The 139,516-nt window shown below is 41.1% G+C and overlaps 14 protein-coding genes across 17 annotated transcripts in view; 5 read left to right on the top strand and 9 right to left on the bottom strand.

Moving 5' to 3' along the window:
* Positions 1-49,054, top strand: part of tmem145 (transmembrane protein 145) — a 50,599-nt gene extending 1,545 nt beyond the window's left edge. The window contains exons 2-15 of the mRNA XM_080471344.1: positions 16,152-16,226; positions 16,732-16,809; positions 19,877-19,963; positions 21,577-21,678; positions 33,062-33,146; positions 33,662-33,733; positions 35,718-35,786; positions 36,489-36,569; positions 36,903-36,981; positions 39,776-39,869; positions 42,945-43,117; positions 43,719-43,839; positions 44,287-44,475; positions 48,186-49,054. Coding sequence (XP_080327470.1) covers positions 16,152-16,226; positions 16,732-16,809; positions 19,877-19,963; positions 21,577-21,678; positions 33,062-33,146; positions 33,662-33,733; positions 35,718-35,786; positions 36,489-36,569; positions 36,903-36,981; positions 39,776-39,869; positions 42,945-43,117; positions 43,719-43,839; positions 44,287-44,475; positions 48,186-48,419 — 1,539 coding nt within the window. The 3' untranslated portion in view covers positions 48,420-49,054. The remainder of the gene's footprint in view (positions 1-16,151; positions 16,227-16,731; positions 16,810-19,876; positions 19,964-21,576; positions 21,679-33,061; positions 33,147-33,661; positions 33,734-35,717; positions 35,787-36,488; positions 36,570-36,902; positions 36,982-39,775; positions 39,870-42,944; positions 43,118-43,718; positions 43,840-44,286; positions 44,476-48,185) is intronic.
* A 5,619-nt stretch (positions 49,055-54,673) lies between these two features.
* On the bottom strand, positions 54,674-57,634 carry mrpl17 (mitochondrial ribosomal protein L17). Its single transcript, XM_080472003.1, has 3 exons — positions 57,292-57,634; positions 55,181-55,249; positions 54,674-55,072 (listed from the first exon to the last, which is right to left on the bottom strand). The coding sequence occupies exons 1-3, from the start codon at positions 57,463-57,465 to the stop codon at positions 54,806-54,808; spliced, it is 510 nt and encodes a 169-aa protein (XP_080328129.1). The 5' UTR covers positions 57,466-57,634; the 3' UTR covers positions 54,674-54,805.
* Positions 57,635-58,784: 1,150 nt separating this feature from the next.
* Positions 58,785-60,050, bottom strand: LOC308114468 (trypsin-2-like; the record flags this gene model as incomplete). Its single annotated transcript, XM_080471349.1, has 6 exons — positions 58,785-58,832; positions 58,954-59,055; positions 59,158-59,294; positions 59,377-59,627; positions 59,719-59,869; positions 60,011-60,050. The coding sequence occupies 6 exons, from the start codon at positions 60,048-60,050 to the stop codon at positions 58,785-58,787; spliced, it is 729 nt and encodes a 242-aa protein (XP_080327475.1).
* A 1,996-nt stretch (positions 60,051-62,046) lies between these two features.
* LOC308114467 (trypsin-1) lies at positions 62,047-63,591 on the bottom strand. Its single transcript, XM_080471348.1, has 6 exons — positions 63,535-63,591; positions 63,137-63,287; positions 62,758-63,008; positions 62,531-62,667; positions 62,323-62,424; positions 62,047-62,212 (listed from the first exon to the last, which is right to left on the bottom strand). Exons 1-6 carry the CDS (start codon positions 63,572-63,574, stop codon positions 62,165-62,167), a joined length of 729 nt encoding a protein of 242 aa, XP_080327474.1. The 5' UTR covers positions 63,575-63,591; the 3' UTR covers positions 62,047-62,164.
* A 1,893-nt stretch (positions 63,592-65,484) lies between these two features.
* LOC308115044 (trypsin-1) lies at positions 65,485-67,027 on the bottom strand. The gene is made up of 6 exons (XM_080472381.1): positions 66,973-67,027; positions 66,575-66,725; positions 66,196-66,446; positions 65,969-66,105; positions 65,761-65,862; positions 65,485-65,650 (listed from the first exon to the last, which is right to left on the bottom strand). Exons 1-6 carry the CDS (start codon positions 67,010-67,012, stop codon positions 65,603-65,605), a joined length of 729 nt encoding a protein of 242 aa, XP_080328507.1. The 5' UTR covers positions 67,013-67,027; the 3' UTR covers positions 65,485-65,602.
* A 1,890-nt stretch (positions 67,028-68,917) lies between these two features.
* On the bottom strand, positions 68,918-70,465 carry LOC308114624 (trypsin-1). Its single transcript, XM_080471663.1, has 6 exons — positions 70,411-70,465; positions 70,013-70,163; positions 69,634-69,884; positions 69,407-69,543; positions 69,199-69,300; positions 68,918-69,088 (listed from the first exon to the last, which is right to left on the bottom strand). Exons 1-6 carry the CDS (start codon positions 70,448-70,450, stop codon positions 69,041-69,043), a joined length of 729 nt encoding a protein of 242 aa, XP_080327789.1. The 5' UTR covers positions 70,451-70,465; the 3' UTR covers positions 68,918-69,040.
* A 2,207-nt stretch (positions 70,466-72,672) lies between these two features.
* On the bottom strand, positions 72,673-74,218 carry LOC308114935 (trypsin-1). The gene is made up of 6 exons (XM_080472201.1): positions 74,162-74,218; positions 73,764-73,914; positions 73,385-73,635; positions 73,158-73,294; positions 72,950-73,051; positions 72,673-72,839 (listed from the first exon to the last, which is right to left on the bottom strand). Exons 1-6 carry the CDS (start codon positions 74,199-74,201, stop codon positions 72,792-72,794), a joined length of 729 nt encoding a protein of 242 aa, XP_080328327.1. The 5' UTR covers positions 74,202-74,218; the 3' UTR covers positions 72,673-72,791.
* Positions 74,219-76,398: 2,180 nt separating this feature from the next.
* LOC308114471 (trypsin-1) lies at positions 76,399-77,774 on the bottom strand. Its single transcript, XM_080471355.1, has 6 exons — positions 77,723-77,774; positions 77,490-77,640; positions 77,111-77,361; positions 76,884-77,020; positions 76,676-76,777; positions 76,399-76,565 (listed from the first exon to the last, which is right to left on the bottom strand). The coding sequence occupies exons 1-6, from the start codon at positions 77,760-77,762 to the stop codon at positions 76,518-76,520; spliced, it is 729 nt and encodes a 242-aa protein (XP_080327481.1). The 5' UTR covers positions 77,763-77,774; the 3' UTR covers positions 76,399-76,517.
* Positions 77,775-82,487: 4,713 nt separating this feature from the next.
* LOC308114466 (trypsin-1-like) lies at positions 82,488-84,026 on the top strand. The gene is made up of 6 exons (XM_080471347.1): positions 82,488-82,544; positions 82,792-82,942; positions 83,071-83,321; positions 83,412-83,548; positions 83,655-83,756; positions 83,885-84,026. Exons 1-6 carry the CDS (start codon positions 82,505-82,507, stop codon positions 83,930-83,932), a joined length of 729 nt encoding a protein of 242 aa, XP_080327473.1. The 5' UTR covers positions 82,488-82,504; the 3' UTR covers positions 83,933-84,026.
* Positions 84,027-87,999: 3,973 nt separating this feature from the next.
* On the bottom strand, positions 88,000-90,381 carry LOC308114465 (trypsin-2-like). Its single transcript, XM_080471346.1, has 5 exons — positions 90,301-90,381; positions 90,056-90,209; positions 89,717-89,976; positions 88,510-88,646; positions 88,000-88,375 (listed from the first exon to the last, which is right to left on the bottom strand). Exons 1-5 carry the CDS (start codon positions 90,338-90,340, stop codon positions 88,223-88,225), a joined length of 744 nt encoding a protein of 247 aa, XP_080327472.1. The 5' UTR covers positions 90,341-90,381; the 3' UTR covers positions 88,000-88,222.
* Positions 90,382-91,367: 986 nt separating this feature from the next.
* LOC308114464 (trypsin-like) lies at positions 91,368-93,170 on the top strand. The gene is made up of 6 exons (XM_080471345.1): positions 91,368-91,453; positions 91,623-91,779; positions 92,100-92,198; positions 92,311-92,474; positions 92,585-92,721; positions 92,802-93,170. Exons 1-6 carry the CDS (start codon positions 91,384-91,386, stop codon positions 92,952-92,954), a joined length of 780 nt encoding a protein of 259 aa, XP_080327471.1. The 5' UTR covers positions 91,368-91,383; the 3' UTR covers positions 92,955-93,170.
* A 13-nt stretch (positions 93,171-93,183) lies between these two features.
* On the bottom strand, positions 93,184-108,833 carry cblc (Cbl proto-oncogene C, E3 ubiquitin protein ligase). 4 transcript variants are annotated; one of them, XM_080471341.1, is made up of 14 exons: positions 107,658-108,833; positions 101,832-101,978; positions 101,553-101,709; positions 101,072-101,193; positions 99,284-99,421; positions 99,106-99,193; positions 98,813-98,944; positions 97,320-97,508; positions 96,049-96,201; positions 95,785-95,825; positions 95,236-95,310; positions 95,005-95,054; positions 94,179-94,228; positions 93,528-93,991 (listed from the first exon to the last, which is right to left on the bottom strand). In XM_080471341.1, the coding sequence occupies exons 1-13, from the start codon at positions 108,032-108,034 to the stop codon at positions 94,185-94,187; spliced, it is 1,713 nt and encodes a 570-aa protein (XP_080327467.1). In that variant the 5' UTR covers positions 108,035-108,833; the 3' UTR covers positions 93,528-93,991; positions 94,179-94,184. The 4 variants fall into 4 exon arrangements, with proteins under 4 accessions (XP_080327466.1, XP_080327468.1, XP_080327467.1 ...); XM_080471340.1 differs by lacking the exon at positions 94,179-94,228 and having other exon boundaries at positions 93,184-93,991; positions 107,658-108,827; XM_080471343.1 differs by lacking the exon at positions 99,284-99,421 and having other exon boundaries at positions 99,106-99,217; positions 107,658-108,773.
* Positions 108,834-111,779: 2,946 nt separating this feature from the next.
* Positions 111,780-132,302, top strand: bcl3 (BCL3 transcription coactivator). Its single transcript, XM_080471339.1, has 9 exons — positions 111,780-113,969; positions 114,859-114,982; positions 124,446-124,554; positions 128,594-128,795; positions 129,659-129,747; positions 129,851-129,928; positions 130,276-130,443; positions 130,889-130,988; positions 131,087-132,302. Exons 1-9 carry the CDS (start codon positions 113,474-113,476, stop codon positions 131,200-131,202), a joined length of 1,482 nt encoding a protein of 493 aa, XP_080327465.1. The 5' UTR covers positions 111,780-113,473; the 3' UTR covers positions 131,203-132,302.
* Positions 132,303-132,547: 245 nt separating this feature from the next.
* ddx61 (DEAD (Asp-Glu-Ala-Asp) box helicase 61) lies at positions 132,548-138,855 on the top strand. The gene is made up of 13 exons (XM_080471004.1): positions 132,548-132,683; positions 133,521-134,384; positions 135,314-135,377; positions 135,472-135,576; positions 135,921-136,050; positions 136,151-136,297; positions 136,708-136,802; positions 136,888-137,010; positions 137,093-137,221; positions 137,355-137,535; positions 137,617-137,718; positions 137,817-138,039; positions 138,560-138,855. The coding sequence occupies exons 2-12, from the start codon at positions 134,206-134,208 to the stop codon at positions 138,029-138,031; spliced, it is 1,470 nt and encodes a 489-aa protein (XP_080327130.1). The 5' UTR covers positions 132,548-132,683; positions 133,521-134,205; the 3' UTR covers positions 138,032-138,039; positions 138,560-138,855.
* Positions 138,856-139,516: the final 661 nt, after the last annotated feature.

Below are 139,516 nucleotides of genomic sequence, written 5' to 3'. Positions count from 1 at the left end.
AGGGGGGGGATTCAAGAGGGGTCTACACGATGCCCAGCATTATTTTTCTTTCAATTTTGAGATGAGACAGTAATAAGAAGTAAGCCCAAGGTAAAACTCGTATTTTATTAGAACTGAATTTATTATAAGCACATTGAGATGGCTTACAATAATATTGTCAACTTGATTGCAACACCACATGATTTGATGGTTGAAGACTGTATATAAAGTATCAGATCTAACTAGCAGGAGATGAATTGTGTTCCCAACAACCATTATATTGTTATATGATTTTAAACAATTTGGCGTTCAATTAAATGCCACTAGTTGGTGTGGGACACATGTTCTGTGTGTGACTGGTTCAAGCTCCATGATGGTGAGTTCATGTTTCCTCACTTTATTAAACCAGTAGATTTCAGTTACTTTTATTGGAAAAATTGCTGGTAATGTGTTTGTAACTGTGCTGAGGCGGCTGCTTCCCCCCCAGCCTGGGCTCTCTGGGGTCAGATGATGTACATTTGTAAAGTAACGACACCAGATTTTCTGCCCACTGTTCCGATAGCAACGCTGCGAGCCAAAGGTCTCGCTTCACACCGTTGGCGAGCCAGAGGTCGCTGCTGCGCTTCCTCGCTGAGTAAAGCGTGGGGGCTCGTTCGACTTTGGGCCATAAAGTATTAAGGGGACGCGGGGAGCCACCTCATTATGCTCGCTCAGCCACTGGCTGGCACTGGTAAACGGGAGGACGTGGCGTCTGCGTAATGATCACATGGACGAGGCACCGTCTGATGAGCCTTTGCAGCCGAATGACGGTGGCAGCGCCACAATGGAGACTCGGTGGTGATTTAACCCAGAAATCGAAACGTGGATAGATGGACGAGCTTCCCAATGTCTCTACCCTCTATTGATCGAAAGCACAGCCAAGGGGACGGGCGCTTGGCAGGATCGGCGGCGAAAGAAGACCCCGTTGAGTTGGACCCATTTCTCACTGTGAGCTCGCTCTGATGTGGTCTGAGCTACAGTAATGTCGACCAGCTGTTCTCATGGTTGGCAATAACTCCCGTGATTGATGCGCAAATCATCACATGGGAGTAAAATGTCACAATGCAGCATGCAAATGTACAAATGAATCATCACTATTGTCTCCCAAAGCGTTCGAGGTAAAGTCCATGCTCGTAGTTGAGCATGTGTCGCCGTACATCATCGCCCAGCCCGACCTTCAGTTGCTCCCTCCAGTGATTGTTACTCTGGACCCTCTGCTGGGTCTGTTTTGGCCGGGGAGCCATATGTTCGAGACACCTGCTTGATCCAGTAACATGTCAAACTGACGTCTATCCAGAATCCAGCATCAATCAGAGGTTACAGTTCAGCTTGCAACAATTAAAATGTGATGTGAAGAGCCAGAGGCTGAAGTTTGCAGTCGGCGCTGATGCTTGATAAATGAAAGGCAGAAGTATTGACTTTAGTTTTTTTTGTCAATTGGTCAACTGATTGCCTCAGTTCCAACATGAGCGCCCTCAGCAGCAGCAGCTAAAAGCTCCTGCTCACTGACTAACAGCAGGGGAGGCAGCTCTGCTCAGACCACACTGTGATGTTGGAATCCATAGTTCTTTTAAAAAAAAAAAAAAAACGGGGACATGCATCATGTAAATTATCACAGAGGGTATAAATACTGAGAACCAGTCTTAAATGTCATCTTGCTTGTGTATCTGCAGCTCTTGCACAGACTCCCGAAGACGCCAGGCCGCTAATGTAGAGACGCTTTAATTATCACTGTAGCTCACATTGTCTGATTCCTTGACGATTGAAACGTGACGCTTGAAGGCGCCGGATTGATTTCCCAGGATGACAATGGGTGTCATGATGGATAAACTCGACAGCAGGCACTCGTTCACCTATCACGGCTATTGAGACGTCCTTGAATGCGACGCTGAATCTGCACATCTGCACCTGCTCCACTGGAGCTGCTCAGTGGACAGCAGTGGGTTGCACTGGGCATCTTCCAAGTGTGTGTGTGTGTGTGTGTGTGTGTGTGTGTGTGTGTGTGTGTGTGTGTGTGTGTGTGTGTGTGTGTGTGTGTGTGTGTGTGTGTGTGTGTGTGTGTGTGTGTGTGTGTGTGTGTGTGTGTGTGTGTGTGTGTGTGTGTGTGTGTGTGTGTGTGTGTGTGTGTGTGTGTGTGTGTGTGTGTGTGTGTGTGTGTGTGTGTGTGTGTGTGTGTGTGTGTGTGTGTGTGTGTGTGTGTGTGTGTGTGTGTGTGTGTTAGTGATTGTTCAGCGCTGGGATAAAGGGACATTCATCTACTCTGCAGTCACCACAGTTTCAGCCAACATGTTATGTAAGGCCTCAAACAGACACAGGTGTACATGTACAGGGAGAATTTCTATTTCAAGTGACTGATTACTTTATATCTGTACAAACCACAGGTATTTCAGGTGTCCGGGTTATTTTAGCCTAATGTTGCGTTATATGTGACTGATGGTCTCCACTTGTATGTGTGAGTGACAATTAAAGCTCATCTGATCACGTCTGCAATTAATAGTCATTTTCATAAATTGATGAATCGGAATATTTGCAGTGCAAATGAACTTTTCCTGGAGATTAAAGGTAAATATCCAGGAAGCTGTTTTATTTCGTTTTGGCTTTTCATGTATTAAATAGATGCTGATAGATTTTTTTTTTTTTGTGTTGAACTAATTAATCAACTCGCTGTTTTTAGCTTTTCTGTGTCTTTGAACAAATTGGCATGAATTCAGGAATTTGTTTTATTTATTTTCTTAATAGTGTGGGTTTGTAGTTTATTTGGATGCTTTCAGATTATGTAGCTCGTGGTTTTTAATTCACAGGTGCCTTTTGACCGCTTCATCAACTGGAGCACTTTGGATGACAACTGTGTGTGTGTGTGTGTGTGTGTGTGTGTGTGTGTGTGTGTGTGTGTGTGTGTGTGTGTGTGTGTGTGTGTGTGTGTGTGTGTGTGTGTGTGTGTGTGTGTGTGTGTGTGTGTGTGTGTGTGTGTGTGTGTGTGTGTGTGTGTGTGTGTGTGTGTGTGTGTGTGGTGTGTGTGTGTGTGTGTGTGTGTGTGTGTGTGTGTGTGTGCGGTTTTACCACCATAAGTCTTAGTGGCGTGTTATTCCAAGGTCACCCACTAACTCCATCTACCCCCCTCCTTGTCTCGTGGACTCACACTCAGTCACTCACAGGCTGAAGTCTTGCTTCCATCCCTCGATGCTTTAGCAGTATCTGCGGAAATGAGCGTGGACTTTATGCCGAGCTCCGAATTGACAAACGAAATTCATCACGCCGCGATGGATGAACTGGAGGGAATTGTGGAGCGGTTGGAGGAGAACAGTGAGTTATCCAGAGGTGCCGGTGCAGCCGGCTGGTTTTTGGCTTCCTCTGCGCTGGTCGATGCCTCCAGTTGGTCTAAGTGGCCGGTGGCGGGTGGAAGCGCTGATAAAATGTTGCTCTTGTGGGGCCGCGGTGCCGTAGATCAGGGGGCAGACGAAGGACGAGGGTTTGAAATCAGCTGGGAAATTTGGTGGAATAAATAAACTTTGCCCCCCTTGAATGACTAACAGCACAGAGGCAGTTAATCTACCCCCCCGCAGGCTGTGCCTCTTGTGCCCACAGCGCTGTATGAGCTCGCAGCAGACGGATATGAAGCGTTTACGACAGCGGAGGCCTCATATGACCCGAGGTTTGAAGGAGCTGTTGCTCTGTTACATTTTTATAGCACACACTTGCTGTGCAAGGTCTCAAAATATTGAGTTTTCAACTTATGCCTGATCGTGTGTCTGTGTGTGTGTGTGTGTGTGTGTCCTTTTCTGAGTGTGTATTGGTTGTCGACTTGTTAATCTGAGTTTGAGTCGTGACATATTTTGGATAAGGCTCGTGAATTGTATTTGTAACTTGCACAAATAAAAAAAAAAAATGCTGATTGTTCTTCTCAAGTGGATCCTCAAACAAAAAAGTAGAGCCGACTAATACTCGCCCTGTCACCTCACAGCGAGAATGTCAGTGGTTTGATTCCAGGCTTGCAGATTTTGCAGGTTCTTCTTGTGCATGTGTGGATTTTCTTCTGCAGAAGGATGGAGAGAAGGATAACTGCATGCTGTGTGAGTGGACCGGTAAAATAAGTGCCATAATAACCTTTAAATTAAAATTTTAAAGATAAAAAAAAGAGTATATGTAATGAAAATGTCTATATTTACAAAAAAAACCTCACAATTACTACAGAAAATGACTACAATCTCAACATAAAGCCCATTTTATTGATTTTAATGATCCCTCATCAGAAGTACTGTGCAATGGCCAAAACACTTCTCCTATCGCTGTTGCATTCTGGGTGTTTGTATCAAGCTCACCCTGACAGCATGACTTTGAGGAGAGTTTGAAGTTAACTATCTTTCATGGCAGCATCACTGATATCTCTGCTCAGGTCTCAGCATTGTGTCCACTACTCTTAGGAAATTTGTTTAAAAAAAGAATCTGCTTTCTTTGACATTTTTACCATTTGCTTCCTGGTTTGATGGGCCAGTTTGGAGCCATTTGCAGGCCGTTTTTTGTCCACAGGCCTTATGGTTGACACCCCTAGTGTAGTGGGCTTAAATGTTCTGGTCTTCCCCGCTCTCCCTTTGTTGTCTGTTTACCCCTTTGTACCCTTTCTTCCTCCAACGGCTCAGAAACAAATATGCCCGGTTAATTTGTGACTTTAGGTTGACAGAGGGCGGCTGTTTTTTCAGCTCTGCAATCCAGAGAAAACTCTTCCTCTCAGCCCCAGTGAGCTGAGATAGACGTTGTGGTAGTAAAGGTTGGGAAGGATGCTGAATATTAACCCGACATCAACAGTTAGTTGAAATTTCTAAACTATTTTCAACAAAGCAAAAGAAAATCAAGTGTTTTTGTTCTCTTTTTTTTTTCTTTCTTTTCTTTCTTCCAGGATCAGTTGTTTCGATTTTTTAATTTACGGCCAGAAAACTCTCATTTGAAGAATGTGGCTATTGACGGGTTTAACAGTCTTCTGCCTTCGGCCGACAGAGTTAATGAAAACCTGTGGATTAGACAGGACAGGTCTTTGGACTCTCCTCCTGTTGAAAATGAAGGAGAATGAGCAAACGCCCTTAAAAGTTCCCTTTGTAATTTCAAATCTGCCACCCATATTCATCAGCCTCCATCGGCTCATTTTGCCTTTCTTCATCCAGAAGTCAGTGCCTCACGCCGGGAGAAGAACACGTGCGTATCGAAGCAGCCGTTTCAAAATGAAGGATTTAATCACTGTTTGCAGACATGCCAGGATCACGAAACTAAAGACGAGCAGTGTCAGATTTTAATATCACGCCAAAGAATTGATATTATTAATTTGTGTATCGTCGTGGTGACGGAAAACTGCTTCCGTGTGACTCTGAAGTCGGTTCTGGAAGTCCTGTAAGCACAACCTTTTCAGGTCCGGCCCCTCAATCAGTTTCCCTTTATCTCTTTTTAATGAGGACATTGTGATTAGATACAGGTGGCTTGTGTGTGCAGGTGGCTGCATGCGAGGAAGCCTTTTCATGTGTCCGTATGCTCGCTTTAATGTGTTGTTGCGTGCATATATGTTCGCCTGTGTACTGGAGGCTGAGAGACCCCCAGAAGGACAGTTTAGGACAGAGCAGAGTTTGTGTGTGTGTGTGTGTGCGTGTGTCTATGTGTGTGAGTGTGTTTATGCATGGCAGTGTTGTGTAACCCTGACTAATGAATCATTGAGAAGCCCAGCGGTCCAGGGGTGACTTGACTAGCTGATTGGTAATTAATTGTTAATGAGGCTTAGCAAGCAAACAGGGATCTGGAGAGAAATAGGAAAAGAAGACAGAAAGCTACAAAGATGAAAGGACAGAAACTGGGAGGGACGAAAGAGAGGAAGAAAGAAAAAGAGGAGAAAAATGAGACTGTGAGGAGCTAAATTGACCAGATACTGCATCAGGGCATCGCACTTGATTAATGGGGTACACAGGCATGCGTGCTATCACACACACACACACACACACACACACACACACACACACACACACACACACACACACACACACACACACACACACACACACACACACACACACACACACACACACTTTGGGAGGTGGCTGAGTGACTCTGCATCACAATGCAGTGGCCTCGGGGAAATAAGAAGACTAAAAGGGGGATTAAGGTAGACACCTCATCCACTGTTGCTGTTCTCGAGGGCTCAGTCTCTTTTTTCTACTCTCCACCACATACACACACACACACACACACACACACACACACACCCTGCACTATCTCAGGCTAACTAGTGACCACTGAGTTTAGTTCGTTGCCGTGGGTGGAATCGATCGGCCCCATTGATGAATTGTGCTCACGGCTACTGAACTCCATAAAAGCCTGTTGTTGATGCCGTCACGGTTTGGTAGAACTTCACTCTCTCCCTTTAAGTTCAGCGTGGTAATGAGTTCAAGCGTCCACATCAATATTCAGGTTTTATCCATGAAAATGTAGTTTTATACTGATCGAAAGCATCTAATGATGCTCTTAATGTTTTTCATCATAAATTAACCTACTGTTAAACCATGAAAAATGGTTTTGCTCAAACGCTGAAAAATAATTAAATGACTGTCTTCAAATGATTTATTGTGTACCAGAATCTTCGGGGTTCATTCCGATTTGTTTTTATTATTAACCCAACTTCTAAATGTCCAACTACTCATCATTTTGTAGACTTCAACAGAAAACGAGCTCCGTAAACTATGCTGGGGTCAAAGATGAACAGATTTTGATTTACAAGTGCTTCGATCCGTGTTTTCACTTGTTTGAAGTAATAGAACTCATAAATGTAAAACTCTACTTTGATTCACTTCCTTCACGTCTTGGATTCATTTTGACACGTTCATCAGTTTCAGTTTGTGCACCGTGGCGGGTTTATAATGAAGTGTAGATTAGGGGTTTTAAATATTGCTTATTATCAACCGTTTTTCATCAGACTTCAACAGTTTACCTTCTCAGTCAATATAACCATGTTGTGATGTAAATAACTAATCGATACCTTTAACCAATCCTCATCTCAACTCAACAACTGTATAAATGAATACGTAACTCGTTATTATTTTGTGCTCGACTAATTAGGCCTGATTAGTGACATATTTGTAAAATATCTGCAGCTATAAATCATTTTCAGCAGCTGTTTTATTAGCTATCAAAAACAATTGTTTTCTCGCCACTGGATCTGTACATATTGAACATTCGGTAAATAAACAACTCGTAAATCGTTCACTTTGAACAATTTACTTAACAAAATGTGAAAATATAATTATGATGAATTACTGCTGCTGGTTACACCAACTACAATTCATGTGCAGAAACAAACACACAAAACCCGACTTCTGTCTCAATGAACATGTCAAACGTAATACTTTTGAAAAGTAGAACCATAAATGACGTCCTTATGTCATCGCTCTGATTTCAATGGCTCTCAATGGGATCGGTTAGAATCAGATCTGGTTTTTAATCCCCGTCCCGGATCAACAGTCTAAAGCTTGTTATTGAGTTTAATCTGAAATGGACCAGCGTGGATCAGCTTGTGCCCATTTTCTATTAAAGTTTGTTTACGTGGCCCTCTCCAGATAATAAAGCTAATGGTGTTTCACATCCAGAGGCGAGAGTGCAGATCACAGCTCCCCGGTCCTCACGTCGTCACCTTGTCCTCCGAGGTGCATCAGAGAACCTGCGTGAAACATCAAAGGCCTCTTTGGTTTGTTTGTTCTGGGCTCCTATAGAAACATGATGGACTCAGACACACTCCTGACAGAGCGACATTTAACAAAACCACCGTCATGTACAGTTTCATGTGAACACGTGTGTTTATAATGTTCTATTCTTATGTTATAGTCTGTCCTTTATCCCACAAAATGCTGGCATAATCATTGACTTTATATAGTTTTTTGTGTTTCAGCCTGTAAGATTACTGAAATCGATCAAAGGAGACATAAATAATCTCAAAATAATTACAGTTAAAATCCAGTTATTGAGTAAATAAATCTAAACACAGGACAGTTAAACTAATCTACGTTGATATTTATTTGTTTATCAGTTTATCGAGGATTTTATTGCTATTTTTTCTTGAAAGTACAATGCAACTTGCAACAAATGCACACATTTTCCTGGACATTGTGGGAATTGCAGAATGTAATGGCATAAAAAGATGTAATGTTATCCTTAGTATAATACATTTGCAAACTACAAAAATGTACCGAAAAATGGCCTCTATTTTATTAATTTTATTGCTGTCATGCTTCTCTAAAAGAATATAGAGGTTAAAGCTTTAGTAAACATAACACAACAGTGTTTCCTGCAAAACAAGGCTATAAGGATTTCTGCTTTTGTTTCACAACCATTCACCACTTTAATGCAAAACAATATCAAACTAGTTGGTTTAGTCGAAATCAAGAGCATTTTTCTTCATCCCGTGAAGCGGTAGTGTAGTTTTATCATGAAGAGGAAGGGGTTGACGTTTCTATCGTGTGGTGTGGCCTGATGACTTGCATTAAATTTGATTCTAACGTTCACTGTGAATGTCAGGTAGTTTACTTTCAAGTTTGGTTTTTAATCACGGTCAGTAATTCTAGAGCAATGTTAAATAGCACGTTACACATCTCTCTTTTCTCAGGTGGCAGGGCACCAAAAAAAAAAAAAAATCAATAAACCAAATATTACCAATGAAACACAATAATGTACAATTGGATGAAAGATATAGAAGACAAAGGGGAAACGGTGACTGCAGTGTGGTTGCATCACTTTACTCCGACAGGCTATCGAAACAAAGAGAAACAACATTTCTGCCGTTTCACATTGTTACAACATTCAAGATCTAAGAACGTTTTTTTTTTTTTTTTTTTTTTTTTTTTAGATTTGGATCATTACAGACTTGAACCTTTCCAGCCCTGAAACACACTGTTTTTATTGTGCAGCGTCTCTGGGTCAACAGCCGCGTTAAGTCTCTCCTCTGTTTCAGCCTGACGAAGCTCGGCACACAAAGCCAGGTCCGTAAAGGAATGGCTCTGCAAGTTTGTTGTGGAAATACTCGACTGGCCTGCGCAGAACCCCGACCTCGACCCCATCAAACACCTTCAGGGATGAAGTGGATTGCCAATTGCAAGTCTGGCCTTATCGCCTGACATCAGTGTCTGACCTCAGTAATGCTCCTGCAGCAGAAAAAGAGCAAATCCCCACAGTCTGCTTTCAAAATGTTATGAAAAGACTTCAAAGCACATGGGTTGGAGTGGTGGCATATTAATACCCGGGACTTAGAAATAACATCAACCGCACACACACACACGTAGACGGAACGCTTTACGTCTGCAGCTTTTGTTCAGAGAAATTAAGTTGGGGTTTTTTTGTGGTTCACTTCAGATGTGTTTAATCGCGTTACTCCAGGAGTAATAGACACTAAGCAGGTTGGTTGAACCCCTACGGGCGGCATACATAAACTATTCAAAGTAACAGTGGTTTGTTAAGGAAGCAAAGTGAAGCTGAACTTTACAGTGGTATGTGTGTTATGAGTGGAGTCAGCTCTGACATGCACAGCATCTGTCGGGGCAACGCCGAAAGCGATCAGCTGAAAGACAATCGTATGTGTTGTGAGAAAAAGAAACTTACACTGAAAAAGTGTTTCTGTTCATTGTTGGATGTTTTGAGGCGGGAAGGAAGAGAAGCCAGCTGCCTTAAACTACATTTGTACTCTGTTATGATCAGAACACCTTCATTGATTTAGATTTTACGGCTGTAGAAATGTCCAGAACTGTGCAATAGGTGAGTGCAAGGCAGAGGCTCGGGTGACAAATGTGAGACAGGCTGGGAAATCGTAGTTGTGATTGGGCGGTCGTACTACGGAGGTCACCGTGATGGATAGTGTATTGGGTCTTTCTTAAACTATCGAGGAATTATGGTGATGCAAAATCCTGCCAGCGTTGTCGGGGCAGGAAAAGGGGGTAAAGCACACTCTACTCCCCTCAACAGGTTAATGACACTCTGCTCCGACCTTCACTACCTGCAAAGAAAGCAGCCACACTAGAAAACAGGCAGATCGGGTTAGTCACAGTCATTATTGCCTGTAATTCCCTGGATTCACTTCATTGTTTAGCCCGTTTCATGATTTTATGCGAGTCAATTAAATCCCTAAATCTTTTGGATTTAGGCCAGGAAATAGTGTGTAAATAATGTGTTTGTTTGTTTTTAGTAGTTCTACGTGTGTGCGCACGAGAAGAGAAATGGAGATGAACTGATAGTAGTGGTTCATATAGCATCAAACCAATTATCTGCTTTGAATATCATTGTTTGGAGCTGCAGACGACTGCTGGTTTATGGAGTGGGAAATCTGAAGGACAAGTGTACAAGAGCGAGACAAAATAAAAGTGTTTGTTGTGAATGGATGGCTTGTCCTTTTTATGTTTCTATGGCAGCCGCAAACGGAGGTATGCTGTAGTTGCTATGGCGTTAATGGGATGGGGGGTTCGGAGGGGGGGGGGGCTTGCACCGGGTGTGTATGTGCAGTAGGCAAGTGTGCACATCTCCGATCAGACCTTGGTATGTTGTTAAGTGTGTGACAGACGCTTGTGGGTTATTCTGCATGTGTTTCTCAAAGTGGGCTTTCTCCGTCTTAGACTGTGTGAGTGAGTGAGTTAAATGAGCCCCCCCCCCCCCCCCCCCCCCCCCCCCCCATCATGACCAGACCACCCCTCTCTCCTCCCCCAAGAGATTCATCCCTGGGTCAGTGCCTCTCTCTGCTGGCCCCTGTTGTCATGGATACAGCCGTAAGCGTCACCCGGGACGACGCGCAGAGGTGGGCGCGAGTCTCGGGCTTCAGTGACTTTTGGAGTTTGCCATGAATTACAACCCAGAGGCTCCAGGGGCTGAAGCTGGCTGGCAGGAGCTGAAATATGGCTGCGGTTTTGTTTGTTGTGATATATGGAGGCAGCAGCGCTGGGCGCGCTACGCTGCGCTGGTTGCACTTTATTTCTCGGCACAGAAATTACTGTGCTTGTTTATGTAGGGGGAGCGTGGGGCCGAGGTAATTACAGCATAATGGTGCACGGGGAGTTTCGTTGGTTGGTTGAAGATCAGTAGTTCATAAGAAAACCAACCTGAAGGCCTGTTTTAATAGGGAGGAGGGGAACTGTGCTCTGGTCCTTGAAGAGGATGAAATGTGCAACAGATCCTCACAGTGAGTGTGGCTGGAAAGTGAAGGGATGACGTTGTGAGGAGTTTGGATCTGTGTATTTTAACATTTTAAGGGCAGAATTGATTTTTAAGGGAAGCAAACATAACCTCGAGGAGAACTCTTCAATATAACATCTCCACATATAAGAGACTTTAACCTGTGGGATTCTGCCATCGTCCATGTTATATTTTCTAATTCTTTTACAAAGAGGCGAAGAAGTGAAGTGATTCAGCTCTGAAACGAATGCATCTCTGCCTCAATTGTCTCATCCACATGAATAATTACCTCTCATCAACACTTCATACAATATACAGCAACACAGGAGGGCTGCGTTTTGTGCCTCAGTGTTTCTCCAGTTCTGTCGGTGAAATTTGCCGCAGAGTTCACGGATGAAGAAATTCCTTTCACATATACACCTGCACCTGTCTGCATAACCAAGAATTCAAAGTTTCTAAGAAGAAATTCTTATTTATGTTTAGTTTAGAAAAGCAAAATTTTAGGGTTTTGCTTTAATACAACAGGTCCATGTGTTCATGTTAATTTCCCTCCTATTATAGGTGCAAATTCAATTATTGGTGTTGATTATTAGGCTGATATTAGAAAAATAGTGACCTCACACAGATGAATCTGATACTGAAGGCCACATTGCTTTGATTTAGCTTATTTGAAGTGTAATAGGCCCGTTCTGCTTCATACTGATGTCGACTCCTCGCGTTATATTGATCGCGCCACCTGCAACACAGGTGGTATAGATTTTTTATTTTATTTTATTCACTGTTTTTAAGTAATGACAACGCCACTGCAGTGTGCAATTAATGTTCACCCGGAGTTCATAGAGGAGATAAAATGTATTTTAACACTACTAATTGAAAATTAATCATCAAAATGACATCTTCCCAACCCTAGTTTTTAATTTCGTATTGACAGTGATGCACTTCAATTTTTCACTAAAGTCATAATCATGAGTGAAATCAGATGGCCTCGGGTTGCTGCAGCAGCTGGGTTTGGGCTCCTGCAACTGTTTTCCCTTAAGGAACACTAACACGCATGCTGTTTCCATCAGGACACATTATCAAGAGCTAATACACCATTATGAAGTACCAATATACCACTGAAAAGAACCGACATACCACTAAAGATACCCAATATACCATTATAAACAATGAATTAATTCATGCTATAAAGAACTACATCATCAACAACCAATATACCATTACAAAGAACCAATATGCACTATAAAGAACCAATATATCACTATAAAGAACCAATATACCATTATAAGTAACTCTCCACTAGTGCCTGTTCTTCCATTCGCCTCTATTTCATCCTGCTACCGCCTCTCGATAGATTAGTATCCAGGGAACGGTGGTGATGGCTGCAACATTATAAAGGAGTCTTTACTCCCTGTTGCTTGGACTTAAATTGTCTCCCCAATATAGAATTTGTGAACCCCTTTGTTCTGCTTTGTGTTTATTGTCCCCTCCAACTGCGACATGGGATTTCCGCCCTTGCTTTTGATTTATCTTCTTGGTCTTTACTCTCAAAGGGACTTACTCGGTGAAAATATAAAAACAGTAAAGCTGTAATTGCTAAGACGTCAACTTTTGATTACGTATTTTATCTGGTTTATAACGACAGCTCCTTTATTAGATCTGATATGACGTGGAAGAAAAAGAGCATCTCTGTCTATTCACAGTGCAGCAAACCAAATTCATATTATTTAGATAAAGAAGTCAATCAATAATAATTGTTAGTTAGTTAGTTAGTTAGTTAGTTAGTTAGTTAGTTAGTTAGTTAGTTAGGTAGTTACCTTACCGAGGGGCTGGAGGTGGGGAGACAGCTCTTCACATAAAATCCTTACTGAGATGAGCTGAGAAAACTTTCCACCACCTGAACATCGACTTGGACTTCTGAGACCAAACACCCCGCTGCCTCTTCAGAACAAATGTCTGTATTGGAAAGTAATTAGTTACTATAAAGCGTCGTCACATCAACTGGTAAACTGTTTGGGTCCAAGCTCTGAATTTAATAGGACTTTTTACCAAATTTCATGTGTATATTTGGTTTTATCACACTGACTCTTAGTCTAACTTTTAAAACATTGCTTTCGTACTTTTGTCCTTTTTTTTTTATTCACCGTGTATTTACTGACTTTTCTGTCTTTATTTATTTTGTCTTATATGGCCATCATTAGTTTGGAAAGCTCTTTGAAGGTGACGAGTTAATGATGTTGATGTACAGTAATTAAAAAAGACAGAAATGTATGTTAGTTAATGCGCCGCCTCCAAATACTGCACGCTGCTGCAGGAAGGATTTTTTTCTCTTCTTCATTATGTCAGTCAGATGCAACATGACTTGAATAACCAAGTCTTCACTTGTTTTCTTGGTTTATAACTGATTTGGGCAATTCCTTTTAATATTCCTTTTTTTTTTTCATTTCCTTTCAAGTTGCTAATAATGATAATTTTGTGACATTTATGCTATTTAATCTATAAAATGTCAGGAAATACATATACTATATAACAGTTGTATTGACGCCTTATTGTGTTAGAAATAATTAGTTTACTATGCATTTTGTCTGGAAAACCAGCAAATTAAGTAAAGAATTTCAGTCCCGTTTTTTTTTTTATATTTCACTCTTTATAACTTAAAAATCATGAAAATCAACAGGACAGTATCTTATTAGAATATTTCATAACATCAGATGTTCTTCCTGTTTTGGCCACAATTTTCATTATTAAAATCTAATAAAATCCTCGAACTGTCAAAACGATCACCTTTTTTAACCTAATATTCTCTCTTAGATGTGCCTGCATGAATTATAGGAGAAATTTTTTATGGCTCAAGTTTAAAACTTATTCAAAAGCTTCACAAAACCTTGAAATGTTTTTGGAAGACTTTTCTTTATTGGCAAAAAAACCCCAAAAAAACACGAAATCGTTGATCATTGTTTACAACTGTAACTGTGAGGCTTTTAAGGCAAAGCTTTATTCAGTCTTTTAGATTTCACTCCAGCATCAGTCTCCTTTCTTGTCGTTTATGTAAACGTTGCACAAAAAGCAAGAAAATAAACTCATGTTTGGTGGATTGTTTCTGTTTAGTAGGAATGCTCTAGACATTGAATCTCCTTCCAGTGTAAAGCTGGATTGATCCGCTGCCCATCCTGCAAATGCATGTCCTGTTCCTTATAATCCTTACAAATGTGCCACCATTTGATTCACCTTATTGATCCCCTTCGGGAAATGTGTTTCCGACATGTAATATGTATCAACGAGGAGTATTGTTACAGCAAAGAAATAATCCTCCCAACGCAAACGTCCCTGTTTTTATTGAACTTCTATCTTTTTTGTTTGCCGTGCCGATGACTGCCTGCTACTATTTTGTAAGATTTGATGTCTCTCTCTCCGTGTGGCTGGGATCTTTTCATTTATTGTAGCTGCCACAGTAAGAGCTCCCTGAACCGGGCAGCCGTCCAGACGGAAAGGTGTGTGTAAACAGCGCACAACTGATGTGGTGTGAGTTCTGTGTTCAGCGCTATGATCCATATCTACAGGATGTGTCCACGCACAGCTGTATAACACACTCACACACGTATATACTGTATATCTATATCTATAGGCCACCTCTCAATGCTGCAGTGCCTTTATATAAGCTCGGTGAAGTACACCATCAGCACTATTATCTGGTCTCATGCTGCCAAGCTTATGGCTGAATTATATTAAGAATGAAGTTTTCCTCCGTCTTCCTGTCTGCCTCTCGTGCTTATTAATGCGCTCAGCAGCCCTTTAATGCCCTCTGTATTTACCCTCTCTCGCAGTTTACCCTCCTCCCTCCCTTGCCACCAGCTCCTCCCTTTATGCTTCTTTCTTTCCTCCACCCACAGCTCTTTTGTTTTCCCACTGTTTTTCTGCTTCTTTATCATTCCCAAAACTAATCCCTGCTGTTATAACGCCGCTTCCCACTTTTCTTGCTCTCTCTCCTTTATAGCCTCGTTTATGTTCTCTCCACCTCCTATGCTCTTTCTTCTCCCCCCTACGGCTTCCCTCAACTCATTTACATCTTTAGCTACCATACGCTACCTCACAGTCTTTTCCTCTCGGCTTTCAGAAAGTTAATGTCCACACAAAAATCTCCCAGCATCTACCGGATGAGCTTATTATATATCCCACTGAAAGGTTCTTTATTTTTTACTTAACTTGAGCAATGTCTCAAAATATATGGTTGGCACAGATTTTTGCATATATTAATGGTTCTTTAGACGCCTGCTTTTAGTTTGATGGTCCCATCCCTTATAGCATTACAATTATATCTGTAGGAAAATGACTCCAGTACAGGACAGGGTAGTTTCTTCCTGTTAAAAGGTTGTTCTTCTTTCCTCTTCACATTCGCATATACAGTATTTTCTCATGTGTGATTGTTGTAATTGGTGTTATCAAAATAAAATCATTTCAATTCAAGTGTATTTAATTAGATTTAGTTTTTTTCTTTTTTTTTAGGTCTCTCTTAGATCGTGGAAAATGTTTTATTCTGATTTATAAGAGGGGCCTGGACCCCCAACTGGGATTTTCTGCTCTTACACAACCATCACGTTCCTCCTTCTACTACCTCCTTACGACTTTAACTAAAGTTTTACATGAAATTCCAAACATTTGCTTTTGAGACAAACCTGCATTTGGCTCAACCGTTCTGAAGTACCTCCGTTCTCTACCCACCACAGGCTGAACGTTTGCCTGATCATTGTTTTCTGAGCAAATACCTGATGGGTTCTCCATGTGGCACAGCTGTACTTTGCAATTCCTACTAATTAGTGGATTGTTAGCACATAAAGTGAACACGGTAGAAATTATGTCCAATAGCTGTCAGCGTTGCATATTTATGTTATCTGGTAGGTCAAGAAAGTCAGGCTGCAGACTCTGGGTTTTATTAACGGTGAATGTTTGTTTTCTACCTGCAGGACTGGGTTTTCCTCACACGCTTCTGCTTTCTCACCGACTTTGGCCGCTTGGACTTCCGGTTTCGTTACCCCAAGGTGAGCTGACTTGGGTCTGGATCGTGTGTCTCCATTGTTTCATAATTACTTATCATCATTCGGCTCTGCCACACTCCCTTTGTCTTCGTACTCCATCTTTCTCCTCCGCACTCCTGTGTGTTTCTTTCAGGTGGCGCTCATGTTTTGTCTTCTTTCTTCCCTTCCTCTTGCCTCATATAAACTGTGTCTTCACACTTCTTCCTCAGGCTCTTCCTGCAGAGCCTGCCGCCTTGTCCTTTTTCTCCACCTCCTCCTCTGCCTCTTTCTACGCATCTGTTTCTTTTTTTTTTCCTTCATCCCTGCCTTGCTTCAATGTTTTTAGCCTGCAGACTTTGGAAACAGTTTTGTCACATAAATCTCAGACGGTCTCACTGCCTCCTCTCTGATCTATGCACATCCCGATGCAATCTCTTTGTTTTTCTCTCTCTCTCTCTCTCTCTCTCTCTCTCTCTCTCTCTCTCTCTCTCTCGTTCTTTCTCCCTGTCACTTCCTCTCCTCTGTGCAGTCTCGCTGCTGTCAGAACATATTGCTCTACTTTGATGACAGCTCTCAGTGGCCAGCTGTGTACAAGAGGCCCGAAAAGGTGAGATGCCGGCACCCTCTGCATCACGTCATGTGACAAGCTGCTATTAAAGCAAAAAGCACTGCCCCATTTACTTGTTCGCACGTCAGCGTCGCATTCAAACCGTCTCGTGACTCCGCCGTTGTTAATTCTAACTCGGACTGTAGGATCACACAGTCCCCGAGCTGCTCGGAACAAAACAAAGCTGTCAGTTCCTGAAAAGACAGAAACAGAGGCTTTTCACTCACAATCATGTATTATTGATGATACACGCAGTGATCAAGGATGGTACAAAGTGAGACGCGAGCCAGAGCTGCCTGAACTCGAGCTGCTCCTCCGAAAATGACAGCTGAAGAAAAGATTCTCTTCAATAGATGCTTCTCCTTGTAGATACTTCAACTTTATGGTCCAGTTATCAAAATATATGGAAGTATGTGGGCGCAGTTTTATAGTTTGGGTCTGTTGCTCAAAATGAGTTGATGATGATTGCATTTATTTGGGTTGAATGATGACCAGGGTCACGAGTAATGACTTATATAGGAACATGGCAATGTAACTGTGATGACACAGCAAACTATTTATTTGTTTAAACACATTTTCATTACTGAAATTGCTTAATGTGAGATATTACAATTACCAAACAAGCTGCAGTGCAAAGAGTGTCACAGTAATGACAGTTGCAGGCCGTACATTAATGCTAACCGCATATCTTAAATTAAATTCTTCTGACGAGCACAACGAGAGTTCAGCGTCTTTCCCTGTGGATCCTAACAGCTGTGAACAGTGTTTTATATTCAGCCATAAATTACAACTTGGCATGAGTCAAAATGTGTGCCATATGAGTCGGGTGTGTACATGTGGTATAGAGAACTAATCAACCCACTACTTACCATATATTTAAATTAGCTGCCGCGATGCACAGAACATTACAATACTTTGTTGCTTGTCACGGAATGCCCAAGACACTGGCTCACGCTTCCACCACGTTCATAAACAGGGAACAGTCACTGGAGCAGCAGCTGCTGCTTCACCATTTCATTTATTTGTCCAGTACGACTTTCAAAAGAGCTATTATTTTGTGGTCCTATTATTATTATACTAGTAATTATTTCTTATAATGTTTAATTAGAGAATACATTTATCCCATTGATTGTTGAAGAGAGATTATTCGAGGCATAAAAAGCATTTTGAGTAACCTCTGAGAAGTCTACATGAATTTGTGTCTTTGAATATAATAAAATCGTAAGGAAAGTTTGATTACATATTGAATAGTATTTATATTATTGTCACTCTGTTGTTACTATATCACTAAAATCCCAGTAATCATAAACTGACCGCTGACTGCAGCAAAATATAGTACCGTTGGTCTATATACTAAGTAGATATTGTTAGCAGCCTTAAATAAGAGTTACTTTCCCTTTTTAAGGCTTTTCTGCAGGTGTATCAGTACATTGATGTTGGTCGTTTATCTCAGCGGATGTCTTGCAGATTTTTCTTGTCGTAAACATCCAGATCACCCAACATCTTCATCCAACTAACTTCATCTGAACTAAATGAAGTGAAGCAGTCGTTAATCTGACCCACCAAAAACTGATTGCTCAGCTACTGTGTCACAGCAACACTACAATGATACAACTATTGTGCAGATTGATAAGATATCCGTGATTGAATGACACAAAAGTCACACATGAGTTAACTTCCTAATTAACTAGTTCTTTTGGGTCAGTAAATATTATCAACAAGCACAACGCTGACACAACCCGTTGTGATCCTGCCATTGAATCTTTGTATGAAAAGAGAGACGCTGTTTACCAAACATTTCAAAAGTGTGAAGAAGCTCACTCTCTACAGTTCAGTGTTGTGACTGCTGTTTTATTTAAAAACCCAATCTGCCAGAAGCCAAGGCCAAAATGGTGGAAAATACATTTCTCACCAACATACTGAGCAGACTGCGCTGCATGCCTGCAGAGGGATTCCTGCTTTTGGCAAACAGGCTCTGCTCTCCACTGTCCATACATTTACCATTAGATTGATTCTATAATGGAAAGTCTTCGGTCTGAAATCGCTGCCTGCAGAGCGCGCGGAGTCATGCGAACTGGTCTGTCCCTCAGCTGTGGCTCGCATGAATTCTTAATCGTTGCATGTGTAAGGCTCAGTGCGCTGGTGCTGTGAGATCCAACATTATCTCCTCTATGAAATCAACATTAAATCGCTCTCACAATGGCTGAATAATGTATAACAAAGCTATTTATTGCAGGCAGGCATAATTACCTTTCGCTCAGCTTTTGTGTTGCGGAGTGAATCTTTTATCAACGCACATCCTTCAGTGTAACGGTTTGTGTTATTAAAACAGTTTATGGTGAAAAACAGATAGCGTGGCTACTTTAATTTGCTAGTTGTTTTTTTATTGCTGGGAAAAAAACTGGTTTGGCGCTGTAATAAATAAACATATCGACCCGAATGCCTTATATTTCTCAGCTCATGTCCTGAAGCGATTGGCGGCGTATTCCTCTGCCATCGCTGACATCCTGTGAGACACAGATGTGACATCATGTAGAGATATTTCTGGTGCAGCTACAAACAGCCCATCACTCCTCCACCCTCTTTCTCGTGTCAGATTTCCAGATTCAGATACTGCGTCTTCATTCTCCTTTTCACTGGTTTCTGCTTCCAATAGCCGGCAATCGGTGAGGAGAAAAATCCATCAGTGAAGAGACGAACAATATCAATTGTAATTTTAGCTGCTTCGGTAGACCAGTAGCCATTGCAGACGCAATTTTAATTAAATTTTCATTAAACACTCCTCGCATTTTACACACTGCGAAATCCCACCCTGCTATGACTGGATATATGCATGTCTAAATGATGGGTAACGACTACAGCTGAACGCAACAGCTTGGGGCACATTTCGCCTCCAGCTTTATTGAATGGAACTGACTAAAAGACTAAAAATAGAAATTCACTAGGAAGACTTAAGACTATGTAAATACAGCAGAAATTCAGGTCTGCTAAGCTTTCTGGTGTTTTTAAACATTGTTTCGATTTCGATTTTTTTTTTTTTTCTCCTGTATTTTTCTGACGACGGCAGAACTGCTACCAGAAAGAAGCAGTACTGAGGCCTGAGAACAACCAGGTCATCAACCTCACAACACGCTACACCTGGTCAGGATGTGTGGTAAGAGCACACACTCACAATCACAGTCTATTCACATGTATAGTTTTATACCCCGATCAGCCATAATGTCATCATATTTAGATGTTTATATAAATGACAACATATCTGATATGTTCAGAAGCAGCAATAACTTCTGTTGGATGGGACCAGTTTTCACACCCCAGCTTAATCAACCATGCTTGTTCACTGCTTTTTCTTCTTGGGTTACCTCCAGTTGGCTCGCGTAATATGTCAGTGGTCAAACTTTGCTCAAATCGCACACCAATTTTCTGCTTGTAAGGCATCAGCATTGAAGGCACCAACAATACCATACCCACGAACGGCAGCCATGATAATGATATCCTGCAACAGACAGAGAGGGAGTGTGAGAGATCTTCCTCAGGTAGAGGGTCTCAGGGGGGGATTCACATCACAGAAACAGACGGTTAAACACGCACAGTTCATTCACAGCTAAAAATAATTAAGAGTCTATATATATATATATACATACATACATCCATACATGCATATATTTAGACTGCTGGAGGAAACTGGAAAAAGCCCACAGTAGCACAGGGAGAACATGCAAACTCCAAACAGGAAAGCCCCCTGAGCCCATACTCAAACTTGGGATAATTTTGTGATTTCATCCACGACACCGTCAGACAGCGTCTATGATACTGAGGTAATCCTCACTTCACCTGTTGGTGGTCGTATTGTTTTGGCTGATCTGCACTTTGAATTGCAATGAGCATCGTTTTATCTCTGAGAAATAACAAGATCTTTATGAATTCAATGCAGGGACACTTCTCTGTAATTTAATTTGTGCCTCTGACCATACAGTGTGATGAAATACACTTTGAGTGTGTATCACATTGTTCCTCCTAGTCATTAGACAGTTGAATATATATTCATTTTTTCCCAATGCACACTCACTCCTTTGTAATGCAAAAACAGTCCAGGGATTTCCAGAAGAGGAAAACAATAAACACAGAGAGGGAGAGCGAGCTAATGGCCTGTAATATGTTTTCATAACATTTCACTGTGTTACACTTTCCCACTGACGATGACGCATCCCAGTCAATCAGAGAGGTTTTAAAAGATCTGTGTGTGTGTGTGTGTGTGTGTGTGTGTGTGTGTGTGTGTGTGTGTGTGTGTGTGTGTGTGTGTGTGTGTGTGTGTGTGTGTGTGTGTGTGTGTGTGTGTGTGTGTGTGTGTGTGTGTGTGTGTGTGTGTGTGTGTGTGTGTGTGTGTGTGTGTGTGTGTGTGTGTGTGTGTGTGTGTGTGTGTGTGTGTGTGTGTGTGTGCGTGTGTGTGTGCGCGCCTGTAACACATTTAAAAGGAAAAAAAAAAGTCCTTGTCTCTTTTTTTCAATCAGCAACACAATGTGTTTATTTATCACATCAAGAGGTGTGATTGCAGTGTGACTGTGTTGGTTGTTAGCGGATCGTACTGTCACATTTCAGGCTGTACTCTGGTGTGAAATATGCTCGTATCTTGACATCTCAGGCTGCTTCTGCTCTTCTGGGACAATTCACTGTGTCTCTGGAGGTAAAAAGGACAGTGTGCCTTTTTTTGGGGGGGGGATGTCTTTTTTCCACACTCTGGTCCCGACACATGTTTTTCTCCCTCAGGTGGAAGGCGACGGGAACGACGAGGTCCTAAGCTGCGTGGGTGGTCGCAGCTTCCGCTCAGTGAGGGAGAGATGGTGGTACATCGCTCTCAGCAAGTGTGGGGTAAGTGCTGACCTCTGACCCCCGTCGGGCTCGCTGCCTGTGTGTGTGTGTCTCTATAGCGGCAGCTTTACTACCCGCCGTGGTGACGCACTGCTGCTCTCATGCAAACAGACTGGGAGGGCTTACATGTAAACCCGCTCACCGTGTGACTTTGTTTGTGTTCAGATTGTATCCCGACAAACAGACGTCATCATTTTCATCACCGTCAGCGTCATTCTCATCTGTTAAACGGAGGACAGATTATTCCTCATGATGCTTGTTAGAACAGAGGTCCTTGTTGTCGATAGATTGCCTGAAGAGCAGCTCTTTAACTTTGAAAGGGTTTTTTTTTTTTTTTTTTTCAGTTTATTAGCCTGAGCTCATGTTTAAAATGTTTGCTTTCAGACAAAAACAAAAACCTCCAACAGATTTGAGGTGTGAGCTGCAGAATGGAATATTAAAACAAAATCGCTCCAGCAAAAAAATAAAAAACAGCATACCCCGAGGAAGGCTCTGGGAACACTTTGTGTTTTAAGAATACTTTTCTGTGCTGCTTCTTACAAATTATAATTCTACCTGAGCATAAATTGTGTCTGACTCTATCAAATAATTACCCACAACCATATAACTTTAGGAAAGTATATAATTCTACACTTAATAATAATAAGAAGAATGAAAGTTAGATGTGCCAATTATGTTTGCAAAAAAAAGAGTAATATCCATTAGAAATGTACGGCCTCTTTAGTGATGATTGAGTCCATGTTTACATTGACTGACAGGCAGAACTGTGTAGGAGTCTGAGTGAAGCAAGATGAGCAGAGCAGGATTATTTACAGTAGGTAACTGGTAGTTAAACACCTATAAAGGCTTTATAGTTTAGTCACTGTAGTACAGCACAGTCGATTAAACTTTTTGTGTAAATGCGGCAGTATGGTTAAACTTTTGGACCGATTCAAGAGAGGCTTGGTTTTACTATAGTTACTGTTCTATTTGTGAAGCCGAAACTTTTATCATGATACCAGGACACTTAATCCTTTGTCGCCGAGATTACAACCCGGAGAAGTCAGCAATCCTTCACAGGAAAAGCACAGAGCGACCCACATACTCGCTTTCAAACCTACGCTTAATTTACTAATTAGATTCAACTGCATGTTTTTTGACCGGGAGGAAGCTGGAAAACACACACACACACACACACACACACACACACACACACACACACACACACACACACACACACACACACACACACACACACACACACACACACACACACACACACAGAATATGCAAAGTGCACACAAAAAGGCCCCCAAACCCAATCCACACAGAACAGTATATATTGAACGAGGAGTCCGAGAATGTGGAGACGCCCGTCTGTATTTAGAAGTTTGCTGCTGCCAGGTTTCCACTGTGGGTCTCTGTTCGAGGCCTTAGACCTCCAATTGCTTCCCAATAACTTGGGGATGGGATAAAATGATTTAAAGAACACATTTCACTGCATAGTCATTGTGTGTGACAAATAAAGCTATCTACGCTATTACCTCATAGGTCTGAATTAAATTCCCACTTAAGGAATCGTATCTTGTAAAACGATAAAGTATTAAATATTTCGATGGAACACACACACAAATTTATTTATAAAGCTATAAAACTATAACAATCATAATCTTCTATTGGGGATTTTCATTTCCATCCTTGATAGAACGATAGGTGACAGGAGTTAATGTGGTCATCTATATGTATAACTTAAATGTAATCGCTCAATAGAATTATGTTTCATCCAAACGGATGCATCTCTAGATGCACATACACACCACAAGCACAGATCAAACCTAAGCTTCTCGCATATTACCGCCGATCGGTTACCAGTTATCTGTCTCTGGATTGCCTCTGGACTCTCTGAAGCGCCTTATCTGGACCTTCGTACAGCAGTGCTCACTGCAACAAGGCAACAAAGCTCTCAGCATGCAAATCTTAAGCTGTTCTAAACGTGGCTTTACATGCAGTGCACTGCAGCCTATTGATTATTTCCCTTCAGGCAGAGTTAAGCATTGTATCATGTCATTATGGCGACTCGGTGTTGTGACAGTAGTGGAAGAAAAGGAGCAAAGTGGCAGCTGCGGTGTGTTGTCTGTTGATACGAGTCCAGACTGGGGCAGTTACTGAAGAAATCATGAGCTTGGATAATGATAGGTTGGCAGTGATACATCGTCCTACGCGGAGGGCTTCAGTCAAGGACAAATCCTGAGTGTAGGTGTGTGTGTGTGTGTGTGTGTGTGTGTGTGTGTGTGTGTGTGTGTGTGTGTGTGTGTGTGTGTGTGTGTGTGTGTGTGTGTGTGTGTGTGTGTGTGTGTGTGTGTGTGTGTGTGTGTGTGTGTGTGTGTGTGTGTGTGTGTGTGTGTGTGTGTGTGTGTGTGTGTGTGTGTGTGTGTGTGTGTGTGTGTGTGTGTGTGTGTGTGTGTGTTGTATTGTTGGTGTGCAGTGTTTTTATGAAAGAGGGCAGACAGAGTAAATACGTCCCATTTCTATGTGTATCAGTTTGCCTATCACTGACACTGCTAAAGCAGAGTCATGCTCCTGAATCTGTGTGTAATTGTGTGTGTGTGTGTTCATGCTCTTGTACTTTTGGGCTTTTTTCCAGTTTTTGGAGGTGGGGGGGGGGGGGGGTTGTTTTGTGTGCTGCCAGTGGAGAGCGCAGGCTGAAGAGGGATATGATTAGAATGGATGCTTCCTGCGGAGTGTGGTTTAGTGTCACGCCAGTGTCCGCTGAAAGACACGCTGCCTAATGCTGTTGGACTCGAGTATAAAAGCTCGTCTCCGCTCCCAGGGACATATGCGCGCTGCGTCCCACAGCCAATTTCCACCCCTCGTCTCTCGCCACTTGCCTTCTCGTTTCCGTTTTGCCTCCACACCTCTTCATCTCTCCTACCTCTGTCGCTCACAATCTTCTGCTTGTCCTGCTCTCTTTCAACTCTCCGTCATCACGCTGTGCTGTGCTACACCCCATTTCATATCTATTTACCTCTGCATCTCACACTCCTCTCCGTCAGCCTGTCCCTAATTGTGTTTTTCCTCTCCATCTTGCCATCTCACTGGTCTCATTTCTTCTTTTTCTCTCGCTCATTTGATGCGTTTTTTGTTCCCCGGTACCCTCACTTTTATCTGCTACTTCATATTTCCCCTCTTTGTTCCTGTTTCTCTCTTATCCAAGTTTTCCTTTCATCTACTTTCCGTCTCACTTTTTACCTGAGCTGAATTGGGCATAATTCCATATCAGCCAATAAGACCTTAACACCCGGAGGATGTCTGCTCTCCACTTTCTCCCCGGCATGAAATAAGTGGGACTTGTGGAGATGTTCGTTATTTAAGATTTCTAGGCAATTTTACTTGATTAATCATAGCAGGAATCCTCAAGGCAGCAAATAATTATTATTTCATCAGAGGGAAATACCGTTGTGATTTGTGATGACCTCAATTGTATTTATAATGATGGAGCAGAAGATCTCTGACGGTTTACTAGTGTGGAAAACCTTCATCCAGACTGCCGTTTATTTCTTCTGTTTATGAAACACAAAGTGCAGAAGTAGAAAGCTTGAAGGCTTTCAAAGTTCTCAAAGTTTTGATCGCTCATTTTGATCCTCTAAACTGATGCAAATATAAAGCGTAACGCTGAAATCAGTAATTGCTGCATTCGCTTTCAAAACATCCTCAAATCTTCTGAGTACACTTGCACAAAGAGGAACTCTATAGAGCGTTTCTTCCATGCGTGTTAAATCTTTTTAAGCTGACTCCATGACGTTGAGCTCAACACTGTGTGGGGTCCATACAGTCATTTCACAGACTCCTGGCTCCTCTGTATATTGCTGTATAACATTCAACGAGTGACATTAAAAAAAGGACAGCAACTTTAAACAAATTCATATCCAATCAGATGTTCCTTGATGAGATTACCTTCTGATAATTGATGTCGGATCATTCTTATTTATATAGTATATGGCTTATATTTGCACATTTTACACATTAAATGGGTACTCCTGCATGCAAATTAAGTTCATTGATCCATCAACGTTGCGAAGTTCTGTGGGAATGTGAGTGTGGCCTGCCTTTGTTCGTGGTCTGTGACCGGCTGTGTGATCGTGGTCGGCTCTAACGTGGGTAAATAGAAAGTTTGCTGGATGTATACAGTAAAATATTAAAAGCAAACAACGTTGTATGGTCGATAAAATACTTAAGCAGAAGGAGTTTTTCGTTGTCCTTACATTTCTACATCAGAGTGCAGTTGAAGGTTTTGAATTGGAAAACATCTATCTGTGCCACTTTATAAAACTGTTTTGATGTGCCACAATACAATATCTTGTCAGGTAGCACTGATTATAGACACTGTTCATTTCAAATCAACAAAAACAGAAGAACTTAATAGCATAGCTTCATTACTTGCAATTGACCTGGGAACTGTTGTGTAAGTGTTGAGTTTGCTGGTCTTTCAAACACAAGTGAAGAAAAAGGAAAGCTTTTAATTGCTCTAATCAACTTCTGCCTTATTATTCTGAGTAGAATTGTTGTTAATGAAACAGAATTACCTCAGTGGGGAACCAAGAATGAGCTGAAATTAGACGAGCTGTTAATGGGCCCAGGCTAAAAAAAAAAAAAAAAAAAGAAAAAGCCCAACTTTTGCGGCTGTCAACTCAGCCAAGTGACTCATCTTGATAAAAGAAATGGTGTAGAAACACAAACACAGAGCCACTGTGTAACACTGATGCAAGTCTTCACAAAAGATACACTAGACCTGGATAAAACAAACAGGAGTTATCTTCTTCTCTGGCAGATGGGGAGCTAGTTTGAACTTGAAATGCTGAGCTAATTTAGTGCAGTAAATAAGAAATAATGAGATTTTTTTTCAAACTTTATGAGCCTGGTGCTGCAGCACAATGGAGCATGGTCTGCAATACAAAAGTGTCCAAGCTAGAATCTGAGCCACATTTCCTTGTGGACAGTTTGCATGTTCTCCCTGTGGCGGATTCACATCAGCTCTATCCCACAGTGCAATGATATATTGAATGATGACTTAAAGTTCAGAGGTGGGCAGATTGGCCTTGTGAGCGATGTATTCTCCACCCATCTTTCATGAAGGGAACTATTGCTGTCACAGCTATTCTTATTCTGTATCAGACTGGAATCTGGTCTTGACTTGAGATGGTGCTCAAGTAAATCAGAAATAATAGAGACGTTTGTCACTGTGTCTGGGTTTCAATCTGAGCCATGACTGGATTGCATGTTGTATGTGTGGCTTGACCTCCCGCAGTCCGAAGAGCCGAAATGCTGAAGTCAGTGACAGTGATGGCGTGTGTCGCCGTGTTTGCCTTCTCCGGAATGAACACTGCTTTGAAAAAGCTGAGAGTGGTGATCCAGGTCCTTGACCCTCGGTGGGTCTTTCTGTGACTCAACAACGACTAAAGATATGAAAGTGAATGAGAGTGATCGTCTCTCTGTGTCGACTGTTGACTCCTCAGGTGTTTCACATCTTTTTTTAAAAGGCTGTGATTGTTACCGAGTCGCAGTCTCTGTTGGGATTAGAAGATGGATGGATGAATCATGTGGGTGATGTTTCCTTCACCCATGAGGGAAATGAACAGGTATAATGGTTTATAGATTGCAATGCTCACAGTGTGAACACCAAGCTCACATAGTGTGACAAATTACATTTTTCCTTGATTTGAAATTGCTTTCTTTATTAGTTTACAATGTTTCACTTGTAAAATATTACTAGATTTTGTTGGGGCGGGGGGAGCAGCCATTATGGTTCCTAAAAGTGCAAAATGATGTCTCTTCAGTTTTTATGTTCAGTTCTCCAAAACTCAGAGAAAAGAAGTTTATTACTGTAGCTTTGTAAATCAGATTAATTGTTGCAGTCATATAAAGTCCCTTTAGAAATATGCAGAGAGGAGCATGTTCATAGTCTTGAGCTGCATTAGATGTTAAACGTTCAACGCCTTCGTTTGTGCAGCGTGTAATGTGTCACCAGGGCAGCTCATGTCCAAGTCGCGGTCCCGTTTTTAGAAGGCTTTATCCGAGTTGGATATTGAAGCATTTCACTGGCCTGCACTGAAGTCTGACCTCAAGCAATTTGAGGACTGAGCTGGAACACCGACCGTGAGCTGCACCTTATCACCTAACATCAGCGCCTGACCTCGCTGATACTCTGCTCCCCACTGGGAGAAGATCCCCGCAGCAAAAGACTCGCAGGACGGCGTTCCCACAAGCATGGCTGTCATAACTGTTTATGAAGGGACATCTGTTGTGAACAACCAGGTGAGTTTATGAGTCGAGGTTAGTGCTTCATAGCCCGTGAAAGCAGCCGTATATTTCTGTGCACTCGTTCAGGTCACATGCTTTGGAAGATGCATGTTTGAAGGTTGTACATGATGCGAAGGCAAACCGGAAAATGAGATAGTGGAGTCTTCAAAGATTTGCTGCTCTCGCCGTTGTCGAGAAGCACTACGTCTCACCTAACCAACCTTGACAGCTGCAGATAGAAGTGATGGAGAAAACTGACTTGTGAAGGAGCCCGGAGATATAAATATGTATTTTAATTGATGTTTTGCAGAACGGCAGAGCACATAATACATTCAGTGATTTCATATTAGACTGACAGGCTCACAGTCCTCAGATATATTGGAAACAAAACAGGGACAATAACAAGATGCTGATGTTTATCAAAACAGATATCCATTAATGAAAATAAACAGCAGTTTAAAACAAAAAAACTTGAGTACTTTATTACTCCAATTGAATCATATTTACACATCTTTCAGTCCAAAAGGTTTCCTCTGAAATGTTTCTGGACTCTGCCCATTGATGTGAAAGAATTCCAGGGTGGCAACACTTTACTAAGCCTGTAGTTTCAGACAATCACACCCACTTGTCTTTTCCTGAGGACCTACCTGTTGAATTAAGAGAAAGAGCTAATTTATTTACCTCATTTATGGAGTCTTGAAGCGAAACAGACTAATCACAGTCGTGATGTAATCTGCATTTTGAATGCTGCCTTTGGAGAATGGAGCCACTGAATTAGGGTTACTGTGGCTTTGACAAGGTTTTTGGTGAGTATAAGTGAATATACTCCCAATCTGATTGATGTATCCCCGCGTGACTGAATATCTTTTCCCAGTTATAGACTCAGACATATTAAAACTAAATCACAAGCAGTTCAGGCGGATTACATGAAATCAATGACATTAAAGTGAAGCCGAGCAGTCGGCTCTCATCCAGAGTGAAGGTCACTAAACTCTAAACTCACACCATGTTGTGAATTTTGGATGAATACCAAACCTCCTGTAATTCCACGTTGACAGATGTTGTCAGCATCTGATCCATTGACATTAAATGTCATTTGTTGATTGGTCATAAGCACAGATTTTCTTCCTTGAAAAGCTAAAGTGTGAGTATATTTCCCATGCGATTGGTGCATCTGTGGCATTCATATTGGTCTGGGATTGAACTTTTCCTCTGCATCGTCTCAGTTCCTGTATTTATTTTTACATTGATCCGAAAAGTGATGGGGATGCAGAATTGTGTTTTTTCGTTGGAAAATCTGTACGAGAGACAAAAAAATTTATGTCGATCTGTTTTAAATGCATCTCCAGCAAATCCTCTCGTTTTATTTAAATGCTGCTGATTTAATGAAGCACCCTTCTTTCACTCCGTGGTTGTTGAATTACATGGCTGCCAATCACTTTTGGATTTACAATCTGGGTGGTGTCAAGTGCACACAGCCTTACTGGAAGTTTTCAGAGCATCTCCCGCGTGAGGTCAATGGCACTCAGCGACAAGCCGTACCCAAACATTTATGTCCGCAAGTCACACTCTGTAGACTCTCAGAAGTCCCGTTTTTAAATGCACTTAGCAGCTCCCCATGAGGCTGTGAGAGGTGTAGACTGTACAGATGTTTAAGTGAGAACACCTTCAGTGAGTGATATATCAGCAGAGTACATCGAAGTGGGTGCCGTTTACACCCACGGCAGCCTGAAGCTCATCTTGCGACTCCCCATCTGTCCTGCAGAGAGATTTCCCGCTGTGAAACTGCCACTTCGTCTCTCATCGCTCCTTCCTCCCACTGCTTCCATCGCTCTCTCCCTCTTTGCATATTCTCCCTTTTCCTTCACGCCGCCTTTCTCTCCACCTGTATCCTAAACTTTCTTTCTCTCTGCATCTGTCTCCCTCTTCATCTCTGTCTCCTTGCTCTTTGTGTCTGTATTGATTTTGTGGCAGTGCACACTCCATGCTTCTCGCCCTTTTTTGATGGAGGGAGTGAGATGGAGTCTCGGGCTGCCAAATGAAATCAAAGTCTCTTTTTTTTTTCTCCTCTCCCTCCCTCTTTCTGTTCCCTCGCTCCACCGCAACAAGCGCAAACTCCATTGGCTTTGAACTTGTGTGTGTGAAATGAGCTCTCTGTGCTCTGATTGTCAACCCATCTCTGAGCCCTCTCTCGTGTCCCCGTCCCCCCTTTTTTCCTCTCCTCCCAAATTCCCTTTAATGTGACTGTTTGCGTTAAAAAAAAAAAAAAAAAAAAAAGACTGTCAAAACGTGTTTATTGTATCAACAGTGCTGTACCAGCAAGGTAGTTCCATGGGGTTTCTCGCCTGTTTACATTACCCAGATATTCCTTCTGTGACATCTTTCGTAACATTGCAGAGTAGGCCAATTATATCAGATTGACACGTAAGTATAATGAGCCTAACAAATAATTGATATTTCACGCTGTTAATAATTAAAAACAAACATTAAGTGAGTGAAAACTGTTGCTATGGATATGATCCATCCATTCTTCCTGTTAATCTGGGTCATTCTGCACGTTTGCAGCGCAGTAGGCGAAGCAGCCTCGATTCCCCTTTCTTCCTTTCTTTCTCCACCAGTTTTTTTTACCCTCACCTGGGGGATCCTGAGGTGCCTTCAGGCCAGCTGGGAGATCGACTGCATGACACAATTACACTCAGCAGTTCAATCAAGAGCCGGCTCTGCACCAAAAACCATGAGGGCATTTTAGTCCCGCTGTCGCAGGAACTGCTGGAAGAAATCTTGGGATCTGTTTGGAAAGATGTGTGGGCCTTTTTTTTTTGTGTGTGTTATCACAAACATCACATCATCATTTTAATTGACATCGCTAAGCTGCAAGAGAGAAGAGCAAAGGCAGATGTTGCTCTCTTCAATCACTTTGCGATCTGGTGTGAAAAATGGACATCGGTGCTGCACAAAGTGATTAATCAGGCTACAGTCTAATGATCAACAGCAAGCCGGCTCCATTAGATTTTCTCATCATCGTTGTAGATGATTGGTAAACAGTTTGGTTTGAAATTACAGCTCGCTTATGTGTTGAAGTTGGAATCTGGGACAAGTTTAAATGGCCTTGAATACGATGAGCCTACGTGGTGGTTCGTACGCTCACCTCATGACAAGAAACCTCAAGTCCACAGCTCTCCTGTGTTGTTTGCATGTTCTCCCTCTGCAGGGGTTGATTTTCTGTGCATTCCTTTCACAATTTTCCAGCAAACAAGTGTGTTGGCTGGATCGGTGACTCTAAATGTGTGCGTGTGTGATTTCCTGGTTAAATTGGGCTGCATTCGGCCCACAGTCCATTGTTGTTCCTAATTTTTCCATTGGACGACACACAGTTTGATTAAAAGTATAGCTCATAATGCAACGCTGAAACTCCGAACTGAACTGCAGATGGCAACGATGCGCTGAACAAAAAGACCAGTGATGCATCAGGGACAGCTAGCCACCTTATCATTAGCAAAGTCGCATTGGCTTTCATGTTCCATCCCACGAGGGCGACTTTGTGAGAATATTCATGCTAAAAACTGCAGAAATGGAAAGGTCTTTGCAGACATTTCACTGGAGAAAAACACTGTGGCAGATATGATTTCAGTTTGCAAAAACATCTCACATTAATAAAAAACAAGTACATTGAAAGGGAATATATTTGATATGCATTGTTGTTATTTTATTTTTCACAATAAAACCCTTGAAGTATTGCTTGCGTTTTATAGTTCAGCTGTAGCTCCTGCAGCTCTGAGTTCAATAAAGCAGTTATAGAAAAGGCAACACTCTCACCTCACAGCCAGCAGCCTCGGTTTAATCCCAAGCTGCAGTCTGCCTGTGTGGAGTTTTGGATGTTCACCTTCTACATCTGTTTCCTTCAGGTACTCCAGCTTCCTCCCACAGTCAAAAGACATTGCATGTTAGGTTAATTCGTGACTCCAAATTGCCCATGCGTGCAAGTGATCGTCCGCATGAGTGTGTTATCGACTTGTTCAAGGTCAGGTCATGGAGCCAGCTGGGACCAGTTCCAGCTCCTGCAATCCTAAATTGAATGACACTGTTAAGGGAACGATCACAAAGCCACATGCTGGTGTCGTAGTTAGTTCCCTCAGGTTGAGTCAAAGTCGGTGGTTTTAATGTGGAATAACACCAGAGCTGCACAGTGCTACAGTGGTTGGCATTCAGCCTTCACCGTGAGTGGCTCTGTATTCAGTTCTGGTCGATTTCTACCTCCCAAAAACTGAAGACATGATTGTTAGGTTACTTTCACCCTGGGTATACCCTGGCTTGTGCCCATTGGTCATTGGGATCGGCTTCCTGGGACCATAAATTGGTTCAAGCTGGTGTAGCAGATGAAAAACTCCAGAGTTGTTCAGTGGTGTAGCGGATACCCATTTTTCCTTCCTCCAACAATCTCAAGATATGCATTGAATTGTAGAATTTCCCATAAGAGTGAGAGTGTGTGTGTGTGCACGCGCGTGACCTGCCTCTCACCCATCCCCAGCTGGGATTGGCTGCAGCTCCCTTGCAACCGCAGCTTGGTTAGAGTGGCTATGGAAGATGGATGGAAAGACCACATTGCTATTTTTTGGGGGGTGAAATGATTTTAAGGGCATGAGCAATGTGTGCTAAATATTTATATAAAAACCAAGATGCTGTGATATTTGATTTTGCTGCTAAAGTGCAGCCCTGAGTAAAATCCTTTAATGTTAAAGTACTTATCCCATCTTTGTGATCCAGAACTCTGAGGTTTTTACACTTTAACTTTGAAGGGCTGCTTTTAAGTGCAACCCATAATTTTTTTTCTTCTCGCTCCAAAAAGGTACCGCAGTTCTCAGTTTCATCTTCAGTGTGATAATGAAAAAGCAAAATGTCTTGAGGATGATGTTTAAATATAAATCTGAGGAGTCATTACTTCCCTCTGTCATTTCAACCCGCCGAGCAGTCCACTGCAGCATAAAGCATTAATGTGCATTTTGTACAGATCACAAAACCTTTAACAGTGCAAACGAATACATTTTTAATCTCACCTGCCATCCTCCGCCTCCTCCTTTGTCTCCCCTCTCTCCTCTCTCCCTTGCAGGGCGATGGCTTGCAGCTGGAGTACGAGATGAAACTGACCAATGGCCAGTCTTTCTGGACGCAGCATTTCTCTGCAGATGAATTTGGTAAGAGTGATTAGACAGACAGACGGAGATTACAGAACAAATCGCTGACGGCACAAGCCAACACCACTTAGCACAGCCAATAAAACACAGTGGACTGAACAAATTACAATAATGAAGGGACAGCTGAATGAATTAATGATGATAGATGAACTGAGAGGGAGGGATGAGAAGAAGAGGTTGTTGGATCTTCTAAATGAATTATTCCTACTTTCCAGTTCTTCTGCTTCCACTGCAGCTCCTTCTATCTCTGTTTCTGAACTAATCCGATATTCTGATCAAGTATGTGGCCCCCCCTGGATTTTTCATCTCTTTTTCAATTTATGTTCCTGCCCTCCTCGATTGTCCCTTCTTTCCGTTGTATTGACATTTCGTGAACCCCGGGACTCCCTCGCATTCCTCTTGTGCATTCACTGCCTCCCTTCTCTCTCCTTCTCTTTTCTATAATCTTCATCAGTTATTCCGTTCCCTTTATATCTTTTCCTTTTGACTCCTCTTCCTCCATCTCTTATTTACAGGAATCTTGGAGACGGACATCACGTTCCTGGTTATCTTCTCCATGGTGTTCCTCCTCTCCTGCTACTTTGCCTGTAAGTACTCTTTCTACTTTTACCCCCCCCCCCCGACATATTCTGACTTTCAGAGCCCGTAGCAATTATTAAGTGCCTTTTTTTTTAGCTCCAGCATAAAATCTACATGTTTCCTGATGGATTGGGAGTAAGGTCTCATGTGTTGAGTGATGGTGGAGCATGTGCCAGGCGGCTCTGGTGAGAGCTGCTCTGGGGTTTCATGTAAAGTGGGAACGGCTGAGTGGAGAAGGTAGTGGTCGCAGTCAGCTTATTGAAGCAAGTTCATCGCACGAAGGTCAGAAGAAAAAGCCCCGGAGCGGCTGAGAACAATAATTACAAGGAAAGAGTTGCCGTTCAAAGAAAAAAAGTAGAGTAATTCTCATCCTGTTTGTTTGTTTGTTTTCTGTGCGGCTACATTTCTCCCTTTAAATAAAAAAATAAAGACTTCTAATCAGTCATTTCCATCTTTTGTAGTGAAAATCCGGTCATTATGGCATGTGTTGAGAGAAGTTCAATTTGAAAGTAGTTTCTCCTGTAAAAATGTAGTTTCACAATAAAGCAACCACAAAAAACTAGTTGGAAAAAGTAAAAAAAAAGACTTTGTGCAGCCAAACTTTCTTAATTTCTCCGACCTCCTGAGATCTTACAAAGCTGCTCGTATCCCCTGATCATCCACAGTGGAAGGACCTGCTCAGCTGCCATGCAGTGAGAGATAGCAAACCTTTGAGCTCTTTGTCCATGAAATGCTTCTGAGCTTGAACTAGTTTTATCTGCACTCCAGAAAGTAACTTTAATTTACTTTACTGGCGTACCCTTAGAGATCCTGATCAGTTCTGCAAAGGGAGACCGTGCCACGGTGGCAGCATGTACGATAAAAAATACACCATATTCAGTAAAACATACAGATCATCTAGAAACCGCAACATGACACTGTAAGACACCTAATTCTCCAGAAAAGAAACAACATTCCTCCTTCAGAATCTTACCAATAGCGTGAATTTGTCAACAAATCTGTTGTTGATGGTTCAACAATATTTTTTCAAGGATTTGAACCAATCAGTTTTGATATGTAGTACAACAATAGACACCCAGTTTGTGAATTCAGCATACTGTAATCAAGCACGGACACAAGTGTAGCTTCCACCAGTTTTTTTTTTTATTGGCAATAAAAGCAAAACCAGATTTATTTCAAAGGTCATTTCAGTGGTTTATATCTATATTTTTATATTATTATATCTATAAATCCTCTCAGGAATGACACAAAGTCATACAATGCGCTGGCTTGCTTCCTTTGATTCTGCCATTGTTACGATCTTAGAGAGTGAATGAACTGCTGTGTTTACTCCTCTAAGTATTAGACGGCAGTTTACTGACAGATCTTGGAATTTAAATGAGTTTGTTCAAGTTTTATTAGAAATAACAGAGAGGAAAAAACTTCAGATTTACTGCTGGCTGAAAATATAAAAAACAGGTTTTGTGAAAATAATGAAAATGTGGACTCTAGACGTTTTTTCCCGTGTTGCTGCTTTCTGTGGAGGTCACGGGAGAAACCATCAGCACTCAGTGAGCCGAATCTGTGGAGAGACAGGCCAGCTGAGAGTGTGCATGGGCGTTTATGACCCTTCCTCCCCCTGTAAAATTCCCTCCTGGGCCGTGGCTGTTTGCCAGCATGTTTGTGTTTTAAAACAGGTCGCCTAAATACGCATTAGGAATACATCCTCACAGATTAGGTGGCGAGAACGGAGAAGATGAATAAGGCTTCATCCAGAGATGGGCGTCACAAGATGGATGCATGCTAATGATTGCTTCCCCAATTCATCCGGCCCGTTCCCTTGTTCTTGTTTTTTTCCCTCTCCTCGTCTCCCTGTACCTCTCACTCTGCTCCACCATCTGTTAGCATATCCCCATCCTTTTTATCTACACACACACACACACACACACACACACACACACACACACACCTCTGTCACCTCTATCTCATTCTTACTTTTTTTTTTCTATACAGACAATTTGAAGGGAAGACAGCTTCTTCACACCACCTACAAAATGTTTATGACTGCTGCAGGAGTGGAGGGTGAGTATTTAACACACACACACACACACACACACACACACACACACACACACACACACACACACACACACACACACACACACACACACACACACACACACACACACACACTCTGGAGATGACAGTGAGCCTCTTGCACGGCTGCAGCAGCATCTCATACCTTAATCCCCACTTCAAGAGCGGAGATATTATCGCCCTTATTAGCCTCTGAATAGGAACTATTGCAAACAGCGGAGCCGAGTTCCAGTGTTCAGCAGAGCATACTGTTACTGATGAATCCCACCACCCTTCTCATCCTATCCAATCCTCTTTCTTCTCTCCCCTTATCTTTCGTTCTTCTTTCTCGCTCACGTGCCCCCCCCCCCCGAAAATCTCCCCTCGAGTCTCCTGCCACCCCCTAAATTCACTTTCAACCTCCTGCTTTCTCGAGCCTTCTTCTGCTCTTCTTCATCAATTCCTCTTCTTTTCTGTCTCACTTTTCTCACCCTGTTGTCCTCCCCCTTATCTACCCTCATTATCAACTCCCCATCACTTCTTCTCTGTCTGTCCTTTACTCCTTCTATCCTCTTTTGTCTTTTTTTTCCTTCTTGTGTAATTCCTGCTCACCAATCGCCCCCCCACCCCACCCCCCCCACCCCCCCACCCCTTCCCCACTATCTTTTTTCCTAATCCTATCCTCTGTTCATCTTTTCCACTTGGCAGTGCTCAGCCTGTTGTTCCATTGTGTCTTCTGGGGCCTGTATGCTAGAGATGGAGTTGGCACCGGCAGCCTGAAAATACTAGGTGAGTTCTTCTGGTGCATCGGTCACCGATTGAATGACTGACACTACCACTGCATTAGAAAATCACTCACTGCCCGAGCAGAATCAGCAAGTGGACGATGATGGATGTGTGCATGGCTGAAGAAAATTAATAGCCGGTTTCATGGGCACAGGCAGGCTCACGCATGATTTTTCTATTTTTTTTTTCTTATAACCATGTGTGTCCAATATGTGTGTGGTGACCTGATTTTTATCATTCCCCTCTGATTTTGCAGATTCGGAAACCACAACCTAATTACCCCTTCTGTTTTCTCATTCTCATTTTCTCTCTCTCCCTCTCTCCATCCTTCTCCAGGGAAATTACTGTTCTCCGTCAGTTTCCTGGTGTTCCTTCTGATGCTGATATTGTTGGGCAAAGGTTTCACTGTCACCAGGTGGGAGGAATGCACCTTTTATATATATTTTTTTGTGTGCGTGTCCTTGTATGATTCCTCTCTACAATGTTGGTTCATGCAAAAATGTCACTTTTGTGCAAGTGTGTTTTAGCCGTCACTGTCTGTCACTGTCAGGTCGGCCTGTCATCGTCTCATAACACGACAATGGTTGACAACGCTCTGTCAAAAAGTCACATCGCTCTCGTTGGGTGGATGAACGCTGTGATAGATGGGATGGATGAGTGCGCCCTACACCAATCAGCCAAAACAATATGACCACTGATGGGTCAACTAAACAACATTCATTCATTCATTCATTCATTCATTCATTCATTCATTCATTCATTCTCTGTACCACTTTATGAAACTTACTGTTCAGAAATATTAATTTCCAGCTGACTGTTGGGTGAAGACAGGTCACCAGTCATCACAGGGACAATCAGACACACTTGCATTCACTGTTACAGGCAATTCAGAGTCATTTAACCTCAGATACATGTCTTTGGATTGTGGGAGGAAACCAGTAAACATGCAAACTTTGCACAAAGGTCTTCCTAAGCTCAACTCAAAGTGGTGTAATAGTTAGTGGACTTCCCTCACAGTGAGAATGTGTCCACTCTGTAGCCAGATACAGGTTTGTTTGTTGTTGTTGTTGTTGTTGTTTTCAAATGAATGTATTGTTTTTATTTTAATGATACACACCTCACACAAAGAAGTTTGTTACAACACCCACACAGAACGTCCTACCCACCTTTAACCAACAAAAACCTCATGTGGTGGTTCACATATAACAGTAATGATGCATCATTGACTGGGGTCTACATGATAGTCTATGATAAATTAAATCCTGTTTTAAGCAAACATGCAACTGGAAAAAAAAAGAGCTGGGGGCAAAATAAACTTATAAAGAACTGAGAAACTCGCATATCCACCATGTCTCTAATCTGTATATTAGTAGTATTGAGGTGTAAGTCCTGGAACAGCTCTGTTCCACCCAGTTATCACATTTATTGTTTTTCCCAACGTGACACTGGTTAGTTTGTGAAGATCTATTAAGCAGCAGGTGAACACTGTGTCAGAAGCAGGAAAAAGGAACGACCATTAGGATTTTCGCGGGTTTAATAAGTTGTATTATCACTGCGCTGCACCGTTTCCAAAACCGGCTCTCTCGTGGGGTGTTGCCACTCTGCAGTGTTTATCAGAAGTGGTACCTGAAAGGAAACGTGGTGAACATGAAGCTTATTGATGTACAGTATACTATCCAATGGAGCTCCTGCGATGTTAATTACATGACTTAATGGAAACACATGCAACCGGCAGCCAGCAGCCAGCAGGCCACATGCAGACCTTGTTCCCGATACTTGCAGCCCACGAAACAGCTGTGTTCTCGGTTACGATTTGGCTCTCTGGTATTAAAGATGTTTTTCATTTCTGCAGCAAAAGGGAAACATATAATGCTGTGGCAGATCTGTGTATTGTGATATTGAAAGGAAAGCAATACATTGCAATACTAGCACTGATGTGGTATAAAAAATGCACAACCATATGCATAAAATATGAGTGTGTCATTAAACGTCAGTACAATATGTTTTAAAACTGACACAGTAGCATAAAAAATGGTATTGCAGAGCTCGTGGATTCTTATTTTCCTTCCACTGTATTTGCTCTCATGTGCAGTGTTGTTTCTGTGTTTTATGTGAAAGGCCTGCATACAGATTTTTTGGTTTACTCTTCTGTGGGCAATGTTTCATGGACATTTGTGCGGGACAAAGCGGTTAGACTCCACAATGGATGATTTACAAATGCTTTTCTTTGCTGGAACATCAGCGTGTCTCCGTCCCACAGCTGACTGGACCAAGGCAATACTTGTTTAATAGTCATTGGTCTGGCAAGCTTTCTAAGTCTAGTTTCAAAGCGCTGTTTAGAAAAATTGTGCTGTACTTGACAATGTTTGGTTTTTTTTAAAGGCCCTTCTTTGGAGAAATTGGTGTTACGTAATCATGCCCGCTGAAAACTCCTGAACAGACTGTTTGTATAAAAAGCATTTCATAAAGTCTTGAGTTTTGACTTTTCATCATTTCAAGTGTCATTCAAACTTTAGGAATTGGTTCTGCTTTAGGCTTAATTGAATCCCTGTGATTTTTTTTATTCATTTTTTTTTTTTTTTTTTTTTTAAATTCTTATAAACTGAACTTGGAGCAAAAACTGAGTTTGCAGGATTTATCTACTGGCTTTTTTGACTCTAGGATTACACTCTCCTCAGGGTTTAGTAGACTCTGTGATCTCTGGAGTTATTAAACCCTCTTAAAACCCAAGTGATTAGACTTAAAACTGCACAATCATCACACTCTAAACAGGGCTGTTTATCTGCAGTACAGTACCTGACTCGCTGACAGTATGAAGAAAACTGCTCCGCAACTCTGATATGTTTATTTTACTTCTGGTGTGAATTAGTTGCTGCGAACGGATCTTTGATATACTGAAGAAGGCTTAGCTCTGAAATGCTGCTTTTTGTCAGTTGTGTGGGAAAACACATTAATTTCTGTTACTGTTGGAGAGCCTGCAGTTATTTTAAATGTATAAACAGTCGTGAGCTGAGTGCCCAGGACCCTTTCATGCCGTGTGCTGTTTAATAGCTGCTCCTAGACTGAGCTGAAGAGCCAAATGCTGTCTGTATCAGTGTGTGTTTACCGTCCATTTGTGCAACTGTAAGTGTGTCTGCGTGTGTGTGCCTCTTATCTTCCTCCAACTTGTGTGTGACCTCTGACCCTGCTGGTTTATCCGTCTGTCTCAGGGCGAGGATCAGTCACAGTGGGTCTGTTAAACTGAGTATCTACATGACGGTCTACACAATCACCTACGTCATCCTGTTCATCTACGAGGCAGAGGTACAGTACACACGACAGCCCCGCTGCACTACGCTCAACACTCCACAACACTCAAGACTATTTCTGTCTTTATTACTGATTAATCTTTCAATATATTGTTCACCGTGGTAGCAGTGTGAAATGACCATTATCTGCAGTAGGAACATGATTTTATTGACTTTTTTTTTTTTTTTTTTGAGACGTATTGACTCTCCTGACTTTTCTACTGCAAACAATGAAGCTGGCTCCCGTGGAGAAGTGCGCCTCGACGGCTATCAACTGCGCTGCTGTAAAATCTGGACGACATCCAATGAATTTTGATGACAATGATTTTCTGAGTGCTCATCTAGCACCACCATCTGATGACATTTTAATGTGTTCAATATTTGGTTGGTGACCAAATATCAGCAGAACAATGACTCCCAAAAGCTTCAGCTGCACTTTGTGTTTAGTACCGTTAGTGGGGTCACGTTCTACGGAGGAAATTAGATCCATCACACAGCTGTTCAACACAGTTTTTCGTTCATAAAATGAACCTACCTACACCTACTACTTCATTAGTAGGTGTGTCTACATCAGTGGTCACCCACATAGCGTGTTTTATCCTCTTCCTGCTTCAACACACCGTCATTGCGATCCAGTGTGTCCCAGCAGGGAGAAACCTAAAACAAAGAGTGAAGTGCTCTGGAGTCGATGAGCTTTGTATCCTGCTCACAACAAATCTCAAAGTTGAGAAACGTCTCACACACATAACCGGAGTGATAGAATGCATCATAGAAAACTTGTATTTCCTTCCTTCCTTGTATTCTGCCCCATTGGTTTCCTTTTTTTTAAACAAGCTTTCTCTGCTCCTCCTGGCCTCTTTCTGCCGTCCAGGCTCATTTACGCTCAACAGCACTAACATGAGATACCTTTATAGACTCCATATTTAGACTGAACCAACCCTGACGGATGTAGGAGGAGCAATACTCTAATAGTACGTCTGATCTGATCTACTGCTATGCATTAGGTGGTGTTCCCCCACACAGAATGCAAAATGTGTATTTATTGATGTTATAAACGAAGGCCACAACTGTTACATTCATTCATTAATGTAATCCCAACCAGCTCGGATTTGAAGCAGCCCACAGGGACTCCAACCAGACCTCCAGTTCACTCTCTGCCTATTACTAATTTGTTATCGCAGTCGTGGACGAGGTGAATGTTATACTTGCTGATTTAGACATGCTATTGCATTTGTTAAGAGCACGGTGGGATGCGGATGTTGGCGTAAAGCTCCTTGCCAATTCACAGTCTCACGATGACGCTAACGTGGCTGCAGACTCGTACAATTGTTTGCCTCAGGTGACACCTTCACATTGATCATTCTGTTTGAACAACCCACATTAGATATTCAGTTCATAATATAAAACAGGGAGCTGAAAAACCCCACGTTTGATCAGTGTGTTTTATTTATTAACCTTTTCAGCACAAGTTGACAAGGATTGTGTTGGTTTGATGACAAAAAGTCCTTCACAAGGGTTCAAAAGAATTAGCAGCTGTTTCATCAATAGCTTCAGAGATGTGACGCTTAAAAACAATCTGAACGATGACAGTAGGCATTTTTCATTGTTTTGGGGACACTTTATAGATAAAAATTAAGCAGTTTTAATTTGAGGAATGATTAACGGAACAATTACAGGTGAAAATAATCTTTAGTGACAGAACCAATTTTCATACTAATGAAATCATCTGCACTGTGGTCCCTCAGAAGCTGCTGCCGTTTCTGATACCAACACTTTCAACTTCTTCCTTTTGAAAGCAGCTTGTGAAATGCACCCAGGATGACTGGGTGAGAGATTTCTGTCTCGACAATGCTCAACACAGCGTCTGCACTTGTGTTATTGCTCTCTTCGGCTTCTTGAATGAGCTGATAAATATTCATGGAGGCGCTGCGCCCACAGATCCGCGTGGGCTGTAATGGCTTTTTCTGTCAAGTCACTCATTACTCTTGATACATTGATAATTATGAGCATGCATCAAATCAATAGTAAAAAAAAATAAATACAATTTGGAAAAACTAAACCAAAAGAGAATTCTAGAACTTCTGTCCTGACGGGGAACAACAAGGCAACTCCCAACTGCAAAAACAACTCCAGATGTTGATGATGCTTCTACTGTACCTGAGAAAATAAATCTTACATCAGTGGTGTGGAAGCATCCTGGGACTGGAAGGTTTCCTTTATTAATCAGCGCACCATGAGATCCCCACTCTCATTAATTATACTGCCTCGGCTTGTGAAGACAGAAACAGATTTTACCATCTATGATGTAGAGCATATCATAAGCATATGAGCTTATGAATTAATAACACACTTGGGGCTGTTATAGCTGCATGCAGCACAGTCTGTCGTGGAGGTGGTACGTTTAGGGACAGTGGATTATAGTCTTTGAATACAGCATGGTAATGACCCAGTGGGAAGAGTGCAGTGGAAGTATCCGTGTTATATTTAACACTGGAGCCTATAGCCATCTCTCACCCGGCAATATGGAGCTCTGAAGCAGTATAATTTATCTGCCGCCTGCCCTCCAACATGAGCGCTGCTATTAAAGAGCTCAAAACTCAGGGGAGCTCCCGCTAAAAATAAGCTAAACTGGGTTACAATTGGAACTGAGATGAGGACTTGAAGAGTGTTCCTGCAGCCGGGAGTCTCTCAGGCTCTGGTTGGCCGGTCGGACCTGGAGAAGCTCTTCGGCAGGCCATCAGACCTATGCATTATGTAGCAACAGTAACACGGTATGGCTCATGTGTCTAGCCGCTGGACTGTGAAATGCAATCTAGTATCTGTACATGCAAGCACACAAGCCAAACGCACACCCGCAAAGTGGTGTGTGCACATGTGCTGGTGACCTAGTTGAAGAGAAGAAGTGTCAATGTCAAAAGACTCAAGCAGGAAGCTACAAGCTGAGCTTTTGGCACAGTCAGTGCAGCGGATCAGCTGAACTCCAGGCCATTCATCTTAGTAATTAGGACACGGGCGGCATTATGATGCCAAGTCAGGAGACACTTCAGTCCTTTTTTGTGTCGAAGTTTGAGTGTGTGTTTTCTTGTGCCAGTTCTTTGACCCAGGTGAAGTCCTGTACGCCTACGACAGCCCGGCAGGCTACGGCCTGATGGGCCTGCAGCTGGTTGCCTACGTGTGGTTCTGTTACGCAGTGCTGGTCTCTCTGAAACAATACCCTGAGAAGCAGCCCTTCTACATCCCCTTCTTCACCACGTACACGTTATGGTGAGACCAGCACACCTTCACTCACCCCTGCTGCACACAACGGCACCTGAATCAGGGATTTCAGGACTACAGACAGACACATTCGTGGTTGAAGTCTCTTCAGTTTGAATAGTTTATTCTGCGCTCAGTAAAAACATGCATGAGAAAGATAATGCCTTCACTCTCCAGGAATATATTCCTGAGTGAATGATTGCAAAAAAAAGAAAACAATCTATTTTCCTAAACTGATGAAATTACCTCCACTGCAATAAATTATGCTCTTATAGATGTGTGCTAACCAGTCAACAGTGTGTACACATTTATTTATTTTTTCCCTTTCACTCAGCCCTGAGAGAAGGTCCCATTGCAGACACTGTGTAGTTTCTGTCGTTCATCCACTATGTATCATAGAAAGGGTTTGAAATGAAGTGTTTATCACAAAGACCAATGTTATCTCTCTTATTGTTACTCATTGCAGCCACTATTTGCAGCCTCATTATCTCCAGCACACTTCTTGTATATCTCCTGCTCTCTCTCTCTATCTATCTATCTATATAATCTATCTCTATCCATCTGTTTTTCCTTCATTGATATCCCAAATCTGTTCACTCTTCGTGCTCAGGTTCTTTGCGGTGCCTGTTATGGCTCTGATCGCCAACTTTGGGATTCCTCGTTGGGCTCGTGAGAAGATTGTCAATGGCATTCAGCTCGGCATCCACCTCTACGCTCACATCGTCTTCCTTGTTCGTAACACACACACACACACACACACACACACACACACACACACACACACACACACACACACACACACACACACACACACACACACACACACACACACACACACACACACACACACACACACACACAGGCTTGCTCATGGACATTCTTTCACTTGAACATAGTTCACATTATTCAGGAGTCATTATTGCCACTGTCAGTCATACATTATTCACTATGCTTGAGTCATAACTGCTTCATGCTGATTGTCTCCTCCACACATCATTATCTACATCTTTCTCACCTCCGACATATTGTTCTTTGCTAATGGGCTGTACCACTCGTACAATTTCTCTTTCATGTTACTGCTTGCTGGCTGCATTGCATTTCTCATTTATTTTAATGTGTTGGCCACTGCATAATACTTTGATTGTATAGGTGAGATCAGTCCCTTTTTTCTCTTTCAGGTTATCACACGGCCTTCAGCCGCCAATAAGAACTTCCCGTATCATGTTCGGACGTCCCAGATTGGGATCCTGCTCTCCAGTCCAAAAGGAGGCGAGGGGGGCGAGAGCTTCCCCCACCATGCGTATGGAAACAGCTCTTTCCTGGGAGATTCTCAACCCAACTTCACTGAACTTTTCTCCATCCAGTCGGTAAGTACAGATTCAAATGTTCTTAATTTTATTGTTATGTTATGGGTTGTAGTTTTGGATGACCTCAATGCAACAAGTGATCATCACAAGTGTCTTTCATGGCACTCTAAACTAATGAAACGTCAAAACATTGACAAGAACAGAAGACAAAACTGTGGAGTGCAAGAACAATACCTACATGTACGAAACAAGACAAACATCAAAACACTATAACTGCCCAATAGAGACCATTAGTTAGTTATACACTTCCGAAAAAGCTGCTAATACTACTTATTATTGTTATATTTGTGTTGGCTATATGGGGTATTTTTGTTAAAACCAGTTGGGAGAAAAGTGCAGGAATCCATCTATTAATGCCCAGCATCATATTCAATTCTACATTTAGTGTTCTAACCAACATCACACCTTTTACACGATATCACAGTTTTTTTTAAGTCAAATAAATTACTAGATTCTAATCATACTGCAAAACATAAACACTCACCACAGTGAGTCCAGTCTGGCAGATTTAATAGTGAATGCCATCAGAAGCTGGAATTGCTCCAAAACACAACGCGGGGAAACAACTGAAAGAAATAGACCTTTGGCTAAGCCCCGCCCCCAAACACAAACGAGCCAATAGCATCCGACTACCAACTGCCTGGAAACGCCCCCTCGCACAATCTCTTCATAGAGAACCATTAGAGCTGGCCACACTTCTGATGCTTTCTGGGCTGCATGTAGCTTTGTTGTCAGATTTGTTGTCTGTTGTCCTGAAGCACACACACACACACACACACTCCGAGTGTCTATAGCCACTTTAAATGCTGCCTTACTTTCTAGCACTTGCTTTGTGTGATTAATAACTTCTCAACTGCTCTCATTGTGTAGATTTTTTTTAATGAGCAACCCTCCCTGGCAAGCGTAGCTTGAAATTAACTCCTGTCTCATCGAGGAAAGATGCTTCGAATTAGAAGTCGTGACTTTAACAATCTAATTTGTGAGGGAACGCGTTTATGGGGATTGTTTTTCTGCGGAAAGTTCTGTATCTTCCTCGGACTGTCAGATAAATAACAGTAAACACTGCACAACGCTGTACAAGCGCTGATAAGATACGACTTGGGAACAATGAAATAATGTTTGAATGCAAACTTTGACGAGACCTAATTTAAGCATCATGTCAGCACATAAGGAGAGCGCATAGTCAAATTTTATGAATGCATGAATGAATAACTTAATTTCAAACCAACGTGTAAAACAATGTGATACAAAACAAATTCAGAAATATTCAACAAAAGAGGAAGAGAGAAGAAAAGTGAAAAACAGACATGCAAGTTTCTCTTCTGTTCGCTTAAATTTGAAGCACAGATTTTTACATTCGATCAACTTATTTACAAATTCTTATGTATATTTACAGTTAACACACAACAATCATCCCCATTTCTGCAGCCCAAAATGTACAATTATCTTATATTGTTAAAATAATCACTCAGATTTTTCGCCTAGTGATAGTAAATGTATACAAATGTCTCCACTGCAGCCTTTCCTCTTCCCACTTCATACCAAGGGTTTGTTGTTTATACATTTTTCGAAAAGTTTTGTGTTTGAACTTTCTTTAAGCTCATCTGCCAACTTGTTCAAAAAGATGTGCTGCTCACGCTGAGACACACCAACTTTTTCTAGTTTTGTTTTCTAAAGTTAAATCTTCCTCTCTAATTAAAACCCACTCCTTCGCACAAAACATTTCCTGGACTCTTTTATTGTCTGTTTCTGAAATAAATCCAGAAACAGAAAACAGAACACGAGGACAATCATTGATAAAGTTGCAGGTTATACATATATATTTTAAAAAGAAAATCTTTGAATGAGTTTGGGTCCGATGACCAGGATGTTTTCTGTCATTTAGAAGTTGCATCTCTAACTTGAAACCGTTGTAAAGATGCTTCATCTTCCTGGCTCCTGGCCGATACAGTTACCTCATTTGCTGCAGACATCTAATTAAAAGACACCGTGAAGCCCCGGTACAAGTGTTACTGTGGAAAATCCAATAAAACACAACGATTTTCAGCCAAGCTTTCAAACTTTAGAGCCTGAAATTCAAAGAGGGAAGTTCAGTCTCCCTTCCCTGTTGCCAAAGAGAATGCGCTCTTGTTTTTTAGATTTAAATGAAGATAATGAAGCTGCAGTCGACTTGTTGGATGCAACATAATCACTGCGTAAGAGTCATTTGGTGGAAGGGCCCAGAAATCCTGTGTTTTCCTGCTAAATGTGTATTTAAAACAGTGGCATTTTGTACTAACTATACGATTGATGACTCATAGATTTAGAACAATTATCAATCACTTATAGCTCAGATACAGTGTGGATGTTTAGCACAACACAAAGGACACGAGTCTCTCGTCTGATTGGATGTCGCTGTCATCACAGTAATTAATAGAGATCCCTGGAGCAACCGGTAATGTAATAATGAACATGAAGTAATGCCTGCTATTAGTGTGATGTCATAACACTTTGCCATTAATGGCTGGTTAATACATAATTGAAGCAGCATTTATATAAAAATCCTTTTAAAAATATATAAACTGCAGCCAATAATGTAACCCCACATAAATAAGACCATATTCTGGGAGGGTTTTTTTTATGGTTGTGAATATTTTTTATTACAGTTATTACATTATGGGCCATTATTGCATTATTGGTTGATATAATTCCACAAATGCTTTTTTTTTTAACGTCCCGCAATTTTCACAACTGATCTATGACGGGATGTTGTTGCATTTATACTTTAATTTGTAATGATGATCATAATGTGATGTCATCAAGCCACATTGTATCACACTATGGAGAAACTCTGTCCTCTGTCAACAAACATAACCAAAAGCGACAGTTTATTTGAGTCAATCACAAAGTGGTGAGAAAGAATTGAAGTATTTTGTTCTTGGTGGAACATTGTAATGGAGCACAAGTTTTCTCTGCTAAACCACCTCTCCTCTGGAACTAAACAAAACTGTTTAACAACTGATCCAAACATCAGAAACTGTGGAGAATACTGGAAAATGAAGTTACCAGTAATGAAAAATATTCCTATTATGAAGAAGGACCTTCCAATGTGTGTTTAGAAAGGGTTAGGCAGTATTTCTTAGTTATTTCAAAGAATCGACCTGAAACATTTTCTTGCAACGTGTCGACCGTCAAAGCAAATTCAAACACAACATATGAACCATGTTTGACTTCACCATGCGTAAACCTAGCAGTCAGTAATAAAGTAAAAAGTTATCTAAACACAAATACATTGTAGTCAACTTAACACAAATAGATTTACAATTGTTTATCGGTTTGTTGAAATTGATATTTGGAAGAAGAAAAATCTGAAAATGATTCAGGAATACTTTAACTTTGGTTTTTATGTGGTACTTGAAGTTCTCACAGTATCAAAAGGGTTGATGAGCCTAGGATTGAAAATGCGAGGCTTTAATGGAAATTTGCTGGTCATTAGAAGTAAAACACCCGTTACGACTGAAACTTACACCAACTGTGAAGTGGCGCTTGTGCAGCACTCTGGTTTCCTCACACCAAACAGTAAAACGTCTCATCAGTCTCATCCGACACCTCAACTAGTTGGAGCTTTGAGGTCAAGAAACCCGATATGTGTCCAGGTCAGCGGGACACTTTAACCCAGGCCAGGAGGAGGACGGCAGGTCAAAAGTGTAAAAGTCTCGTCTCCCTTCCAGGATCCGGTGAAGACGGTGGAGGAAACGGTGGCCCGTAAAGGACCGGAGGTCCCGAGGAACAGCGAGCAGAAGATCATCACCACGGCTGCTGACCTCGCCTCCGTATTGCCCCCGCCCCCGATACCCCCTCGCCCGGCCACACGCTCACCCCCGCTGCCGCCGCGGCTCCCGTCCTTCACCGAGTACTTCAGCATGCAGGGCGGAGGGGGAGCGGCGTTCGGTACGAAGGCGTGAGGAGACGGGAGGGAGACGGGGACAGTAGGAGACGGGGAGACGGCTTCGGACAGAATGACAATACAAAGCAAAGAAACTGAGCGGGATTCCACTTGTTCAAAGACAAAAAGGTCAGCCAACAAAAAAAAAAAAAAAGAAAAGTTGTGAAGGACAAAGGAAAGAAATCCTCAGTAGTGAATCCCTAAACGGTTCCTTTTTCACCTGTGAGGGGAAACGACCAGGGCGGAGGAGTGAGAGGGGGGGAGAGGCTGAGACACGAGTGCTGAGCTTGTTAAGAATAAAGAAGCAATAAATATTTGATGTTGACCAGTAAAAGGCACACGGGGAGGGGGGGATGACAAAGTGGATGTTGCCAGAGCAATGGGGTGATGGCTGTGCACAATGCGGAAATGAACAGAATTCGTGAAATACTTTCAGTCAAAAATTCATGAGGCATCGATGGTGTGCCTGGGAGAGTTTGTAAATAGCAAGAAAAAAAGAAAAAAAAACTGGTGAGAGCTACTTCTCTATATAGTTTTGTTTAAAAAGAATAGAGAGGGATTTTATTATTCATGTTTATTTCCATGTCATTAAATTCCAGTTGGTGCTGTGACCATGAAGAAAAATCCATGCCATTATATGTATTGCATTTATGTAAAAAAAAAAAAAAAAAACTAAACAAAAGAGTAATTTTTTCTTTCCATGTTTGACCCATTTTGATAAATCCTAGTTCTACTTACTCTGTATGGAGTCTGTTAATTTATACTCTTATATGCCTTCATTGCAGCTGGTTATTCTGGATTGATATGCTGATGTGTAACTGTAAAATGTCACGTTTACTGTGGGCACTTCTCGGTACAGTACTCGTAAAACACGCATGTTTGTATTGTAGTTCCTGTCCAAACAGCTGATTATATGTACTCCACGTGACCATACAGTATTAGCTTATTGTGTGTATTGAAACCTATACTTACATAGATACATACAATAGGCTGCAGTATTTTTTTATTATTTTTCGGGGGGGTAGGCGGGGGGGGGGGTCGGATGAATCCTGTTTATGCCGTCTAGAACGCAGTATGAAACCAATGTTTTGGTTGAGTGTTTGTCGCTGGAGTGCAGAACATGCCGGCTCAAAAATGTCATTTCGGTGTATGTAGACGTTGGTGAATGTACTGATGCAATACAGCACAAGAACAGGGGTGATTTTTAAGTTACGACAACATCTCTGCCGACTTTCTATTCCCAATGGCTTCAACACATCTATGATTCAATAGTAGGAGGTTTCTTCTTTCTGTTTTGAATTTTTTTTCCCAGAATACAAGTAACTTCAGCTTCACCCCCCTTGTCTTGTACCTGAAACGTGAATATTTAATTTGTTGGCTCTTTACACCTGGATGTTTATACAGGGCGAAGAGCTGAACGAACACTACCGGTTTTTGTATCCCCAGATAGAAAAGGGAAAAAAAGAAAAGAAGCCTTGTAGATGAACTGTGAAAACAGCAACGCAACTGTACATTTCGTCTGTCCTGCATGGAGCACTTTAATGTTCCTGGTCTTAGTCTGTTTATTCGTGATGATGTCACCTTATAGGACTGCTTTCAAACCTGCAGACACACACACACACACACACACACACACACACACACCTGTAAATAAGTTTCGAAAATGTCCGGAAATTTAAGGGAACGCGTCATGCTTCGTAATTTGACACCGAATCACAGAAACCGGTTTTACCACCAGTCAAAAACTGGGAAACTACTGAACATACATGAACAAATTCAGTGGTTTTGTTTTCTGTTTTGTTTTGTTTTTTTGTTTGTTTGTTTTTAAATCAAGATGTGAGCGTCAGCTTATCGCCCACAGATCAAACCTGGTGTCATGGCGTTCTTTAGCTGATGTTAGGACTGTGGTGTGTAACTTGTAAGAGTGTAGTCAGAGGTGTAACTTAGTCTGTGAAAAAGCGAACGGAACCTGAATTGGAGTGCTAACTTGTTATTTCTGATTATGTGTCCGGTTTGTATTTGGCGCGTCTGCCATTTCGTCCGCTGTTGCCATGACTCGACAGAAAAGACTGGACGGGCTTACTGATAGTGTGTCACTGCTTTAACCTTGTGTGTATTGATATTTAATTACAGGAATGACATGAGGACTCGCAGGAAAGAGATTATTGTATGCATGACAGAAAACAGCACAGCTTTTAGGTTACTCAGAGCGATCTGGTTAAGAGCACATCACTGAAGCACTGTTCCAAATGCATTTTAATGGCGTCTAATAATGATTCTAAATACGCTGTACATATACACCTTTTTGCCAAAATAATAATAAAAAAAAACAAGAATCTATGGTTTTATTAGAGGCCTCGTCTGGTTGCGTGTGTTATTTGGATCCTGGCTTAATAGTGGAGAGTGTTGTGATCCAGTTAGGATGAGGGCAGGAGTCCAGAGGAGTAAATCTAATATCTGTAAATCATATTCAGAATCTTGTTCTCATTACAAGAGTCCATTAAAGTAAAACACCACGGGGACAGACTCCAGCCTGGTCACAATCTGATGTAGGCTAGTCCCAATTGTTTTGCAAAAAAAAAACCGTCCTGGTCCGTGTCTCCTGTCGAGCAGACGGCCCAACAACCCGGGTCTGTCTGCAACAGCTCCTGTCTCTCCGGCCTCCGTCCCTCAGGCAGACATTTTCTGACTCGTAGCACTTTGCATGTCCAGATAATGACTTTATGTCTGATATTTCCACCTGTCTGCTTTAGGTTTAATATAATCTGATCCAGTAGAGGAGGAAAGGTACCCGTTTTCTTTTTTTTTTTCTCAATCTTACCCTGCATGTTTCATACAACCTGCTGCAGCGGATCTCTTTCAAGAGAATTGGTTGTTATCAGGTTTCTGCAGAGCTTCATGAATACCTATTAATTTCAATGAGGTACGCTGGAGCAGGAAGATGCTTTTAAAAAAAAAAAATGTGCCGGGCGTAAGCGTGTGAGAACCGGGTTTGGGAAGCGCTGATATACTCTGATCCACCAGAATATTAAAAACACTGACTCTCTTGTAAGAATAGCCCGGGATGGGGGGGGGGGGTGGGGGGACATATCCAGAAGTAAGTCCTTCCTTAGTTAGATCTCTGGCAAGTGGAGAAATCGATTTCAAGCTGAGTAAAACAAGATTTCGAAGGTCTTGTGTGTGTGTGTGTGTGTGTGTGTGTGTGTGTGGCGGTTAGTGCTTTCCACAAAGTGGCCGACTGGAGGGTGACCCTGTGAGCCGCCACCAAGGACACCGGGGCTCCACGCTCCCTGAAGTGAATGGAGACTGACAGCTAGTCTCAGTCTGAGTCATTCCATGTCACAGAAGAGCAACTGTACTACAAAACTTCAATCTTGGTTTTGATCGAAAAGTGTCCGAACACGTTGCGTCACCGCCTGCGGTGCCCGAGGGCGTCTGGCTTCAAACCAGCTGAAGAGCAAACGCGGTCCAACACGAGTCCACGCAAAAAAGAAGAAAGCGGCACATTGGGTTAATTCCAGTTTCACCAGGAAGGGCATCCGGCTTCAAAATGAACCTCATTTACAATGCAAGTTAACACAACCCTTTCAAAAGGGAGCAGCTGAATAGAGAAGTGCTGAGTGTCCAAGACCTGGCACCCGGCGGGGGGGGGGGGTTGCTGTGACATTCAACACTACATTCATGTAGGAAATGCACACTTCTTCAGCACAGCAGTGCTTTTCTGATGGGAGAGGCGGACGTTTCCTCCTTGCTGCCCTGCAAACATAGCTGTGGAATATTTAAAAACACATGACAGACTTCAAAGTGCAACGCATCCGGAAAACATTCGCAGCGTTTTGCTTGTTCCACATTTAGTTCCAGACGTGAAAAAAAAAATCGACACAATACCCCATAATGATGAGAAATGGTGTTTTTTAATGTTTGCAAATATATTCTAAATAAACCAAGAAGTCACACGTGATATCCACAGCCTTCACCATGAGGCTCCGACTTGAGCTCAGCTGCTTCCTGTTTCCACTGATCCTCCCTCAGATGTTTCAGTGGAGTCCGCCTGTGGTAAATCCCGTTGATTGGACATCATTTGGAAAGGCACACGCCGGCACTGGATGAGGTCCTGTAGTTGTCAGAGCACAAACCAAACACGAAGTGTCTCGTGGCTCAGCGTACAGGAGGAGGTGACCAAGATCCCGATGGTCGTTCTTGTCAAAGCTCCAGTCTTCCTCTGTGGAGAGAAGAGAACCTTCCAGAAGTTCAAGCGTCCGTGCAGGCATGTATTGCAGAGTGACAGACACTAGACACCAGACACTAACACGTCAGGCACCTTTGACCACCACAGCTTTTCATTTCTTTACAAAGCCACATTTTCTTATACAATCTAATAAATACACATACAGAAATGTGACTTGTAGCAGAGAGGATGATGTTTTTCAGCGGGGCACTGTGTACAAACAGGCTCTGGGTTTAACAACATTAACAAACTGGTGTTTGTGTCGTTTCAGCCTGTTAATTAACTTTGTATTTGACACGTCTGACATTTGTCTCCTGTGTCCTGCCGCTCTGGTCGTCTGACTTGACCGAGTGCACACTAGTGACCGGACAGACTCGCTCACACTGTTGATCACCGCTCCTCCCCCATGCATATTGACATTTAATTACCAGAATGACACGAGGACTCCGGGAGAAGAATGGAGGAGAACGAAATAGCAGCGGAAGTGAAACGAGTCATGAAAATTAAACCTAAGCTGCACAAGGACAGAAGTTATTTCATCGCTTTTGGCTCGCAGACATTTTTTATGATGACATACAGAAGAAAAATACTGTGAGTCAATGGCCTGCTTGTCAGGAACTGTAAATAAGTTTAACAGCAGTGTCCTTCATTGAAACAAATTCTGTCCACATTGAAATCATTTCTTTTTCCCCAACAAGCTTTAACGGTTTTAAGTAGAGTGATTTAATAGTAGCACAACAGACATGATTTAAAAGATATTTACCAGTGTTCACTGTTGGCTTTTGCAGTGTTGGAAATGACACATTAAATAATCTATTACTGTGGTGCCAGTAACACATTTTTACACAAAATTAACAACTCGGTTACTGAGGTTTTACTGAGATTACTTTTTTTTTTTTTTTTTAGATTGCTCTGTCCGGGGTCCTCCAGGTCTTTACAAGTCAAATCTGAGACATTTTTAAGACTCCTCAGAAGAGAATGTAACGTCCATTTCAAAGCCTATTTCGCGGCCATATTGGCAAAAACGAGCATCGCCTTGATTCCCATTGTTGAATTGATTTCTTGGACAAGGAGCTTCAGACACGCTCCCCTCCGCTGCTGTCACCCAGATCCAGAATGAAGCTTTCTCCAACCAGACACTTTTAACTTTTCACTGGCACTTTCCTATCAAACCAGTGAAGCGGGAGCAAGAGGAGCAGGTTTAACCAGCAGTGTGAGCACAGCGCTTCCAGTGGTGTGGAGAAGAATTGCTTGAAACCAGGTGAGGTTTGGAGACGGAGGCCCAAAAATAACTGGGCAGTCTATTTGTAAAAGTTTGCACATTTTTATCGCCAATTTTGTAGACTATTCACGGTAGCTCTACAAACTATCGAATTTAATACCTTTTTTTTAAGGCATGCAGTTTTTCACAATTGTACAAATAATTAAAGCAACTCTTCAAAGATGCATCCGCGTACTCAAAAGTTGACATGCTAATTTAAAAATAAATCCTCACTTTTAGCTCACTTAAAATCTTGATGGAAAAACAAGGTATTTCTTTTTAAAGCTCATTTCGGCTCTACATACGTACAGATGCATAGTGTAAACTCCACTGTCGAGATTGTTTTATGCATTAAATGCGTTGGGACCGATTTGGGATTCAGTCCACCGCACCGCTCTCCATCAACAAACTGCCCAAATACCAAGAACAAGGAGGTTTTTGTTTTGTTTTTCTAAAGAAGTCAACTTTAAGTAAGATAGCGACAGCAGGAGGTCGAAGTAAAGTTAATGTTGACAAAGAGGCCCAATCGGATGCAGCGGCGAGTCATCAAACACATTGAGGTGTCACACAGTCACTCTTTCCTTTGTTAATCTCAACACTGCCCCAAAAGGCTGCTGCTGGTATTGCGCCGTCAGTCCAAATCTTAAAGCTCCCCAGAGACGAAATAGAGACCAAAATGAAGACGACCTGCATATCTGAGGATAAATGAGCTTTAAGCTGAATCTGTCTGGGTCAGCAGGGCCAACCCGGATCATTATGAATGAAAAACCAAGCAGTACTTTTTGGTGAGAAATACTTTTTATTAACACACTTATTTCACAGAGCTGTCCTTGGCTTCCGTTTCCTCTGAAGCTTTTGAACCGATTATCTGCTGAAGAGATAAAGTTCTTTCAGTACCGCGCCGTCAGCCTTCAGCTCACCCGCCACAACTCAGTTTCTCTGCTAACTGTTGTTCTCGGTCTTCTCTGTAGCCTTTCAGCAGCTGGTTGATAAGAGTCAGTTCATTCTTTCTTTTCACAGGGTAAAGAGGTGGAAACGGGTTTCCTTTGTATTCCAGGACGGCCATCTTGGCCCTGTCCAGGTTCTGCCTGTTGGGGAGGCGAGCCATCTGCGTGTAGCCGTGCGGTTGGTTTTCAAACCGAGGAGCGAGAACCTTGAACATCTTGGGGACCAGATCCTTCTCCTGAAAGGAGGGAACAGAGTCAGACTTCACCTCGGCTGTTTTGCACCGAGAACTTGGAACATCTCAGAGAGAGGAGCGCCACACACACACATACACACACACACGTACCGTCAGCCAAAAACTGGCCATTTTCATCGCCTTCTCATTGGTGTCTCCCTTTTTGGCATAGTCAACCAGCTGGGAAAAGAAACAAGGAAACAAAAAAAAGAATTTAGAATCGGAGCGGGGCTGCAGGTGAGACTGTCTGCATGTAAAATACATTGGGGGGGACAAATACACTCAAGTTGGGCTTCCAGAACAGAGAACAACAAAATAAATCTTCCCCACTGTGAAATAATTGGACCACTTGATCCGAGGAAGCTGGACAGTCCTGGAGGAGGAAGGGAAGGAAAACTGTCCTGTGATGACCAACGTGTATAAACAACCTGGTGAGTCTCCATTCCTCCATCAGCTACATGATACTGCTCTGTCCAGCTTTGGGTGGGGGTGGGGGGGGTGTTGGAGACAATCTGACTGAGTGAAGGCAGCAGGGTTTATTAACATTACTGGACCGATGACGGACCACCATAGTTACATGTGTCAGGAAAAAAACTAACAAATGACTTTTCAAGAAATGCTTGAACCGTCACATTTTGTTGTCGTGTCATGAAAGACAATAGAAAAATCGCAAAATATTCACTCCAAAGAGAAACCCTGGGTAAATGGTCACAATTCTCTTCTCCTGCAAAAACACATTGAAAACATTCTTTTTAATTACATTTTTTTTTTCCCCACCAAAGGAAACACAATTGCAGCTCATTTTCAACTGATAAATACTGGGCATTAAAATCTATTTGGTTGATTGAATACATCTAATCTTTTATATAAAGTATACCACAATGAAAATGTTTTATCTTTATTATATTTCACGAGGCGGATTGTCTGACCCCTTCACACATGGTCGGTTCAGATCAATGACCTGCAACGCAAACTTAAATGAAAAATCTTTCTTTTAGCCTCCATTTCTGGATCATCGATCATTGATCTCATTAAAGGAGAAGAAAGTGAAATATTAGTGTGTATACTCTCTTCCTGACGTGTAATCACAGCTCTTCTTGTTATTTAGTTGACTTGCAGTGGCTAAATTACTTCCTTTTCTTTCTCCTCATTACTTAATCCTTTTAGGAATAAGTTTGCTTCTTTGATGAGTTGGCATTCTTTAACCTCAAGTTGCCAAAGTCTCATTTAACGCGCAGCGGGGAAGCAGAACCTGCCGGCTGTATGTACACTGCAGAACAGTTCGCTACTAATTGTGTTGTTGTTGATGATTTTACGGAGGGCACTGCCCAGGATGAACTCTAATCGCTGAGTACAGGGTTTCTGTCTTAATAAAGTGGAATTGAGGACCTGAATTTGCCACAGTGTTGCTTTTGAATACGCAGACCTTTCCTAATGAACGACCGCGGTGCCCTCATCCAATCTCACTGTGCAGACCGGTGAGTCACTTGGATTGTTTTCATGGTTAGTGGATCGTTGCTTTCTCCCAAACTCTGTTACCTGCCTTATGTCGATTTGTTCCTGCAGAGCTGCTTTGGATGTTCGTGGGAAATTGGTGGATTAGTTTATGGAGTTGACCAAAGTTTACCCGCAACTTCACTGTGAAATGTATTACTGCTGAAAACACTTCCCTGTCTGTGATGGAGCCGCTGTCAATGATGTAATCTGCATTGTTAACAGTCAGTTTCAGTCTATGGAGACAATCTCTATTTAACAAAATCCTATAATCTTTAAAGACTGAGGATCTCCTTCAAAAATTGTATAACACATATATACATTAGTTTTAAAACAATAACAGTTCAATGACCATATACACGCTGTATGTTTCTACATGTGGGTATATGTACATTTCTATGCATGTAAATCCTATATGTCTATCTAAAGTAATATATGTATATTTTTGATATGGCCAAACATCACGAGTTGAAGACCAAAAACAGAATCATTTTGACTATTGGTATCGGTATTTATGTCGTTCTTAATATCCTTCCATAATATACCTTTTAATTTATTCTATACATCTTTTTGAAAATATAATTTATTTATAAATTTGTGTTAATATAATAGGTCTAACATGTTTAAAAGAATTGATTAAATAAGTAGAAGCTAAAAAAAACTGAGTTCGGACAGAACGCTGATGGCAGCCGACAGCCGGCATGCTGTGTCCCGGCTCACAGTCCCACCTTCTCGGCGTAGAAGCGGACCTCGTCGGCCCGGGCCCAGGTGGTCTCGATCCGCTCGTGCCGCACCAGTCCCGTCAGAATGTTCCGCAGCATGTTGATCCGGGACTGCGGGCCCAGTCCCATCCTCCGGGCGACTCGCCCGTGAGAGATCAACATACCCAACGTGAGGCGCATCCTGGCGGGTGAGATGGAGCTCCGGGAGCGGGAGGACGGATCCGGTAGAAACCGAGACCACCGGGTGTGAAAGGGGGTGAGAGATGATGCCTCAGAGAAGGATAATAAACACTGAGGTCAGCGGAGTTAGTTCTACCTCAGACAGGCATGACATTGGCGGTGCGCCGTCAAATGGGTCCGACTCGATACAGGAACTAGGAGGTGACAGTTCCGCTTAACAGCGCCAAAACACAAGAGAGGAACTCCAGAAAAACGGTGAAAATACACCGAGATTGCAGTTTTTCACAAAACTGACGAGCTTTATGTTCTGAAATTAGGCTCACATGAATTTTCTTTCTTTTCTTTTTCCTTTTTTAAAGTTGCTTGTTTCTTATCCATTAAAATAATAAACCTTGCTACTGGTGTTTGTGTTTGTGGGTTATCAGAGGTTTAAGGTTTGTCAAAGAAATTTTTAAAATTCCGTTTTATTGCCCTTGATTTTAATAATCATTCCTGCAGCTCTCCTCAATTGTTTTCAATCGAATAGAAAGGAGAATGCTATATTAATCCCAAAGGGAAATTCTTTTACAGCATTGTTCCACACAGAATAGAATAGAATGGAGAAAATATCAAATAAGTCAGAATATTTAAATGAGTAAATATTAATATGGAGAAGGTTTACAGTGACGAATATAACCATGAATGAATGGATTGACAAAAAAACAACACACACCCCTTTTCCAGTGAAGTTACAATCTGATGTCCACAGGCAAGGCAAGGTAAATTTGATTATAGAGCACCATTCAAACACAATTCACAGTGCTTTACAAAGAAATAAAAGAAATTAAAAAAAAAAATTCAGAATAAAAGAAATACATTAAAGCTTTGGAGGAAATTAAAGAAATTCATTAAAACAAATAATGAAGAAAATTATAATAAATACAGTAAGAGATTTATTAGGATAAGTTTAATAAGTAAGTAAAATCTATTTTTTATTCAAAAGCCTGATGGAAGGACCTAGTGTGACGGCTCGTACTGCATTTTGGTTGTTGATTTTGTTCCTTTACTTGTTTTTTTGTCTTATCGTCACTTTGTCAGTTCTCAATGAAGCAATTTAAACTCATAGTCCATCATCCTTCATAATTGTATTGATAAATTGTGTGATTCATTCATTGCTCCTTTATTTTGACATGATAGAATAAGGATACGACATACCAGACTGAAAAAATTGAGAATGTTGCTGCTTTTTTCACCACTTTATTTCTTTTCTTTCTTTAGTTTCATTATACAAGAGATTACAGTATGGGGAATGCTTTAGCAGGCAGAGAACTGGACTGAACTCAGTACGAGGCCATGATGCTCTGCAGCCAGTCTGTGAAAATGCAAGTCTGATGCAAGAGAGAAAAAAAACGTAAATGAAAAAGGAAGAAAAAAAACTTTAGGCTATGAGAAAATGCATTTTTCATAAAACACAAAATAAATTCTTTCAGAGTAAAACTTTTTTCTCACCTTTGCATAGACCCCAGGATGGTTCTTCTCGGCACATCCAAAACCCCAGGACACGACACCCTGCAGCTCCCCGTTACACACAACTGGGCCGCCTGAGTCACCCTGCGAGATCAGATGAGGAGCCAAGAAGGTGAGCAAGACACCGAGAGTCAGAAAAGTGTTGAGGGTTATACACATGGAATATGTCGCAATGTAAAAGCGCACCTGACAAGAGTCCTTGCCTCCCTCCAGGTATCCAGCACAAAACATGGCCTCTGTGATCATCTCAGGGTAGGAGTTGTCACAATCTTCCTCAGACAGGATGGGGACGTTCACACACTGCAGCTTGTTACTGTCAGCAGCTGTATGGATGAACACAAGAAAAAATATTGACTACCTGGCGCCGAAGTAGATATTGTGACTGGGGACTGCTGCTTTGCTTACAGGAGCTCATGGTCACTCCCCATCCAGAGACTGTGCACATGGTGCCAGCAGGGGCACAGCCGGTGGGCAGGGCCACAGGATGAACATACTGGTTGATAGTGGCGGGTTTGCTCAGCTTGATCAGCATGATGTCATTGTTGACCAGCCAGGACTCGTAGTTAGGATGTGGGATTACTTGGGCAGCAGGGATGATCTGCTCATTGCCGTCCATGAACCAACGGTTGTGATCTCCAAGAACAATATCCATTTTACTGAAGGAAAGGGTACAGCTTGAGTGACAAAGAAAAAAAAAAAAGGACTCTTACAGATGATTTGTCAGTTTTGATGTTCGGCATCACTCACGACTTGTAGCAGTGAGCAGCAGAGACAACCCAGTTCTCGTTGACCAGGGAGCCCCCGCAGAAGTGGTAGCCCGAGTTCAAAGACACCTGATGGGGCTGAGAATGAGGTACACACTCGCGCCCTCCAACAATTTTGTCATCTTCAGTGGCACCTGAAAAACACATTTTTGCATCTCAGCATCAAAGAAGTACCACCCATACAATTTTATCTTGTCTGTCTTACAAACTCCATATTTTCCACATCGAGACATCTGTAAACATGACTTGGGATACTTAATATGGTTCGTACTTACACACAGCTCCAATGAGCAAGGCAACAACCAGAAACCTCATGACGGATGATGGGTTGATGGCAGTTGCAAGAATTGCTCTGCACCCAAGGCAGGTTTATGTTGACGGCTTTAATATATGTTCACGCTCAAACCGCACCCCCAGTTTTCTCTGACGAATGGACATATTCATAACGTGGTGATAGGAAAACTGTCTGTCACACATGCATACAAAAACACCTGTCAGTACATGTGATTTTTTTTTACATGCATTTTTCATCATTATGAATTTATGTTCAGCTCATTTTAAGAATTGTAATGCACCTTGAAATAATGTATATATAATTTTTCTAAGATGAATTGCTGCACAGCATGGTTTTGAGTAAAGTACACAGTGTGTTGTACAGATCAGAAAGAGTGTCGTGACCTTGAGCAGCTGCTGTGCCAGGTGGAGCCTCTCTCACACACGGGGTCACCGAGTCAGTGAGTGAGTCTGGACTTCACAGATGAAAACTGTCAGGGAAAAACAATCTGTTCTGAGTAATTACTGCAGCTTTGAGTAAAAATTGCACTTAGTGGGGCGATTAGAGTTTTCATGATTGCGGCGGTTCAGAGTACAGCAAATCACATTGAGTGGGGTGTCACTCCTCGGTTTGCAGACACACATTACATCATTAAAGCCCTCGATCCCATTTTTCTATTGTATTCGATTCTTGGTTTGCATTTTTGGGTGAAGGGCAGCATTGGAAGCAAAGCTTGAAACACAGATGTCTCTAACACAGATGTCCCACCAGTCTGATGCAATTCCAATTTAAAATACCTTGTTATACTACTGAACATTTCTAATCCCAAACATGTATTTCTGCTCCTATTGACTCTTTCGTTTAGCTATGAGTGAGTGAAATTGAATAGAATTCACCAAAAGCTGATAAGTGAGATTTCCCATCATCAACCACTTGGGCCTCAGAGACAGAGAAAAGAATTTCTGCACCGTCAGCTACTTTTGACGGCGTGTTGATGTTATGGGTTCCGTGACGTTGCAGTGATTGGCACTCTCGGCCCATAGCGAGAAGGTCATGAGTTCAAATACCGACGACAGGCCTTTAAATATGGAGTTTGCATGTTCTCCCTGTAGATGTTGGAGAAGCAGGATTGTATTTGGAAGACCATATGTTCAAATCCAACTGCTAACAGGGTCCCACTGGGGCTCTTTGACCACCAGCAGTTCCCCTGTCAGTCCACTGCATGTGCAGTTAATATGATGGGTTAAATGCATATAAATATGTTCCTTCAAGAGGATCAAATTATGCTTTCCTTTATATTTTTGGAGTGAACAGTTTTTCAGTTTAATTTACCATGATGAAAGTGGACCCAGCTAAGGGAAACTGTTTTTGGTTTGACCAGTGATGGTGCCAATAAATGTCTTATGCTTTCAGGTGACGGCAGGAAGTGAGTGCAGCTTGTTTGAAATGTAGCAATTTACATAAAGACGTTTTCTTTAACTGCAGAGTATGAACTGCTGTCTATGTCCACTTTTGGATTGGAACACAGCCTAGAAATATTGTCATCCGTGAGCTCACATAGATTTTCAGATTTGAGCACAGCTGAGAGTGAATGAGCCTGACCACCCGTTGGGCGTGAAATCTAATAGCTTTGAAGTGATACAAAGGATACTGATGGAAACACCATTCAGTCTGCCGGATTCATGGGTATGACTATGTTGTCTGTTTATTATTTTAGCCAGAATAATTTATCAAATATTATTATTGAGTTGATGCAGCTTAAGCATATTGAAAATGTTTAAGTCCACCTTTTTTAAATTTATTTTTTAAGATTTGTATCTAATACCTTCTTTGAATTTAATATGCTGCAAAAAAAAAAAAAAAGGGTTCAGCAGCTCCAACACAATGACGTTGCAATTATACACATAATGACTTATTTTCTACTACTTCCATAATTTGATATGATGATTGAATCACATCCTTCACTTTGACAGTGTTATGATGAGAGTATCATTATGTGAGAAAACAGAAAAGATGAAAGGAAACAAATGTTAAGTTTCAGATTTTATTGTTTTTTAGATGGAAACTGGCTGCACATTAGTCAGAACTCTACAGCAGTGGAGTGACGATGTTATAAGAGATGCAGCAGAGCAGGATGAAGACGGAAGGTGCTAGTTTAGTAGCTGGCCATGGTGGTCTCCAGCCAGTCGTTGAAGAGGCAGACCTATGAATGGAAACACAATCATATTTGTTTACATGATGGTGCAAATAACAAGGGAATGACAAGTGCAGTTTAAGTTTAGAAACAATTTTTGACAAAAGAATTGGCTTTACCTTGGCGTAGACACCAGGGTGGTCCCTCTCAGCACATCCATAGCCCCAGGACACAACACCCTGCAGCTGACCGTTGCACACAACGGGGCCACCAGAGTCACCCTGGCAACAGAGAGCGTGGAGTATGAAGTAACAACATTCAATTCAGTTTGATGCTCCATGTCCTCCACAATTGATGCTTTAAATCTGTATGAATTCAATCACATACCTGGCAAGAGTCCTTGCCTCCCTCCAGGTATCCAGCGCAGAACATGGCGTCGGTGATCATGCCAGGGTAGGAGTTGTTGCAGTCCCTGTCAGACAGGATGGGGATATCCAGACACTGCAGCTTGTTGCTGTCAGCACCTGGAGAACAAGAACAGACTCATGTGAAACCGAAGCTCCTTGTCAGTAATAACAGTTCAATCTGAGCACACTGCTGTTCTTCTAACTTACTGGAGCTCATGGTGTTTCCCCATCCGGAGACCTTGCACATGGTGCCAGCGGGGGCACAGCTGGAGGGCAGAGCCACGATCTTCACGTACTGGTTGAGGGTGGCGGGCTTGCTCAGCTTGATCAGCATGATGTCATTGTCGATGTTGTAGGAGCTGTACCTGGGGTGACGGATGACGCGGGAAGAGCTGATGAACTGCTCGCTTCCCTCATTGACCCTGATGTTGTGCTCTCCCAGACGCACCTCAACGCGGCTGAAAACAGTCAAAAGAGGGAATTAGAGAAAGAAAACCCAACTGAGCATCAGATTGAAATGTGTGGACTTCAGGAGCTGAATCAGACTGAAAGAGTGGAGAAATAAACCTGGAAGAAATATACTTACGACTTGTAGCAGTGAGCAGCAGAGACAACCCAGTTCTCGTTGACCAGGGAGCCACCGCAGAAGTGGTAGCCAGAGTTCAGAGACACCTGATGGCCCTGAGAATAGGGGGTGCACTCATACCCTCCGACGATCTTGTCGTCCTCGGTGGCGACTGAAAACACACACCAGCAAGTCAGTTACTTCCAGACTTTCACAACAAACAACCAGCATCTGTTTGTGTGCGTTATAATTTACAGTCGACACCTAAAGCCTTTTGCACTAGAAAAGCTTGTGAATCATTTTTATTGTGGCATCATGAGACGTGAAGTTCTGTTGGATGAAGTTGCAGTCTGGGAAAAAGACCAACAGACTGTTTAACAGAGAGGAAGAAATCTGCTAGAATGAGAGTTGACACTCACAGGCAGCTCCGATGAGCAAAACGAAGACCAGAGACCTCATGGTTGCTGTGTGATCTTGTGGATGTAGAAGTTCACCTGGAGCCTGGATTTATACCCACAGGAAGAGCTGCGCCCTGCTCTCTCAGCATCCTCATTGGTCAGTGAGCAGCCAATCTCTGGGCGTGTTGGTGGGATATAGGTGACTTATTACCAAAGTTGCTTATGCATGGATAGCTTGGGAGCAGAATATGACCAAATTGAGCAGAAGTACAGACTTAGAATAATGTTGGTATAATGCTTTATTATCAACACTGGTACTTTTTATTTTGTCAGGTCAGATTACTTCCGGTGCATTAATTGAAAGTTAATTGTTCCGTCAGCTATTTCTAAACACAACATATGGACTAAAACATTTCATACATTTGTTTCTATAATTATTGTGATAATTATGACCTCTGATTGAGAAAACACATTCAAACATCTGTTCTTATGAAAGATTCTAATACTTTAAAATACAAAGTTTTATGACTTACAGGGTAAAACTATCAAGAATGGAAGGAAACAAGATTGAAATATATTGTTTTATGTTATCAATTTTGTAATAAATGAGGAAGTTTTGCTTTTTGAATCGGATCTTGCAAACGTTAACTTTAAAAATCAACTAGGCATGTAGTTCATGCCAAGATGAGCAGATTTGCAATTGGCAACATTTTTGTCAGATCGACCGGAAAGTTGTTGTTTTGGGTTGAATTTTCAAAATAAGATCAAATAAGGTCAAGCAAGGCATTTAAATCCAGAGATTTTTTAGAACAGTTAAGTCCTCCTGTGCCAACGGATTTGGAGGTTTCGCGAAAACACAGGAAGTTAAACAAAAACAGCTGTAACTTCTCTGTACACTGTCCAATCATCACCAAACCTCTCAGGAATCATGAAGGTCCTGAATAAATCTATATGGAGACATGTTTTCATGGTAATGGCACCACCTGATGGCAAAAGTAATGGTCATTTTGATAGAGGCATTGGAATGTAACTGACGCCTCCAGAGGATTTCATCCATTCAACTTGAAAATTGGTGTAAATCATCTAAAGCCATTGATTATTAAAAGTTCTACAAATCTTGAGTTTTTGTTGAATGGTATGGTCCTGGCGTTCTGAAAGGGACATGGTGAATTTTGATGTGATAAATTGCCTTGTCCTGGGCCTTTCGGGACCTTGTACATTGTCCAATCCTCACCAAACTTCTCAGGATTCATGAAGGTCCAGCCCTGAATCTATCCATCCAGAAGTATGTTTTGACAGTGATGGCGCCACCTAATGGCAAAATGAATGTCTTTTTTCTAATTTGAGCCATAAATCCCAGATATTTACCAAAGCAGCCTCAGAATTGTTCAGGACAGCCTTGAAACTGTAAGTTATGACATAGTGTGAATAAGGTTGGTGTATGTTCCAGGTCGTGTCTGTGGTGGTGTAATGATTTTTGATTTGCTAAATTGCTTTTTGGGGATCTGAATGTTTAAAAACTCACCACCTTTGATACAAAAATCATGCCTGCTGAAGATTTACATATTTCAATGGTTTCAGACATGGGCAGGGCAAAATGGCTCCACAGCGCCACCTACAAACTTGTGAAAAATCAGTGATTTGATGTAGCATGACTATTGAAACTCCTTAAGCTTACTGAAAATGTTTAATTACACATTATTTTAAATATAATTTTTAATATTCACATCAGGTACCTTCTTGATTGAACCCTTTCTTTGCAGGATGAATAATTGCTTAGTTTCATTCTAAAATGTTGTAACCAGCAGCTCCAACACAATGATGTTGCAATTATACACATAATGACTTATTTTCTACTACTTCCATAATTTGATATGATGATTGAATTACATCCTTCACTTTGACAGTGTTATGATGAGAGTATCATTATGTGAGAAAACAGAAAAGATGAAAGGAAACAAATGTTAAGTTTCAGATTTTATTGTTTTTTAGATGGAAACTGGCTGCACATTAGTCAGAACTCTACAGCAGTGGAGTGACGATGTTATAAGAGATGCAGCAGAGCAGGATGAAGACAGAAGGTGCTAGTTTAGTAGCTGGCCATGGTGGTCTCCAGCCAGTCGTTGAAGAGGCAGACCTATGAATGGAAACACAATCATATTTGTTTACATGATGGTGCAAATAACAAGGGAATGACAAGTGCAGTTTAAATTTAGAAAAGATTTTTGACAAAAGAATTGGCTTTACCTTGGCGTAGACGCCAGGGTGGTCCCTCTCAGCACATCCATAGCCCCAGGACACAACACCCTGCAGCTGACCGTTGCACACAACGGGGCCACCAGAGTCACCCTGGCAACAGAGAGCGTGGAGTATGAAGTAACAACATTCAATTCAGTTTGATGCTCCATGTCCTCCACAATTGATGCTTTAAATCTGTATGAATTCAATCACATACCTGGCAAGAGTCCTTGCCTCCCTCCAGGTATCCAGCGCAGAACATGGCGTCGGTGATCATGCCAGGGTAGGAGTTGTTGCAGTCCCTGTCAGACAGGATGGGGATATCCAGACACTGCAGCTTGTTACTGTCAGCACCTGGAGAACAAGAACAGACTCATGTGAAACCGAAGCTCCTTGTCAGTAATAACAGTTCAATCTGAGCACACTGCTGTTCTTCTAACTTACTGGAGCTCATGGTGTTGCCCCATCCGGAGACCTTGCACATGGTGCCAGCGGGGGCACAGCTGGAGGGCAGAGCCACGATCTTCACGTACTGGTTGAGGGTGGCGGGCTTGCTCAGCTTGATCAGCATGATGTCATTGTCGATGTTGTAGGAGCTGTACCTGGGGTGACGGATGACGCGGGAAGAGCTGATGAACTGCTCGCTTCCCTCATTGACCCTGATGTTGTGCTCTCCCAGACGCACCTCAACGCGGCTGAAAACAGTCAAAAGAGGGAATTAGAGAAAGAAAACCCAACTGAGCATCAGATTGAAATGTGTGGACTTCAGGAGCTGAATCAGACTGAAAGAGTGGAGAAATAAACCTGGAAGAAATATACTTACGACTTGTAGCAGTGAGCAGCAGAGACAACCCAGTTCTCGTTGACCAGGGAGCCACCGCAGAAGTGGTAGCCAGAGTTCAGAGACACCTGATGGCCCTGAGAATAGGGGGTGCACTCATACCCTCCGACGATCTTGTCGTCCTCGGTGGCGACTGAAAACACACACCAGCAAGTCAGTTACTTCCAGACTTTTACAACAAACAACCAGCATCTGTTTGTGTGCGTTCTAATTTACAGTCGACACCTAAAGCCTTTTGCACTAGAAAAGCTTGTGAATCATTTTTATTGTGGCATCATGAGACGTGAAGTTCTGTTGGATGAAGTTGCAGTCTGGGAAAAAGACCAACAGACTGTTTAACAGAGAGGAAGAAATCTGCTAGAATGAGAGTTGACACTCACAGGCAGCTCCGATGAGCAGAACGAAGACCAGAGACCTCATGGTTGCTGTGTGATCTTGTGGATGTAGAAGTTCACCTGGAGCCTGGATTTATACCCACAGGAAGAGCTGCGCCCTGCTCTCTCAGCATCCTCATTGGTCAGTGAGCAGCCAATCTCTGGGCGTGTTGGTGGGATATAGGTGACTTATTACCAAAGTTGCTTATGCATGGATAGCTTGGGAGCAGAATATGACCAAATTGAGCAGAAGTACAGACTTAAAATAATGTTGGTATAATGCTTTATTATCAACACTGGTACTTTTTATTTTGTCAGGTCAGATTACTTCCGGTGCATAAATTGAAAGTTAATTGTTCCGTCAGCTATTTCTAAACACAACATATGGACTAAAACATTTCATACATTTGTTTCTATAATTATTGTGATAATTATGACCTCTGATTGAGAAAACACATTCAAACATCTGTTCTCATGAAAGATTCTAATACTTTAAAATACAAAGTTTTATGACTTACAGGGTAAAACTATCAAGAATGGAAGGAAACAAGATTGAAATATATTGTTTTATGTTATCAATTTTGTAATAAATGAGGAAGTTTTGCTTTTTGAATCGGATCTTGCAAAAGTTAACTTTAAAAATCAACTAGGCATGTAGTTCATGCCAAGATGAGCAGATTTGCAATTGGCAACATTTTTGTCAGATCGACCGGAAAGTTGTTGTTTTGGGTTGAATTTTCAAAATAAGATCAAATAAGGTCAAGCAAGGCATTTAAATCCAGAGATTTTTTAGAACAGTTAAGTCCTCCTGTGCCAACGGATTTGGAGGTTTCGCGAAAACACAGGAAGTTAAACAAAAACAGCTGTAACTTCTCTGTACACTGTCCAATCATCACCAAACCTCTCAGGAATCATGAAGGTCCTGAATAAATCTATATGGAGACATGTTTTCATGGTAATGGCACCACCTGATGGCAAAAGTAATGGTCATTTTGATAGAGGCATTGGAATGTAACTGACGCCTCCAGAGGATTTCATCCATTCAACTTGAAAATTGGTGTAAATCATCTAAAGCCATTGATTATTAAAAGTTCTACAAATCTTGAGTTTTTGTTGAATGGTATGGTCCTGGCGTTCTGAAAGGGACATGGTGAATTTTGATGTGATAAATTGCCTTGTCCTGGGCCTTTCGGGACCTTGTACATTGTCCAATCCTCACCAAACTTCTCAGGATTCATGAAGGTCCAGCCCTGAATCTATCCATCCAGAAGTATGTTTTGACAGTGATGGCGCCACCTAATGGCAAAATGAATGTCTTTTTTCTAATTTGAGCCATAAATCCCAGATATTTACCAAAGCAGCCTCAGAATTGGTCAGGACAGCCTTGAAACTGTAAGTTATGACATAGTGTGAATAAGGTTGGTGTATGTTCCAGGTCGTGTCTGTGGTGGTGTAATGATTTTTGATTTGCTAAATTGCTTTTTGGGGATCTGAATGTTTAAAAACTCACCACCTTTGATACAAAAATCATGCCTGCTGAAGATTTACATATTTCAATGGTTTCAGACATGGGCAGGGCAAAATGGCTCCACAGCGCCACCTACAAACTTGTGAAAAATCAGTGATTTGATGTAGCATGACTATTGAAACTCCTTAAGCTTACTGAAAATGTTTAATTACACATTATTTTAAATATAATTTTTAATATTCACATCAGGTACCTTCTTGATTGAACCCTTTCTTTGCAGGATGAATAATTGCTTAGTTTCATTCTAAAATGTTGTAACCAGCAGCTCCAACACAATGATGTTGCAATTATACACATAATGACTTATTTTCTACTACTTCCATAATTTGATATGATGATTGAATCACATCCTTCACTTTGACAGTGTTATGATGAGAGTATCATTATGTGAGAAAACAGAAAAGATGAAAGGAAACAAATGTTAAGTTTCAGATTTTATTGTTTTTTAGATGGAAACTGGCTGCACATTAGTCAGAACTCTACAGCAGTGGAGTGACGATGTTATAAGAGATGCAGCAGAGCAGGATGAAGACGGAAGGTGCTAGTTTAGTAGCTGGCCATGGTGGTCTCCAGCCAGTCGTTGAAGAGGCAGACCTATGAATGGAAACACAATCATATTTGTTTACATGATGGTGCAAATAACAAGGGAATGACAAGTGCAGTTTAAATTTAGAAAAGATTTTTGACAAAAGAATTGGCTTTACCTTGGCGTAGACACCAGGGTGGTCCCTCTCAGCACATCCATAGCCCCAGGACACAACACCCTGCAGCTGACCGTTGCACACAACGGGGCCACCAGAGTCACCCTGACAACAGAGAGCGTGGAGTATGAAGTAACAACATTCAATTCAGTTTGATGCTCCATGTCCTCCACAATTGATGCTTTAAATCTGTATGAATTCAATCACATACCTGGCAAGAGTCCTTGCCTCCCTCCAGGTATCCAGCGCAGAACATGGCGTCGGTGATCATGCCAGGGTAGGAGTTGTTGCAGTCCCTGTCAGACAGGATGGGGATATCCAGACACTGCAGCTTGTTGCTGTCAGCACCTGGAGAACAAGAACAGACTCATGTGAAACCGAAGCTCCTTGTCAGTAATAACAGTTCAATCTGAGCACACTGCTGTTCTTCTAACTTACTGGAGCTCATGGTGTTTCCCCATCCGGAGACCTTGCACATGGTGCCAGCGGGGGCACAGCTGGAGGGCAGAGCCACGATCTTCACGTACTGGTTGAGGGTGGCGGGCTTGCTCAGCTTGATCAGCATGATGTCATTGTCGATGTTGTAGGAGCTGTACCTGGGGTGACGGATGACGCGGGAAGAGCTGATGAACTGCTCGCTTCCCTCATTGACCCTGATGTTGTGCTCTCCCAGACGCACCTCAACGCGGCTGAAAACAGTCAAAAGAGGGAATTAGAGAAAGAAAACCCAACTGAGCATCAGATTGAAATGTGTGGACTTCAGGAGCTGAATCAGACTGAAAGAGTGGAGAAATAAACCTGGAAGAAATATACTTACGACTTGTAGCAGTGAGCAGCAGAGACAACCCAGTTCTCGTTGACCAGGGAGCCACCGCAGAAGTGGTAGCCAGAGTTCAGAGACACCTGATGGCCCTGAGAATAGGGGGTGCACTCATACCCTCCGACGATCTTGTCGTCCTCGGTGGCGACTGAAAACACACACCAGCAAGTCAGTTACTTCCAGACTTTTACAACAAACAACCAGCATCTGTTTGTGTGCGTTCTAATTTACAGTCGACACCTAAAGCCTTTTGCACTAGAAAAGCTTGTGAATCATTTTTATTGTGGCATCATGAGACGTGAAGTTCTGTTGGATGAAGTTGCAGTCTGGGAAAAAGACCAACAGACTGTTTAACAGAGAGGAAGAAATCTGCTAGAATGAGAGTTGACACTCACAGGCAGCTCCGATGAGCAGAACGAAGACCAGAGACCTCATGGTTGCTGTGTGATCTTGTGGATGTAGAAGTTCACCTGGAGCCTGGATTTATACCCACAGGAAGAGCTGCGCCCTGCTCTCTCAGCATCCTCATTGGTCAGTGAGCAGCCAATCTCTGGGCGTGTTGGTGGGATATAGGTGACTTATTACCAAAGTTGCTTATGCATGGATAGCTTGGGAGCAGAATATGACCAAATTGAGCAGAAGTACAGACTTAGAATAATGTTGGTATAATGCTTTATTATCAACACTGGTACTTTTTATTTTGTCAGGTCAGATTACTTCCGGTGCATTAATTGAAAGTTAATTGTTCCGTCAGCTATTTCTAAACACAACATATGGACTAAAACATTTCATACATTTGTTTCTATAATTATTGTGATAATTATGACCTCTGATTGAGAAAACACATTCAAACATCTGTTCTCATGAAAGATTCTAATACTTTAAAATAAAAAAATGTATGACTTATAAGGTAAAACTGTCAAGAATGGAAGCAAACAAGATTGAAATATATTGTGTTAAGTTATTCATTTTTTAATTCATCACAGATTTTGCATTTTGAATCAGATCTTGGAAAGATTTACTTTAAAAATGAACTAGAGATATGGATTATGCCGAGATGAGCAGATTTACAATTGGAGACATTTTTGTCAGATCGACAGGAAAACCGCTGTTTTTAGTTGAATTTTCAAAATAAGGCAAAATAAGGTCATACAAGGCATTGGAATTGAACTATCTCCTCATAGGGTTTTGGTCAAATCGACTTGGACATTGCTGTTGGTCATTGAACGGCTTGACTCGGTTGCTAGAGCGGTTGTCTCCCAATCAGAAGGTTGCAGGTTCAATTCCCATCTACATGCTGAAATGTCCTTGGGCAAGACACTTAACCCCAAACTGCTCCCATTGGAGTGACAGCACCTTGCATGGCTGCAGCCTCCAATGGTGTGTGAATGTGTGTGTGAATGAGTGAACGCGATGAACTTTGTAAAGCGCTTTGGGCCTGCCCACGCAGTTTAAAGGCGCTATATAAGGGAAGTCCATTTACCATTGATTATAAAAGTTGAATAAATCGAGAGATTTCGTGGAAATGTTAGGTCTTCCTGTGTGGTTTTGCCACAGGAAGTTAAACAATAACAGCTTTAACTTCACTGTAGATTGTCCAAACCTCTCAGGAATCATGAAGGTCCTGAATAAATCCATATGGAGACATGTTTTCATAGTGATGGCACCACCTGATGACAAAAGTAATGGTCATTTTGATAGAGGCATTGGAATGTAACTGACGCCTCCAGAGGATTTCATCCATTCAACTTGAAAATTGGTGTAAATCATCTAAAGCCATTGATTATTAAAAGTTCTACAAATCTTGAGTTTTTGTTGAATGGTATGGTCCTGGCGTTCTGAAAGGGACATGGTGAATTTTGATGTGATAAATTGCCTTGTCCTGGGCCTTTCGGGACCTTGTACATTGTCCAATCCTCACCAAACTTCTCAGGATTCATGAAGGTCCAGCCCTGAATCTATCCATCCAGAAGTATGTTTTGACAGTGATGGCGCCACTTAATGGCAAAATGAATGTCTTTTTTCTAATTTGAGCCATAAATCCCAGATATTTACCAAAGCAGCCTCAGAATTGTTCAGGACAGCTTTGAAACTGTAAGTTATGACATAGTGTGAATAAGGTTGGTGTATGTTCCAGGTCGTGTCTGTGGTGGTGTAATGATTTTTGATTTGCTAAATTGCTTTTTGGGGATCTGAATGTTTAGAAACTCACCACATTTGGTACAAAAATCATGCCTGCTGAAGATTTACATATTTCAATGGTTTCAGACATGGGCAGGGCAAAATGGCTCCACAGCGCCACCTACAAACTTGTGAAAAATCAGTGATTTGATGTAGCATGACTATTGAAACTCCTTAAGCTTACTGAAAATGTTTAATTACACATTATTTTAAATAAAATTTTTAATATTCACATCAGGTACCTTCTTGATTGAACCCTTTCTTTGCAGGATGAATAATTGCTTAGTTTCATTCTAAAATGTTGTAACCAGCAGCTCCAACACAATGATGTTGCAATTATACACATAATGACTTCTTTTCTACTACTTCCATAATTTGATATGATGATTGAATCACATCCTTCACTTTGACAGTGTTATGATGAGAGTATCATTATGTGAGAAAACAGAAAAGATGAAAGGAAACAAATGTTAAGTTTCAGATTTTATTGTTTTTTAGATGGAAACTGGCTGCACATTAGTCAGAACTCTACAGCAGTGGAGTGACGATGTTATAAGAGATGCAGCAGAGCAGGATGAAGACAGAAGGTGCTAGTTTAGTAGCTGGCCATGGTGGTCTCCAGCCAGTCGTTGAAGAGGCAGACCTATGAATGGAAACACAATCATATTTGTTTACATGATGGTGCAAATAACAAGGGAATGACAAGTGCAGTTTAAATTTAGAAACAATTTTTGACAAAAGAATTGGCTTTACCTTGGCGTAGACACCAGGGTGGTCCCTCTCAGCACATCCATAGCCCCAGGACACAACACCCTGCAGCTGACCGTTGCACACAACGGGGCCACCAGAGTCACCCTGACAACAGAGAGCGTGGAGTATGAAGTAACAACATTCAATTCAGTTTGATGCTCCATGTCCTCCACAATTGATGCTTTAAATCTGTATGAATTCAATCACATACCTGGCAAGAGTCCTTGCCTCCCTCCAGGTATCCAGCGCAGAACATGGCGTCGGTGATCATGCCAGGGTAGGAGTTGTTGCAGTCCCTGTCAGACAGGATGGGGATATCCAGACACTGCAGCTTGTTGCTGTCAGCACCTGGAGAACAAGAACAGACTCATGTGAAACCGAAGCTCCTTGTCAGTAATAACAGTTCAATCTGAGCACACTGCTGTTCTTCTAACTTACTGGAGCTCATGGTGTTGCCCCATCCGGAGACCTTGCACATGGTGCCAGCGGGGGCACAGCTGGAGGGCAGAGCCACGATCTTCACGTACTGGTTGAGGGTGGCGGGCTTGCTCAGCTTGATCAGCATGATGTCATTGTCGATGTTGTAGGAGCTGTACCTGGGGTGACGGATGACGCGGGAAGAGCTGATGAACTGCTCGCTTCCCTCATTGACCCTGATGTTGTGCTCTCCCAGACGCACCTCAACGCGGCTGAAAACAGTCAAAAGAGGGAATTAGAGCAAAAAACCACAACTGAGCATCAGATTGAAATGTGTGGACTTCAGGAGCTGAATCAGACTGAAAGAGTGGAGAAATAAACCTGGAAGAAATATACTTACGACTTGTAGCAGTGAGCAGCAGAGACAACCCAGTTCTCGTTGACCAGGGAGCCACCGCAGAAGTGGTAGCCAGAGTTCAGAGACACCTGATGGCCCTGAGAATAGGGGGTGCACTCATACCCTCCGACGATCTTGTCGTCCTCGGTGGCGACTGAAAACACACACCAGCAAGTCAGTTACTTCCAGACTTTCACAACAAACAACCAGCATCTGTTTGTGTGCGTTCTAATTTACAGTCGACACCTAAAGCCTTTTGCACTAGAAAAGCTTGTGAATCATTTTTATTGTGGCATCATGAGACGTGAAGTTCTGTTGGATGAAGTTGCAGTCTGGGAAAAAGACCAACAGACTGTTTAACAGAGAGGAAGAAATCTGCTAGAATGAGAGTTGACACTCACAGGCAGCTCCGATGAGCAGAACGAAGACCAGAGACCTCATGGTTGCTGTGTGATCTTGTGGATGTAGAAGTTCACCTGGAGCCTGGATTTATACCCACAGGAAGAGCTGCGCCCTGCTCTCTCAGCATCCTCATTGGTCAGTGAGCAGCCAATCTCTGGGCGTGTTGGTGGGATATAGGTGACTTATTACCAAAGTTGCTTATGCATGGATAGCTTGGGAGCAGAATATGACCAAATTGAGCAGAAGTACAGTCTTAGAATAATGTTGGTATAATGCTTTATTATCAACACTGGTACTTTTTATTTTGTCAGGTCAGATTACTTCCGGTGCATTAATTGAAAGTTAATTGTTCCGTCAGCTATTTCTAAACACAACATATGGACTAAAACATTTCATACATTTGTTTCTATAATGATTGTGATAATTATGACCTCTGATTGAGAAAACACATTCAAACATCTGTTCTCATGAAAGATTCTAATACTTTAAAATAAAAAAATGTATGACTTATAAGGTAAAACTGTCAAGAATGGAAGCAAACAAGATTGAAATATATTGTGTTAAGTTATTCATTTTTTAATTCATCACAGATTTTGCATTTTGAATCAGATCTTGGAAAGATTTACTTTAAAAATGAACTAGAGATATGGATTATGCCGAGATGAGCAGATTTACAATTGGAGACATTTTTGTCAGATCGACAGGAAAACCGCTGTTTTTAGTTGAATTTTCAAAATAAGGCAAAATAAGGTCATACAAGGCATTGGAATTGAACTATCTCCTCAAAGGGTTTTGGTCAAATCGACTTGGACATTGCTGTTGGTCATTGAACGGCTTGACTCGGTTGCTAGAGCGGTTGTCTCCCAATCAGAAGGTTGCAGGTTCAATTCCCATCTACATGCTGAAATGTCCTTGGGCAAGACACTTAACCCCAAACTGCTCCCATTGGAGTGACAGCACCTTGCATGGCTGCAGCCTCCAATGGTGTGTGAATGTGTGTGTGAATGAGTGAACGCGATGAACTTTGTAAAGCGCTTTGGGCCTGCCCACGCAGTTTAAAGGCGCTATATAAGGGAAGTCCATTTACCATTGATTATAAAAGTTGAATAAATCGAGAGATTTCGTGGAAATGTTAGGTCTTCCTGTGTGGTTTTGCCACAGGAAGTTAAACAATAACAGCTTTAACTTCACTGTAGATTGTCCAAACCTCTCAGGAATCATGAAGGTCCTGAATAAATCCATATGGAGACATGTTTTCATAGTGATGGCACCACCTGATGACAAAAGTAATGGTCATTTTGATAGAGGCATTGGAATGTAACTGACGCCTCCAGAGGATTTCATCCATTCAACTTGAAAATTGATGTAAATCATCTAAAGGCATTGATTATTAAAAGTTCTACAAATCTTGAGTTTTTGTTGAATGGTATGGTCCTGGCGTTCTGAAAGGGACATGGTGAATTTTGATGTGATAAATTGCCTTGTCCTGGGCCTTTCGGGACCTTGTACATTGTCCAATCCTCACCAAACTTCTCAGGATTCATGAAGGTCCAGCCCTGAATCTATCCATCCAGAAGTATGTTTTGACAGTGATGGCGCCACCTAATGGCAAAATGAATGTCTTTTTTCTAATTTGAGCCATAAATCCCAGATATTTACCAAAGCAGCCTCAGAATTGGTCAGGACAGCCTTGAAACGGTAAATTATGACATAGTGTGAATAAGGTTGGTGTATGTTCCAGGTCGTGTCTGTGGTGGCGTAGTGATTTGTGATGTGCTAAATTTGGCACTATAAACAGGCCTAATAAGCATTTACATATTTCAATGGTTTCATATATGGGCGGGGCAAAATGGCTCCACAGTGCCACCTAATAACTTGGAAAAAGAAATAATGAAAAATCAATGGTTTGTTGTAGAAGGATAATTGATGTATGTTAAGCTTACTGAACATTTTTAATTTCACATTTGTTTAAATTTATCTTTCAATATTCATATCTAATACCTTCTTTGATTGAACCCTTTCTTTGCAACATGATTAATTGCTTAGTTTCATTCTAAAATGTTGTAACCAGCAGCTCCAACACAATGATGTTGCAATTATACACATAATGACTTATTTTCTACTACTTCCATAATTTGATATGATGATTGAATCACATCCTTCACTTTGACAGTGTTATGATGAGAGTATCATTATGTGAGAAAACAGAAAAGATGAAAGGAAACAAATGTTAAGTTTCAGATTTTATTGTTTTTTAGATGGAAACTGGCTGCACATTAGTCAGAACTCTACAGCAGTGGAGTGACGATGTTATAAGAGATGCAGCAGAGCAGGATGAAGACAGAAGGTGCTAGTTTAGTAGCTGGCCATGGTGGTCTCCAGCCAGTCGTTGAAGAGGCAGACCTATGAATGGAAACACAATCATATTTGTTTACATGATGGTGCAAATAACAAGGGAATGACAAGTGCAGTTTAAGTTTAGAAACAATTTTTGACAAAAGAATTGGCTTTACCTTGGCGTAGACGCCAGGGTGGTCCCTCTCAGCACATCCATAGCCCCAGGACACAACACCCTGCAGCTGACCGTTGCACACAACGGGGCCACCAGAGTCACCCTGGCAACAGAGAGCGTGGAGTATGAAGTAACAACATTCAATTCAGTTTGATGCTCCATGTCCTCCACAATTGATGCTTTAAATCTGTATGAATTCAATCACATACCTGGCAAGAGTCCTTGCCTCCCTCCAGGTATCCAGCGCAGAACATGGCGTCGGTGATCATGCCAGGGTAGGAGTTGTTGCAGTCCCTGTCAGACAGGATGGGGATATCCAGACACTGCAGCTTGTTGCTATCAGCACCTGGAGAACAAGAACAGACTCATGTGAAACCGAAGCTCCTTGTCAGTAATAACAGTTCAATCTGAGCACACTGCTGTTCTTCTAACTTACTGGAGCTCATGGTGTTGCCCCATCCGGAGACCTTGCACATGGTGCCAGCGGGGGCACAGCTGGAGGGCAGAGCCACGATCTTCACGTACTGGTTGAGGGTGGCGGGCTTGCTCAGCTTGATCAGCATGATGTCATTGTCGATGTTGTAGGAGCTGTACCTGGGGTGACGGATGACGCGGGAAGAGCTGATGAACTGCTCGCTTCCCTCATTGACCCTGATGTTGTGCTCTCCCAGACGCACCTCAACGCGGCTGAAAACAGTCAAAAGAGGGAATTAGAGCAAAAAACCACAACTGAGCATCAGATTGAAATGTGTGGACTTCAGGAGCTGAATCAGACTGAAAGAGTGGAGAAAGAAACCTGGAAGAAATATACTTACGACTTGTAGCAGTGAGCAGCAGAGACAACCCAGTTCTCGTTGACCAGGGAGCCACCGCAGAAGTGGTAGCCAGAGTTCAGAGACACCTGATGGCCCTGAGAATAGGGGGTGCACTCATACCCTCCGACGATCTTGTCGTCCTCGGTGGCGACTGAAAACACAGAAGGTCAAATACTTATCCATCATTGGGTGTTTGTATAATTCGATCGTGGTGTGGGAGGAATTGTTCTTACAAGCAGCTCCGATGAGCAGAACAAAGACCAGAGACCTCATGGTTGCTGAGTGATCCTGTGATGGGGGGGACTTCACCTGGACCCCTTGTTTATATAGAAAGGTGCCAGTCCCCTCCGCTGCTGAGGTTACCACCCACTTTCACTTTGGACCAATCAGAGTCTTGGGGGGGGGGGGGGGGGGTGCTTTGGGATTCTGGGAAAAAAAAGATTTTGGCTCACATTGGTGTACATTCCAAATAACATGCACCAGGGGCACATGAGCAAGACCCTCAGCCTCCCCCGCTTCAGCACTGCTCTGTGTGGCTGCTACTGATGGGTTAGTTTGGGAAGGAATTTCCCCTCTGGGGATTAATACAGTGCTATAAATTAAATTTTAAAAATGAAAAATTATTTCACCGTTTCCCACACCTGTAAGCCTTTGAACTGTTTTCTACTGCTGCAAATTGGTGCATTTATCATATATTATTTCCATGATATGCATTGTGATCTAGTGGCATAATTCTCCCGCTCCAAAGAGAAACTCATGATGGATAATCTTTAATGTTTTTTGCTTTTGTCCTTTTCTATTAGGGTATAGGAACTTTTAACTTCCACGACAAATACTTTTTTCAGCAGTATATTCAATATTCAATTGCACTTTATCACATTATCTATGCTATATCTGTAATCTCTGACCTTGGTCTGCAGCAGTGCAGATGGCTCCGTTCACAACCACACTGCCTGAAGGTGGTCAAACTCCCCACGTGTCCTCAGATAGAGTACTTCAAAAATAAACACCAGAGAAAGTCACAAGAGGCAAACCTTATTGGACTGACGATTGCTTATATGGCTCTAAAATGTGGTCATGCCCTAAATGAAAAGTAAAGAGTGAGACTGAGGACAGGGAGAAGCAGCTGCAAAGAAAGCAACATTCAATTTGTTCATGAAGCGTTCAAAATGATTGAAGCTTTTTATTCACTTTTCCAAAAAACATTAAGTGAGCATATCTGTAATCACCAAATGATCGACCCGCCCCTAAGTGGAGAAAAACAATGCTTTAAGATATTCACATTTGCTGACAGTTGCTTTACATCAAAGTACTGAAAATGGAAAAGTATGAAAATAAACAAAGCGGAGAATTTATGTGTATGCTTGTACTAATTAAATAACAAAACTCTGTGATAAATATCAGTTAATTAAATCAAACCGTATGACATGTTCAATATTGTGGATTAACAAACATTGATGGGATACTTGGAACAGAAGTCTATTTACTATTTAAGTTAAGATTCAATGTGCTGCCTCTTTTAAGTAACTGCAGTTTATTTCAAGATAATCAGTTTAATTGCACGATAGCTGTAGGTGATCGTTAAATACCCGTCACAGTTAGATAAATGCTGTGGATGTCAGTGTTTTTGGCCAATCCTGGTTTTTTGGGGGGATTGAAGAAAAATAAATGGAGCAGTTTGAGCGGACAAGTGTTCCAGTCTTATCGTCAATTTTATATCAGTCCTATATCAGTTTTGTTTCTATCCAACTCCTCTGATCCGTGAATTGGCCTTATGGCATTATGTTGAATAACACTTTCACCCAAACTGAGGTAAATATTATCAAACCATCATCCTGAGATACTGTGACCAAGAGGAGGACAAGATCATTGAAGATGTGGGTGCAGAGCCATCAGCACCATCAGGGAACTCAACTTTCAGTCAAAACGCCTTGTTGTTGTTTGGTCATCTGATGTGAAAATAAGTCGATAAACCAGCATAGATTTTTGCTTTATTTGTATTTACATGCCGTCAGTCTAATTGTGATGCATTGGGTTAAGTTTTAATCTGGAGTGATGGGGACTCAGGAAGGGCATCCAGAGTAAAACTCCCCACATCTACAGTGCAAAGTTTCAATGCCTTACTGTGACAACCAATCCCTGTAAGAAAAAAGCACCTGAAGAGACACTTTCTGTGATTGAATTGAGATGGAGGCATAAAATAATCCCGGAACTAGTCATTCAGTGAATACACACTTCATGCTGCAATATCTGAACAAAACCTGTTAGTGTCACTGTCTTTGGCACTGCCACAAGTAATAGCCAACAATTACAAAATCTTCAAAAGAAGTTATGTCAAGCAAACTTTAGAACCGTCTAAATGCACTTATGAAAAACGTTTAAAAATTCAACAACACTACTGTACAATGCCTTTGCTCGAGCTGTTGACAGCAAGCAGCTGTGTAATGAGAGCTGCCACTGTTCCAACTCAGACATGCTTATCAATTACCTCAATAATAAAATGAAAGGTGTCACGCAGGTAATGGAGCCCTGTTGAATTATACCCCCAAAAAACCGGGCCACTGTTTAAGTAACCGTTATCCCTTTCTCTCTGTGTGATTCTGGTGGTGCTGCTGTGTGCAACAACGAGCTGCACTGTTTTGTGTCCCGGGGCTATCGATGTGATGACAACTACCCTGGTGTCGACTCCAAGGTAACGTGTGACTGTTTGAAAAGAATAATACTCATAACAAATATCACACTCCTCAGAGCCGTGACACAAACCGATGTTTTTCTTTGTTTATAGCTACGTGCTGACTGTGTGCCTGCTAGAGACAATGACCCACTTTTAGCTTTACCATTCCATAAATAAATTAGAATTTAGTATTACTATTTTTATTTATTTATCTAATAAATTTGATTTCCCACAATATTAAAAAATGACCCACGATATCATTTTCCTAGCCTACAAAAAAAACAAAAAAATAACTGAACTAAACAAAGAGAAATTGTCCCAATCTTTCCACAAATCACCTTGTACATCTATATAAAACTCACAGTAGTGGTTAACAGTCCATTTCTTTTTTGTTTCGCTTTGGCTTCACATACCCACTGTGGAATGACAGAAAAATAGATCACTTGTCTCAGTTATGTATACTTTGCCTGAGGACAAATTATATTTTCTTTTTTTTTTCTAATCTGGTCAACCTGTTTGATGTTTCATTGTAACACTTCATTTTGTTCTTCTTTTGCCTTCTTTTGCTCTGATGTCTTGTTCTCTTAATGTTAATCTACATTGGTAATTTACATGAGTATTATGACTTTACACTACTGTAACAATTATCCTCGGTGACTTCTGTTTTTCTATTTTGGCTTAATGTATGTTGATTTATGTCCCCATGCAATTAGATTTATTACTAAAGATTAGTGATAACACACAGTTAGATTTGTGGATTAACATGAGGTCAGGTCTGGAACATGTGACATTAAAAACTGTTACACATCAGACTGAGACTTGTGGACACACTTAACTCTTTTGCGGGTGGCTGCTCACAAAACTGCTTATTGGTAATTTAGATCAAGTTTACTAGCAACTCTTCTGAAGCTTTTAAACTGTACAATAACATAGATCTCTACGAGTGCATTTTAGGGCATTTTTGGGGTTAGAATTTGTACGAATGGAGACTAAAGATTTTGATAAATTACATTTATATAGCGGTAATTCCAACATAACCATTGTGTGGGTCTTTGACAGATCGATAGAGGAGAGAGAAAAGAGAGGAAATGTTAAAATGCCTGGCTGTCTGGAAGTTGGACAAAGGCCAGGACACATTCAATTTACTCACTAACAGTTCTGCAATCGCCATATTTATACCATCTACTGGATTATTGCCCGATTTGTTTTAATAAAAGACTCTTTCGTCACTTCGTTCCCACTGCATTTTATCAGGAAAGTGACATAGGTTATCATTTTTACAGCAGCCTCAAACCCTGCTACCTTCCCAAGAAGGCTGCAGTGAGAAACACACAGCTGTGAGAAACAATCTTCACCAAATACGGGACACAATGTGTACCAAGGCTGTGCAAACTCAACGCAAACAAACCCACAACATATAACTGGAAAATTCTAATTTTAACTCATAGAATGAAGGTAATTTATCACAAACTGTTTTCTTTTATTCATTGTTATCCTGTTGGAGAAGAATGGGCTTGACAAAAAGGTGGCAGGAAGTTGTCGGTACAAGAAAGACGGGCCATAAGTACAGTGGAGTTCTCATAGGAAATTGTATTCAAATTAAATATTCTTGTCAATAGGTAATAATACTACACTAGATGCAGTGAAACAATATTTTTTGCTATGATTATTGATTGGGTTAAATGTTCAATGTGAAGTGACAGTAGCAGAAAGCGTAACTGTCATTAAGGTACCTGTTAACAGAAAAAGAAATCAATACAATGGAAGTTTATTTTTTTCCATGATCCAATTCAAAAAGCCAAACTCCCTCATCAATATTTCAATATTTTTCAATCTTGTTTGCTACTATTCTTGAGTTATTGTTATTGTGTTGGATTATTTAATAAAACCAGATTTTGTTAATATGTTTTCTTAGTCAGAGGCCATAATTATCGCAATCAATATAAAAACAAATGTATAACATGTTTATATGTTGTCTAGAACGAGCTCTTGAATAACTCTTCATTGGTGCACTTGAAGTAATCTTAGAGAAACATTTAAACCCAACTTATCCGCACATCTTCACTGACCTGACAAAATAAAAAGTACCAGTGTTGATAATAAAGCATTATTCCAACATTATTCTAAGTCTGTACTTCTGCTCAATTTGGTCATATTCTGCTCCCAAGCTATCCATGCATAAGCAACTTTGGTAATAAGTCACCTATATCCCACCAACACGCCCAGAGATTGGCTGCTCACTGACCAATGAGGATGCTGAGAGAGCAGGGCGCAGCTCTTCCTGTGGGTATAAATCCAGGCTCCAGGTGAACTTCTACATCCACAAGATCACACAGCAACCATGAGGTCTCTGGTCTTCGTTCTGCTCATCGGAGCTGCCTGTGAGTGTCAACTCTCATTCTAGCAGATTTCTTCCTCTCTGTTAAACAGTCTGTTGGTCTTTTTCCCAGACTGCAACTTCATCCAACAGAACTTCACGTCTCATGATGCCACAATAAAAATGATTCACAAGCTTTTCTAGTGCAAAAGGCTTTAGGTGTCGACTGTAAATTAGAACGCACACAAACAGATGCTGGTTGTTTGTTGTGAAAGTCTGGAAGTAACTGACTTGCTGGTGTGTGTTTTCAGTCGCCACCGAGGACGACAAGATCGTCGGAGGGTATGAGTGCACCCCCTATTCTCAGGGCCATCAGGTGTCTCTGAACTCTGGCTACCACTTCTGCGGTGGCTCCCTGGTCAACGAGAACTGGGTTGTCTCTGCTGCTCACTGCTACAAGTCGTAAGTATATTTCTTCCAGGTTGATTTCTCCACTCTTTCAGTCTGATTCAGCTCCTGAAGTCCACACATTTCAATCTGATGCTCAGTTGTGGTTTTTTGCTCTAATTCCCTCTTTTGACTGTTTTCAGCCGCGTTGAGGTGCGTCTGGGAGAGCACAACATCAGGGTCAATGAGGGAAGCGAGCAGTTCATCAGCTCTTCCCGCGTCATCCGTCACCCCAGGTACAGCTCCTACAACATCGACAATGACATCATGCTGATCAAGCTGAGCAAGCCCGCCACCCTCAACCAGTACGTGAAGATCGTGGCTCTGCCCTCCAGCTGTGCCCCCGCTGGCACCATGTGCAAGGTCTCCGGATGGGGCAACACCATGAGCTCCAGTAAGTTAGAAGAACAGCAGTGTGCTCAGATTGAACTGTTATTACTGACAAGGAGCTTCGGTTTCACATGAGTCTGTTCTTGTTCTCCAGGTGCTGACAAAAACAAGCTGCAGTGTCTGGATATCCCCATCCTGTCTGACAGGGACTGCAACAACTCCTACCCTGGCATGATCACCGACGCCATGTTCTGCGCTGGATACCTGGAGGGAGGCAAGGACTCTTGCCAGGTATGTGATTGAATTCATACAGATTTAAAGCATCAATTGTGGAGGACATGGAGCATCAAACTGAATTGAATGTTGTTACTTCATACTCCACGCTCTCTGTTGTCAGGGTGACTCTGGTGGCCCCGTTGTGTGCAACGGTCAGCTGCAGGGTGTTGTGTCCTGGGGCTATGGATGTGCTGAGAGGGACCACCCTGGCGTCTACGCCAAGGTAATTTTTAAAGACGAAAATCATTTCATACAAAACTTCCTGTCCAGTACTGGTATAGTCTGGGTGTCTGTGATCACATTAGTGTAATGCTGATGAGTGTTTTTTTTTTCCGTCTTCTTTTTTTCCAGGTCTGCATCTTCAACGACTGGCTGGAGAGCACCATGGCCAGCAACTAAGTGATCCAATCACAGCAGTTCAGTCGAGCAGTTTAACATCATTTGCTCTTTATTTTCCATCTTTCATACTGGACAAATAAATGATTTAAAGCAATTTTTTTGAATCAGATTTGATTATTCTCTTGGAAACTTTAATGATCCATCCATCCACCCATCCATCCATCCATCCATCCATCCATCCATCCATCCATCCATCCATCCATCCATCCATCCATCTATCCATGCATTTATCCATCCATCCATCCATCCATCCATCCATCCATCCATCCATCCATCCATCCATCCATCCATCCATCCATTTTCACACCAGCACTGTCTGATACATTTCAATCCTTTGTTCTCGTAGCTCCAGTGGTTTCAGATAAGTGGGATGGGCCTCGGTTGAAGGTACCTAAGACCCCTGGTCTTAAAACAAAAGTATTTCCTTACATTCTATTGTTCACATCAACATGGATTTATTTTTTCCACCTCCAATAGCCATTATTTAATGAGGACCTGTAGATGGTTTGCAGCCTCCTCCACAGTGCACACTGCCAGAAGTCTTGGGGAGCCATTAAAAGATGGATCTTCGCTGTGGTGGTTTGTACTGAATAATTCAAACAAATTTCCATGGATTTGAATTATGATTACATTAATAAAAAATGGAGATGTACAATGAGTTTTAATTTAGCATTTTGACATTCATTTAACCATCTGTCATCCTGTCACATTCATTTTATTCCTTTCATCTCTTTCTTTATCCTCTGTCACAGTGACAATAATGAAGAAGGATGATTCATTCCTGAAAACAGCAACAGGTGCACTGCAGTCTCATTTCTGTCTGCGGAGAACAGATGGGAGATATATCTGTACAAATGTCCAAACGATTGATATCAGAAATTACATGCAGCAGAAGTGTTGAACAAGGCTGCCGTGTTGTAGTTCTGCAGGTCGGTCGTTGTCTCGACAACAGAAGCAGCATCACCTTTTGAAGGTCTTATAATAGACAGCAACAACTCTGTTTTGTCTTTGTCTTGGTCTCAGACAAAAAAAAGAGACCGGGATTTTTTTTTTCTTTGCTTGGATAATCCCTGATTTAATTGTTTCTACCGTGAGTTGGATGTGATATGAAACTTGGTATCCACTAAATCGTCTGCTTCCTCAACCATCTAAATTTAAAAAAAAAAAAAAGTTTTGTTTGATAGCACCAGTCAAATTCAGTCAATTTGATAACATCGGTTTAAATCAACACACTGTATAAAATCTTGATTCAGTCAATGCATGTGACACTTTATTTTTAAGATCTTATTTGGTAACTTTATTAGTTGAGCAGACAACTGTCACATTTTTTTTCCCAAGCCTATTTATCCCAGTTTTTATTGTTATACCCCATTCCCAGAAAAACCCAAGCTGATGTAGCTGATATGAAATTGATAACAAACCTTTACCAGGACCATTTGTTCCAACAGGGGTGCGAAAGATAGATATGTATTCAAACAATATCGAATCAGTGACATAAGTGATTACTGGTAATCCTCACATTTACAAATAGAACCGTTTCTGTTATAAGACCTGAGAAAGCTCCAAATCAGATGTTATTTTGCTTTTTGCACTCGCTTCTAATTAAACACTTGACCTCAGTGCACCCGCTTCGGCCTCTATTACAGAGCATTAACCGCACATTCGGAAGACAAAGTAGTTCCTACAATACGCAAGTAACAGCTCCAGTCATTGGTTTAATAATCTTGATGTATGATGAAATACACCTTGATTTATATGTATGTATTTTTAACATGATAATGTATTAAATCTATTCATTTGTTACCGAGACTGTAGATATCCTTTTAGAAATGACCCCTCTTTCCACTTTCCAGTACAGATTCATCCGCGCAGTTTCAGGACGTGATTAAATGGGGCGGAGGAGCTGACGAATAACTTTCAACGGAAAGGAACCACGGAGCTGATTAAACTCGCTGTAAGTGATGTCCTTGTTAATGAAAGTGTCGGATGTTTATTGTTTTTAAAGTGACTCTTAAGCAACTCGGGCTTTACACGGGATGTAAAGGAACTTTGTTTACGAGCGGCATCGTTTCACAAAATGCTTAAGTGCAAAACAAACAGCAATTGAATTGAACATCTGAATTTATTTATGTTGACTAGTGTCTTTGTAATGCTACTGGTTCAGTGTTTTATTTGTTTGAACAGGATTTCCTCAAGCAAGAATTATTCCGAACAGGATTTCAGATTCCTTCGGTTTACTTGCCAAGTTGGATTTGTACAGGAAAAAAAGCTTGTTTTGATGTTTCATTCAGATTTTCAGTGCAAAAACGGTGTAATATATATTATTGTTTAATTCCAGAAATTTTAAAGCCGTTTATATAACGCTGATTGTCAAAAAGAGATTATTTAATGTTTTGCAGTGTGTTTCAAGTTTATTTGTTTCCATTGGTGGGAAAATTGTTTCGGGTAAAAGGACGTGCTGCATAAACATTACAAAGTGGTGTTTCAACATAGAAATGACGTGGAACAGTACGAACTAAAGTACAAAATTCTACATTTATCAATAGAATTATAAGGTAGCAAACTGCAGTCACGACAAAAGAGCAGGCAACCTTTAGACAGAGTATGGAAAAGCAAATGGATTTTGATTAACCTGTGAAGTTGTTTCTCTGGTTATAGAGAAATATTTTGTTATATAACTGCATTTTCAATCCATACAAAGGAGTCATACTTTGAATGTATTAAAGCCATAAGGCATCTTTGAGTAAACTTTATCATTTGAGTAACTTGAATTCTCCAGTCGTCTGCTCCTGGGTTTGATCCCGCCTCACATTCAAACTCGGTCCTCTTGACTGGATCTTAACCCCTTAAAATCTATGCTTTGTCCCTGGCCTCATTATTATTAGTTTGTTTGTTATTTTTCTACACATGTTGTGACCCCAGCCACTCACAGTGGTCAGTAAGACTCCATCTGATTTGAGAAATATGTTGACATGCACAGCTATTGCCATAACAACAAACTTTTGCGGCTCTCGTCAGATTTTTAAATATGTGAACCAAATAACAGACATTACATCTTCCATTCAGTTGCCAGCTTGCACAGTGATTGTGTTAATATCTCATATCAGAACTCTCTCTACATACTAGTAAGTTTTGCAACATGTCTGCATGCTACAGATTTGTGCATTCTTAATGTCTTTTATCCATTACCTCTAACATTAAATAGTCAAGAAATAGTGTCACCGTTGTTATATTTTCTATCCTTGAACTATCTCAGTTATGTAGAAAACGTCATGTAAAAAAAGTGATACGACATCCTTGAGTCATTCTTGAGTTGTTAATGGGGTAGTTCTGTGATTTTGTCTCAAGCTGTGCATTCAAAACAAATGAAAAAATACATTTTGTCTATACATAGAAATACATCAGCCGGATAAGATGACTCGGTGTGCTCAGCACTGCCCTCTACAGAGAGGCAGAGGTACTGACTGTAGCTTTTTGATGTCCGGTCAGCAAGACTGAATATTTTCACACACATGAAGTGCATTACTTTTTCTATGAAAAGTGAGGACTAATACTAAGAGTGTCGACTTGCATTACAGTGAAAAGTAAAATGGCTCTTCATTGCAACCCAGTTTGTCTCTGAATACACACTTTAAGGTGAGACTCTAAGTAGACGCATCAGTTTGCGAGTCTTCTATTGTTTTCTGACTTCTATCGTGTTAAAATGATTTTTTTTTAAAGAGACACAATATGAACATATTCAGTTGTTTGTGAATCACAGCCAGCATTTCATTAGGAATACTACCTATATTAAGACATGTAAGTATAACTTGACTGTACCCTTCACCTTAACTACTGCAGATTAATGCAACAGTTTGTGTCTATATGTCATTCTCTGGTTTTGCTTTATGCCAACAAATACACATATTTGTCAGATTTGCATTTCATTGTGAATTGTTTCTGTGTGATGTGTATTTGTAGTGGGGAAAAAAAAAAACCTCAGATTTTTAATTGAGGTATCCAGAAAGAGCAATAATGTAATTGCTTGAGAGAAGGAACAGTATTGTCAGCAATTGTAAGCACGCCGATGCATCACAAAGATGAAAGATTTTATTGATCGTGTTTTCACATCTTACATCTTTTTTCATCTCTTCTTCTTTGTGTTTCTCTTTGTGGCTCTGCCTTAGCCGCTCTCCTGCAGCTTACTTTCTGACACTACCCACAACCACCTCCTGTCTCTGTCTCCTTCAATCTCAGCCTCCCTTCGCTTCTCCCGTCTCTTGGGTAGTCCCGTCATGGGGAGATCACGGTCTAGCTGTATTTGGCCAGAGTGTCGTTGATCCAGGGCATCAGAGAACAAACTTTGGTGTAAACACCTGGGTAGTTGGGCAGAGCACAGCCCTGGCCCCAAGAGACGATACCGTGCAGCTCCCCATTACACTCCAGAGGACCACCAGAGTCGCCCTGCAGGGGACGAGAAGGGAGGAAACAGAGGGAATTGTTTATTCCTTCAACTGCATCATAAACCCAATTTGTCCAACATTTTCATATTTACCCTGGATAAATGATCAGGCATTGTGGTTGTAGTGTGGAATTACCTGACAAGCGTCCTTGCCTCCCTCCAGGTATCCGGCACACACCATGCGCTCGGTGATCATGCCGGGGTAGGACTCGTCACATTCCTTGTCGGACAGAATGGGCACATCCACACACTGAAGATTAAATGGGTTGAAGACTGGATGACGGCATGAAAGAAGCACAGTGAGAAAACGGTGAGACACAAACATGTAAAGTTTCAAATTAGGTGGAAACCCCTTTATATACAGAGAGCATTATTAGCCACCAGAATTGTCATGTTTCTCGTTTTATGACAAATTTATTCAGGATTCTTTTTCTAAAAAGTCTTTGTCGACTGCAGAGTCGGTTACATTTCTAATTTTCTTGTTTCAAAGTTGTCTTATTTGATGTCAGTTCTACATCCACCGTTTCTTTTTTTAGTACTGTGTAGGTCCATTGTAGATTCTTCCCAAAGGATGAATAAGAAAAATATCCTGCCTATTTTTGTCCTATTTAATACTTTCTATGAAGGTTTAAGGAACACATTGATTTTGCCGAGTGAGAGTTTTGTACAGGGTCTTTATTCCTGAGCCTTACTTTTCAGGTAGAATGCTGATGTGTGGAGAAATGACTGATGCATGCATGTATAAATAATAGATAAATAATTTAGATTCTAAATAATCTATAAAGTGTGGGGCATCTGCGTTAGGTGCTCGACAGCAGCAGTGAAATTAATGCATCAATTCAAATTGATGCAATACTCGATGCTTCACTGAAAGCTAACGTTTACCCCTTTCATGACAAGGACGCCTCGGTTGATTTTGATTTCATGACTAGAAATGTCAATGAGTAAGTGCTTCTGCCGCTTTTCCAAAGATAACTTCAACTTTTAATATGCTGGCGGTTATTAGGAATTACTGTTGAAGCTCATTTTATAAATGTGTGACATGCCTGTCAGCGATTGGATAGTCGTACTGCGGAATCCTTGGCCGCTGTAATGAAATCTGTGCGGGTACAAAGCACTGTTACTGGTTCTAGTAGTTTCTCATTTCATTTTCAGACATTGTAAACAGTGTTTACAAGTTATGAGACGCATGCATGCCAAATTCTTTTAATGACAAAAATACAGGATTATAGGTGATAGTTGCTTCCATTTATAAGTGGAGTATTTCTTTTTTTTTTTTTTAACAAGGAGATTTGAATATAGGTTGAATGTCGACGTTATCACAGGGATCAGGTTCATCTCACCTTCGTCAGAGTAGATGTTTCCCCATCCGGACACCGTGCACTTGGTCCCGGCTGCGGGACAAGCTTTGGGTAAGGGAATAGGCTTGACGTAGCTGTTCACAGTGACATCGTGTGCCAGTTTCAGTATCATGATGTCGTAGTCGAGGGTCTTGTAGTCATAAAGCTCATGCCAGTAGATGGCATCCACTGCCATGTACTGCTCGGTGCCCTCATTCATCCAGATGTGGTGGTCGCCCAAGACGGCAATCTGTGTATAAGGACTGAATAAAACAACAGGATTAAGGTTTTCTATTAGAGCAGCCAATGGAGACTATTTCAATAGAATAATGTAGTACAAACTTTTGCCAGCAGTGGGCAGCGGAGATGATCCAGCGTTCATTGATGAGTGAGCCTCCACAGTAGTGGTAGCCAAGGTTAATTGACACCTGCCATGGTCGAGTGTGACGCGCACACTCTGCGCCGCCCACGATCTTGTCATCCACAGGGGCTGCAGCTGTGGGTGCAAAATAAATGCAAAATACTTCACGCCTCAAAGTATTTTCTTAACCTAAAACCTTAGTTCGTATACTGCAAATGTTCTTTACCTGCAGCACCCAGGAGCACAAATACAATCAGGCCAATCATCCTCGGTCTGACTCAACTCTTTGTATGACCAGACTGGAGGTGAATGACCTGCAACTGACAGCATTTATATCTCAACTTCTGTGTCCCGTGGACCACCCCTCCCCGTCCACGCCCTCATGCGTTCACTCTGATCCATCCTCCCACCTCCAGACGTCCGTCCACTCCTCCCATCCCAGTCTCAATCTTAAAAACAAACTCTTAGAAATTTTTTTTTTTTAAAAATCCAAATTATAACTGCTCTGGTAAAGACGGCAAAATAATCAAATTCTTTTTTTTTTGTCAAGTTTTTTTGGAGTGACATTTTATTGGAAATTATTATTTTTATTGTAACAAAGACCAATAAATTTAACAAGCTGTTCTATGGCGTACCATGCTGGTATAATTCAATTAAATAGGGGACTTTAACAGTATTTATTGGAGCTCAGAGACTGTTAATTGCTGTTTGACACATAAACAGAGAAACAGCATATAGTATTTGTTATTCTTCTGGTTCTGAGGACACAGATGGTTTCGTTCCCATCATGTTTGGCTTCCGCCGTAGCCAAAGGCAGAGCTGTACAGCAACACATTTATTCATTTATTTGTTTATTTATTTATTTTCCTCTACTAAAATAAATTAGAATTCATGAAGTTTTTTGGGGGGCGTTTTTGACTAGAGCTTTTACTTCTTTTTTTTCTTCTTCTACATGTTCGAGCCTTGAAAAAGAACCCGATATCTCATTTTGATGTTTTATGATCTTTATGTGCTATAGTTTTCCAATAATGAGTGACTCATGAAGGAACCGTAAACAGGTGTTAAATGTGTGTAGACCTTGAAGAGGTGCAGAGATGATGTAACCACGGGGTGCGTGCTGAGATGGTAAATACAAAAAGTAAATAAAAAAAGAAAACTGGGGCACGATAAGAAACTGGATTTGGCTCAGCAGTGTTTACCAAGGGATGGGGCCGAGTGTGGCGACGCGGGTGGGGTCAGTAAAGAGAGGGAGTGAGGGGAGGGAAGCAGCAGGACGGCGGGATATAAATATGGACCTTGGTGTATCCAGATGTCTTCTGATCACTCACCAGACACCACCATGAGACTGCTGGCTCTGCTGCTGATGGTCGGAGCTGCTGGTAAAGACAGAAATACCACACTGGCAGAAGGAGGCACTCTCACACTCACACACACACTCTCGCACACTCACATACAGACACAGAGCAATATATTCACGCTGGAATGCGATGGAGACATGAGATTGTTGATAAGTCTAAAACAGAGCTCTATATTGTATGTGTACAACAGTGGCAGTTCCCCGAGAAGATGGAAGGATCATTGGAGGAGAGGAGTGTGAGCCCCACTCTCGTCCATTCATGGCCTCTCTCAACTATGGCTACCACTTCTGCGGTGGTACGCTCATAAACAATCAGTGGGTGCTCTCTGTTGCCCACTGTTGGTACAAGTAAGTATGCATGGATTGAAAAAAGGGACATTGATGAGCGTTTATAGATATCGTTGTGGATGACGCTCGTCTGACATTTTCCTCTGAATTAAAAATAGGAATGTATATTGGTGAGTGAGCTCGGGCAATGATGAGAGTTGACTGAGACACACTGTTTATTTTTCACATTCTCAGCATGATCGGCTTCAGGCTCCGTGACGGTGAATTAGATAAAGCTCTATAGAGGAATAAATAAAAATCTTCAGTTGGTTTTTTTTTGTGTGTGTGTGTGTGTGTGTATCCATCCATATTTTAATAATATGCTTCACCTTGTCTCTCAGTCCCTACTACATGCAAGTCATCCTGGGAGATCATGATCTGCGTGTTTTCGAGGGTACAGAGCAGCTAATGAAGACTGACACGATCTTCTGGCATCAGAGGTAAGTCAAAATGGAATTTGCTGTTGCTGAGAATCTCCCTCACTTTCCACTGCTTCTTCCATAAATCCACTGCAGAAGCTCGAAAGCTTATTTTAGATTCTTCTCTGCACAGTTATGACTACCAGACTCTGGATTTTGACATTATGCTGATCAAGCTCTTCCACCCTGTGGAGGTGACTGCGGCCGTGGCGCCTATCCCATTGCCCACAGGGTGCCCCATGGGAGGGCTTCCTTGCTCTGTGTCTGGATGGGGAAGCACTGTAGCAGAAGGCGACGGTAGGTATTGTTTTTTTAAATGATCCAGCTTAAGTGTGAAATTCACAACATGAATAATACCATAATCTGAAGTCTGGGTTTTTGTTATGGGTCTTTGTGGTCTGTTGCAGCGGTGATGCCCAGCCGCCTTCAGTGTCTGGATATGGATATTGTTGACGATGGGGAGTGCGACAAGGCCTATCCTGGCATGATCACGCGCAGGATGTTCTGCGCTGGATTCACAGAGGGAGGCAAAGGAGCCTGCAATGTGAGTTGTACAATAAGCTGCCCCACTGCTGTGCATGTGTAGGACCACCTGCTCACCCTCGGTCTCTCTCTGTCCGCCAGGGCGACTCTGGCAGCCCGCTGGTGTGTCTTGGAGAGGTTTACGGCCTTGTGTCATGGGGTCAGGGATGTGCTCAGCCCAGCTACCCCGCCGTGTACGTCAAAGTGTGCGAGTTTCTTTACTGGATTCAAGACACTCTGGCAGCCAGCCCCTGAAGAAGTGATTGATCTTTTCTACTCCCCTCTCTCTTTTCCATTCTGCTCTAATACTTACCACGACCCTCTCTACGTCTTCACCCCTCCTCTTCCTTTACAGATCTTTTTGTGGTGCTTCATCCTTGCATGATCACACATTTTCTCCCTCACATATTCAGAGTCAACACACGCCGTAACATTGAAGAAATGAAGCCTCTTAATAAATATTCAGTCTTCATTTGTCTGTTTTCATTTCTGTATTTATTTGCATGTTTAAGTGAGCCAGAAGCCTTTGTTCTGCTCTGCATTGATCGAGGTTGCATTAAAAAATAATGTGTCATATATTCTCTCTAGGTGTTGGTGCAACTCCTATATTATTAACGTAAAAGTTGATATTTTTGTCAATTATTGCTAACGCACAATATCAAAAAGAATTAAAGTATAATTATAATTATAGCCTCTGGTTAAAAAAAACCCAAAACAAAACAAGCTAAAATAATTAAAATCCCACAATTGGGATTTTGTAATATTTAACTTTATGGATTTAAAATCCATGGAATTGTCGCTGATTGGAATAATTTGTGAGGAAACATAAACTTTTCCATTGTAATTTGGCTCTTTTATTTTTCTTTGTAATTACATTTCCATTTACAAATCAGTCCATTAAGTTTTATTATTTAATGGAGTCTTAGTAAAAATTCATAAAGAGGACGGAGCGAAAAATTGAAATGAGGTGTTATTATAAAACAAATCATGCTGATAATTGCAGAGAGGGCACATCTTCCTCTCAGTCCAGCCCACTCCTTTCATGTGCAGCAGGCGCCTGCTAATTGATAGTTAAACATGGAGGTTTACAGTTTTTACAATCAATGAAATAAGACTTTGTGTCCGTCAGAACTTTCCAGAATCCAGTGGCTGTTGCGCAACTCAGGACGACATTGTTCTCGCCATCTCTCCAAGGCCACACTTGTCTTTTCTCCTTCCTTCTCTCCTGTCCTCCCTCTCCTTCCGTCTTCTCTCTTTGACGGGGCTGGAGGGTCCGAGCCACACTACCTCACCTACACACAATCACAAAAGAGAGCTCACATTTACACCGGCAGCCAGAGGAAACACTGCATGCTCCTGACATATTTTCCATTCTTGCTAAAACCTCTGCCTCTGGAAATAACATAACTCAGATGGAGTAAATGCCACTTTGGGTTAGCAGAGCTTTCATTTTGATTGGAGGTGTGTTGATAGGCATACCTGGAATTACTGATTATCAAATTCTATCCAACCTTCAAGTGAGCTGCAAGCTAAAGTGAAAAAACAACAAAACGAAAAAAAAGGAATTAAATATTAGGATTGGTAAATAGATTTTATTTATATAGCAATTTGCCCCTGATTTAGCAGCCCCTAAAGCACTGTGCACTGTTAGTCACATTCTCTTACAGGCATAAAATAGAGACAGCTGCCACATAAGGCGCTAAGTCTATTTGATGGGGTTTAGTGTCTTGCTCATGGACACTTTGACATATAGACTGATGGGGGATGAAACCTGCAATCTTCTGACTGAGGCACAGCCCGGTCTACTAACTGAGCCCCAATGCAATATACACAAAATATACACAAAGTAATGGATGATCAAGTATGAAGGTGGGGGGTGGTTTAGATCCCCCGACCCATGGACAGGTGCTACTAGTTTACATGGTTTACCAGTAGCGGGTTCTATTGACCTGACGTGAAACTAAGCTGTTAATAATAGTACAAGACTTCCAGTCTGACGTGATGATTTCTCTCATAAATTACTGTGATTGAAGGTAAAACAAAGCCCTTTGAGCCGACTCAGCTTGCCCTGCTCAGTTGTGAACAGATACACGAAAGCCTCATATCTTTATTCAGTAAATGAATCTGAGAAAAACTGAAATATTCAATATGTAGAGGTAGCATAACCCAATGTGTCACAATGTGATATTATACTTATGATAAAAAAAAAACTAAAGTGCAATCTAAAGCCTGCTCTAAAATCTACTGTCATTTTTGTTTATTTATTTTTTACACAATTTGTTTAAGATGCAATGTTGTGACTTACTGCTGGCACTCTTGTGAGAAGAAGACTGTGACAGTCTGAGGTGCTCGGCACTGTTGAAACACAGAAGTGTGAATACAGTTCAAGTTGCTGTTATGCTTTTTGTTTTTTTTAAAAAGCCTTCTCATGACTGTCCATTCCTGATAATCAATATATAAAAATTAAATGGAAAATAATTGCATGTTGCTGTGAAGCTCAGTAAAGAAGAAGAAAAAAGAAAAAGCTGCTCGTTACCTTTGAGAAAGAGGATGTGGTCTCAGACCACCACTGCTCTCCTCTGTGCTGCTGGCTGGATTGTTGCCTTGCCACCTGAGAAGACCGGAAAAGGTAGACTTTCATAGTAATTACATTGGATTTTTGATTAAAAACCATTATTGTGTCCAATGTGGATCATTTACTGTATTTGCAGATCTTTGAAAATCTTCACATGAACAGTAATGATTACAGTCTGACTTGCTGCCGAAACCTGCCCTCAGCAAGCATAGCAGACATTTATAGTTCTGATGATAAAATTGTGTTAAAGTGTGAAACCAGCTAACATATGACTGCAAAAATCTTTACACAGTGTTATTCGTAAAAGTAGCCTCAGGACAAAATGACTCTTGTCTTTCACACTTGTCAGAGGATTCAGTACCTTGGCAGAGTTCTTAGTTCCCCTTAAGAAATCTGGAACTGATTTCACTCGGTTCTTATATGTGAACCAGGCAGTTTAAATTTTTTTTTAAATAAAATGATATTTAGGTGACAGGAATTCTTCCCCGTAACTCATCTGCAGTGTCTCACCGATTGTTCTTTTGTTTGTGTGTTCCAGCGCCACTGTGAGCCTGCAGAATAGAGGAAATGGGTCATAATGATTGTGCAGGCATCAGCTACTGCTTACATTCACGCCGCTCATGGTGAGTATCTGCAGTGCTGTGCATGCATTAACATTGTTGATAGTTTTAGCATCTTTGAAGGCTGTGGAAAGTCAGCACTTCACATCATCAAGCTGCCACGAGATGATAGAGTAGAAACATGTAAACAGCTCGAGTGTCTCTCGGAGCTTACTGAATGAGAGCGGGAGGGTTTGGTCGGAGACTTGGTCTCAGATGTGTGTCGCTGGAGGGATGGAGATGGGCATCGTGCGGCTGTCATGTTTGTAGGGGGAAGATTTGCGCCGAGTTGATGAGAATGGGAAGCCTGGAAATCCAAACTTGAGAACTGTTGAAGTAAAATGCAATCATTGAGTGGGGTGCATAAATTTATTGTTCAAAAAGGATGAGGAGGAGGAGATGGAGATGGAGGAAGAGGAGGAGGAGGAGGAGGAGGAGGAGATGGAGGCTTGTTGCCATCAAAGAACTGTGGTCAAAGCTACTTCATCATCAGACCACACGCTCATGTCACCTCATGCCAAATAGTAGTTTTTGGATGAATGGCATATTCTGTGTAGTTTCAAAAAAAAAGAGGGAGAATTTTCAAAAACTGATCTATAAGGAATAAATAGAATTTGTTGACGGATGCGAGCTCGAGGCTTTTACATTAAAAATCAAAGGTCTGCCATCAAAGTCTTTGTATTCAACCTGCAACTGGCACATTTATGTATAATAGTCCGGCAATCTATTTTTTATCCGCATTACAATATTACATTCATCACAATCGTTTTTACTAATACATTAAGTCCAATGCTGTCTTTTAATATAATTGATATTTTTACTCACTACTTATTATTTATCTGATTTCTAGTTTTTGTAGTTTATCTCACCAAAACAGCAACTTCTCTACTTTCATCACAAATCAGATCCTCATAATTATCAATATATGCGTCCACAGTTATCGACAATAATATATTCTTTGTAAAAACTCTTATGGAGAAGGTATATTTCAACTGAGACAGAGTTAATCTTTTTTTTATTTTTTTTTTATTTCTTGAACCTAAACAGATGAACACTAAAAATTCTCACCAAATGTTCGAGCTGGGGAAAGTTTAGAAAAGTATTGAACAGTAATCCATGATTTGGAAATATTTCGCACACACACACAAAAAAAAAAGAAATTAATAATTTTTGTCACAACAGTTCATTCATTGAATAAAAATGAATATTTGGATTAATGTACTATATTGATTTTTTTTTTTTTGAATTAGAACTGAATTTAATGTCAAATTAATAATAAAGACAAATTGAAATAATAAAATAAGCTATGGTCATTGTGAGAAGGGGATAGAGTTTACCTTTCCTTCGTACACAATAAGAGACTATCCAGCAGAACTAGTAATACATTAACCATAAAGACATAAGTGGCCACCCATCCCCTCAGCAAATTACACGCTGCTTACACACCTTCTTGAGTGCTGCCATTTCCTTTACCAGCAGTTCAATGTCCTCGTGGTCCTCGTGGTCCTCGTCCTCGGCGTCCTCGTTACCTTTCAAATCCCACTGACCGCTGTCTGGCAGGTAAGGCTCAATAAGGACGGATTCTGTTCCTCTGATGTCGCAGCGACAGTATGGGCACGTGTGGCCGGCCGTCTTCTGTTGGACAAACACCAAAAACTTGTTAAACGGAAAACATCCCGTGAACATAAAGGCATATTGTCTTGAGAACAGCTTTGTGTCATTTGAGTTGTGTAGTGGAATATTTTGACCTCGTCTTCAGACAGGAAAGCCACCGAACTTTCAAAAGATGAAGAGGATGGAAAATGCAGACACCGGTTTTCACATGTACCAATAGATGAAGGCGACTTGTTGCAACATTTTACTGGCTGTTCATTCAACCACAATTTGATTTGCATGTAGAAATTGTGATATAGTTTCTCTACCGTCATGAAAGCCTTTTTCTTTTGTTTTATAAACCTATTGTTGTTGATCATTTATAACCACTGTCTAGACGAGCTTGCAACTTCTCTTTGTTGGTCTGACAATCATAAATCTTATTCAATTTCCCCATAACGTTTCTCTCTCTCTCTCTCTCTCTCTCTCTCTCTCTCTCTCTCTCTCTCTCTCTATCTCTCTCCTGTGATATGCTTCACATGCTCCATTTTTATGGAAGTGACTGTAAATGATAGTGTTTGGGGAGGATGAGAGCTTCACTTCACATGGTACATTTAAAGCCAAATATCAGGACATGCTGCGCTACACCTTTACAAATACTTTTCTGAACAGATGGAAGACCTCTGACGGGCTAACATTTTCAAAGAAGTACTCGTAGAGCACAGAGCTGTCATTAAAGAGCAGTAGCTTTTATTCTGATTGGATGTCCTCATTGTTACTCTGTGGTCAAAAGAGTAAGCAGGATGTAAGGGAAGGCCCCCTTTACAGGAACAAGCAGAAATGTCACCTCACTTTTGTATGCCGCTGCAACGCGTAGAAGTAAGATCTGCCAACCTCAGTACTGTAAGAGCCACAATATAAATATAGCAATAGATGTCCTTTCCTACAAGTCAGTGGGTGGAAGGACATGATTATGTTTGATTTAAGTATATTTACTACTTAATTAACTTTTTTAGTTAATGCAGGTTTTACACTACTAAAATAACTTTTTGTTTATTGATATTATAATGAAATGTTTTCCAGAGACTCGAATGGCATATTTTTGACCTAAATGCCAAGCCACATTCAAATAACCAGACAGTGGCTGACATAGATAAATCAACCCATGCCGTTTTGCTCCACTGAATGCACCAAACGTTACAGTAACAGCTCCAGATGTGGGGATGATGGTTATGCACAGGGTGAATTGAATTCACTTGTATAGCATGTGTAGTGCAGTCCTCTCTCATTTTGAACAGAGAGAAACTGACACGAGGCAATTTGAGTGGGTGGATGAAGATCCGTACCTGCCAGCCTGTGAGGCATGGTTGGCACAGGAGATGCCCGCAGGGTTGGATCTTTGTGTCCTTATCCCTCTCGGCACAGATCTTACACAGCTGGAAGGTGCTGCTGATCGCACAGTACAGCTCATACTGTTCCTATTTGGTTAAAAAAGACAAAACGGTGGCAGTGGTTAGACAGAAAAAATAAAATACAGAGCACAGTACAAGGTCTATGTTTTGCTTTTGGTCAGGCACATAAGAAGCCGCTGGCAGTCTCCTCTAAAATTAATAAAGCGGTATCAAGTGCATCCGGTTACTTCTGTAACTTTCACTTTTCCCTTCTGGGCTGGTTCGCACAAGCTTGTCAGGTCGGGGTTCACATCACGGCCATCTGGGTACAGGTAGCTGCAGGCGTGAAAACACACAGTACTGAGAAAACAAACACATAAACAAAGGTAAAATAAATCAAGAGCCTTTGTGTGTGTTTGTCCTAACCAGCCTTCCTTGAAGCCCTGAATGAGAGCCTGGTAAAGCGGTGTATTCTCGGGGATAGTCTGGACGATGTCCGCTTCATTTGTCACGTGGCCAATAGCCCAGTGGCCCATTCTTGTGCAGCTTAGACGGAATATGTAGCTTGCAGGACGACAGATGCTTGTAAATCACAGTTGCTTCCAAAACACAAGCTTCACATTAGAAATAGCCTCAGACGCTGTGAAGCTGATAGATGAGTCATTTCAACATTGTTATACTGGTGGTAATTATTTTGAGAGTGGAGTCAAAGTTCAAATGAAATAATTTTTCTTAGCTGTTGTAGTTCAAGTATATACAACTCACAATGCACATGGCAGGAAGCAGATGCAAATAGGCATGAATTCATGGTCAACACAACATGCTGAATGAGGAAGTATGTAAGTGCCTTGGAAGGGAGCATGATTATTAGTGCCAGATGTGCTGAAGGTTTTAGAAATTACTGATCTACTGCCTGTCTAATTGGTCTTGAAAGTGGACAGAGTGGTTAAAGTAAAAAAGGAAATAATAAGTACGATGATAAAAAAACAACAAAAAAAAAAACAACTGCATGATTGGGCCAAGATCACCGAAGCGTCTGTAAAGCCAGCGACAGACTGTACGATTTGACTTCATCACTTTACACAATGTGCCATCAATTTCATAAATTTGGTGCCACAGCATGTTTCGTCAGTATTCAGTCAAGGTGTTGACCTTGACTGAATACTTGGAGGTGATGTGCAAATGCATATGGTAACAGTGGCTCCTTCATGCATCGATGTGCAAGGAGAATGACGTTGCAACGGAATTATATAACGGACGTCTGAGGAGGTGGTTTGGAACATCGGGTCTGATTTACAAAGATTCTAGATGAAGGTTTCTAAATTGCAATGCTCACACTAATAGATTGCACTTTCAGATTGTGTGCATATTGCTGGTGATCAACAAAGGATTGGCACTATGAGTCACATAATACACAGCGAGGAGTGTTCAAATAAGCGTTGGGCATGTATTATTGCTTGGAGTGATTGGAGAGAGCACTTAGCCCCTACAAGCAAAGAAAATGGGAAAACCACAATCTGATTTCATGAGTCAGAGTTCAACATTAACATAACAGAATTTAGCATAAACAGTGTGAAACTGTTTATGGAACTGGTTTAATCTGCTGCCGGTTGTATAATGGTGTGGAGGATTTATTTTTTTTTAACTTCTTATTGGCATCAACACCGTTCACTGAAGCACCGCATGGAATCTGCTGTTGTTACTGACCATAGTCATTTGGGGGGGAAAAGTGTAACATCATCTAACTCTGTGCGGTCTTCTGCTGCTGTAGCACATCAACTTGTCACGTGTTGTGTGGCCAGTGACAGTTTCTACATGTATTTTAAGTAAAAAGTAGTTTCCTTTCACAAATCTGACCATTTCCCTCTGACTTCTGGCATCAACAAGGCATTCTGCCCTGGATGTCTTCTCGTCTCTGTAAACTTTTGAGATAGTTGTGTGTGTGAAAATCCCAGTAAATCAGCAGTTTTTGAAAAACTCAGACCAGCCTATCTGGAACCAGAAACAATGCGACATTGAAAGTCACTTAAATCTCCATTGCCCCATTTTCTCATGCTCAGTTTGAACCTCAGCGGCTCTTGACCTTTTTGCATCAACAAGTGTGTGACCAGGTATACCTAATAGAGTGACCAGAGAGTGTAGAAGTGAAGGAAAGTGATTAGCAACTCAACAGTTTCAAAATATGATCCAAAGGCAAAAATAAACGAGACTCACCTGCCGGGTTTGTGCAGGTAGTGCTGCAGACGACTTATCACCTGGTCATAGGTGAGGAAGGCCATGTAGCCCGGATGAGTCACCGCAAGCTGGTTCCAGTTCCTGATAAGTGATCTCCAGGGCTAAAAGACAAGAAGGTAATCGACATTCCTCAGGTGAGAGGAGGTGTAGTTATGCTGTCAGGGATATCACATTTGCAAGTAAGAATTGAGGAAGTATTTGGTTCCAGCTAGAAAGTAGTCTGTCACCTTTAGTCCCGTGTAGGAGCACTTTTACTTTAACAAGCAAACTATGATTTGAGCTTTAGTGCTTTAGCACTCGTCTGCTCCGGCCTTCAGACTTGTTCCCCTCATGGCCAGTACCAAACTTTCCATTCCAAAACAATCCCCCGAAAAACAACATTGATGAAGATTTGATAAAACGTCTTATTCTCTCTTTAAGTAATCAGTTATTTTACAGTTTTTTGAAATGCTTAACTCACCTGAAATAGTCTTGTAAAGATGTCAAACTCAAATACAGAGATGTGATCATTACAGGTGAGATCAATAGTTGATTTGAGAGCCATGGACTCCATCCCCTCCCCAAATGCATGCGCGCTTCGCAGCTGCTTCTTGAAGCTACTCCACTGTACTATACACCTATCAGGACAAATGGACAGTCTGTGAGTGTGGACATAACTCATAATCGCTCACCCCCCCCAAAGAAACAACAACGAATGGAACCAAGGATGTTGTCAGCATGAAGAATTTCCCTCACGCACTGGTTGCCAAATGAATGTCTCCAGAACTCCTCTGCCTCTTTCTTCGTCATCCTGTAGGTGTCACCCTGAAAACATCCTTCTGGAAACATGGCCCTCAGCTCCCACAGCATGTGACTGAACATCAACGACAGCTTGGTCAAATTCTTCCTAAGAATGAGAAACACATCTGAGTTTCAGTTGGAGAGGCAAGTGAGGCTTTACATTGGTTTCCATGTAGTGACATTCAAGCACTTTTGTCATCTTGCACAAGGGGCGTTGAAAAACAGTTTTTTTTTTTTTTTAAGCCAGCTAATCACCTCTTTTAAGCTGATAATCCAAATGTTAAATACTGTCGACATTGAGTGAAAATATAAAAACCCAGTCTATTTTATGTCCGTGCAAAAGCTCTCTTGTCACGTAATCTAAATCTGTGGCTTTTTAAAAGAGACTATCTACATTTGCTATTTAACAATTGCTATACGTAAATAAAAACCACCAGCTACTCAAAGTTGGAATTACCAACCGATGTGCTTAGTTTCAGTTGAAACATGTTCAGCTAAAGCACTGCTGATACTTTCCATAGATAAACGCTCACATGAGTGCATAAAAGGGAGTCCAGCTTGCAAACAGGATGCTACCTGCTGCATGCTTGCCTTTCAATACCACAAAATGTTCCAGTGGCCAGTGTGTCTCTCAAGGACAGCCTTTACGTATCGCACTCGTAGAAGCTCTTCGATGTGTTTTTTTTTCTTCTACAATTCCATGGGTCTATTTTCAGACAATTGTTTTTCACAATTGTATACTCAGCATTTCCTACACGATTTGCTGTACATGCTTCTGATAGACAATATACACATTGGTGGGATTTCACTCACAAAATGACACAAAATAGGCATTAAATTAGATTGAATGTACCTCCCTGGCACGTTTTTTAAGTGATCAACATTAAAACTAAATTCTGTTTTGAATATTAATTTGTAAGTCTGAAGTTTAGGCAGTTGTTCATTCATTCAAGGCCATTTAAAATTTCTGCCATTAACGTCACTGAATCCACAGCATCCAGAATCTATGGCCGTGTATACATGTACGCCTGAACATGTCATGACAGAGCACACTACTTCTGTTTCGCTATAAATGTTTATGCCTCAAATCAGGTTCCAGTGAATAAAATACTTTTGATTTGTGTAAAATCTATATTTTTTTAGGATTTGGACTTAATCATTTCCCCTGTATGCCACAAGAATTAACACGTGCCACATAATCATCAGATACAATTATGCATATTTGAAGTGTCTCACAAACATTATAATGCACAATAAAGTAGATCTGGATTTATACTGATGATCTCAGGAATGGGCAAGTTTGACTATTATGAGTGCTACAACAACAGTAGCCAAGTTTTGACTGAACACTTCCACCGCAAGGAAAGGTTCGATTTATGGCAGCTGATTTCATGAAAATGTTCATTTAAGTTTTAACTTAACACTACAATCATAATTAAACTCATATATATGGTACAAATCTAGTTAAAAGGACGTTACCGTTCTGATAACCGGTAAAACTAATATTGTATTAATTTTGGAAATGGGCTCACGGGCTGTAAGGAGCGGAGACGTGGGCAGCAGCTGCTCATGTCTGTAATGTCTGATTTAGCAGCATGAATTTTTAACGGTGCATATTTCATTTCGTGCCAAACGTTTTTGATGCAACTTTGGAAATTTCCTTTAGATCCGTGCAGGCATCTGAGATTCATTAAAATACATCTGATGGTGTGAAAAGTGGCGCTAAACTTTCCAACCGAGTAAGGAATAGTGAACCTCTTGAGAGCAGAACAGAGTAGTAGCAAAAGCGGACGTGGGAAGGAACGTGTAAGACCCAGCTGTAGGTCTGTATGGAAACTAAAATTATCCATCGAGACTAAAATGATAATAAAAAAAAAAAAAATCTAAGAATCACATAACTTACCCCGGCTTTTATGCACAAATGCACAAATAAAGGCATTCTGTAAAATATGAACTTCAGATGATTCATTAGATTGCATATCTATTAGTTGGGAGTGGTTTCCATTTGTAAATGCCATTGCTACAAATTGCATGTTGCCCACCAGCCTCAGACTTCATGAAGCCTCATGTGAGGCAGATTGCATTTCTCTGAGAAAACACAATACAATAAAGTAAGCGATTTACTTCTACAGACTGATAATCAAGTGCTCCACTCTGCTAGAAGAGTGAAATGTTTTTAAAAAGAGGAATGATAATGTCATTGCACATTTTTTGTATTGAGGTTTCAGGACATTTACAAAAAAAGGTTTTTTATTGCGTGACCTTAAAAAGAAATGTGTACTGTGATGAATTTCTAATTGCAAAGAGGAAAAAAACTTTTATGCAATGTCAATGTTCAAAATGGTGAGGCTGGACACGACAATTGTACACTAAGCTGTAACTAACCATACTCAGGAAAGTATAGTTGACTATTTTCATTGCATGTGGCATTCTACTTCTATTCTATTAGTACATATCTCCAAATGTTTGACAACAATACTTAAGGAAGCATTTATTTAAGTAAAAGTGCAGTACTGCTATCTAAATTCTATTCTTCAAATATTAAGGTTGTCATTCAGTGTCTAGATTTGCAAGACGTTTGAATACATGAATCACAGTTCAATAAGTACATAATAGACTAGATGTAACCCAGAAAATGTGATTGAACCGTGTCTCCCTTTTGATTTGGACTTTCCTACCATGTGACGTTGCGTTGTACTGTTTGAAGACGTATGTGTCTCTGGAAAGGGTTTTAGTTGCATTTGTCAGTGGGTTTGGCCTTTTGCACGTTTCTTTCTTTCTCAAATTCCTATCAGAGGAGACCAAAGCCGTCGATATGTCACAGACAATAATCCTCCAGCCTTTAAACCCTCCGCTGTCTGTCTCTGTTTTCTGTGCCACTTGCCGGATTTCAGTTCCCTTTTTAGCTTTCCACGATTGCCTGGCTGAAATTTCACTTACTAAAGGCCAACTATTATTCCAACTTCCTCCACAGCGTCTTTTTAGAAATAGATGTATAACTTACTGCCCTGACGCTAAGAGATAACATGCTGTAAAGGAAAGCCATCTTCACAGCTGGGCAGCCTCGAGGCTCAAAAAAACAGAGGGTGTGTGTAGAAATGTCCATAACGTGAATTAGCCACATGGCTGCCCATGCAGTCATCGGTGTGGTCAGGCCATCTGTTGTGCGTGCAGAAGATTTGTCACTATGATGTAAGAAGTCTTTTAAAAAAAGCCCTATCTGATTTTCCAGATTCAAATCATCAGCGCTGGTGCCTGTAACATTTTGTAATCACACAGCAGATGTTGTAGAGTGTGAAGAAGAATCTACATATAAGAGCTGAGAGCCAACCACAAGGCGTGTTGATAAGCTTGTCACCGAGATTACGGCTTGGGTTGCGTTAGTCAGTGTGCATTGCAATCAGGCTTTTGCACTTTAATTGTTATGCGATTGCATCAACTTATCCATTGTCCATTAGAATTATGAACAAAACTGTGGAAGCACAGTGTCAATTGCATTTTTCTGTCCTCAATCACATTCTTTTTAGCCAAGGAGGCTGGGGTCTGTAATACTGCTTGATTGTAATATCAGTATAACATTTCTTTTAGGCAAATAATATCAGTCTGGAATGATTGTTTTTGACATTTGAATTGATGCAAAGCCATTGTCAATCAGTAGCAGGAGAAATCTGTGTGCTGATGGGAAAACTACAAATTATTCTATTGAAATACCGTATTTCAAGGATACATTTATTGCAATGGAGACAGTGAAGTTTCAGACTATTCACAAAGATTTAATAGACGGAGCATCTAACGGGAGTCGGCACCCTCTATGACAGATAAAGCCAATTTTTGCCACTTTCCGCCAAATAAACCAACAAAACACATTTAATCTTTAAAAGGAAGAAACTATAGCTCATATAAAAGCATGTATAATTTTTATAGACACACAAAAATCTAAGGTTGCATTTAAAAAGTTTCCGAACTCCAATTTAAAACAGACAATATATTGTACCACATTTCAGTTTGTTTTAGCGGTTTTATATTTTTAAGCATTTTGGTTGAAATTAGCTGTTGAAGTTGTTGTTTAGGCCATTGTAGTGATTTTAGCAGTTAGTTATTTTTTAATAAAATTTAGCAGTTTCAACTTTTTTTTATGCCATTAGATAAGAAGCCTTCTATAAAACAAGCATGCGTTTTCAATTTAAAAATGTATTGTTTATTTGCATGCAATTTTCTAAAACTTCACACCTCAGAGGTGCGAAAGAGCCGCTTGTTCTTCAAGATAAGCGAGTTGCAGACCTCTGATCTCGAGCATGAAGAGCTTTGCTATTGCCAACGATTCCAACAGCTAATAATAGTTCTATCTTATTAATTTGGGACATTGTTGTAAAATAGTACCATGACAAGAATTATTTTGTCGCAACACAACTTAACCAAAAACTAAAAACTAGGTAAGAATATGGGTTTTTAATTTAAATGTAATGAAACAGCACTTCTTGTCCGTGTCAAAGTAAAGGAGCAAAATGCAAATGGGGGATTTCTGTTGATGTTTTGCTTGGTTGCTGCTATAACAGATCTAATGCAACTAAATACAACAAAGAAGTTGTGTGGTCATCCAGTCCTGGATTCATAGTGCTGCCAGGTGAGCATATGCACTAAAAGCACAATAGTGCAGTAATGCTTGAGCATCCAACTGTACAGGAATCCAGAGAAAGAAAAAAAAAAAAAAAAAAGTCTGTCCAAGCTGGACCGCTTTTCTGTCTCCCCACGGCTGCACACATTCAAAAGATGTTGTTGCTTTTTCCGGTTTCCACATATTAGCATCACAAAGGTGCAGGTTGGAGCCTTCTTTCCACTCTCAGCATTAGTATTCCCAAACAGGATCATGGGAATGTGGCCCAAACTCCAAAATAAGTCACTCTTTCAAGCTGATCCAAAATATCCACGGCAAAACTCACAGAGCATTTCAGTTTACAGTAAAGTCTATTTTCAACCTCTGCACAATCGAGACGCTATTTTATGTTCTCACAGCCCCTGTAAAATTTAGTCCATCTCACGTAGAGTTCCAAAAAAGGATGAAAATCTCACCAACTATCATAATTCTGAACTATTGAGTTACTTATTTTGGATTTGTTTGTCCAATAATTATAATTACAGCACACTAAGTCTTCATTGTTTTGCTTTTAATGACGTATAAGTGGAGTGAAAAGCTTCTGTCACTTGGTAATGAAGGGAAAATTGTATAGTGCATCACCACTTACTGACCCCGGCGTCGGGTCATTTGTTTTTTACACAAGGGAGAGGACAGGTGTGGAAACAAATTTATTGAGAAAAAAAGAAAGAGATCAGGTTTCAGTTTGAGAGCGCGATCACTTTGGGAAGGAAATGGCTGCCATAAAATAAGCCTGTTTAAAGATAGCTTATTCATTTTATTTGAACATTTTAAACATGTTATGTGTGTTTTGAGATTCGGCTGTTTGATCGTGCTCTGGTTTGGAAACGTCACATTTTAATGAGTTTTAGTGGAATTTCATTTATTGCCTCAGTCGAATTGGAAGAATGATCATCATGTTCAAAAAGTCTTCAGATCGCTTGTTTTTGTTCGGTCCACAGTTTGAACTCGGGGTATAGAAACAGAACACAGGAAAAGAGGGCAAATTCGGAAACAAGAATGAGTATTATTTGTAGTTTGGTGGAAGAAATATAAAAAAGCATGAGGAGGTTGTTTTTTAGAGGAATTCCCAGCACAGACCTGGCCTCCCTTCTGTTTGATGATGCTCACCTCAGCCTGAAGGCCTCTTACCTGTAGGTTGATCTCTCTTCAAATATTTTCTCGCGTCCCTCTTTGAAGAGCAGCACAGCCCTGTCGGTCTTATCCAGCAGGTTTCTGACGTGGACCCTCAGGTACCTGGTCTCATCTCCCCGAGGCGCCGGGGCGCCAGCTGCCCCGTAGCCTTGGTAAGGCTCCCAAACCTGCGTGAGCAGCGTCGAGGTCTCAGACACCAGGTCGGGCAGGTACGGCGAACTGTTCCTCAGGCCTAAGAGGGGATCCGTGCACAGCTCGTGGAGCTTAGCGAGCCTTCTGAAGGTCTTCTCCACCATTCGCAGATCTCCACTGGTGGGTGGCTGGGAGCACAATTTTGGGCTCCTGGAGTTCCTCAAACCTGCTGCTGCCGCCATTATCACACCACTGAGTGCAGCAAAAAACTTTATTGTCGGTCAGTGAATGAGTTAGGGGGTGTGGGAACTCATGACTGAATATTCATGAGCAGAAATGAGGAGAAAATATCTTCAGCAGCTGGAGTTTTCAGTGTTTACACTGACATTTGCAGTCCGTCGAATGTTGTCAAGAGTTCAGTTTCAAAAATATCCCCACCTTCAAACAGCATTTCCAGTTCGTCCAATTAATAATAATTCCATAAGCAGTTGCATCTTTAAAAGCAGTAGCTGCCATCCACCCGGCCTCTCACTCCATTGTCAAGTCTTCGAAAACATGCCAAAATAAAAGTCTATATTTAACAATTTCCATAAAGGGAACGATATAACAAGTGGAAGTGAAGCGAGAACGAAGATAAAAAAAGACTAGAGTTTGACACTCTTAACTTCCAAACAGTTCAAACTTTTACCATCCACTGCCTCCCCCTCTTTCTTTCCACCCTTTCAAATGCATCCAGCCTCGGCCCGAGTACAGGACTGTCCTCTGCTTACCCACACGGAGGCGTACAAATCTTACAGGGTCAACAGAGCTGATACATCGTCTCCCAGGACAGCGGAAACATGCTGTGTGTCGTGGTCTGAAACTCTGCCGCTTCTTCTTTGTCTTCTTGATGTCACCCCTCCTTTCTCTCGCGCGCTCTCTCGCTCTCTCTCTCTCTCTCTTTCTATGTCTTTCTGAGTAGTCGTAGTTCACCCTTTGATTGGTTTCCTGCTTGTAGCAGCTAGACAAATGTGTTTGCTTTCTCTGCTCCACTGCTCAGAGAGAGAGAGAGAGAGAGAGAGAGAGAGAGAGAGAGAGAGAGAGAGAGAGAGAGAGAGAGAGAGAGAGAGAGAGAGAGAGAGAGAGAGAGGTGTGGACTAAACTAAACATTTACTCAGAGTGAAAGAGAAGTGTACCACCCAACAACAGTCCATATGCAGACAGTTGGAGAACTCACTACAGTTCATGTACAGGCCATGAGTACATGCCCTGCACACTGAAATTAAATCAAATGTGTAATACCATCTGTTTTGTTTTGTTTATTTTAAAGCTGTGATTACTGATATTGTAGTTGAGTGCAGATTTACATGGTCAATGCCCTTTCATTAGTTCTGCCGTCACCTGGCTTGTCTTTTAGCACCACCATGAGGCTGGCATTTATTTTGTGAATTGAAATACTTTTCAACATCTACAACTTAATAGATGATGATGACTTAGCAATGATGTACAATAACTTTGACAAATTCTTAACTGCTATTGTAGTGCCATATTGATTCATTCATTCAGTGATAGAACAAACAGAACAACAGCTGTACTTTATCTAGTGCATCTGAGGACAATAGAAAGGTTTGGTGTAATTCTTTTTTTATTTGTTTTATTCTTTGTAATTGAATCTATGAAAAACCAAAATGAAAGTATTTTACTATATTAAAATATATGATAATATCCTCTTTTTCTTGTTGTTTTTGATATTTCATGTCACCTGAAAGATTTTCAATTGGACTGAAATCAGAACTTATTGCTCTCCATTTTATAACCATTTTTCTTTTCCACCACGCCTGCAAGATTTTGTAAGTCTGCTTTGGGGCTGGGAGTCTTAGGTCTTAGGATCCATGATCCATCTTTGAATTAAGTTTTCTTATACTGGGTAGGACATTTCACTCCAAAATTTCTTCCGAATTCTCTGATTTCATAACTCTGTGATACGGTCAAATCCTCCATTACCAAATGCAGCATAGCAACCTCACAGCATTATGGTTCCTCCACCATGCTGGGCTCTCTGTAGGGTGTTTGTTTCCTCTAAGGCTTCATTGTGTCATGCACCTTAAATAGTATTTTACTGTTTTCAGGTTCGGCTTTACGCTAGACAGCGAAGCCATTATATTGTATTCCACCACTAAATATCGGTGCTTTTGGAGAAAGAAAAAAAAAGAAAAGTTTGCCTGACCTTCAAAGATTCACTCACTGCAATGGCTGGAAATAATCGATTACTGATGATGTGATAGAAGATATCAACTAAAAGAGGAAACAAAGGCCAATGCTGAACACTTTACATATTTTAACTTCAGTTTCCAGTTCAATGTTTCAAGAAGTGAAACACATACAGACAAGGCCTACACTAATCAGCCATTATATTGTTTAACTCTCTTTTGTGCTCTCTATGCTCATCAAACTGTGACACACTGTGTAGCAACCAATAATATAATAACTTGGCAATCATATACTAAAATATATATATATATTTTTTTTTTACAACCGTAAGTTAAAAAGAGTGCTACATAGTATGTATGGTCAATGACTCTGTATGACCACTGTCCTTGACTATACCTTTTTTCATTGGAAAACTGCACAAAACCATTAAAAAGCCTTTCCTTGAAATGCTGTCATAATTATGTATTGTTATAATTTCAACTGCATTTTGGTTCCTTACATTTTTTATATTAAAATAATCTCTTAGCATTTTTAAATAACTTTTTACAATAATGGCTCAAATACACTATCATACTATTTGGCAAGTTATTACATTATTGCCTCTATTACATTATGAATTGCCAAAATGATCAAATGTTTGGCAGGTATTAAGTTATTGGCCATTATTACATTATTGGTTGTTCCACATTGTTTATCCTGACACTTTTCTATCAAAATGAGCATTAACTTCTGCAGTAGTTTGCGGTCGCTCGTCTATTAGATCCAACCACATTGGTCAGCCTTCACTCTCTTTGGACCGCTTATGATAGAATACTGACCATTGCAGACTGGGAACATATTTAAAAATGCTGCTGGTTCAGAGATGCTCTGACTCAGCTTAGCCCTCAGACTTTTGTCAAATACCCATAAAATCCTTTTACTTATCATTATTTCCTGTTCCGAATTTACTTGAGGACAAAATGTTCACCTGCGTTGTGATTACCATCATACTATGAGAAATACATGATTCATGCTACCGGTAATTCCTCAATCTGTCAGTAGTCATACAGTTCTGGCTAATTAGTGCATGTGCAAAAAAAGACCTTATTTTTCCTGTCTTGCTCATAAAAGTAGCTCCTCGGGTGTTTCCTGTTGCTGCAGTAGCTGGTCCGCATCTTGTCGCAGGCTGCAAATGTAAAACCCAATCAGCAGGAAAATAGACGCAATCATGAAGTTAGAGGTCAGAAATGCAAATCATGCTTTGAAGTGTATTGTAGGTCTGAATTTCTTTATTGAACTGTATTTTAAACTTATAGTTGCACCTTTACCCATTAGGCACAAGGGGGCCTCATTTCATCGTGTTGTATTACAGGATTTATAGTACAATGAATTCTGTCTTAAAACACTAAGTTCCTACATGTTTAATAGCTTTGAAAAACTTTTAATATTTACATGTTTGTAAAGATTATTTTAAAAGTGCAGTCAGTGTCTCTTTTACTCAGATGCAGATTCAGTATTAGATCGGCTCTATAATAGGAAAGGTAAGCTTTTATTTTTCATAAACAATGGCCCTTCTTGCCAGACGAGACCATAATGGTTGAACGCTTCAACAGCTGCCGGGCATGTTTGTGTAGAGTCAGGGTGTTTTAGGGACTTTAGGCACCCAGCCTAATTTTCCGTTGCCCACTCCACACATCAGTGGCAGGAGGAAAGTCCCAAATTGACCCAAGTAATCACAATCTGGTTGGGGGTGGAGTAGGATCAGATTTAAGCAGAGGAGATAAGAAGTGTTTAGTTTTTTTTTTTTCTTTTGTGTGTGCGTATACTGGCAGGTTTTTGTGAGTGTATCAGTGTTTGAGATCAGTAAGTCACATGTAGGGACATGATGACATACAGTAAAATTCACCAAAGAATCCAACAGTTTTTGGAGGTCATTATCATTTTAAGTTCTACTCTATGATCTGTTTTCTGTTTTTAGGTTGCATTAGGTGGCTCTTCCTGACATGATTCCTCATACAAACATATCCAATCATCTGAAGTCAGAATTACACAGTGCATGTGATACACTCCAGATGCACTAAAATGTGATAAATAAAACACACAGTCGCTAATACAGATGCCTTTCATGACATCGGAGCGGGGTCAAAATTAGGTTTACCCTAAAGGGGCTATTTGCGGGGTAAATGCGGATCCAAGGCCAAACAGTGTGGCTGTTGTTTGCACACTCACCTCAAAGTGAAAACATCCCGTTCAGGCTTTTCTGTGCAGATTTTTCATGTTTTTTTTGTGTGTGGGATTTTTTTTTTTTTGCACTGTACTCCAGAGCTCTAGGTGTGAATGTGAGTGTGTGTGGTTGTCTGTCTGTGTGTTCGCTCTTCATACTGGTGAATTCTCCAAAGTCTGGACACATATAGTCGTAAACTAAAAATATGGAGACTCAATTTAATTGCAATGTGTTTTATACATCTTTAAAGCACTTTAAACTAAATACACAGCAAGTGCAGCAACTTGAGAGCGGTCTGGTTTAAACATCAAACTCAGATGTGGATTTTTCACTCTGCTCTGGAGCGTGAAAGCACAACAATGTTATGATCCTTCGATCACTTTTTACCCAAAATGCCAAGAAACAAAGAGTTTATTCAGTAGAATGTGCTGCCAACACTTTAATAACATGGTGATGTTGGTACTCATAGTTTGACCTCAAAACCGGCAATTTTAAGTCTCAAAAAGAGCAGTAATGCACAATATAGTTAGTAAATGTGATTATGTAGCATCTCACTTAGAGAGTATTCGGTATTTGCTTTAGACTAAATATATCAACTATTTGCTCAAAAATGGAAATGCCACTTAAGTGGAAACCGTTTTAACAGGTCTTCTAATTAAAATGCTGCCATAAAGAATGAAGAGACACAACAAGAATGAACTCGTTAAATCCATCCTGTTATTTTCAGTCAATCATTGTAATGCACTGGTGTCACATCCTGCGCACTGGTTTGGCTAAAGTGACAGCCAGAGCCTTCCTGAGAAATGTTTTGAGCTTTCATGCAAAACAGACAGATGTCAAAGAGGACGGAAATGCAAAGAATTTCTTTGAATTTAAAACACCCATTTTTTTTTTCTTTCTTATTTCTTAGGTCTCCCGGTATAATTACTAAGCTGCACTATCACTTTGTTTCGGTTTTAAGGGAAAGCACCGTGTCATCTGAACGTTCATTAAAACCGATGAACTCCGGCGCAGCTGCACTACCTGCACTCCTCAGCATAGGTGCGCTCGGATACACACTTTGCGTGTGAAAGTGAACGACTCGGTCAATTTAAACGCGTACCTTATTCTTCACCAGCATCAGGGAGAGAAAACGACAATGATTTGATCGCTTCCCATTTCGTACCATGGATATGGGAATTGCGCGCCGGTCCGCTTGGTGAACTTTCACGCAGCGCGGAGGGAGAGAGCCAGAGAGAGACACCTGGAACTTCTTCAAACTCCTCCAGACGCGTCCACCCTCCGGTTGATGCCGAGGATCATGACCATGAACGGTGACCACCAGTCGGCTGCCACCGCGCCGCTGGATTTGAGCACCTCTGCTAGAGAGCGCGCGAGCTCCGGTGGCTCCGGTTGCTCCAGGACTCCGGACTGCAGGAACCAAGCCGGTGACGCTCGCTTGTCCGGCTGCTCGCCTGCGCCTCCGGCGTGCACAGGCACAGACAGTGTGGACACCCACTGCCCCGCGCTCAAGGGCGCACCGGACCCCAGAACAAGTGCTCTTCGCAAACGGCCAGCGGACGCGTCTTCATTAAGGCTTCCTTTCAGGAAACGACCGATTCCTGTTGAACCCGAGAGCCAGAGGGACTCGCCTCCAGCAGAGAGCGGAGATCGAGACTCTCCCATCGGAGGCGCTCCTCTGGAAAGGCACGCAGTGGTTTCAGCATCTGCTCCTTTGCGGATCGAAGCAGCAAGACTGAGTCCAAATAGATACCCCATTCGGTTTTTGCAGCCTTTCAATTACGGTACGCATCCAACGCACATCTACCCACAACCTCAGGCTTTTGAAATAACTTATGTAAAGTATTTATTGAATGTAAACACAAACAAGCAACAAGCCAAAAGCAATGGAAAACGAGGGCTGGAAGTGATGGATCTATCTGATATGTTGCACCTTGAAGAAAAACACATTGAGACTTCTCTGAGTAATGAATGAATGAATTCATTATTTTATTAATCTGGCCTGAGCTGTGGTCATCTCTAGTAAATTAGCCTCCATCCTTAAACAGTTCATGCTGTTTAACCCTTAAAGTATCACAGCCTATATCAACATTACGACTTAAACTTCTTCAGCCTATGTCACAAAAATCAAAATGCCTACAAACAAACAACAGTCCATTTATTTTAAGAAGTCATTGATGTAAAACTCCTTTTTCCTTTTGAAGCGAAACAAAGAAAATGACTGACACAGTTGAAGTTTCAGTTGCAGCGTTTGCAATTTGCAGTGGATCTTGACATTTTTGGCAGAGTTGAATCACTTTCTAAAAGTTTTTGTTTGGACATTAGTTAAACAGTAGTTTTGTTCATTAGTGTGTGGTGGAGGTTTAAAACACAGTGGAGTTGATGCAGCTGCTACTGTTGGGAAAATGTCCAGTCAGCTATTCTGCAGCTATTTCTCTTCAGTCGGTCTCCTGCACAGACAAAAGTAGCTTAATAGGTCATGGCAGATATATGGAAAATGCACAGGCTCATGCAGAGCAGACTTCCTTATTATGATAAATTACTTCTTTGTTGTGAGACCTTTTCACTTTTTGTTCAAAGTTTATTCAGGTTCTCCTCTATTCCTCCTTTATTTGTCTGACTATCTTTTTTCTCACCATTTCTTCCTCTCTTTCTGTGTTTTCCATTGCCCAGGTCACTACCGAATGGTCTGTTTACCCCAAGTCCCAGAGCCAAACCACCTTCTGGTCCACCAACCTGAGAGCTCGTATCACTCCATCATCGCTATGGCGACACGTCAAGATGAAGATGGAGACACGTATGTAGATGTTTTTGAAGTGGGCTTTGGTGGAATTAAAATGTTACTGTGTAATATATTAACATACAACTCTATCCATCCAGCCATCTCAGTGAGTTATGAGCACCGCAATCTTTAACTATTACGATTGACCCACTTCTCTTTGTGTTTCATGTTTAATTTCGTTCTCAAAGCGAAAATAGAAAAAGTAAAACTCTAATGTTACTTCATGAAGAACTCAAGATGAGCAATTCACTGGAATGGACACAAACACTGCTCAGACAAACAAGTCCAAGCCTGCAACCATATGAGCCTAGAAAGTTTGACATTGCACAACCTGGATGTAAGATGACAGTATAGTGTCATCTCACTGTTTATTATGGTCTTCATGACTCACCTGCATTTGCACATTGCACAGGTACAGTCAGCAACTCCCTATATCCGCTGTCGCTGCAATTGAACAAATTCTTCAGCTCTGTTTCACTTCCTACAAGAAAAACAGGGTAAATGTGGATCGGGAATGATTCACCAGCTGCCCATGGAGACTTTGGTCTAATACACTAACCTGTAAAATATAGGTGTGGGCTGCCACACTGAAGAAACGCTGCACTTACGATTGTGTTGAACAATCTAGTATTGTCTGTTGATTATTCTTGCATGGTGGGAGGCAGAGGGGTTTGGTAATGATACCTTAGAAATGGCACTGCAGTGTTTTAGAGTCACATGAATGCAAATATTAAACTTTAACGCATGGTTACTTTGCTTTGTCTGCAGGTTTAACACCCACCCACACACTAACTGAAATGAGAAACTGATAGGAGAACGCACAGACACACTCATGCAGTCAGGTGACTGAAAACATGGCTCATCCAAGAATTAAATGGCTCGCTGATGTTGCTGTTTGAAGAAGTTCATCATCATTTGCATTCACCCCAAAAAAACACCATGATGACCGACATTTAGTATTGCCAAAAGTCCCGTGACAAGGAACAGCTGGTTATTGCCCCATATCTTCTTCGAACACTTCCACAATAACATGAACAAATATGCAGTGATATTGATTGTTTAAAATGTTATAACTGCAAAACTGAACCTGTTCTTCAAGACTTTCAGCTTTAAAGTCAAACTAATGCAGTTTACAACAATGAATACAAATATTGAAGGACTAGAATAAAATAGCACCCTAAACACAGACTGAAACAATAAGTCCATGAAAGCCAATACATTGAGATGAGATTTAAGATGAGATGTGAAGGGAGGAGAATAATTTCCCTGCCTGAGATCCTGAAGTAAAAGTTTCCCCAGCATTGGAGCCCAGTGAACACAGTCAGGCATTTTTACTGCTGCTGCATTTAGTTTCTGTGCACATTATATTAATTGACACCATAAACGCTTCATTCAAAATTATCGCCAACAGATAAAGAAAATAAAAACATGTTTTTGGCAGCATTTCCTTCACAGAATAACCCAGTATGGAGTAAGTAGACACTGACTACTTAATTAAATCAGTAACAAACTGACAATTACTGAAGGCTTATTGGTCTCATCACTTTTGATAAAATGAGCTGGAGAGCTTCCATCCATCCATCCATCCATCCATCCATCCATCCATCCATCCATCCATCCATCCATCCATCCATCCATCCATCCATCCATCCATCCATCCATCCTTCATCTCTGTGGGTCTTTTTTTGGTTTGTTGTAGTTTTATTGTACTGTATCATTCCCTTGAGGAAACTCCTTTTACCTAATAAACCCATCGGTAGCAGCCTCACAGACCAACGCTCAGGGGCAGCTGATGAGGGTCTTGATCATGGAGCCACAGTATTTTTTGGGGGGGACTGTTGGAGCACCCGGAGTACCCGGAGGAAACCCACGCACACACAGGGAAAACATGGAAACACCACGCAGGATTTGAACTCGCGACCTTCTAGCTGTGCCACCCTTTTCTTGTAGGGAGTTTAGTTTCTAGTTCCCCGGTTTGGATTTAGTTTCCCATTAGAGTTCTCAAAGGTGTCTTTATTGGATAATCTAATTACAATTTCAATGATCTCCAGTTTGCCTGGTTTACTTTTGGCTGTAAGTAACAAAAGTGGTGATTTTTTTTTTCCCTTTATAAGACCTGCCAGCTATCCTCTATATCAACAATTAGTTGCTGCTCCTTCTTTACTAATTCAATTTAATTTAGATTTCTTTTTCCAAGCTTCCATAGAGCATAGGTTGGTAATCTTTATAACATCTAGTGCCCGTCTGTATGACCCCACAAAAAAAATCACTGGACTTCTGGAGTCTTCATTTTGATGAAATCAGTACAGAAAAAATACTGCTTTAAATGTATTTTTGTTTTTTTTTAATGATTCAGTGTATTTTCACACTTCAACCCAGACTGTTGCTTAGTGCACTTGAGAAAGTTTCTTTCAGTTCATTCCTTACCAATCGTACAGATGAAGCAATAGACACTTTATTCTATTCTAATAGGGAAAGAGGTTTTTATGTGATGAATAAAATCATATTGCATGTGAGTTTGCGGTTCATTCAAACTCAAGAAGACACACATACTGTGCACATGTGACTGACCATGCAAAGCCACTTCCATTTATGATTTATGATATTAAACAATATGCATACTAAGAAGGCCTGTGTGGCAATGACCATGCAACTGTGGTTGACCTGAGCCTGTTTCTCCCACGAACTCATTACATTTTGCTTAACTTATTGAGTGAATCAGTCATCTGGCTAAACCACCGTGCTACCAGATCATCTAATGTCACACATTAGGTGATCTGGTAGCACTGTGTGGTAACACTACAGTACTGCACCTACAACACATTTTCCTGACAGTCCTAAATAAATTAGACAATTAAATATACCTCTAACTGCTAAGTTGCTTTTCATTGACAGTAAGTAGCCAGTTAATAACTTCACAAGTGCGATCAAGTTGTGACCTTCAGTAACTTACACAACACTGCTTATTAGTGAAACTTAATGCAGAAAAAGGTGCAGAGCTATCTGTCACCTTTTACCGGTCGAGGCGTTTTGTAGCATCGACCTTGTACCCACTTGTCGCTCTGTGGTTGTTTGAAACTTTTTGTGAATTCTGCAGAAAGGAAGCCTTCTCAGCCCCTCATCCATTTTCACACTGTGTGTGTTTGAGCGAATGTGTCTACGTGCGCGTTTGCATAATGTGATTGATGGCGAGCACGCGCCTTCTCTTACGTCAATTGGCGTGTGCATCTTCTGTTCTCAGCGCCTCGGAGCCCCTTAGTTTCGGGAAAACCAGTGAGTGCTTGGTTTTAAACATGATTGTGGTTTTCTCAGGTGTCTCTCTCTCTCTTTTTCTCTCTTTCCCTCTCTTTCTTTTCTTCTCTGTGTTTTTAAATGAATGGGCTCAAAAAACCCAAACATCCGCTCCTCACTTCCTCATTTACCGCTTTTTTTCTGTCATCTTCATCTCTGTCTCTCTCTTCATTATTGTTGCGTGTCACCGTCTTTCGTACCCATAATGTGGAGAGGAGCAGATTTACTTGCAGCTCAACCGCACAGTTCTGGGAGCTCCTTGAATTTAGAGATCCAACTTGTAAAATTAAGTCCGGTTTATAATCTATTGCTAAGAAAAACCATGAGAAATCACTTTTTTTTTTTTTTTTATGTCCTCAGAATAAGCCCTTGGTAACTATTTATGCTACTGCAACATGACTTGTTCAGAAATTGTTATTGTTGAACTTATAAAACAAATTAAATATACTGAATGGTGGTCTTAAGACTCGGGAAAGCTAATCATTTTGACGAGGACTATATCTTGAGTTGAGGAATACTCTGTCGCAGACCTATACTGTATATAATATGGCTTGTGGGTCATACTCAGCCTGTTGTCTGCACACAGGATCAATGAGATAGTAGGTTTATTTATCCAGTGTACAAAGTCCGTTGTACCTTTGCTCATCTATACTGTGCTTGCCAGCAAACACTCAGTACCCCACCAAAGAGTGAAGAAAGAGCAACGGATGCAGCGTATAGAATTTTTTACTTGGCTGTCCTCAAACTTAACACTTGAAGTCAAAGAGAAAGCTGTGCTCATTGTTAAGGAGAGCAGATCATTGTGTTCACGGATATTGAATCACCAATACCAGGAATAAAAAAAATGCAAGAAGCTGACTGTTACTGATGCAGAGCATAGCATCACAGCATTTACTGGAACTTTCATATGTATCCATCTCTAGAATTTACACAGAAAAAGAAAAAAAATATCCACTGAGCAGCAGTTCTCTGGACAGAAAGTCTTGTTTATGCAAGAGGTCAGAGAGAAATGACTCAACTGGATTGAGATGATAGAAAGGCAAAGGGAACTAAAAAAACAACAACAGCCATGACAAGCAATGTACGAACAAAAACCATCTCCAACTGCACAACACATCAAACCTTGAAACTGATGGGCTGCAGCAATAAAAGATCAAACTGAACGTCACTTCAGTCAGCCTCGGGAGGCCAACACTGCAATTTGCAGGCGCCACAAAATTGGACAATACAAGATTGGAAAAATGTTGCCTGGTCTGAGGAGTGTTAAATTGTGTTTTTTTTTTTTTATATATATGATAGGTTCAGAATTTCACAACATGAAGGCATGGATCCATCCTGCCTTGCCTTGTCTTCATGTGGTGTAATGGTGTGAGGTAGATTTTCATGGCACACTTTAAGTGCCTTAGTATCGACTGAAGCAACTGAGCACTGTTTTAATTGTTGCTGAGCATGTCTACCCCTTCGTGACCGCAGTGTTTTGTCTTCTGATGGATACTTCTAGCTGGATATGACACCTTGTCACTAAGCTCAGATTGTCTCAAACTGATCTCTTGAACCTGACAATGACCTGACTGTACACCACTGGCCTCAACAGTCATCAGAAATCAAACCGAAGAACACATTTGAAACATAGTAGAATGATTCATTTGCATCATGGATGTGCAGCTGACCAATCGAGGGCAACCGTGTGACACTGTCATCTCAATATGGACCATAATCACAGATGTAATGTAAGTGGGGGTCTAACCCAGTACTATCAGAGTACACCTAATAAATTGGGCAGTGAGTAACATACAATCAAACTTTCAATTATAAGGAAAACAGTTGTCATATTGAAAACAGTTATTTATTAGTCTTGCACATATAGGTTAAAAGTTGCCACTCATTCACTTCTGATGCTGGAAGGTCTGATACAGGAAAACACAGTGTTTGCTGTGTTTGAGCTCCAAGGGACACAATTATTAAAATGAACACATTACATTAGTAAGTGCTTTTTTTCCCCAGAGCACATTGCAAATCTAATATTTACCTACGTCTGGGGTGTACAACTTAAAACAATTTAAAATAAATAAATGCTATTTCTGGATTGTTTACCGGGGGTGGATAGTAGTCATAGGTCACACTGCTCAGGACGTAGCATTAGCATCCTGTGAGAGTGAATTTGTAAAACAACAACAAACACGCATACTGAAGGCTACAGAAATGGGTTTGTCTTGAGAAATGACTTTTGCTGACATTAACCTGAACGGAAGTACAGAGAGGATTTGTGATATTTCAGCAGATTTTGAGAGCCACAAAAATAGGATGAAAATAAGTCGAGTCATTTGTTGAATTTTTAGTCCCAACAAACTTGAAAGACAACCCACCCGCTGCAAATAGAGGACAGATTTTTTGACGCCTGACCTAATGTTGAAATCGCGTGTTTCGACTTTTTCAGATTTTGTGAAATGCTAGATTGTGACGTACTCGTATGTCTTTGGGCTAAAACAAAGAGAAAACATTTGAACTTGTTGGTATTTGTCATTTTATTGGTCTGCTCAACTCAAGATTAAATTGGGCTGTGTGTGGCAACTGAACGAAAATGAATTTTGATTTGGGTAATATTGAGTGTCAATTTTTTTTACTGCTTTGTGAAAAGGTTTCCAAATGCAATCATATACTGTCTGACTGAATCAGCGTTCAAATAAATGGTATTCCAGTAAATTGCACAATGAACTTAGGTAGTTATAATAAGTTGTAACACTTGTAAATATGAAAGTGGATGGACTGTCTGGCAAAACAATAAACTGCTTTGTCATTTAGGCCTCTGCAGGCACATTTCCCATGTGAGTACCTCAGCTCCAGCAAAATCTGGAAGTGGTGCGGTTGCTTATGACAAACCCAGCAGGCTTTGCAATCGTCATTTCTTGTTAACTGGACTGAGTTGTGTTTTTTTTCTTCTTTTGTTTACTATTCACACATACTGACACATCAGTTCAATGCTCAGCTGATCCACAGACCACAGAATAGGTTTGGCATCAGTCTGATCATTTAGCCTGGCTCTACCCTCGCCCTGCACACCAAACAGGATACCGCACATATGCTGCCTTTTCTTTAGCTTCTCGTTTAAAAAAAAATTTCTTCTTCTTCTTTACTCTCACGGTCTCACACAAACACATACAGTCGGACTATCTGTGTAAGTGCGGGATTCCTGTCTGCGTCAGTGCTGCAATGCCTGGGGTTATCTGGGGCTGTGGTCTGCCCCACTTCCAGGAACAAGAAACAGTACAGTTTCATGTTAAGAGAAAAAGAGAGAGAGAGATGGATGCAGATATAGATGGTGTAACAAGACAGGTAGGCTGACAGGGCTGTATGAAGGCAAACCTCATATTCATTAGCTCTGAATCATAATGTTTTTGACAAGGTCAAATTGGAACGGTAATGTTTCTGCTCAACAGAGCATCACTTTTCACACTTACCTGATGACTTAGAATGAAAAAGCCCAGGTCAAGTTATATTTGAACTATGTTTGTCACTATATAAAACCATGACTGGATTTGCCACGCCTTTCTGCATGAGACTTATCACTTAGGCACTGCAGGAACTTTATTAAGCAAATGATGACAGTTGATGGCATGTACAGTAATTTTGGCTGCCGTTATATATTTATGTGGCATTTAGCTCAGTTACAGGAACAGGGATCGGCTGAGGAAAATACCGCCACGCTCACTAAACATATATAGTTCTGCTTTTCACTCTGATGTCAGTAGCAAATCATCCAGCTGTTAATCACAGTTGCACTTCCATTCCTGTCTTGCTCGGCAGCATTTATTTTTCTCATGTCATGCTGAATTGTTGCTGTCCATGTCTTCTTAAATACCTGCAGGAATGACACATATATATACTCATCCACCTATTAAATGTATTTACATTTTGTTCAACTAAGTTCTGTATTACGCACATTGCTTGGTTTTTAAAAATGTGTTTTCCTGGAAATGCTACCTGACGGTTGGCACATGCGTATGTTTCAGTTCGGTTTATACTTTGGTCTCCGTTGAGTTGTCGAATAATCTGAATATTTCTACTATGAACGCAAACACAATGCCTGCATTTTATTTTATTTGGTTTGACAAGATAAGGTACTGTGATGCCATTTGACAGTTGCTAAATAGACGGGTGGATAGACATTTTACAGTGATGTTACACATTCTACATCAGTGGGATTCAGTTGTTACTTTTTTCTGGCCTTGTATCCACACGAAGGCACTTTTAACCCATTCTAAAGAAGTATACCTGCTTCCTGTTACATACCAGCACCGAACATCTATGACTTATGCACTGGATGAAGCTGCCTGAGTAAACCGACAGAAAGCCCCACTCAGAAACCATACAGCCTAATAACTCAATGTCAGCGTACACACAGCAGATAGAGGCAGCCAGTGATAACAGGAAGTGACTTAGAAAAAAGTCTGTCTCTTACTGGAAGCTGGTTCTTCTGATAGCTCGAAAAAGAAAAAAGTGAAAACTGCTGTTTTGTTTTCTACAACATGCCCTCTCGTTACTCAGTTTCCTGCCCTTCCCTGTTCTGGCCTGTGTTTGTTCTTCTGCCTGATGAACATAGACCACAGATAGTGGTTTGTCCCTTTAATCTCTATAATGGCGTGTGATAAAGAGTACTCTGTGTCATGTCTGGACATCTGTGCAAGTCTTTGGTATAAGAGTCAGTGGGATGACTTAGATTGGCTGAGCAAGTTGTTTTTGATCCCTGTTCTGATCGCAAAACAAGCTTGAACTTTACATGTGTTGGAGTCAATGAAGAGACTATGTGATGTTACATCAGCTTTCATCTGCCTATAGCTTTTCATATATCAGTCGGATATATATGAGACCAACAGCATTTGATAGCTTTGGCTTTGTGCTTCTTGCCAACCGATGATTCCCCTTCCCAAGTCTCGCCAAGTGCCGTCGGACCAGCGTTGCAAAAATTGCTTCCTGGGAAGAAGATTTTTATTACCCGACTCAGTTTTTTTTTTTTATTGCAGCTCAGTACAACTTCCAAAAGCTTTATAGACACCAAAGTGCTCATTGGCAAAGCACAATTTTCACCATCTTAAAACAGGATTTGTGCTTGATAAACCATGCAGCATTGGTAGACCTGTTCCTGCCGATGAAACCACCAAACTGGTGAAGCGAAAGGGATTCATAAATTTCCACGTGTGCTGAATGATCTTGTGTGCACAAAGTGTTTTAACAACCTGTGCAGATGTGTTGGTCTTTATCACACTTTGAAGTGTCCACTGAATCCAGTATTTGGTAATACTGTCACTCTGGAAGGACTTAACCTGGCTCAGTGTGAACGCCGGCTCCAAGGGTTTGATAGGATTTGGTGCCTATCAAACCCAGCCATGCTGATACAGTGACTGATGATTCACTTACAGAAACTGCAGAGTAAAAGCTGTGAAAAGCTGCTGGCCTCATATCTCTCAGACTGATAAGTGACAATAAAGTAAAAAAGACACCCTGTGTTTACTTACACAAGAAAATGTTCAATAGTGATATGCTATAAAAAAACAAACTAATCGTCTCCAAGTACAATAAAACACACCAATTGACATATTCAATATGTGTTTTAAAATACAGTGAAGCTTCAGTTTTTGCTTGCCAAGATAAGGTAGCCAACCAACCAGGTGAAAAGTTAAGACATCCGGATAGATTGGGTTTAACTGGCTCGATGACGTCAGCTGAACCTGGCTTGTATTTAAACAATGTAAAAGGTGTAGATAAGGGTGTGGTTAAGTGGCATTTGCCTTCTTCTGATTGAGCTGATCTAATTATACCTGGATATTTTCTGTCTGAACTAATATTCTCCTGATTATAGCGCTGTTTCTTATGACAACCATACAACAATGGTGTGACGCTTCACGTGTACTCCAGACAAGAGATGCATTATGGATTTTCATTTTGGTTGCTTTTTTTTTTAAAAGTGGTTACAGTACATTGAGTTAAATTGTTTTATGAACGTGAATCTGACTAAACCTTCAACTGTCATAAGCCAGATGATTACATAGCAATTTACTCTTAATATGTAATTAGCTGACAAATCAATCATTATCTACTGACGACATTAACGTAGGAGTATGGTTAGCAGTTCAAAGCTGCGTGAATTCACAAAACAAAACATTCTTTTGTCTGTTTGTGTCCATTACAGAGCTCTCCATATTGCTGTGGTGCAGGAGCAGTTGGGCATTGTCTACAAACTCATTCAACTCTTGCAGCTGGCTGGCAGAAGCCTTGATATCTACAATAATCTCCGTCAGGTAAAACAAATGCTTTCATGAAGTCATACCACAGAACTCATCTTCATATTTTGTATGCATACATTTAACTACATTTACGTAGACAACAAGCACTTTTTGGACTTTTGCCAAGATTGACAAGGAGACATTGAGCACACTACTTTGCCTCATCTTTTTTATATATATATATATATATATATATATATATATATATATATATATATATATATATATATATATATATATATATATATATATATATATATATATAAAAAGAAAGACATAACTGTAAAATGGAAAAGAATGAAAGAGGAAGTGCCTCTCTTTACTCCTTGCCATGCACTGCCTTATCATATGCACTTGCAGTCATTGCAGCTGAAGGGTTATTAGAGGACTTTACTCTTCCCGGTTTCTCCACCTGTACTCACCACAAGCCAAACCCATACGCATTCTGGTAACAGCTCTGTGTGTTTTCCAGTGTTCTCTTTTATTCTGTAATTAGTTTTTGAGTGATGAGATCCTCCACAACAAGGGATTTTCAGGGTTTGCTCAGAGGATTTACCACATTGTGAAATTCAGAGGATGAAGCCATGATGACTAAGCAGTACAGTGAATTCCTCCAATTGATACTCATGATATTTAATGTCTTGAACCTAACTGAAATTATAGTATAAACATGCTATAAAATGCTATGATACTGGTTGGAAATCCTGCCTATTTGTGATTGTTTTGTTTTCCTAACTTTTTTTCTCTGATTAAATAATATATTTTGTACTTCATAGTGTGCCCACCATACCTTTTGAAAGAGGAACTGTGACCATTTTTCTCTGTTTAACTTTCTACATTCGGCATAAATGGTACTGTGTTTCTCTAGAATATGTACAAGAAGTTATTTCTGAGTGTCTCCCACTGGAAAGCCATCTGATCGGCTTCAAGCCAATTCTTATTCCATATTTTCCAGGTCTACATTTCGCCACGTTTCTTTTTTCAATTTGTTAGACATACAGGAAAAAGCTGAGCCACAAAAACTTTAGTTCTGAAGGCTTGAGTTTCACACCATGCAGGACCCTACAGACATGCTTACCAGAAATAATACCGATGCTACCGGCGGTTATTGTCTTCCTCATTGCTGACACTTAACAACATTGGTTTTGTGATATCCTGTGTCTACCCTGTGTATGAAAATGCATGTACAACAGACACAAAGACTCACACAAACTGTTTTTTCACACACTTTCATAAACCCAACCATAAAGGGAGATTTACAGGCAGACGTCCTGTCACAGTCATTTGCCTACCAGATTGTGTGGTTTTGACTGAAAACCAGGCATAAAGACTGCACTTAAAACAACGGAACTTCTTTTTTTTTTTTTTGCGATACGTATAATTTACCAGACATACCTAAATGCTCTTTCCTGCACTGGACTAGTTCCCAAACACAGAAAGAAATGAAATTACAGTTTCTCCAATATTGATGACAAATCCTGAGTTTCTGTGGTTTTGTATGTGGAACTTTTTGACAGAGTGTTACTATCACTACTGTAGCACCAGTAGTGCTAGTGCATGATTTTCCTTCCACTCCCAGAACTACTATGATGGCAGAGACGGCTGTTTGATACACCCACACTGGTCATGCAGTCAATGTGACAACAATAACACGCCGGAGTGGTCTACTTCTGACTGCTCCTGTAACAGCTGATGTTGAATTGCGTGGCAAGCCGCTAACACCAGCGGCGCTCGGGTCCATGGGGCTACTGACACAAACAAAATGCAACTATGATCATGCCTGCAAGGTCATTTGGAGCAATGCATTGACGCGTTACTAATGAAATGCTGTGTGAAAACAAATCTTTTTTTTTTTTTTTTACTTTTTCCTGTTGGCATGTTATTAGCATATCATTATATGTTTTTATGCAACTATGTGTATCATGCATGCACAAACGAGACATCCGCGTGCGTGTGCGCACGATTTAGTATTCTTGTTCCGAGAAGTCACATGATGATTGCCCCCCCCCTCCCCGCGTTTTTCTTTGGTCTTTCTCAACATACCTTGCACTGAGGTTCAGAGGGTAGTTTACAGGGACTTTCCCTTCCTGCGCGTGCCTCTCTCTCTCTCTCTCTCTCTCTCTCTCTCTCGCTCTCATATTTTTTTCGCTCTTTTTAAAAAAAAGTTCTTTCTAACTACGTACACCCGATGACCTGACTGATTAAACTGTCATCCAACTGTCAACACTGCTGACGTAAAAGCGCACAGCGTTTATCTGTTGAACTTTAGTGACTTTACCCTTTAGTATCAGAAGAGAAACATTCATCTCTTAGTGTTGCCTCCTGTCTTTGGTTAGGTTTGGCACGGTTCATCCCCTTTGGCTGTTTTTCATAACCGGCAGCCTCCTCTCCATATCTGTCTTCATGCTCTCCTCCCATCTTTTCACCTCGTTCATGTTCATCTGCCCATTTTGCAGGAATGCAGCTATGTGAGGACAAACCCAGGGGAAAGCGATGGGGTTTTCCCTCGTTATCCTGTCTTTCCCCTGGACTCCCCTCTGTTACTTCCTCTTCTTCCTCTGTCCTCGGTTTCCCCATCCCCACTCCCCTCCTCTCTCGCTTCCCACCAAACGTCTTATCATGGCTGGATCTTTGTTTAGTCACTCTAACTTTTACAGTAAGCGTGAGCCAGTTTGACAGTTCTGTGAGGTCTATTTATAAAAGGCCTTGATGTGTCACATAATCTCACAATCTGAACAGGAGCGGGATTTATTTAAGCCAGAACATTTAAGTACACATTAATTGTGTGTGTGTGCGTGTGTGCGTGTGTGCGTGCGTGCATGCGTGCGTGCGTGCGTGCGTGCGTGCGTGCGCGCGTGACTCATAGGATTCAGGGAAACGACAGAGAAGGGAGGGACACTTGCATTGACACATTGGAATAATTCCACAAAGATGCTTTGCCACTGCCTATTTTTTTAATAGTCTTTCCTGGAACACACACACACACACACACTTTACACCGCAAGAGTGAAACTTAAGGCGACACTCTGTTCCCAATTGTTGTAACTATTGTGTAACTTGACCAGCAGCTAAAAAGTCCAGGATGAAAGACTTCCCTTTATGACTGAACTATGAACTGATCATTGCTCATTTTAAACAGCAGGTTGCCGTTGCCCTCCATGAGTGTAGTTGACATAATTATAAACAGGATGATACATGCTGACCTCACCCAAAAGAACATCCTCGATTGCAAAAGTCATTTTTATTTAGCTCCTAGAAGATTCATTCTTCCAAATGTCTGATAAACAGTTTTTAATTTTTGCTTTTCCTGGAAAAACAAAGAAGTTTTTCCAGAACAACTTCCTTTTTGATTAATCACACAGTCTTATTCAAGGGCTTTATTTTCTCTTCTTGTGTGGTTTGCTCTGTAGTTTGTGTAACAAAAGTTTTGGCTTTCTATATGTATTTTTTTTTGGGACAATTAATCATTTGGGTGTGTTTGTTTGTATGCAGAAATAGAAACACCCAGTCACACCTGCATGCAACTTATGATCTTACGTAATGATACATTTCCGACTAGTCATAGTTCCTTGTTCATTTATATCTGGTGAGAGTTCATGCTTGCAGGCATTGTTCACCAGTGTTGTTGACCTTTAACCTGCAGAACTGGTTAGAAATGAGCAGTGGCCTTTAATCGAAAGCACCACACACCTCCTTTCACTTTGCCTACAAGGACTCGGCTATTTCACCTCCTTGTTAGTAGCTTGTTAGTACCCGGCTCTGGATGTCGAGCTTTCAACCTACAATTAACCTTCTTTGTTTTGTCTTCAATGCAGTAACATTTTTCTCTGCTTTTCTTCAGAAAAAGATAAATAAATATGGTATCTGTCTCATTGGCACTTCAAAATGTTACAGTAGTGGACTAACACTGTCCATCTTTAATGGGGCTCCCACACTCTTTCCTGTCTTGTGTGTGATTCAGTGCAGAATAATCGACTCATTTTATAAAGCACCTGTTTGGATTTATAGAGTTATGGACGTCCAAATGAAACCCTGTTCCTGTGTTCCTCTTTAGACTCCTCTTCATCTTGCAGTGATAACCAAGCAGCCAAGCATGGTGGAGATTCTGCTGAAAGCAGGGGCTGAACCCTCGGCCTTGGACCGCAATGGCCAGACGGCGCTGCATCTCTGCTGTGAATATAACCAGCTTGACTGCCTGTCTGTGGTGCTCTCTCTGTCCACATTGTCCACATGCTTAGAGATCAGAAACTACGAAGGTAAGTGGAACTTCTTTGAAGAGGCTTGTACGAGAGGTATTACTAAAGAACTCTTCAGAATGACTAGTGAGCTGTCTTTGATAAGCCTTCAGATCATAACTATTTCCTTTGCAATTAGTTAATCTCAAACACGTTTCATTTAAGTAGGACTATTGTCTGCACATCACTCGATTTTGTTCTTTTTTTTTACATATTGTTAAGTGCCAAATTTTTACACACTGTTTTCATGAAATTCAATGTGTTTAAAACCCTAAAATTGATTAACAAGCAATATTATTACTACACAAATCAGGGTACCAGAAGAACCGTATGACATAGTACAGCTTCTCGCTGATAACATAACTGCCACTGCCTCTGCTGGTAGTGCGCAGCAGTATTTTGGGAGATAAGAGAAATGTGAAGCCATAGTCAGGTAGGGGTTTGGTTTATCATGCTGGATGTGTGGGTGGATAAACATATTTCCTTCCTCTGTGGTTCAAGTAACACATCCTGATATGAAAGAGACCCCTCCAGAATACAAGCTTTTCTTTTCACAATGACTTTATCCTCAACGTGTTTCTAACATTCAAATCGCTATTTTAGTGGCATGAAATAAAGGGTAGTGCAGGTTTGCCTATAAGTGAGTGACGAGATGAGCCCACCCCCTCACACAGCATCAACCTCACTGAGCTCTGCCTCCAGCTATGGATGGATGGATGGATGGATGGATGGACAGATGGATTATTATCGATACCACCTGAAATATTATTTTAAAACTTTATAAACATGAAATTAACGCAAGACCTGTGCATTAACCTTGTGCAATAATATGTGTTGTACATTAATATATAATGTCTCATGCATGTCTTTGTTATGCATCTCAGGCTTGAGCCCACTCCATCTGGCTGTGCTGCAAGGACGAAAAGATTTGGCTTGGCTGCTGCTGGATGCTGGAGCTGACATCAACGCTATGGTGAGTCCAGTCTGCAATGCCTTAGCACTGTGGCTTTCACAATTTCACTTCCATCACAGTGTTTTCTGACACTTCTCATGGTGTTTGTTTTATTCTCAATCAGGACGTCAAAAGTGGCCAGAGTCCCCTCATGCATGCTGTGGAAAGCAACAATGCAGACATGGTCCACTTCCTCATTGAGGTACTGAGTTTGACTGAGCAAGGAAGGATAAAGAGAGAAGGTTATGACTCAGCTCTGTTTGAATACGCCTGGCTATCTGATTCCTGGTCAAGCTCACCACACATGGTGGTACATGCGTTTCTCGTTTTAGAGTAAGACCATCAAACACTAGTAGAAAATGTTCAGAGTTGACCTTTATAGCGAGACTTTACCATCTTTACCAACTTCATCTTCAAAATATTGTCTTTATTCATCTTTGAGAGACTTTAGCCTCCCCGTGAAGCTGTGCAATCTTTCACTTTTTAGTATTAGGTAAGTTCTACTTTGGTTTTCGTTATGAATCACATCCTTCTGTTTTTCTGTTGCAGAAAAGATGTGATGTGAACAGCCAGTCGTACAGTGGGAACACGGCCCTGCACAGCGCCTGCGGCCGGGGTCAAGTAGACAATGTGCGATTGCTCCTGAAGAGTGGCGCTGACAGCAGCGTCAAGAACTACCACAACGACACCCCAGTGATGGTGGCTAAGAACAAAAAGGTTCGGCAATTCAAGTTTTATTGTGTGTTTTATTTGATTGTTTTCATGACTGTACATTGCTGCGTCTGCAGAAGTCTCTGCAGGAAAATGACACGCCAAAATGAGACCAGACTGACTATGAACCAGCTCCTGTCATTGTCCAAAATGACTCTTTCTCACCCAAGGTTTATCCTGGGAAATCCCTTCCATTTGTTACTTCCTTTATGCCAGAACTAATGCAAACAACTGCAAAACCCACTCCACTCAGCTGTGTTCAGGACAGTGAGGACTAATAGGTGGAGCCTGATATCCAAAAGTCCATGTGTGTATCCTTCCCTCTAGAGGCCAGAGGAAAATGGTGCAATTTATTTTTTCTGCCGCCAGCCTTGTTTTGTGTGATGACAGTAGTAGTTCGAACGTGACAGTTCGATACTAAAGATTTGTAATCCACTCGCTCCCTTCGCAGATTGCAGATGTGTTACGAGGGAGAGGTTCCAAGCAGATAAGACTTCAAGATCAACACTGTCGGTCTACCTCGCCACACGGGAGCAACTTTACAGAAAGCGGTGAGAATATTTACAACGATTTACTCCACAGATTTCACAAAGAAAAAAAATTAATTGAAAATCACAATCTAAAATTGTATTGCATTGCTTTTCTTTAGGGTCTCCATCGCCCAGCAACAGTCGAAGATGTTCACCTTTGACTACATCGCCACTCCACCATAGTGCATCCCACTCTCCAAAGACTCCATCTATGTTTATACTTCCATTTTTCTAGCTCCTGGTTATTGTTCAGTGAAATATGCACCTACCTCCACACAGCCAAAGACTGAAGATTGAACAGGGACATCGAGGGAAGAGTTCTTCCACTGCAGACTGCGCCTTGACCCAACACCGCCATGTTTTTCAAAAGACAGTCATAGGCGGTGTCCCTTTCGGCTTTTGACGTCTTTACAGACTACCTGCTGCTTCTCTGATCGTTGTGCTGCTGCTGTGGTCATTTTCCTGCTGCCTCTGGGATTTCAGAGGAGCGAGGCTGAGCAGCTTCAAATGCATCAGTGCATCAATAGAATTGTGTCACTGTTTGTAATCGAGACTGAGCACAGATTATCTTTGAAAGTGCCTGGAGAGATATATGAATGGTCAATGTGGGTCCAAAGCGCAATGAACTAATACTCCCTTCAGACACTTTGCCCTCTTTTGATGGACATTAGATGTGTTAGAGGGAGGTACGATGTCACAAATGTCCATGTGGTATACTGAGCTGTTTTAACATTTTAAAGCTGGTATGTATGAACTAACAATTCAATTCTGCTACAATGTGAGAAAGCATTCCAAATAATTTTAACATTATTCTTACCAACACTATTGGTGATCATATTTGGGTATGGAGTTTAGTTTATGATATGGAGTTTATAATGTCTAATACATTATTACAAGTTGTGCATACAGCTTTCAGTTAACGTAAAATCAGAGACTTCTGGGATTACAATTATGACAGACAATATACTTTTGAATAATAAAATATGTAATTTCTGCAAGTAAGATATGACATTGTGGATGTCTTTTGAATGGAACAAAAGAATCATGAAACTATTTGAACTGTTAAAACTGTATCCATGGCTTTACTTGAACTCTGGAGAACATTGCATTAACATTTTCAAGATCTTCACCATCAAGACTCTTTATGCTTTTGTTAGTTTGTAATCTGCCTATTGCAAAACAGATTGCACTGTGAAACTCCTCTTTTCCCTCGTTTTGATAATAAGCCTCTTTGAGGATTTTTTTTTTTACTGTACATTTGTTTGTGTCTGCGTTTCATTCTTGTGAAAAGTTGTAGATATTTTTCTAATAAAACCTATAAAAACATTTGTTGATATTTCGTTTCGCTCTCCGTATCAACACAAAAGCAGAGCTGTGATTAGTCAGTTGCATGCGCACCCAGAAAGTAGCATTGTGATTGGTCAACTAGATTTAGATTCTAAAACCACCACTGTGATTGGCCAGTGGTGTTTTGGACTCTCAAACATCCGCTGTGATTGGTCATTTTCATTTGGCCTCTGAAAGATTCGCTGTGATTGGTTAGTTGGAGGTCCTTTGGAGCAAACGGGCAACCCAAAAACGAGCGCGCGGCCATGTTGAATTGTCAATAATCTAAAAGAAGAGACAAAAGACTGACAACTGTGTGGATTTCCCGGAACATCTATTAAACAAAGTTTGGCTGAACTGCCGATGTAAGGTTTAATAGCGACACAACAAGTAAGTATTTGCGTCGACGTAGCAGAGAAAAGTCAGCGTCTCTTGTGTAAAAAAAAAAAAGAAAAAAGTTATTCCTCAGGCGTATTGATCACCAGTTAGCAGTTTGGTGCTAAGCTACGATGCTAACAATCGTGAGGTTGAATCAAAGCTTTGGAGCAACAGGTGTCAACGACGGTAACGCGGTTTCTTCGGACACGTTGCTCCTTCGAAATACAATCTGATTAAACTTTAATTTCACGGCATCATGAGCCAAGGGGTTTGCGTTTTCGCTTTAACTCGAAAGCCACGCTGTTGTGGGAAAGTTTGAACGCCGCCTGTGGCGGTCGAGCTAAGAAAGTTGGTCAGGCTAACTTTACTACTGAACGTCGCGATGAATTGTTTGTGATCAATTCTCGGCGAAGTTATGTGTTTTGTCGCGTTTTCTCGCTTCGGGCTCAGTTTAATAGTCGTAGCAAGTCCAGGGGCCGACTACATTGAAGTCGCGTTGCTGTTTTAGAAATATCGAGTTTGACTTTTAGCCTGAATCTTATTATCGCGGTAGCGAAGGCTGGCAGCCTTCACAATGCCACACCAACAAAATCACCTCTTCGCGCCCCTATACGTCTCATACGTTGCACGGCGATGTAAATAATAATATCATTCATTATAGTTCGACATTTTCACTTGATCGCAAGATAAATTATGGCGATTGTTTGCTCGCATGTGTTTTTTGCCTTTCCTGTCTTCAGGATTGTGATTGTTGTGCTTTGTTTATGTAAACATGAGTGTTTTTCCAAATTATCTCTGGCTCGTTTAATTCTGCTAATTGTGTGCTTTGTTCTTTTTGTTTTTTTGCAGGCAATGTGGATTCTTTCTTGTTGGTCCAAAACTAAGGCACTTTGCTGACTGTCATATCAACGTTTTGCAGAAAAAAAAACTCCCCCCAAAAAAACAAAACTGGGTAAACATAGTCAACACTTAACAGTGACTGCTCCTACCAGTAAAGACTGCCTGAGGGCTTTTTGAACTAGTATTTAGCTCAAACATTATTGGAACTTGATGTCAAAGAAACAAACTAACTGTAAAAATAACCTGTTATGTGACCAAGCATATCCATTTTGCCACCAATCTTTCTTAAAGTATTAACGGAACGCTGAGAATTGAAGAGACCAGATACTCGAATAAAGCTGAGCTCAATACGGATAAGAGTGCGTTGAGAAAAACAATTTGAATGGAGCACAAGGTGGCAATGTGTTGGTTGCGTCGTCGTTATTTATAAGAATCTTAATTTCTCCTTTTGTTGGAGAGTGGTCCTGTATATAGACAGAATTCATAAACAGACTTCTTCTTTTCAAGAAGTCTAAATCTCAGATTGTATACACAGTACTTTGTTTAAAAAAAATAAAAAAAAAGGAAAGAGCAGCTTTTAGGGTTTTTTTTTTTTTTTTTTTTTTTTTCTCCCCTTTTACACAAGTGCATTAGGCATAAAACAGAAATTACTTATTACATTCTGTGAGCAGTTGCTTATTCAGGTCTTAAAGTCATGGCTACTGCAAGAACTGCGAACCCGGCATTAATGCTCGGAATGAATAAACCAGCAAATGGGCAGCTCAGAGGTCAAACGTTGTCAGCCGGACAACAGCCGGGACTCTTTTCAATGGTCCAACAGCCCATTGCGGCCCCGAAACGGACCACCATTCCTACGAGCAGTGGCGGCATCAAGTAAGATACGAGTCCCATTTGTTGTTTTGATTCAGCATTTTCTCTGTTTTTCCTCTCTGGTTTTTCAGCTCTTCTGTCTGATACAAGCATCTCCACACACACACACACATACAAAAAAAAAATCGACCTTTTCTTAGCTTGACATGGTGCATATTTCACAGTTGCTGTGAATAGATTATTAGGTTCCTGTTAATGAGAAGACGGTTTAGTTAGAAATTAGCGATGCATACTTAATTTCATTAACATTTACAGTGGAAAAATTGAAGCTTTCCAAAAATTCATACCATCCCTTTTTTTCCCAGCATATTAAACACTATACATTTCCCTTTAGCAATAATTTTACTATGTCACATCTATTGAACAAGACTATCTTCAAAGTTTCACTCGAATGTATTCTGGATCGACTCTGTTCCATCTATAGTTTCTGTTTTGTCTTCAGTTTAACCACATGCTATTAAAGAAGAGCCCTCACAAATCTTAATCTTCTTTTGATCAAATATCAACAGTCCAGAACTTATAAAGAATTAAGTGTGTTTAAAAAAAATACTTAAATATTGTTGTGTTGATTCCCGAGTGTATTGATTCTCAGTCATTCAATATAGTTGAATGATTTTTCCATTTAGAGGTGATGCTGGACAGTAAGCACAGTAATATGTCTTTGACATGGTTCACATCTTTTTTGTAAATCTGAAGTGGTGTTTTTTTTTAACTCTTAAATTCTATTCTAGAGTATACAATTTAACTTCTCTTCCATTTTTAGTCATAACTTAAACATTTTAGAGTCTGATCATTTCTACTTTTGTTTGAGCATTTTAACAGACAGTGAAAACATACATACAGAAATGTTGCTCTAACAATACATGTGGCTCGAATTCAGAATTGTCTTTTTGGCAGTGAGTTCTAATGCAAGTTTTTTTCAAAAAAAATAGGTTTGGTGATGACTGGAAGAAGTGCCTGGAGCTTCCTCCAAAAGACCACAGAGTGAGAACCTCGGTAAGTGGCTTGTTGCTTCTGTAGATGTCATAGTAATGGGACCCACTGCCGCAGTAGTTTAATACACAATATTCTCGTTCTGCTTTGTTTTCAGGACGTGACATCAACTAAGGGAAATGAATTTGAAGACTACTGCCTAAAGAGAGAACTTTTAATGGGGATCTTTGAGATGGGATGGGAGAAACCCTCCCCCATCCAGGTACATGACACGACCATAAAATTAGTTTGAGTTACTTATGAGTGATGCCTCAACATGGAAATTAACAAAGCAGCCAAATGTACGTTGAATAATTTGAAAGAATTTTCAAAATTTGTCCTGGCTCATTTACAATACAAGCAATGTTTTAGTTGGTATCGAGTTCTTAACGTATCCGAGCGTTATTGTGACCGTTTCATATAACAGTGATTATAGATCGTAATCATATGGTGCATTTTAAATATATTTAAGATGTTCCATTGTGTATTGTTATTCATCTTTATAACCATTCTCTGTCCTATAAGCCGTGCAATTTTCCTCAATTGGATTTCTGTGTTTAACCACAGGAGGAAAGCATCCCGATTGCCCTATCAGGTCGAGATATTTTGGCGCGAGCCAAGAACGGTACAGGGAAAAGTGGAGCCTACCTCATCCCTCTCCTGGAGAGGATAGACCTGAAGAAGGATCACATTCAGGGTGGGCGTTCCACTTCGGTTCAAAGGCTGTAGTTTACTGATCATTGCCTCGTTTGATTTTCTTCATGCGTCTCATGAGCCCTCACTCTCTTCCGTTCCAGCCATAGTAATGGTACCGACGAGAGAGCTGGCGCTGCAGATGAGCCAAATCAGCATTCAGCTCAGCAAGCACTTGGGAGGAGTTAAAGTCATGGCTACCACCGGTGGAACCAACCTGAGGGATGATATCATGCGTCTTGATGAAATCGGTACGTCTGATAATGTTACTAAAGATTTTGGAAGTATTTTTTTTCTTTAATTTTGTAACATTTGGGTGTTTGTTTCTGCTTTTTTATAAAGATTGTGAACGACACAAAAACCAAATTTGTAATTGCTGTAGTATTTGTAATGGTATACCATTGGCGAGCCTGATTATTTTCCCTTTTTAAATGGTGCTACATTTGTACATGAACCTGACGAAACATGTTTTGTGTCCATAAAAAAAAAAAGGCTGTATTTCCAAGAAACCTATTTTACAAAGAAATAATCCACCACACACACTTTTTCTCGCGGTGAAAAAAGGCACTTAAGTGGTGATGTTTATCCAGATAAGTTTAATGGAACGGCGAACCAATAGAAGTTGGTGAACTTGTTCTAATGTACAAATTGTCTCCTTCAGTGCATGTAGTGATTGCGACACCAGGCAGGATACTGGATCTGATCAAGAAGGGCGTGGCCAAAGTGGATAGGACCCAAGTAATGGTGATGGATGAAGTAAGTTTGTGCTATAAATCTTAACATATATTCTGATTGTTTGTGGTTTATTCCCTTTGATGCAATTTTCTCTTTTTGAATTTAGGCAGATAAGTTGCTGTCCCAGGACTTTGTGGTCCTCATTGAAGATATTATCAGCTTCTTGCCAAGGGATCGCCAGATCCTGCTTTACTCTGCCACCTTCCCCATCAGTGTGCAGAAATTCATGGTGAGGCAATTAAATTCTCTTTAAGTTGGAAAAACACAGTTTTCAGTTGGTTAACGGGGGGGAGTTTAAATGTCTTGTCCAGGCCAAGCACCTGAAGAAGCCTTATGAAATCAACCTGATGGAAGAACTGACATTGAAGGGCATCACTCAGTACTATGCCTACGTGACTGAAAGACAGAAGGTCCACTGTCTGAACACACTCTTCTCCAGGGTGAGTGTCCAACACTTCTATCTGAATAACAAACTGATTGAATATCAAGGCGCCACAGTTCCTCACTTGACAAATAAAAACAATTATTTTCACCTTTAAGTAATGGAAAAAAAAAAAATGTTTTGTTTTACAGCTTCAGATCAACCAGTCCATCATTTTTTGCAACTCCACTCAGAGAGTTGAGCTTTTGGCGAAGAAAATCACCCAACTGGGCTACTCGTGCTTTTACATCCATGCAAAGATGATGCAGGAGTACAGGAACCGCGTGTTCCACGACTTCAGGAACGGGCTGTGCAGGAACCTGGTGTGCACAGGTGAGTAACGGCACAAGTAATACTGACACCTAGAAATGATGTTCTTCGAGTTCATTCATGCATCTATATTTCTTCCCGAAGACCTGTTCACGAGGGGAATCGATATCCAGGCAGTGAATGTCGTCATAAACTTCGACTTCCCCAAAAACGCCGAGACGTACCTGCACCGCATCGGCAGATCAGGTAACTTGGCATTTTAGTGCTACCGTGGCTCGGCCTCGCTCACGATGGGTTGGCGCTTCTCTCGTTTCCTAATAAATGCACGTTTCCGTTTTTCACAGGGCGATTTGGTCACCTGGGTCTGGCCATCAATCTCATAACGTCGGATGACCGCTACAACCTGAAGACCATCGAGGATCAGCTGGTGACTGACATTAAGCCCATTCCCGGCAGCATTGACAAGAGTCTCTACGTGGCCGAGTTTCACTCGTTGGACCAGGAGGACGAGGAGGAGGATGAAGGCCACGCAAAACTCAAGGGACTGGGAGCAGCTTGAATGACAGGGTCGGTTCTTTTAATGGCACAGAAATGAAACTAGAGAAGCTCTTGTTCGGTCTCATGTAACGGCTTGTCAACACAGTTGGCGTTGCAACAGCGGCTTGTGGTGAGACTGTGTTTATCTGCGTTATGGAGGGGAAACATTAACCTCTGTGGTTAACCGTTTGAAGACTGTTTATCAAAAACAAAATCTTTCATTTCATTGGAATAAATAGTGATTAATTGCAAAAGTAGAACCAGACTGGAACAATTATCTATTTCTACATTGTAGTTTGGAAAGTATTCATAGTACTAAGCATCTGAGCACTCCTGAAGTCGAGCAAACACTCGTTACTTGGTATCCTCTTCAGTGAAGATTAACTTGAGATTAACAGGATTTAAAGGTGGGGGGGGGGGGGATTAACGCTCATGGATTTAGACAGAGGTGATCAGCACACACTGCTGGCGCTCTGCCCTGCACTCACACATTCATGCACACTCACAATCAAAGTCTAATTGAAATCTCATCTTTTGCTTTGTTTTGCAGGAGAAACATGGCGCCTGGCGTTTGTCGTACGATATTGGATTTATGTCACACAAGACTCCAATTAAAGATTTTTTTTTTTCTGTCCGTTTCCCCAACAAGATGATTCCTTTGAAATGTTCTCATTAGTTTGCATCACAGCAATCTCAATTTCCTGACTCAGCATATGGTAGTAAACTGGATTTTTCCTCACTCGGGTCAATTTAAAGACATCATTTTACAAATAGCCACTGTCTAATTTGGGCTTTGTGTAAAAAAAAAAAAAAAAAAACCATCTCTCTCGACATGTTGAGCTTTATTGTGACAGAATAGGATTTGGGTGTTTATGCTTGCCAGGACCTACATTGTTTATGGTACATCCCACTGAAATGCTCTTTGTAGCGTTTGGTTTACAGGAAAACTGCACCTTTAGAATAAATCTGCACTCATTTTGATACTTGATCGAGTCCTTTACTGCCACAAAGCTCTGATTTCTCTGTCGTGGATTCAAACATGTTGCTGAAAACGGTCCTCAAACCGTTGATTTGCTAGATCTATAAATCTCCTACAAATTTGCCAGGAATCCAGAAAAGCGTCAGTTTTCTATTTTATCTGACTGAAAGACGCAGTGGATGAGGTTAAAGCTGGAAATGGTGAACTGCGACCAGAATGTGACGTATAACAAACATGTTTGGGTATTTCCAAAATACTTAGCAGGCAAAGGTTTTCGTTTGAACTACCCCTGCCAATATGCTTTGACTGCTGCCGCTGCCAAAGTGGTTGATGGATTCAAGTGTTTAGATGAAGATGTCGCTTCTTTGGATGGTAAAGTCAAAATTCAGCTTTGCAAGAACGGTTTTTCAGCAGGTTTGTTTAGCTCCCATTGTATTATCTGCACACTTTGGTTACTTGTATGTTTATAAAATTGCAGTTAGTCCAACTGATTGTTTTTGATCTCATTTATGAGGCGCTTGCATATCA

The sequence above is a fragment of the Lipophrys pholis genome (assembly GCF_963383615.2).
Source record: "Lipophrys pholis genome assembly, chromosome: 9".
NCBI classification, from domain to species: Eukaryota; Metazoa; Chordata; class Actinopteri; order Blenniiformes; family Blenniidae; genus Lipophrys; species Lipophrys pholis.
Note: the sequence above shows the minus strand (reverse complement) of the source record. Positions and strands in the feature narration are given on the sequence as shown.

Bases quoted from the DNA above. Each gene is read 5' to 3' on its own strand.
- LOC308114467 (XM_080471348.1), bottom strand. From the start codon at position 63,574: ATGAGGTCTCTGGTCTTCGTTTTGCTCATCGGAGCTGCCT. The intron at 62,668-62,757 runs GTAAGTTAGAAG...CTTGTTCTCCAG, and splicing joins GGGAAACACCATGAGCTCCA to GTGCTGACAGCAACAAGCTG. The intron at 62,425-62,530 runs GTATGTGATTGA...CTCTGTTGCCAG, and splicing joins GAGGCAAGGACTCTTGCCAG to GGTGACTCTGGTGGCCCCGT.
- mrpl17 (XM_080472003.1), bottom strand. From the start codon at position 57,465: ATGCGCCTCACGTTGGGTATGTTGATCTCTCACGGGCGAGTCGCCCGG. The intron at 55,250-57,291 runs GTGGGACTGTGA...TTCTTTTCCCAG, and splicing joins TCCGCTTCTACGCCGAGAAG to CTGGTTGACTATGCCAAAAA. The intron at 55,073-55,180 runs GTACGTGTGTGT...CCCTCCTTTCAG, and splicing joins TGGCCAGTTTTTGGCTGACG to GAGAAGGATCTGGTCCCCAA.
- LOC308114465 (XM_080471346.1), bottom strand. From the start codon at position 90,340: ATGATTGGCCTGATTGTATTTGTGCTCCTGGGTGCTGCAG. The intron at 90,210-90,300 runs GTAAAGAACATT...TTGCACCCACAG, and splicing joins TGTGCTCCTGGGTGCTGCAG to CTGCAGCCCCTGTGGATGAC. The intron at 88,376-88,509 runs GTAATTCCACAC...CGTCCCCTGCAG, and splicing joins GAGGCAAGGACGCTTGTCAG to GGCGACTCTGGTGGTCCTCT.
- cblc (XM_080471340.1), bottom strand. From the start codon at position 108,034: ATGGCGGCAGCAGCAGGTTTGAGGAACTCCAGGAGCCCAAAATTGTGC. The intron at 101,979-107,657 runs GTAAGAGGCCTT...TCTCATTCTTAG, and splicing joins GAAGAGAGATCAACCTACAG to GAAGAATTTGACCAAGCTGT. The intron at 96,202-97,319 runs GTGTGTAAGCAG...TTACTTCAACAG, and splicing joins AAATGGCAGCACTCAAGAAG to TTCTCAAGTTTGGATTTCCA.
- LOC308115044 (XM_080472381.1), bottom strand. From the start codon at position 67,012: ATGAGGTCTCTGGTCTTCGTTCTGCTCATCGGAGCTGCCT. The intron at 66,726-66,972 runs GTGAGTGTCAAC...GTGTGTTTTCAG, and splicing joins TCTGCTCATCGGAGCTGCCT to TCGCCACCGAGGACGACAAG. The intron at 65,651-65,760 runs GTAAAGCCAATT...TTCCATTCATAG, and splicing joins ACCCTGGCGTCTACGCCAAG to GTCTGCCTCTTCAACGACTG.
- bcl3 (XM_080471339.1), top strand. From the start codon at position 113,474: ATGCCGAGGATCATGACCATGAACGGTGACCACCAGTCGGCTGCCACC. The intron at 114,983-124,445 runs GTATGTAGATGT...TGTCCATTACAG, and splicing joins CAAGATGAAGATGGAGACAC to AGCTCTCCATATTGCTGTGG. The intron at 124,555-128,593 runs GTAAAACAAATG...GTTCCTCTTTAG, and splicing joins TCTACAATAATCTCCGTCAG to ACTCCTCTTCATCTTGCAGT.
- ddx61 (XM_080471004.1), top strand. From the start codon at position 134,206: ATGGCTACTGCAAGAACTGCGAACCCGGCATTAATGCTCGGAATGAAT. The intron at 135,577-135,920 runs GTACATGACACG...GTTTAACCACAG, and splicing joins AGAAACCCTCCCCCATCCAG to GAGGAAAGCATCCCGATTGC. The intron at 136,803-136,887 runs GTAAGTTTGTGC...TTTTGAATTTAG, and splicing joins AAGTAATGGTGATGGATGAA to GCAGATAAGTTGCTGTCCCA.
- LOC308114624 (XM_080471663.1), bottom strand. From the start codon at position 70,450: ATGAGGTCTCTGGTCTTCGTTCTGCTCATCGGAGCTGCCT. The intron at 70,164-70,410 runs GTGAGTGTCAAC...GTGTGTTTTCAG, and splicing joins TCTGCTCATCGGAGCTGCCT to TCGCCACCGAGGACGACAAG. The intron at 69,544-69,633 runs GTAAGTTAGAAG...CTTGTTCTCCAG, and splicing joins GGGAAACACCATGAGCTCCA to GTGCTGACAGCAACAAGCTG.
- LOC308114464 (XM_080471345.1), top strand. From the start codon at position 91,384: ATGTCTTCTGATCACTCACCAGACACCACCATGAGACTGCTGGCTCTG. The intron at 91,454-91,622 runs GTAAAGACAGAA...TGTGTACAACAG, and splicing joins GCTGATGGTCGGAGCTGCTG to TGGCAGTTCCCCGAGAAGAT. The intron at 92,475-92,584 runs GTAGGTATTGTT...GGTCTGTTGCAG, and splicing joins CACTGTAGCAGAAGGCGACG to CGGTGATGCCCAGCCGCCTT.
- LOC308114935 (XM_080472201.1), bottom strand. From the start codon at position 74,201: ATGAGGTCTCTGGTCTTCGTTCTGCTCATCGGAGCTGCCT. The intron at 73,636-73,763 runs GTAAGTATATTT...GACTGTTTTCAG, and splicing joins GCTGCTCACTGCTACAAGTC to CCGCGTTGAGGTGCGTCTGG. The intron at 73,295-73,384 runs GTAAGTTAGAAG...CTTGTTCTCCAG, and splicing joins GGGCAACACCATGAGCTCCA to GTGCTGACAGCAACAAGCTG.
- LOC308114471 (XM_080471355.1), bottom strand. From the start codon at position 77,762: ATGAGGTCTCTGGTCTTTGTTCTGCTCATCGGAGCTGCTT. The intron at 77,362-77,489 runs GTAAGTATATTT...GACTGTTTTCAG, and splicing joins GCTGCTCACTGCTACAAGTC to CCGCGTTGAGGTGCGTCTGG. The intron at 77,021-77,110 runs GTAAGTTAGAAG...CTTGTTCTCCAG, and splicing joins GGGCAACACCATGAGCTCCA to GTGCTGATAGCAACAAGCTG.
- LOC308114466 (XM_080471347.1), top strand. From the start codon at position 82,505: ATGAGGTCTCTGGTCTTCGTTCTGCTCATCGGAGCTGCCT. The intron at 83,322-83,411 runs GTAAGTTAGAAG...CTTGTTCTCCAG, and splicing joins GGGCAACACCATGAGCTCCA to GTGCTGACAAAAACAAGCTG. The intron at 83,757-83,884 runs GTAATTTTTAAA...CTTTTTTTCCAG, and splicing joins ACCCTGGCGTCTACGCCAAG to GTCTGCATCTTCAACGACTG.